Genomic DNA, 132,291 nt, shown 5'->3' on the forward strand with positions numbered 1-132,291 from the left:
CTTTTCAATTTGACCGCCAAATCATCGGCCCCCACACTTTTAAACCAACCGCACGCGTGTCAACCGATGTCTGCAAGTCACGTGCGACGCTCCACCTGCTTCCTTCTCATTGATTTCCCTTCGTCTTCCCTCTGTTTCCCGATCCAAACGCTGACGGAAGTCCAACTCGAATTTTTTTCGCAACCAGAAATTCCACACCCATTAAATTCCCCAAAAATCTTCCTACAAAGTCCATCTGATCGCTTCCTCGGAAGTCCTCAATTCCGCCAGATGCTCCCAGCCCTAGCTCCTCCCACTCCATCGTGATCGCGCGAAATCTCCAGACCGCTGAGATTTTGAGGTGAGAACTTTTTCTTTGATTTGTAGCTCAAGTTTCATATTTTTGGGATTTAATTTTGTATCGTATATGGTAGTTGTGGTTAGATTAGCTTTTGTAGAAAATTCACACTGATTATTAGTGTTTGGATGGTAAGAAAATGAGAGAAAGGAAAATTACGGAAATTCTCTATCACTGAAGTTACTGAACTGATTTTGTATCTCTGATTGAGTAAGAAACACTAATTGCACCTGGGTTTTTTTTCGAATTTGCTAAGTACACCAAACCCGCCATCCGATTGCAGGAGGTTTTCCACCCGATGGGGGACACATCGCGTAGAATCCCTTCAGAAGCCAATTTGGTTATGAGTGGAAAGAGGAAGTCGCAGAATGCTATAGTTGCTTCTCGTTCCAAGGGCACTCTGAAGGATGTAGCGTCGCTTCGAATTGGGAATGGCGTGGTGAGCCAGGCCGCGTTGTTTCTGCTCAAAATGGCTGCATTGGAGACAGTAAGGCGGTTCTCAAGGGCCAAATGCCCGTGGGCATGGCGTGGCTTCCAGGCTTTACAATTTCTGTGTTACCCACCATTCAAATGGCTTCAAAGATTTGCGCCCTTCAAGGCTTTGGTCAATGGCATGCAGGTTTGGTCACACAAATTCTTCAAGATTTTTTAAGTTGTAACCATATTTTAAACAGTCATATGGATGTATATACATTACTTATACACAACCCAACTGTCACCTCCCTTCCAAAGGGCAAAGAAAAGGCAAACAAAAATAAGAACCCAGCAAAGGTCTTATAGGATTTACATTACGTCTTCGCATTCTTGCTTTTTTGGGTATTTAGATTTAAATTTGATCGCCAAACTTTCAGACATGTATCATTATGAGGGAAATTTGTTGATCAAAAGTTTTTTGCCTCCAGGTAGTTTCGAAACCATTACTAGTGCTTTCCATTGCAACGACATTCTCTGATGAAGCAGAGCTCTTTGATAGAACCTCTGATGGCATCAACAATTCTGATGCAAACATAGAAGTGCAGTCAGAAGTGTTGTCTGAGTGTATTAACGATTCTACTTTGGATACAAGGTAATAAGACAAATGAGGCTTTTGTTGTTGGCATCTGATGCATTATGTGACACAACTCATCAATTCATTATTTGAGAGTGCTATAAGATGAACGTTTTCGATAAACAATTATACAAGTTAAAGTTTTCCTCGAAGTATGTAGTTCCATAACATCTTCTAGATTTGGTCAGTTGGATTTGTGGATTTAAGAATTGTGTTTTCTAAATAATTTTTCATCTAAAATGTCCAAAAGCAATGGTAGTTGTTCACGTTATTACTGATTTGTTTTATCATGAGTTGGCTATAGGACCTACTTTTACAGCTTTATGTAATGTGCAGGGCTACTGATCAATTTCCTCAAAATGTAGAACCTGAAATGTGGTTGGTAGAACTCCATAAAGAGCTTGAAAGACAAGGGATTAGCTTGCCAGAAAGGTGATTTCGTTTGCCAAAAATTCCAACTGTACATATAACGTTTAGTAATATTCAGATTTAAATATGATCATAATGTATTTTATTTTATTTTATTATCTTTCTTTCTCTTGGTAGTTTGTTGATATCAAACCGTGCATATGACATTTTTATGCCTCTAGAATATCTTTTTGTATGTCTTTTTACATATTTGGCTTTATGCTCAAATGAAATGGTGGGGTAGGGTTGAGGTTTATCGAAGTTACAAATTTCATCAGGAAAAAAAGAAAAAAACTACATACGGGTAACATTTCTATATTTGTATGGATTTATCTTACTCTTTTTATTTTGTAGTCTTGTGATGAAGTGTATCCACCAGCATCAGTATCTTTTATCCATTGCAATTCGTATCAGAAAAAAGAAAAAAAAAACCTGTTATAATTACTTCCCAGTTGGATTGTCGTCCACTTTGCAAATTTTTGTGTTTACAACAAGAGCACTGAAAGTACAAATCCTATAATTGCTTTTTCTGCATCCTATCATCTAGACAATAATATTAGATAATTAAAATTTTTGTGATATTATAATATTAGATAATTAAATTTTTGTGATATTATTTCATTCCTTTTCTTTGGCGGCAAAACTTTCTCCTGCATCCCTTTGTGAATATTGTTTTCTACATTTCTCTTAAGAAAGAGTCAAAGACCTAACCTTTTTGTACCGTTCTACAAGGTCTCACCTAATGTTTTCTTGTACATGCCTATATGTGTGAACTTCTTTGCTTTTTGTTGCAGTGAACCATGACATGCTAATGTTTATGCAGAATTGATAAGGAGGAACTTCGTAGGTTTTACGCTGCTGCAAACGGAGACTTCTCTTGCTTACTATCATCAGTAAAGAAGACAGTCCGTTGGAGGGAGACTTATGGAATACTTTCAGTACAGGAGCTTGAGACATGGTCAAATGTGGTTTTCTGGCATGGATTTGATGTTAAACACCGACCTTGCCTCATAGTACGACTTGGGCTAGGTTGCACTAACTTGCCATCTCATGATAGACCTCGGTTTGCTCAAGCAATTAGTATGTTCATTTGTTCCCTATGTTACTTTTTTGTTTCTACCCATACAACCTCTAAAGCCACTCCTATTGTTGTAAGATGGATGTGACCTGACCTACTACTACTCACTCTTGTTCAGCTCTCTGTTTATTGGAGTCTATTATTGTTCAAGTTTTCTTCTTTCTTTAAGGTCAATTGAAGCATCCTACCGAGATAAAAAACTGAATGCATAGATATATATCTGGTTCCATTCAGCCAATACTAGTTGTTGCTCAAAATCGGGTCGATCTTGGACCAACTTTGGTCCAATTGTAAATCACACAAACACAGGAACACACAAGATATGTTGTGGTTCACCCCAAGTTGGGGCTACGTCCACGTTGGTGTAGATCCGGTTTCTCTATGTAAAATGAGAGTTACATTGTAAATGGAGGCTTGTTGCCTTTGAGAGAGTAGAGAGGCTACAGTTTCTTCCCCTAAAATGAGGGTGAGGGATCCCTTTTCTAGGACATGGGTTTCCCTCACCTCTTACATACTTCATGGGATAATAGTGAGGCCCAAACTATGGTACAACACAAGTACATTCCTGCCTTGCCCATTCTTGTGAATCTGTAATTTGCATTAAGAAAGGGCCTGTCTATTTCATTCAGTGAACTGTAAGGCTTGATTTTTGCAAATAGATAGCATTATTACTTTAGCTAGCACTATTAGAATTTTCTATTGTTGTGGTCATGCTTGATTAGTTATTTCGGTTTCATCAAGTGTGCAATCCTCAAATTCCTTGGTGCTAACGAGGAAGCCAATTTCTCACTATGGATATGGTTTAAATGAAGTCTTAAGTAGTTTATTTTCTTTCCTGTCTTGAAGAATATAACATATGTCTTCGCTCATTTTTTTTTTTTTTGTACTCATGACATCACCCTTGCATGAAATGTTCTGACAGCAATCAATGATCGTACCTGCAGTTTCCCAAGTAGAGCATGGAGTCTATCATTTGCTTGATGCCACCAATGCTCAAATTACAGTTGTAGTAGATTGTGAAGGTCTATCGCCGTTGAAAATTCCCATGCAAGTTATGAGGACCTGTTCTTCTCTTTTGCAAGATCACTTCCCCAACCGTCTTGGCTGTCTGTTTGTTATTCGGCTTCCTCCAATGCTTCGTGTTATTGCCCAAACCTTTATTCAAGTAAGTCTATTACCCGCTGATTTAGGATCTGAATCTTTGATTTACAAGCTTTGTAGATTCTCTTTGCTTGTATAAATTTCTAGTTATGATTTTATTAGTTTCAAATTCAGCACTCACTTGCATCAGCAATGCATTTATGATGAAACATGCACATGTGGTGCCTTGTCAGGTTTTGAAACCTAATACTCGAGAGAAGTTGAGAATTGAAGGTGAGAGGTACCAGAAGATTCTCTCTGAGTACCTTGAGGCACTTCCATTTTATCTTGGTGGCAATTGCCTGTGCAAAATATGTACAGAGATGCAGCATCCTCGCCCAAATGAAGTTATCAAGACAGAGCTGAGCGCAAATTTGCACGAGGGTCGGAATCTGCTTCCAGCCCATCCAACTTATGAGATTGCAGTTGACCCGGAAGGTAACTGGGAGCAGTTGGTGAGGACTGCCATAGTTGGTCTCCTTATGGTATGGGTTTCCATAGCATTCCTTTCTTTAATCTTTGATCCTGAAAGCCGTCCCTTTCCCTTTTCATTTCAATGAGGTAAGACCAAAAGAGCAGACAAGCTTCCTTTTCTTCTCTATTTTCTTGGCACTTAGTTCTTCTCCAAAGTGTGTATGCAATGAGTTTTCCATGTCATATATTAGTTGATTAGTTCGGTTGGAGAAGCTGTATAATTAGTATATGACGAACTTTCTATATTTGCCACTACTGGATTATGCTTTAATGTGTAGCAGTTGAGCAACACTTCACCGTGTTAGTATGATAATTGTCGATGAAAAGTTACATTGCATCCAATAATTTTAAAGCAATATTTATCGTTTAAGGGCAAATTTGCACCTAATGTTTCTTGTAGTTTTACCTGGATTTTCACTTTCGTCCCTATATTTTTTTCTTGCTTGTAGTTTCGTTTTGTTTCTTTTAGTTTAGTTCCATCCGTTTCTTGCTTGTAGTTTCGTTTAGTTTCGTTTGGTCCCTATGTTTTCACTTGCATTTTCGTGCTTGTAGTTTCATTTAGTTTAGTTCAATCCGTCAACTAAGATGATTACCCATCTAGTTTTGTGCACATCTTTGCAATTTTTATATGTTTGTTTTTGCTTGAGACTTGAAGCACATTATTTAAGAATTGTAGATCTAATTTTAGTTTTGATTCACATGCTCATAGGGTGATATGGGTTCAAAATACTGGTTAACTTGATGAAAGAATTACATGTGGTTTTTATGAAAGGGAGCCCAACTGACAATCTTTATAAAATTCTACAGGACCACTAAATTTGTTTTCTTAAAGGCAGCCTAATGACTTTGCCCCCAAGATTGGAGCAATGAATAGCCCACTAATCTAGGCTCACTAATGCGTGAGTGAATTAAACGTGCAGATAAATGCTAAGAAAACTCTTTCAAAATGAGGCTCGTAAAATCGCTGAGTCAATACTATTTTACTTTCATTAAAATTAGCAGTGAGTGACGATATCTTTGTCTGTATTAGGTCATGTTTGTTTCACCTTCTTAGCTAGAATTGAATTATTGATGTTTTTAATACCATTTTAACATAAGTCATAAATCTTTTCAGTATTGCTCAATTTCATGTCTGTATGTATATAAGAATTGTTATTGGTATTCTGAAAATCTCGTTTTGCATTCTAAATTTTTTATAATTAAAAAGAAAAATACACTTATAAAAAATGTAGAATAAGATATTTGATGTACTAATAATAATTTTTATATACTCTTTTGACATCTTCTTTGTATTTCTGGTATGTGGAAAAAAGGCCCACATGCACTATTAGTTTATTTAACATAGGACATGCACTATTAGTTGGTACCACTAGAAATTAATATTATTCCAATCACTAGCAAAATTGTGTTTGTACGGACTAGTGATAAATTGTTGTTGCACCCAATGATCGGAATGATTATTGATGTTGTCGTATTTGCACAAACTATTTACAATTATTTGTGCACATCGTTGTCCACATTATCAACAGTGTTGTTAGTGTTACACTTACTATCTCTAAACTATTTCTGCATGACTTATCAAAAATTGTTTTGCATGTCGTTGTACGCATTTTCAAAAAATGGAATTGCAACTGTTACTAGAAATACTTGCAAGAAGTATTTTTGAACAGTTAGCCGATAGCTGTTCCACCCTCTGTGGAAAGAAAGAAAACTATAAAGTGTTACGTAATACTGCTTGATAATCAAGTGTTACAGTCCGCGAAAGTGAAATGTCATAATTATCAATGAGTATTGAGTTGATTCCTCGCTTTCGTCTTCAAAGAAGAAAAATGTGACTTCGTTAATCTTTCGCACTTGAAAAATAGATGTCACATAGCCGATGGAGAAATTCACTATGAAATAAAATAGTTGTTCATTCAATTAGCACCTCGAAATAATATCATGACATATTTAATGATGTCCAATGAAAGGCAACTGATTGGTAACTAATGGGCGCTTATGTGGGAGCACTTCTTTGAACAGTGCGAGCACGTCCTCTGTCATCCCTCCTAATTGCGCTTCCGAATCAATACTCCTTTTTATTCTTCAGGGAGCAGTACGTGAGACTATTTGGCTGTATCTGCTTTTGACTGATGGAATTCAACCCTCTTTTGTCCATCGTGAAACCCCAAAAACATAACAATTGAAAAAGCTGTTCTTTTTTAAATCTGGCATGGGCGTTCCTCAAACGCCCAAGCCTACCAAAATTTATTAGAAAATAAAAAAGTACGAGGGAAACATAAATAAAACAGAGATCACAAAAAGAATTGTTTGAGTGACTATTGCTTTTGCATCGACTATCGACAACTGTTATGAAATCGATAGTTTTTCTATTAACTGCAGATCAACTGCCTTTGAAATGGAAAAGAAGAAATGTTCACTCTAAGCAACACTTGCCATACTTGTTGTTAACGCTCAAACCTGGCGAGGTCACAACGCTCAAACATGGGGTTTGTGAATAATAAGAACCCTACAATAATGTTTAAGGTTCATTTCTCAAAAATGAGTTACATTCATTGAGTTTCTTATATATACTAAATAAAATGTTACAAATAGTGCCTGATTGAACACTGTCTCTTTTCTCTCTCAATTTGTCCGACCCCTTTAAGGAGTATTCGTCCTCCTTATATAGACCCTTAGTGAGCCCCCAGCTCCTTAGCCCAAGCCTTCACTGCATTTGCATCTCTGTTCCTAAGACCTTGTGCTCTTAAGCCGTCAGTACACCAACTTGTCTCTCAGCGGTCAGAAAGTACTTTAGGGAAGCGCTCGGCCTAGTTACTGATAGGCAGGCCCAACCTAGGCCTAGTGCGGGCAAGGCGACCGTCTGAGGACCAAAAAAATTGGGGGCACCAGAATTATTAGAGTGGTATATTTATATATGTTTTTGAAAGAGTATAAATTTATAAAATTTGGTTTAGTGACAAAGAAATTTAACTAGAACTAGTGGTTTTGTTGTTTAAAATGAATGAAGAGCTCTTAGGTTCAAAACACCATGTGTGCTTATTTACATTCCAATTTTTACAAATTTCTTTTCATAAAGTATAAATTTATAAAATTTGGCTAAATGACCAAGAAGTTTAATTAGAAGCAATGGTTTTTGTTATTTAAAATTAACGAGAGGTCCTAAGTTCGAAATGCTATGTGCATATTTATTTTTTTCAATTCTTACAAATTTTTGTTTTGTTGTTAATTTATTAACTAGCTAGTAGCTATGTGAGTTGCTATTTTTAAATATCCGTTCCAATTCAAGTCTAATCTTTAGTAAAGAGTAATGCGTAGACTAAATTTTTAGACTAAATTTGCAAATAATATCACGTGTCATCAAAAGGTTTAATTTAGTGTTCATTCATTACTTATACATATCCTTAAAGACTCAAAAATATTAATATTTTTTTAGTCTTATATTGACGAGGTTCGTAAATAAGAAAAAACAACTCACAATTTATAAAAAAACACTTTAAAAGTTCAGATGGAAAACAAAACTCATATTCTATCTACTTGAAAGTTCGAAGTTTTTTAGTTTCCTTCTCTTGATACAAAATAAATTAATTATTCCATGTTTCTAAATTATTGAGTTTGAAGTGTTTTTCTAATATAATTTTATCGATGTCTTACGTGTGAAAACAAATACTTTTTTATATGAAATGAGGGCACATTTTTTTATGTCGCCCTGTGTCACAGCCCGGGCCTGCTCCATCACCGTAGCACGATATTGTCCGTTTTGGGCCCCAACTACGCATGCCCTCACGGTTTTGTTTCTAGGAACTCACACGAGAACTTCCCAGTGGGTCACCTATCATGGGAGTGCTTTCGCGCGCTACTCGCTTAACTTCGAAGTTCTCATGGAACACGAAGCCAGTAAGCTCCCAAAAGGCCTCATGCTAGGTAGGGATGAAAATATACATATAAGGATCACTCTCCTAGGCGATATGGGATCTAACAATCCACCCCCTTTAGGGGCCCGATGTCCTCGTCGGCACACACGCGGTCAGGGTTAGGCTCTGATACCAAATTGTCACATCCCGACCCGGGCCCCCACCATATCCCAGGTTCGACTCCACCATAGCACGATATTGTCCACTTTGGGCCCCTACCACGCCATCACGGTTTTGTTTTTGGGAACTCACACAAGAACTTCCCAATGGGTCACCCATCCTAAGATTGCTCTCACGCGAACTCGCTTAACTTCGGAGTTCCAACAGAACCCGAAGCCAGTGAGCTCCCAAAAGGCCTCGTGCTAGGTAGAGATGAGAATATACATGTAAGGCTTACAGGATCCACTCCCTTAGGTGATGTGGGATGTTACACCCCGAGCCTCAAAAATCTCTGAACCAGCCCTGCTGATAGGCAATCTAGATTGTCGAGCGGTCTTCTATAGCATTCAGGGTTGTCCTCCCAATCTCGTCGGGCCATGTCCTTCCTTTGGTCTATGTTCCTTGAGCCGGTGTTACTTGGGCTTCTCAAAGTTGGAAATAACCTTGCATTAACACTTGTAGACCAAATCTGCAAATATTTCCATATTTTTAGTTCTTTTTCTTCTTTCAGCTCCACAAAATGTTTGATTCAATTACTTTTTTTCCTTTTTTATCGCATCTCCTAACCAAAATTAGATGGTTTGACTGATGGCTATATTGAGCGATGGAGGAATAACACAAGATGGGAAAAAGTGGCGAGATAAGAGGATGAGAGAGACAGAGAACAAAGAGGGGGAATTGCAGAGGGAATTGAGAGTGAGCGAAATATATATTGTGGTAGCTAGCTAGTTGTGGGCGTTTTATGGAGGAGTGATGCTGTTTTTTTTTTTTTTCTCCCTCGAAAATGAGCTTTTTCAGAGTAGTACACATGCTCAATGTAAATTAATACCCCATATAAATTATAAGTTGGTGCATGTATAAGGATGAAAAATAGTTAACGTTGCATTAATTTCAGTTCGTTTCCCTCTTTTTTTTTTTTTTTTTTTGGTCGAAAAGAGAGCATTCATTAATTAAGAAAAGAAATACAAATAACAAATAACAAATGATCAAAGCAAAAAGTGAGCAACAACCCAAAACATCAGGGATGCCCAACCAAGCTTATGCCCAACAAAAGAAAACCCTAATCTCCAATACCGGTGAGCAGCCCGCCGCACCCATGATGCTTGCACCAAATCTTAAATCACCATAAGATTACTCTTGAAACACCGAACCAAATCAAACCTTCGAGATCCAAACCGTCGACAGCAACACCTGCAAAGAGAACCAGAGAACCAAACAAAAAGAAAAAGAAAAAGGGGAGGGTCGAAGTGGGTGTGTAAAACACCCTTGTTACGACGCAAATCGTTCCACACTTCGCCCAAATTTTCCAGCAAGCCGGTAAGGCAAGGAGTTGTAAGGTGTGGATCTAGGGAACCAATCGGATCAAACACTTCAAGAGCAAGCTTATGGCTGAATGAGAAATGAAATTTGGGAAAGCATAGGGAAGAAAAATGGGTGGGAGAGAAACGGAAAAACACCAAAAACTGTCGAGGAAGCCAAGAAACGGGCATGAAACCTATATCTGAGACAAGTTTAGGGAAAATTGGGACCAAGCCCAAGGAAATCTAAGAAAAACTCAGTGGAAAGCTGGAAAGAGTGAAGAAGGGAAAAAAAGAGAGGAGAAATAGGGAAAAAAAAAAGCAAGAAGGAGAGGGGGGAAGAGAGTCGAGTGTGGAAGGCGTAGGACGAAAAGGGAAGAGGGTAGGAGGAGGAAAGGTGAGGATACCGCCAACCTAAGCCTTCTCAAGGGCCAGCGGCGAGGTGCTGCTGGGGTAAGTTTCTTTCACTAGCGTGTACTAACTGGATGGAGTTTTCTTGTTCCTCTGGAGAGTTATAGTTCGTTTCCTTATAGGTTAAGTTAGTGAGTGCGCTTTAAAAAAAAAAAAGTGATTTTATTCTCACCCCAGTATCTTATCTCCCCCCTCCCCCCAATCAATTTTTACAAGTTCACTCACTTGTAAAATGACCAATAAGGACATTAAAAGATATATAATAATAATAATAATAATAGGTTGGGTGCGAAAAAGTAACAGGAGCCCTAAACTTACATTGGGTTATGAAAGGAATGAGGATAGAAGGAATTCTGGAACATAGATGCCCTTCAATTAAAGGGTAAGAAACTAGCAGCTGATGATGATTGAATATTGATGGCAGTTGCCAGAGTGCATAATCACACAACATCAAAACATTTGGAGGGTCATTTATTTAGTGGTAGATTATTGTCGAAGAAGACTTCGTTGTTGGGGAAATAACATCTCAAATTTTTAGGAATAATAGTGTGCAGAAAAATAACATTTTAATTTTTTAAACTTTTTTATAGTGAGTGGGATAATAATGTAGGTGGAGAAATAAAACACTTGGATGGTTCTAGCAACTCTCTTAAAAGAATATTTGTCACGTACCACTATGTAATTGGTTATATATGTTTATAAACAATTAAATCTAATTTTGTCAAAAAAAAAAAAAAGAACACTTAAATCTAATGAGGATAGGAAAGAGTATAAACAAATGTATGAAAGAAATAATTATCCAAATAGAACAAAAAAAATAAAAAAGAAGAAATCTTCCGATGGAATAGAAGAGTAAATCCAATCCTATAAACCTAGGATAGGAAACTGATAACAAAATAGGAAATTTGCTCCGAGTTCTTATGTAAATCCTAAAGGGATTAACAAAGCTTATCAATCCTCAAAACTTTTGTAAGGCATGAAACATATTAGAGCAATTTAGCCTATTTTTAAGAATAAACAGTGCATTTTTTTTCTTGTTTTGCTTCTTCCCTATTGAAGTGTTATTTCACTTGTTGAGGAATGAATAGCATTGAATCCATATTAGCATTGCTGTTCTTGGCTGAAGTGGCTAAAAATAGTTAGTCGTTTAAAAGGGCTACTAAAAGAAGCCAAACGATTACGTATAATAACACTGAGATTGCATCCTGTTAAATGTTGTTGTTTGGAAATTCATCCCAAGGACAAAAGGATCAGACCATTTCCGTTTAAAGTTAGGTGACCGAATAACATACACTTGAAATTGAAGATCACTTTGTTTTTTCCTTTCCCATTTCCCATTGCCGTGCTTGGAAAGTTCTGTTCTTTCCACTTTTTGCAGCAACCCTAGGAAATGGACCCTTCAGATCCTGAACAGATGGGATGGCTAACGTAGGCACAAATGGAACTGATAAATACACAACCAAACATTTTTTGGCATATCTTGGTCGTGACCATATGCATGATCCCTTTTGTCTTGTGGATAAAGCCATATTCATCTATCAACTTTCGTAATTGGCTGACCTGACTTTTGGCACGGTTGAAGGTTGTAAAATTTGTATTTTAGATTATGATTTACTTCAATATCCTATCGTCTTCACTTAGTTTGAGAAGGTCTTAGATTCGAAATTAGACGAGTAAAAGACTTATTAGTGATTACTGGGTGTGTGAGAGACATATTGGTTGCTAATAAAAGCTATTTAGCACAGATAATTGGGATTCCAAATGCTAACAAGCCAAGCCCTTGCCTTTCACCCACCTCAATTTTGTGTAGCTAGAATGTCTGTGACTATTGCCATAAACTAGTACATTCTAATAAAGTATGACTCTTACAATTATTGAACTCACACTATTATAGCAGTAATGTTTTAAGTATCTATCAAACTCAAGTTACCTGATTCTTATATATAGGTATCACACTCACACAAAATACTGTAGAAGGCCTAAATTTTCCTATTGCTTGTACATAAATTTTTTATTATTAATGATATCATTCAAAACCGTTCAATTAATTAATAGGTTGAAACACATTGATAAAGGTGTTTAAGACTAAATCTTACGAAAATATAATTAACTTCTTACATGTAAGTAACTACTTTTCTTTATAAAAAAAAAATCACACTTCAGCATGTGTGCACAATTGTTTATTTTTTATTTTATTTTTTATCCTAATTGAGTTTTTTTAGCATATGTATTCTGCTATGATTTAAAGATAATTAGAATGATCTTGTACATTTTAAGAAGCCGAATAGTGCTCTTAAATTATTATGTTCAGAGACGAAGTGGAATTTACAAGATAATGACAGCAACACAACTCACATACATAGAGACAAGAAATTCTTCCACTGGTCCCTCTTTATAGGATAATGCTTGTGAAAGTAAGTTGAATTGCATGATAAGTTCCCTATAATTATGCTAATTATCTATAAAAACCAGGGAGCATTACTAATATACAAATGTACTAGTCCATGGCAGAGGAGCCAATATTAATATATTTTAGAACAGTGTCACCACCAGATAAAGATCGAGTGCTGTATCAGACAAACCAAGACACACCTTCTTACGTTGGATCCCACATGCTGCGGCCAAAGTAAGGCCGCTGCTACTTCGCACGAAAGGTTTCTACCTTACTTTTGATGTCACCCAAAACAAAGTGCGTTTGTGGGTGTATGTACTGTTAAAATTATGATCCCTCGTTCACGTGCGTTAGAGTCACTATGAGCATAAATAAATACATCAAGTGTGATTGACTTACATTCGTTAACATTAACGGCTCACAATTACTTATGTACTGTTTGTGGGCGACTGATGTCAACACATATGCATATGGTAAAGCATGCATAACGGCTCACAATTACTTTTTGCAGCTTCAATGTACTTCATCGCTTTCCTAAAACTAATTTGGTCAGGCGTGGTGTGCATACATAAGAGGCTGCAACTTTGATTTTCAACTAACAAACTGTAATATTATATTTCATCAGAAGACAATGTATATTTGATTAGCTTCCCCGCTTCTCAAACTTGACCCTTGCCGTCTGGGAAGGACGAAAATTAGGAATGCTAGCTACTGAGTGGAAACTAGGGAAACCCCACTTCGATTCTATTTTAGTCTTCATATTTGGCCACTGTTTGTTTGCTTTATTGCCTTAGATTTAGTGCTTTGGTTCTTCGAATTGCAAGACAAATTGAACAGTTTTCACTGGATTTGTGGCTGTGGATTTTAGCTCAAGCTAAAGCATACACTCAGTATTGAACTTTTGTCCTTAATTAGGAAATTGCAATGCCAAAGGGATGAAAAAAAATCAGTTGAAAGCGGTAAAAGATTATAATTACTTTATTCTTAAGCCTGGAAACTTCTATCAACAAGAGTTATTTGATTTGCTCACGCATTATTTAGAATGCTAATTCTTTTATGTAAATGGCATCTCCAGAATGTAATGGGACATGAAGATTGCACGTTTACATTTGACGGTTGGAGGGATAAGTTAATTATCACATCATATTATAATCTTGTGTGATAAAATTTTTTTTTTAGTATTCTACTCTATATTCACAAGCAATTCCGAAGTTGATGTACACAAGAGGGAAAAGAAGACAAACTCTAATCACATGAGTTGCCTCTAGAATGTAATGGAACATAAAAATTGCACGTTCACACTTGATGGTTGAAGGGATAAGATTATCATATCATGTTATCATCTAGTGTGATTAAAAAAAATTCTTTGGTATTCTACTCTATATTCACACGTAACTCAAAAGTTGGTGTACACAAGAGAGAAGACAAACTCTAATCACACGAGTCCGCCTCACAAATTGTTAATCAAGACTGTTAGAACCTGGTAATCTCTAAATTAACACTTTCTCCCACAACCATCCCACCAACCAAACTTCAGTAGCACCATCTTCATTACTAGCGAATACCTAATATTAGCATCACACCAACCCATTCACTAGATTTGTACGTCCCCTTTGGAGACTTTCATGTATGGTTCCTAATACCAATTTTGCCCTTTCCCCTCACATATAACTCCACTTTCTCCACCAAACCCTCAACCCCCATACTATAAATCCCTCATCAAAAGCCTTACAGATATCTAAGTAGTAGCTCTCTAGCTAGTGCAAAACGAAACAATATGCCAACCCTTCTCGACCACACCGACCGAGCCCGAGCCATGTGGCTAACATGCCTAGCCTCTGCATTCCGTACATGTCTTGCTTGCACCATAGTAGCCCTAACCACCCTCTATGGCCCACAATCTCTCCAACGCCAAGTAGCCTTCCCGGCATTCTCTTATGTCACAGTCCTTCTCATTGCTCCTGATGCAACTCTAGGGCACACACTTTGTGGTTTTTGGCTCGGGCTCTACGCCACAGCACAAACTATTGGGCTGGCCGTGTTGAGTCTATGGCTGATTGGGCCGGCCCGGCTTTCGACCAGCACGACCGCTTGGGCGGTGGGGCTTGCTGCATTTGTGGTGGCACTGCCGGAGTTTACTCACTTGGTAACCAAACGCATAGCACTCGGACAAATCGTTATTATGTATGTTATAGCTTATATAAATGGGGGGCATACAGATGCTATCATGCACCCCGTCCACGTCGCAGCAAGTACTGCAATTGGGGTGTTGGCTTGTGTTTTGGCTTTGTTGATTCCCTTCCCGCGCCTTGCTTCTCGAGAGGTACTTGTAATTTACATACATCTGTGACCATTCGCATTTTGTTGTATAAAGTAAATATTCTATGTGTTTGAATATATTTTGCAGGTTAAACAAAACTCAGAGCTACTTGCCAAGAATGCTTCAGAAAGGCTCAAGATCCTTGTAAGGGCGTTTTGCGCAGAAGATAGCACATCAGCACTTGCATCAATTTCTCAAGCAAATTCCATGGCTTCCACGGCAACCAAGCTTTTCCAAACTATCAAAAGCCACCAAGTAAGTAAAACCTTATACATTAATTGCAAAACAACAATATATGCATGATGAATTAATGATGTGTATATAATTTATAACATGATTCAACAAAGCTGTTTGGACTACATTCTCGTACCATATATATTGTGTATGATTAATCAACATAGATTCGACTTTCTTATACAAGTGGATCTAACCTCTTTTAGTAACGTGTCATGTAACTTTACGTGGTAAAAGTATGTAGTTCACGTAGGTACTTCTCAATAAAATTACCTTTACAAATCGGTCTCTCATTTCAAGTTCGCTGATCAAATCGGAATATGTTTTTCTTCCGTCCAGGAAAGCATGAAGTGGGAGAGAGTTCCGCTAAAGTTATTTTCAAGACACGGCTATGTAAATCCAGGAGATAGATTGCAAGGCTTAGAGATACCCTTTAGAGGGATGGAAATGGCATTGACCTGCATTCCTTCATTTCCAGTTATGGTGGTGAATGGAGAACTCAACAAAGATGCTCTACTAAGACTAGTAGAGCAGCACATGAGCCTAAACTTGAGCCCACCTTGTGATTCAATAACTGTTCCTGAATCAAAAGCAGAAAATGTTAGTTTCCTCCAAACACTTCAAACCATCCCAAATATCCACCAAGATCTACCCCCAATTTTCTTTTTGTGTTGTGTCAATCTCCTCCAAGGAAAATTATCATCCAGAAGTAGTATTGTACCTGAAAAATTATTGGTTCACCAAAATGAAGGAGCAATTAACTCTTCCAAACAAAATGGATTGTATTTCACGATATGGAGTAACTTGTCCACCAAGGTAAGCGGCAAGAGGCTTATAGCAGCTTTCAAATGTGCACTCTCCTTGGGTCTTGCTGTGTTTTTCGGTCTGAAATACAGCAAAGATGATGGTTACTGGGCAGGACTCCCAGTAGCAATCAGTCTTGCATCAACCAGAGAAGCAACATTTAAAGTTTCAAATGTTAAAGTACAAGGGACTGTTTTAGGAACTGTATATGGAGTTTTGGGTTGGTTTCTCTTCCAAAGGTTTATGTCAATGAGACTTTTATCTCTGATTCCTTGGTTCATTTTCACCAGTTTTCTTCAGCGTAGCCGAATGTACGGCCAGGCGGGAGGCATTTCAGCAGTAATTGGAGCTGTACTAGTTTTGGGGAGAACAAACTTTGGTCCTCCAAGTGAATTTGCCATAGCCAGAATCACAGAAACCTTCATTGGATTATCTTGTTCAATTATCGTTGACCTATTATTGCAACCCACAAGAGCTTCTGTTCTTTCAAAAGTTCAACTCTCTAGGACTCTTGGGACATTGCAGGAGTGCATCAACTCGGTGAGTCTTCAACCAGGAAGAACCAATTTGAAAGAGAATCAAAAGAGACTGAAAATGCATATTGAAGAACTTGGGAAGTTGATTGGAGAAGCAGAGGCGGAGCCCAATTTCTGGTTTTTGCCTTTTCATAGTGCTTGCTATGGAAAACTCTTGGGGTCTTTCTCCAAAATGATGGACCTCCTAGTTTTAAGTGCTCATGCTGTGGGATTTCTTGAACAAAACTTCCAAAGATTTGAGGCTTCATGGAAGGACATTGGACATGCACTGGATTGTGATCTTGAAAGTTTCAAGAAAATGGTTGACTCTTTGATAACATTCTTCAAGGAGGTCACGTCGATAAAATTACTCTCAGTTCTTGATCAAAAGAATGATATAGCTCATGATCTTGAGTTGGGAAAATCTCGAGCCCCGAATATGTTTGGGGTTTGCAGTTCAGAGGATGAAGAGACAGATAAGATTATAAGTTCTTATCTCCAACACTCAAGGGAAGTTGTAGAGAAAATTGATGCTAAAAGTGAGGAGCTCAAGAGCCAAATGGTTTTGTGTTTAAGTGGTTTAGGGTTCTGCATGAGTAGTTTAATAAGAGAAACCAGGGAGATTGAAGAGGGAATCAAGGAACTTGTTCAATGGGAGAATCCCTCAAGCCACATTAGTTTGTATGAAATCTCTTGTAAGTTGTATGATTTAAAGAAATAATGTGCCTATGGCCACATGCATGCACTATCATTAGTAACAGAAATGACAAGTTATTCGTTTGAAGTGTTTTTGTTGAATTAAGTCATCAATCAGTCTATTTAAACATATAAAACTATACACACTCTCTACTAAAGGTGGATTTTACTGTCAATCTTATATCATGCATGAAATTGCAGTCATTACATGAACGTACCCTATTTTTATCGCGAGTCAAATTAGAATGGTTAGATCAAATTATGAGTTTCCCATTAAAGATTGCGGGCGTGCCATTACTCGGCTTGGAATAGCTGTTGAAGACAATTTAATATGCCAAAAATAAAAGACTTCTAATCAAAACGACTGTGCTGCAAGAAAAGAAACATCAACACATCTAAGTTTTTAACCTCAAATTAAATCAACCAAGAAAGATATAAATACATAATTTAACAAGGTGAATGGATCTCACCATCGATATGATGTAATCATGGAAAATTAAGCTTGATGGAAGACAACCGCGCTCGCCATAGAAATCAAGCAGAATGATCTAGTTGGGGAAAACTGTGGCTGGAACTCCTTCATGGGGACTTTTGAATCTGATATATGACCAAAGACCAATCAAGAACCTTCAGCACAATCTCAACATCAAGCTGTCTAAAAAATTAACAATGTTGGTGAATCTCACCGTCAATATAATTTTCAAATCTCACTGTCGATATGATTTTCAGTGCAGCCACAGAAAATTAAACTTGATGGAAGAATATTGTGGCCGTCTCCAGGATGACCCCATGGGGAGCACTATGACTGGAACTCCTTCGAGGGGAAGTTTAGATAGATGATCAATCAAGAACCTTCCAAGCTGCACCCGTCCGAGATCAATTGGTTATGCCTTTGTCAATTCTGTTGCAATTGTCACTGGTTGCCAACTTCAATTTTGTCGAAATCATATCACCGACGAAGTTAGCGATTAGTAGTTAGAGATTAAGTTACAAATTAGGGCTGGGTTCTGAGAACGCTTGGAGCGTGAAATATCAATTTGATAAGTTGGGGTTAGGCAAATGCCACTTTATTGCAACGGCGGAAAACAATTATGTCTATGTAGTTTAGTGCGGGTTATCGATCCCCACTCCCTAACAACTATATAATTTGCTCTTTCAAATTTCAATCATCAAGAAAACATCAAGACAACCTCAATGCCAAAGAAAATAATCGTGATTAAGTTCACAACTAGTATATGCCCATACACAAAGTGTGTGTGTGACATCCCGTCCCGAAAATACCAAAACGTACATGTGAAATGACACTTTTACCCCTAGTTCGTTTTCGTTACATTATTGGTTGTTTTGTGTGGTGTGGCATGTGTTGGGCCACACACACACACACACTGTCACTCTCCCAGATTCCCTGTCCCTTTCCCTGTCTCTCTCCCGTGCTCCCATTCCTTCCTCTTCCTTCGAACGTACGGACAAACCCAAAACCCCTCAAACCTCTACAGATCGAGGAAACCAAGGTCACAGTCGAGATCGTGAAGCTCGTGGGAGTCCAGTCGTACCATTTTCAGGTGAGAACTTTTTCACGTTGATTCGACGATGTCAGTTTTGAGTACTATTCATGCAAAAATAATTTAGCATGTTTTTGGGATTTTGAAGCTCGTAGGTAGCTTGGTGAGGTCCCAAGGAGTCTCGGAGTACTTCGTTTGAAGAATTTGGACGTCGGGATCGCCCTGTTCGAAGTTGGCCGGATTTGGAGTTTGGTGACAGGTGAGATTTCATAGGTTTTAACTCTTAAAAGTTGTTTGGTCGTGTTCTCCTAGTTCTAGGCGTCATTTTGGTACAAAAATCGTGAAAATTGATTGAAAAACGAGAGAGAAAACGAAGTTTGCAGGTTTCGCGATTTTCCGGCGCCGGAGAAGGAGACGGAATATTCCTGACGCCGTTAACGGAATCTGTCAAAACTGACGGAATATTCCTTACGGTGTCAGTTGACGCCGTCAGCGTGCCAAGCACGTGCCTGCGCGTGGCCGGCGCGTGTGGCCGTGCCTTGGCCGGCGCGTGTGGCCGTGCCTTGGCCGGCGCCTGTGGCCGTGCCTTGGCCGGCGCCTGTGGCCGTGCCTTGGCCGGCGCGTGGGGGCGCGTGCGGCAGTGGAAAATTTTTCTAAAAATTTGGGTGTGATCCTGAGGTTGTGTAGAGCACATTGGTATATTCATTTGTCCAATTTGAGCAATGTATGAGAAGTTATTACGAGAAGTTGGTTATGTGCTTTAAAATTGATGTTTTTATAGTTGTTTCGCATATAGGTGATACGTATCCCAAGGACGAGCATGGTCACTCGAGGCAGGGGGCTACGACCCTTCCACATACCAATGAGTGGGCTTTTGGTTTTCCGTATATACCTATATACTATATTTTTCCCAGAAATTGATTAAATGGTTATCAGTTATGCCATGCATTACATTATCGTTGGTCATGAATCGTTGGTTGCATTAGCAGTTACATATATATATATATATATACATATGCATATTGGGTGCTGTGGACGCACAGGTAAGTGCCAGGTAAGTGTTATTTATGTTTATATTTCAGTAGTGGTTTGAGATGCTTAGAGAGCTCATAACCTGCACCCCCGGTGTTAGTGCTCCCGCCCAGAGTAGGGCACAGTCCTTCACGTGATGTTCACCTCCCGCACCACACGCTCAGCTTGGATCCAAGTTAGGTGCACAGTCCTGTCGTACAGACCACTTTAGGTGGTTCCGACTCGTAGGTGACCCGCGATTATTCGCACAGCCTTCACGTGATGGTAGCACTAGAGCGTATATATGTATTACACCCAGGCCTGTCGTACAGACCACTTTAGGTGGTTCCGACTCGTGGGCAGGTTCAGTTATCGAGTTTGAGATTTGAGCTCTATATGCAGCCGTACAGGTCACGTTAAGTGACTCCGGCTGCTAGATTATATGTTATTGATATGATTTATACCTGAGCACTTGCATTTCATTATGAGATTTTGTCATGGCATATTCTTAGGCATGATTGGCATATCTATATACATACATATATATGTTTATTTTCTGGGAAGTATACAGGTTTTACGGCGAGGGGTTAGAATGTATTTTACTAAATGGTTTTAGAAAAGCTTTGTTTTTGCCCACTCACGCTTTTGTTTTGCGCCCCTCCAGGTTCTAGTTGCTTAGCTGTTTCGGTGGTTTCCCAGAAGGCTTTTCCGACATTTCTGACAGACGCTCACCAGCGTAGGGTCACCCTCGGGTGTACTATTGTCGTATCATTTTTCCTTGGACTGCTGTAGACTTATTGCTCTGAACTTAGCGTCTCACTTACGCTAGCACATGTTTTTAGCACTTTGTATGCTAGTTTTAAATTATTCGTACTTTTTATATTACTATTTTATTAGCTTCCGCACATGCACATGGTTACGTCACCTCCGTGTGACGGCCAGCACGCCCTGATCTCGGTCTGGGTGTGTCAGTGTGTGTGTGTGTGTGTATGTTTGCTAGCTTATCAACAAGATATATGGTGATGCAGCGTGAAGCTAAGGAAAAATTTTAAAGAACTCTGGACATTAATTCGACATTAATCGGACGACAACTCAAAGGTACGATTTTTATTATGGAAATTAAAACTACGTTCTAAAGGCTGAAACGACATTGGATGGCCAAAATATATCACAGGTCACAGCATATCAGTGAGTTTAAATTATAGTGTCGTTCCTTTTTCGAAAAAGTATCATGGACCCAAATCGGAGCTCAAACGTCAAATCTACAAATTCCTACTACATCATTTTGCCTTCCGACGGTCCATTTCCTCTTCAATCCATTCGACCATTTGTTCTACATCATATGGTGTGACAAGTAGCAACCTACAAATTTTTTATTCGAACTTTTCTTTCTTTGTCTTGATTGCATATCATAAGGTCTCTTAGAAATGGTTTGTTTAAGACATTTAGGTGACCGAATAGTTCCACTTATGCACTTGAAATTGAAGATTACAAAATTTGGTACACTAAAAGATAAGAATAGGGATTGGAAATGCGGTTTAGGGTTTAGGCTAATACACAAGTATCACTAGTGATGAGTTTATATTATACTATATATTTTTATCCTAATTTTAGTATCAATTTATTGATTATTTTGGTGAGATTTTGATACTTTGAATTATATTTTTAATGTAGGACATTTGACTTCCTCTTGAGTGTAAAGTAACCAAACGGACAAATTTTGGAGTGATTCTAATTGAAGGATGTTCATGAATCTTTTAAGTTGATTGTATCAAAGTTTCAGATTTTTTTTACCAAGCCGTTTCACCGTGGCAAAGAAATAAAAGCCTAGCGCGCAGTTTTCCCACATTGACGTTTTTGGATGTTTTGAGTATTTTAGAGGTCAAGATGGTATATTTTGAGGAAGATTCCTTCTAGGGATTTGTTAGGGACGTCTTAAGCTTAAAAAGAGACATTTTAGGATCGAATCGGAGTTGATTTGGTCGGTTATAAATATAATTTTTTGAGAAGTCCAAATTTCAGTTCAAATAAGAAACCTTTTATATGCTAGTTTATTATTTTATTATGTTTCCTAGTTTTATTTTAAGACCTTTTCCAAGTAGGGTTTTATTTTGTGGTAGTATAAATAAAGCTTTTTAGCCATTAGAAAAAGATGCATCAAATTGGAGAACTTGGCTAGGGTTTGACGATTTGTATTTTCCTTTCAAGGTGTTTTATATCATTTTTTTTTCTATTTTTAATAAAATTCCTTTTGTTTGTTGGTTGTTCATAACTATTTTGTGTTTGCTAGGGCGAGGTCACTAGTCTTAGCATGAATATGTAGTCTTTATTCAATTGCTTATGATATTATGCATGCTTGCTTTGAATTATTAATCACGGTGTTTAAACTGTCTCTATGTCTTAATGCTTAGGTACCATTAGAATGTTTAGATAAGTTATTGGATGCAATTTAGTTGGAATATCACCGGAGGATTGAGTATTGCTTCTTGTGGTGAATAATTGTAATTTCACCTAAGGCGAATATCACGTTTTTAGGGGTTGCATGGTTTTTCAAAGGGTTTTCACAAAACGTAATGAGTCTTGCATGTTCATATTTGATTTGAATATCACAGACAGATTGCATGTTAGATATACATTCTTGTGTTGAATATCACAAGGAGAATATGCATTAGGAAAACCTAACCTTCAAAGTTGCATGTGTAATTCATAAGTAATTGATAAAGTTATATAGGATTGTTAAAGTGGTGGTGGAACTCTAGGTTTTTACAATTTGGTTTTTAAAACGCTTTCTTTAGTTTTTCTTACCTTGATGATTTCTTTAATTAGTTTATTTAAAAAAAAAAATTATTATTTTAAATTCCAAAATCAATCTTTTCCAAACCTTGTTTCAAATAATTAACTATTAATTAGTTTAAATACAAATTATTCATTCAATCATTGAGGAAAACGGCATTGCTTGAGCTGCTATACTACGATAACCTTATACTCTTGCAAGTATTTTTTTGTGTTTTTATCCCTACTTTTGTATAGGTAGTAAAAATCCTATCAACTAGCTTTTTTACGTGTTTCATCACAAGTATCACTATCTTGGTGCTTATAATGAAGCAAACCTTCAAGAAATTATACGTTGTTTCAAGTTTCTTCTGTAATAGGTATTTCGTTGCACTGCAGTAAATACGGGCTTAAGCTAAAACACATAGAGCATGTTTACTTGCAACGAATAGGAACTTGAATAATTTTGAGTCTTGAATTTCCTGTTTTTACATAGGGCATATGTTGTTAGCATTCTAAAAATCTTGTTTTCCACTCCAAATTTTCATAATTAAAAAGAAAAATATATTTAGAGTACTAATAACAGTTTACTTATTAATAAATAGATAATATATGATTGATAGTATCCTATTTGTTATCAGTGCCCTGTCAAGCTGCTGTTATCTAGTACCTAATATGCACTTACATGCAGCATCACCTATTCAGTACATAGGTGGATCCCATTGAAGCCTCCCCCATAAGACCTAAATCCATTCGATCGATCCTTACATAGATCCCACTTCTAATCTCCAAACCCCTTTTTCTAGGTCAGTCAGTAAGTGATCATCTCAAAACCTTCAAACCCTACAAAACCCCAACCCATATATTGCAGCTTTTGGTTATCAAGTAGTATATAAGAACAGTTTCCTACTTCTTAGATGCATCTGTATTCCAAGTACAATGCCAACTTTCCTAAACCACACCAACCGAGCTCAAACCCTGTGGCTCACATGCCTAGCCTCTGCATTCCGTACATGTCTTGCTTGCACAATAGTTGTCCTAAACACCCTCTATGGTCCACAATCTCGCCAACGTCAAGTAGCCTTCCCGGCATTCTCTTATGCGACCGTCATTTTAATTGCCTCCAATACAACCCTAGGCAACACACTTTGTGGTTTCTGGCTAGAGCTCCTCGCCACCGCCCAAAGTATTGGGTCAGACGTGTTGAGCTTGTGGCTTATTGGGCCAACCCAACTTTCGACTGGCTCAACCGCCTTCGCGGTGGGGATTGGTGCATTTGTGGTGGCTCTGCCAGAGTCTAATCACTTGGTGTCCAAACGTATAGCCTTGGGACAAATTGTGATTGTGTACATAAAAGCTTAAATAGACAGGGGACATACAGAAGCTATCATGCATCCTGTCTACGTGGCAGCAAGTACGGGAATTGGTGTGTTGGCTTGTGTTTTGGCTTCGTTGATTCCCTTTCCAAGACTTGCTTCTCTAGAGGTATTGGTTTGTCATGAATAATGATATGTCTATACAATCAATGTTCTAAAAAACGGCCTAGGCGGCCACCTAGGCATTGGGCAGGTTGGAACCGAGGCGATTTCGTGCAAAACGGCTGAAAAAATCGGGGTGGCTCTAGGCGGGCTAGGCGGTGCTAGGCGGCTAGGTGGTTTTTTTTTTCTTTTTTTAATAAATAAAAAATAAAAAACTTAAGTTCTAAGTATCTTACATTACTATATTTCCTTATTTTCCTCCTATTTTGCATTTTATGTTGTTTTAAATTGTGAACTTGTTGTACATGTGTCATCCTATATTACAACACTCCTCACTATGGTTATATGGCATATATATGCTTAATATGTTTTTAAATTTCGGACTTGTTGGATACTCTTTTTGCATTTTATCATTCTTTTATTTTCTTATCCATGGATTTCATACAAGTATAATTTTTTGTAAGTGTCAATATGCATTTATTTACAAGATATACAAGAAATTTACCTAAATCCGCCTAGGCTGCCTAGAAGCTAGCCCACCGCTCGACTAGCACCTAGCATTTTTTAGAACGTTGCATAGAATATACAAAAAAACTCGTTAGTGTGCACTCTAAATTTATAATTTTGTCATTTTAAATATATACAGAACAAGTGTAGAATAACAAATTGCGAGTGAAAAATGCCGCTATTTTGTTTAATTACGGTGTTTAAAATTTAAATATATTTTGCAGGTTAAACAAAGCTTAGAGCTACTTGCTGAGAATGCTTCAAAAAGGCTCAAGCTCTTTGTAAAGGCCTTTTGGGCAGAAGACAACACATCCGCACTTGCTTCAGTTTCTCAAGCAAAATCCTTGGCTTCCACTGCAACTAAACTTTTCCAAACCATCGAATGCCACCAAGTAAGGAACTCTATGCATTAATCACATAACAACTATATACATATCCATACATACATACATACATACATACATATATATATATATAGACATAGATATAGACACACACGCACACACATATAAGTATTAAGATCACTACATATTAATTAAAAGCGAATGGACATACCTAGTTGTACAAGGGAATCCCACCTCTATTAGAAGCTGGTACAAAACATGCATCACACAATATAAGAACATAGTTCATGTGGCATTATTTGTGAACCAATGTCTCATTTCAAGCATGATAATCATATCGAATTATATTTTTCTACTGTGCAGAAGAGCATGAAGTGGGAGAAATTTCTACTAAAATTAATGTCGAAGTACGGTTGTGTATATCCAAGAGATAGATTGGAAGACACAGAAATATCCTTAAGAGGGTTACAAATGGCATTGACCTGTATTCCTTCATTCCCAGTTAGGTTGGTAAAGGGAGAGCTCAATAAAGATAGTCTACTTAGACTAGAGCATCAAATGAATCTAAACTTAAGCACAACTTGTGATTCAATCAGTGTTCCTGATGAATCAAAAGCAAAAAAAGCTAGTTCAACACCATAAAACAATTCCATCAACCCTCCACGATTTAACCCCAATTTTCTTTTTCTTTTGCATTAATCTCCCCCAAGGAAAATTATTATCCACAAGTTATATTGTACAGGAAAAGTTATTTGTTCACCAAAATGAAGGAGTGATTAATTCCCGCAAACAAAACGGACTCGGTTTCATTGAGATATGGAGTGACTTGTCCATCAAGGTAAGTACTAAGAGGCTTATGGAAGCTTTGAAATGCTCACTTTCCTTGAGTCTTGCCGTGTTTTTCAGTTTGATATACAGCAAAGAAAATGGTTATTTGGCAGGACTTTCAGTAGCAACCAGTCTTGCCTCAGCCAGAGAAGCAACATTCAATGCTGCAAATGCTAAAGCACAGGGGACTGTTTTAGGAACTGTATATGGAGTTTTGGGTTGCTTTCTCTTCCAAAGGTTCTTGTCAATAAGACTCTTATCTCTTATGCCCTGGTTTATTTTCACCAGTTTTCTCCAGCGTAGCCGCATGTACGGCCAGGCTGGAGGGATTTCACCAGTTTTCTCCGAGTGAATTTGCCATAGCCAGAATAACAGAAACCTTCATTGGATTATCATGTTTGGTTATTGTTAACCTAATCTTGCAACCCACAAGAGCTTCTGCTCTTACAAAAACTCAGCTCGCTAGGACTCTTGGGACACTGCAGGAGTGCATCAACACGGTGAGTCTTCAATCAGGAAGAGCCAATTTGGAGAAGAATCAAAAGAAACTGAAAATGCATGTTGCGGAATTGGGGAAGTTGATTGGAGAAGCTGAGGCGGAACCCAATTTCTGGTTTTTGCCTTTTCATAGTGCTTGCTATGGAAAGCTGTTGAGGTCCTTGTCCAAAATGATGGACTTGCTAGTTTTAAGTGCTCATGCAGTTGGAGTTGTTGAAGATAATTCACGAACACTTGATGCTTCGTGGAAGGAAATTGTAAAGGCATTAGAATGTGATCTTGAACATTTCAAGGAAATGGTTGGAAGATTGATAACATGCTTCAGGAGATCACCTTGATCAAATCAATCCCAGTTCTTGATCAAAAGAGTAACACATCTCATGATCTTGAGTTGGGAAAATCTCGAACCCCAAATATTTTTAGGGTTTGTAGTTCAGAGGATGAAAAGATGGATGGGATTATGAGTTCTTATCTCCAACATTCGAAGGAAGTTGTTGATAAAATTGATGCTAAAAGTGAGGAGCTCAGAGCCAAATGGTTTTGTGTTTAAGTGGTTTAGGGTTCTACGTAAGTAGTTTAATAAGAGAAACAAGAGAGATTGAAGAGAGAATCAAGGATCTTGTTCAATGGGAGAATCCCTCATGCCACATTAATTTGTACGAAATCTCTTGTAAGTTGCATGATCTGCAGAAGTAATGTACACGTCTACAAGAGATTTGACAAAAATAATGTACCATCTCATTTCTTCTCATTGATTCATTCTCATATTCATTCATTTTCATACTCAACCATTTGATGAAGTGCACTCATATTCCAGCAACTAAATATAAATTGTCCATGTACAACCATACAAATCCAACCGATGCATCACATTGCGCATACGCTTGCACGTTCTAGTTTGAGTATCGACGATTGTATAACTTGGTTTGAAGAACCACCTGATGTAATCGTTGATCTCCTTATTGAGGATAGTACTAGTTAGATGTGGGACACTCTATTTCCCTTCGACCAGGTTGAAATCTCCGATAAAATTTTTATCAAAGCCCATGTTATATACTATATCCTCAATACTGTATGTTTTCTAAATTTTATTAATGAATATCGTATTTTTCTAAAAAAAAAAAAAAAAAAAAAAAAATTCTAATGCAAATAAAATCCATCCAGGAATCTTCTTATCAGGACACCACCTGCCGAGTTGTATTAAAACATGTGCAACACCCCAGATGGCGTAAAGCGCATAAAAGACTTAAATCGTACAAAAGAGCATCTGATTCCAGCCTTCAAAACAAAGCAAGGAACTAGCTCTTACTAGTCCCAGACAGTAGTCAAGTCCCCCAAGAATTTAGGAAAAACCCTAATTCCCCCCAATTATAGGCTATATCTCACTAATTACTGTTATTAGGGTCACTAATCCTATAAATCCTACCCTTTTTACCAAATCCCATAAATTAAATAACCCTATAAACCCCTCAAAATCCAAGATTCTCTAGCTTCTTCACAAGGTAAACAAATCATTACAATCTCTGATTTTGGTACATAATTAATTACTAATTACAATTGGATTATCAAATTTGATTTTTGTTTTCTGTGGATTCAAAAGAAAATGATTTCTAAAGGGGGGAATATTAATAATACAGTTTGGTGTGTGACTTCAAATTTAATTTATTGTTATCGAGGAGCTATCAGTAAAGGCCAGGACTTTCCTTGAATTTGAAGGCTTTACGGTTTGCTGTATTATTTAAACGATTCATGGTTCTACCCGTTTAAAATTCATCGTTTGGTAGAAGCTTCGATTTTCGGATTTCTTTTGAGATTTGAGGGACTATAAATATTGGGTTTCTGCTAACTTAAAGCATCGCGGATCCAAAGGGTACTTGGGGTGTTGGGTTTTCTTCCTCTGCAGCTTTATCTTTCAGGTCAACTTAACTTCAAGTTCTAATCTTTCTTTATAATTAGAGTGATTTTCTAGCATACTCCGAGGTTTTTAACGGTTAAATCATTCGTTAAATATATAATGATTAAGATCTAACGGTTAAAAATCTCAGAGTATAAGATATTCCAGAGCATCGAAGAATTTTCGATGATGAGAAACTAAAGTTCAAAACTTTGTGTTAATTTCTGCAATAATTTGATCTTTTAGTGTGTGTGATTTGAAGGTTTTGTGTAAACTGTTGCAGGTGTTTGGATTGTAGAGAGGATCTGAGGAAAAAATGGCAAACAATTCTACCAATGGGGAGCACCAGACCACAACAAAGCCTCCTCCTTTGCCGTCCCCTTTGCGGTTTTCCAAGTTTTTTCAGGTCCTTGTGCTAATTTCATTTTTTTTACTCGTATATATTTTTTGCTTCTTTGGGTTGCTGTAAACTGCTTTTTACAGTGTTGAAATGCCTTTTTTTGGTGTTGGTTTTGTGTATTTATTGTGTTTCTGATATTTATGCCACTGGGGTTGTTGCATTTCTCCATCAGCATTTACTGATTGCAAGCCCCTTGATAAAAAAATAATTGTAATTCACTGATAATTGTATGAAAGGGGTTCCTTTCCATGCATCTTTTGCTAATATAGATAGCATTTCCCACATGATTGGTTTGTAGTTGTACTATTAGATCCTGAAATTATCTATCGTCGGTGGTCGAGGTTTTGTGCTTGTATCGCACTTATTCTTCAACTTTCTTGGTTCTCTGTTTTATCCCCAATTAGCAGAAAGTCAAACCACATTTCTGAATCTGTGAGTCCAGATGAAAATGTTGCCGTGTCATGTAACTTTGTCACGTTTCCATCTTTTCGCTCGTTTGTTTCTATGAGCAAAGATCGGTTCATTACAGTTATTGATATAAATCATGCTGCTTTGCAATTCAAGGAGTATGATTTGTTTGGTATTAGATGGCTAGCAAATATCATTGTTCTGACAAAACTTTCGTGTTAATCGTATTGTTATTGTAATGCTTTAATTGTGTATTTTAACCATGGCAGTCCAATATGAGAATTTTGGTTACCGGAGGAGCTGGATTCATAGGTTCTCACCTGGTTGACAGGTTAATGGAAAATGAAAAGAATGAGGTAAGCATTTGATTTACTTTGAATAAATCTCCAGGGTCAGTTTTTTTGTTCAGTAATGAGTTCAAGATCCAATTTTTTTTATTTTTCATGCTGGGAAACTTTTGTTAATATTAAGCGCTTGTAATGAACAAAATTGCAATAAGTTACCCGTAATGTAACTTCGTATGTCAATTGATTTGTTTCACCATGGTTTATATTGTTTCCATTCTCTACTCAGGTTATTGTCGTCGATAACTACTTCACTGGCTCCAAGGACAATCTGAAAAAGTGGATTGGTCATCCCAGATTTGAGCTTATTCGTCATGGTACATACATTTCGGTTTACTTAGCAAGTTAATTTCATCTATTTTTGTTTTTCTGTCAAGTGTCTTTAATCTTTGCAAATGCGTGGCTTTGATTGAATGCCTTTATGCTTGTTCGTTACAGATGTCACAGAGACATTGTTGGTCGAGGTTGATCGGATTTACCATCTTGCGTGCCCAGCTTCTCCAATTTTTTACAAATACAATCCTGTAAAGGTAAATATATGCGATTTAAGCGTTAGATATCGAGATGGCATATGGTAGTGCATATGTCGCGTGTGATTCAGATTGCTGATTCAGGGAAAATGACTTGTAAAGGTGGGCAACTTGTCATTTCTCCTTGATCAGCAACGGCAGCTGATATATTACTTTCTTTTTCCTGTTCATTCATATAAGATCTCCTTTCCCTTCAACAGAAAGTCTTTCAAATTTATCTTAAATCTGCAATCTAACATTTGAGCATATGATTCTGTATCAGACGATAAAAACAAACGTGATTGGCACACTGAACATGCTCGGACTTGCAAAGCGAGTTGGAGCAAGGTGGTCTATTATTCTTGCATTTATGAAAAATTTATAATTGTATTCCTTCAAGTTGTCTTATTTAAGTAAATATATTTGAGCAGGATTCTGCTGACATCCACTTCAGAGGTATATGGAGATCCTCTTGTGCATCCACAACCTGAAAGCTACTGGGGTAATGTTAACCCAATTGGTAAGTGCTCATCTCGTTCTAAGACGGAATTTTGCTGCATTCAGACAGATCTAAGAAGACTATTTCTGCGTATAAATGCAAACCGTATAGACAATTAATGGGGGGAAATAGAAGGCAGAATGTTATTTTGTTCAAGGATTTATTTAAGTTTTGGATACGGTGGCGTCAACAAGTGCATATTGTAATAACAGGAGTAAGGAGCTGCTATGATGAGGGCAAGCGTGTTGCTGAGACCTTGATGTTCGACTATCATAGGCAGCATGGCATAGGTATTGTGTTTTTCTCTTCCTTTCCCCACCATAGAACAAAGCACTGTTTTTTCATTCCGTGCTGAAGTGATTAAACCTTTGCTATTTAGTAGTTGATTGTTTGATTTCATTTATTTTCTTTGACAGAAATACGTATTGCCAGAATATTCAATACATACGGCCCTCGCATGAATATTGATGATGGGCGTGTCGTCAGCAATTTTATAGCTCAAGCACTTCGGTGAGTCCGTAGAATGGCTTTAATGATGGTTATGTATCAGCAGTTTTCCTAGTGCCTACATGAAGAAAACCATGTTTCATCGCTTAGTAATCCAGCTTGTTATTTGTCTAGCTTTACTTGTTACTCATATTTGCCTACATTGGTGGATAAGCTTCGGCCTTTTCCTTTTCCCCTTGAATGTCAATACCTCAGGATTAATTTTAACGTGCTTCAATGTTGCAGTGATGAACCTTTGACAGTGCAAAATCCTGGGACTCAAACTCGCAGTTTCTGTTATGTCTCTGACCTGGTATACAGAACATGTTTTTCTTTTGATTATGTTGCCCTGTACTGCAATGTGTTCGGTTTTATATAGTTACCTGTTTTAAAAATGTTTTAGGTTGATGGCCTCATTCGTCTGATGGAAGGAGAGCACACTGGACCCATAAACCTCGGAAACCCTGGTAATCTATTAGAAACATCGTAGTGTGATGAGTGTGTCTGAAGAACCTGTCATAAGAATGTGCTCTAATCGTATGGACATAAGTAATGACCTCGGTACTTTCTTGGGTACTTTCAGGTGAATTTACAATGCTTGAACTTGCAGAGACAGTGAAGGAGGTCAGTTTCTCTTTTTCCATCGTCTTTCCCTTTGCGGGCTGTTATAGTATATTGTTTTCCAGAAGCTTTTTAGTTAATTTCTTAAAGCATAACTTTGAATTTCTACAAAAAGAAAATATGTGCAATTGTTCATTGCTAATTGCTAAAACAAAGAATTCGAGGTGGGGAAGTACATACGTGTTGATCAGTGTATTTGACTCGTAGCTCATCAACCCTGAGGTGGAGATCAAGAGGGTGGAGAACACTCCGGACGATCCTAGACAGAGAAAACCCGACATCACAAAGGCAAAAGAATTGCTGGGATGGGAACCGAAGATCAAGTTGCGCGAAGGCCTACCTCTCATGGAGGAAGATTTCCGATTGAGGCTCGGAGCAAACAAAAAGAAATGAGTGTCTGTTTGCATTGCTGGAAATATAGACGTTGAGCTTTTGGTTATGGAATTTTGTTTGACACTGCGGCACATGCTCGTCTTCGATGATTCCTGTAACTTCATTGTGTGCTTACTTCCTTCTTGTTCTTTCAATTTCATCGTGTTATAATACAAAATAAGAAATGGTGTCTCTCGAAAGATTTTCTTCATTTTTCATCCTCTTGCAAAGCGAGTGCTAAGATGCCAAGGAGAATCCTTCGAAATGTGGCGTCTAGCGCTCTTTTACAGTTAAAATTATCGTCAGTTCAATAATAAGATTATAATTTCTATTCCATTGAATCCCGTTGTAATGTTTTTAAATACAAGCGATATTATTTCTTCAATTTCCACTAGGGGAGGAAGAGGAGTTTGAATCCATGACGCAGTAAGATGAAGAAGACCCTAATCACCGGGCGTTCCACCGCTCGCAAAGTATGCTTTTATTCTTGGTTGGTTGCACTTTGTTTCATATTCATTTTAGAGCTTCGTGAGTCGTTTTACTTGTGATTTTGAAGTGAATAAGATGAACATTACTTTGATGTTCCTCTTTACAAATTATGATTTGCAAAAGTCAAAGTTCGATACATATATAAAAATAATTCATAAAAAGAATTATGGACATGTTAAGACTGATTTTTTTGGTAAGATTTGTTGGTAAGACTAATTGTGCCCGTCAGACTCTAATCGCGGGTAAAAAAGAATGACTCCTTGAGAAAATCGAGTATTAACGCGCGAAGTTGAATACCAAGTAGCTCGGTAAAGTGACAAATTAAGAATGCTTACAGCAACTCAACCCAGAAATAACTCAAAGATTTCCTCTAGCCCCTTATCCGAAGCTTGCAAGGATTTTAGTAGGCGAAATCCTCACCATACAAAGGAAATTGAGCGCAGACTAGGCATTTTCACTCTCATTTGGAAGTGTTTTGAAATGGCTGAAAACGCTTTTGGTGAGAATATTTTGGTAACCAATCCTTGGTAAAAATATAAGCGAATCCTGAAATGCACTTGAAGTGCTTCTTACAAGAAGCACATAACTAAGCATTTCTTATAAGAAGCACATAACTAAGCACTTCAAGTGCTTTAGGAACACAAACATTTTCTCTAAAAGCGATTTCAGTCATTTTAAAAGTACCTCCAAACGAGTCCTTGAACTTTCAAGATGTCATATAGAACTCTTTCGGATGAGAAAAGAAAGAAGACACAAAACTAGAAACAGGAAAGAAATCACAAAACAAGAAGCAAGGGAAAATGATATTTCGCCTGTAACAGTAACGTGAAACTCTTAACACAACTTTGTTTCATGGTTTGAAGAATGTCTGGCCAAACGCACAAAATTCAAAACCAATGAATATAAGTATTTCTTCTCATGTTATTCAAGTCATCCAACACATATCAGAAAATTCAAAAAAGAGTATCTAGAACATCTCTCTTTCGTTATTATGGTCCTTGAGAATAGCATGAGGGCCGTCTTCTCCACAATGCTAGCACAAGGGTGGCTAGTACACCAAACATAAATCACCTACAACGAAAAAAAGAACTAAATCACGATTTTCACCAACAGAGTCATAAAACTATATAAAACAATGCTACGGTTTACTATTGGTGATGTACAAACCTTGGTACGAGCCAAGAAACACAAGACTCACCAAAATAGAGAGATCAGATTATAAACACAAAAGGTAAAAGAACAAGCACACCACAAAGTACAGCAATCCGAGAGTTGGATAAATCTGTGCTAATGCATCCCTGACAACCCCTGCTCAATGTAAAGTTAAGCATTGCAATGCCAATGTCTTGGAAAGGTATTATTTTGACATATACCCTTTGACTGAAAGTAGGCCATCACTTTAACAATTTCAAGCTCTTGTTAACTGCATGTAGGGAACCTAAACAATGTTTTTAAATAAGCCATCGCTTTAGCATTTTCAAAACCTCCTTACCGAATACACATGCAACCCATCATACTAGAAAATGTCAAAAGGTGTATCCGGGATAAAGAAAGCCTTTAGTCCGGATGACAACGGGTATGAAATTGTGTGACGAGAAAATCCCGTGCCCAGATAGATAGCGTAAAACTCCATAGTACTTGATTTGGTATTCACAATGTACGTCAAAAATGGAGGTTTAGTGGCAAAAACTTGTTTTAAGATAGATAATTATGTTTCTACCTCTGTTCCTACTGCGTGATAGGATCAATAAAATCCAGGCATGATTGGATGATCTCAACATGACCATCTAGCGGCAGAAAACCAAGTCTAAACGTCTGATTCTAAACCCCTTTGGGATGTTCTAGACCAACCCCAACACCTTCAACACCTTTTTCCTCTCGTAAAAATATCATAAGTTCTGAGAAAAACATTTCATTTCCAATTTTGCACCAAATGCACAATGTGTGATGAAATCCTCGTAAGTAAATTACTCCTGGACTTGCCACAAAAGTAATGCCTACCAAAAACCAATGTTTGCTTATAAAAGAGGAACGATAAAGCAATCAAATAAAGCAACAGAAGCAGGATCTAGATGCCATTCATTATACCCTATTTCGCAATCACTACAATCTCCAACGAAAGTCGAAAAAGTGCTTCGTTTTTCAGACATACTGTATTTTGGCTACAACTACCAGATAATCAATTTACAGCATTTTAACGATGCAAATCAAATAGGCCTAAGGAATCAGAAGATTAAAAGAAAAGCTACCTCTTGTGCCTCTGAACGAAAGGCGAGTTCTTGGCATCTTCCTCTGCGAATAGATTCACACAAAACAAACAGGTCAACGGAAATTAGGGTTTCGAATTGGAAATGAACGGATCGGAGGGGGGGGGGGCAAAAAAGCTTACCAGTGAGGCCGAGAGAGAACTTGGTGATCAGGGTTCCGGTGATGGCGAACCCGACGAGGAACGGCCAGTTCCGGTTCCATTCTCGCTTGAAGAAAATCGGCCATGGATCGAACTTCCTCATTTATCTTCTTTCCTTCAACAATGCTCTCTCTCTCTCTCTCTCTCTTCAGTCTCTCTCTGGAGTTGTGGCTGTTTTGTAGCTTACTTGTAACCGTTGGATTTCAATTCTCGTCGAATCTGATTTTATGGTTGATAATAATTGGGCGGCCCATGATTTGAGTTTCACAAAGTGGGCTTCTTGTTTTTTTATTCAGTTCGGAGCAGATAAACTCGGCCCATTGTTTGGCAAATGTAAGGTGTAAGGTACAAATTGAAACTGATCGAACTGAGATGAAATTGGGAAAAGTGGGATTCGGGAGATCCATAATTTATATTCGTCCATCGTATATCGTACGATCAGTTTTTGTTAGATTTATTTATATTTAATTTTAAATTTTAAATTATTTCTGACCACATGATATACGATGAACATACATAATTTCTAAATCCCTAAGAAAATGATCTGACGATCATCATTTTTCATGATATTGGAACAACCTGGCCGGTCATGTCATTAGATGTTTACTTTTATTTTATTATTGGTGGGGGAATGAAGGGGATGGACTGCACCTTATATAATGTGTGCACTTATCAACGAAATCCTCATTCGTACGTTTTTAAGGAGGTATCTTGTGTCGACGAGTTCTTTTTTTGTTGATTTTCTTAATATAACGTATATAAATAGTTTGATCACACTAGTATGAGAGAATGTAAGAGTTTTACTCCCAATGTGAGTAAGATCGAACCATATTTGGTGTATACATGTTTTGATATATAAGTGATTGGACAAATATTAGTATTGGACAAAATATATTCAATTACAATTAAATACTATGGTCCATGGAGACATGAAATTCTTTGGCCTCTCTTCTCAAGTTAACGCGTTTAATGTACAATCGTCTCATTGAGAGTAAGAACTGTAAGGTACTCAAAGAAGATTGAAGCACGAACTCGTTCATGATGAATTCTTCTACAATACGAACTGATATTAATCTATGTTATTTCGAACACCGGCGGAGCCACATTAAGGGTTACCCTGGGCTATAGCTTAAGTAGCTTTTGGTAGAAAATAAAAAATTTCATGTAATTTTTATTGATTTTCGAATGTAGCCCACCATATATTTAGTCACTGATTCGAATTCTCTTGATTTAATTATATAATACAGTTTACAAACCATCTCTTTTTCTCATCGCTTCTTGTACATGTACAAGTTTGAATTTGTTTGAATAACAAAAGTTATTGCCTCACCTTGTAAAAATTTTCTCAAGCTAACTGATATTGTAAAAAATATAGTATTAAGTTTCTTTATTTATAAAAATTTAAATCTTTAAACTAACTCATCCGATGAAAATTTTTAGCTCCACCTTTGATTTATAATTAGACATCCTGACTAGTAGAGCGTTATTTAATAGCTTTATTAGTTTCAATAGTGTTCAATGATGTTTGTATTATGCGTTCTATCGAATCTCTTCTCTCAAAATTTCTAATGATTTCACTCAATATTCACAGGAATTAACTTGATTGGTAAACAATTCAGCAGCCACTTCTGCTAATACCCAATTCCGAACGTGTTCATCCGTAAGCAGAAGTGGCTGTTGAAACAGCCAAGTCTTGTTCATATTCACGTCCATTAAATTCCACTTAGTTCATGGAGAGATGGCTGAAGAGTGTCGAGGTTTTGGCACGTGCTGCGCCCTTGTTTTTCCCAAAATTTTCAACAACAAAAGAAAAACTCAAATTTCAAACCCAAAAATTGCACAAGTCCGTCCTGGGCTCTTCGGCCCGCCTTTCAAAAACCGCCAAATCACTCTCACTCAAAAGCACAATCCGTGCCAGCCCAAAAACGTGGAGTTTCTGACCGTAGATCATACAACACCAACGACGCAGATTCAATTTTACAATACGACGCGGATCGACTCTCGCAGCCTTCGATAAGCATCTGCATCCAACGGCCCAGATGGCCCCCCGCCAACCCCACAAAATACCAAAACCCAAACCCCCAACGCTTTAAATACCCAAAACCCCTCGGTCGCTCAACCTACCAAATCAAACTCCAATTTCTCACCCAAAAATTTTCCTGAGAAAATGACTGGACGAGGAAAGGGCGGCAAGGGATTGGGCAAGGGAGGAGCGAAACGACATCGTAAGGTTCTGAGGGACAACATCCAGGGCATCACCAAGCCTGCTATTCGCCGTCTTGCCCGTAGAGGTGGTGTGAAGCGAATCAGCGGTCTGATATACGAGGAAACCAGGGGAGTTCTGAAGATTTTTCTGGAGAATGTTATTCGTGATGCTGTGACGTACACCGAGCATGCCAGGAGGAAGACTGTGACCGCCATGGATGTGGTGTATGCTTTGAAGAGGCAGGGAAGGACCCTATACGGTTTCGGGGGTTAAATTGGAAATTTTATGTTATTATTTTGGGAATTAGGGTTAGGTTTGCTTAGGGTCTGAGCTTTACATCTTTGTGTTTAATTTGTATTTTGTTGGTAACAGTTAGTGTTTATGTAATTTGGAACTTATTTTGAGGTAATGTAAGTTCGACCTGTTAGTAAGTCTTTGCTGTATTTTATTGCTGTCGATTTCTTTTGTTTTTGTGGTAAATTTCTTCTGTGAAATCTGTTTGGTTGCCGAGAAAATCACGAGTAGAGGGAAAGTATATTGGTGTTGGTAACGATTCCGTTCTTAGGTGTTATTTTAAGAAAATTATTGGAGCAGTGAAAGTTTATTGGAGATAAAGTTGTTAGATTACTACTTCCAATAATTTAGATTTAACATGTGGGTGTGTAATTTGTAAAGTTTTAAAAGATATTAGGCGTTAATTGGGTAGTGAGTAAGAATTTAGCTTTTAGGTGGTTAGATGTGGTTGAAGTAAATTTAAATAAATATATTATATTTCGTGTAAATAAGTATTTGATTATATTTAAAATATATATAATTTTATTACAAATTACAAAATATAATAATATATATTATGAAGTATTGGAACATAAAGAACAAATATATAATGTGTGTTCATTTAACTATTTAGCAAGTTTTTTATAATTTATTGAAAAAAATAAAATACAAAATAAAACTTATCTATTTTTTGTCGAAGTGAGTCGTAACTTAAAAGGGTGCCTAGGTGGGTGTAGACTAAGTGAGTTATAACTTAAGCGGGTGTCTAGGCGTGTTTGGACGGTCTAGGCGGGTGCTTCATCAGGTTTAGACGCTATTTTTGAATTTTCAAATATCTAGGCATTAATAGAGGCAGTAATTTGGAACGGATCGAGATCCTAGTCGGATCTCTCTCACCAAGTCCTAAGGATTTGGAGATTCGGATCCTTAAAATTTGATTTAACGGTTACAATTATTATCACTTGTAAAATGATTTCGTGTTTGTAATTTTTTGGATTAAATTTTAAGGGTCCGGATTTCTAAATCCTTAAGATTTGATGGGATAAGATCCTGCTGTGATCTCTGTCCATTTGGAACAAAATTAGGGTTTCTTATTTCAAATGGGTGTTAATTTCAGACAAGGATTGTTTGGCCTCCTACTTTCGATATCTTTTCGTGCCCTTCTGTTTGTATGGTTAAGATTAAGCCATGTCAACATTTTATATTACTATTTATTTTTATCTAATTATCTTTATAAAAAATAATATAAAATATTAACGTGACTTAACAATGTGAACAGAAAAGTACAGGAAGACACTGAAAATGAGAGGCTAGACAATCCTTGACTGTTAATTTCATCACTGTTAATTTCAGCTGGGATGGATGGTAGTGGCAGACCAGACATTATCTTTTCTTGTACTATAGATTGGATTGGAAGCCAACCACTTTTCCCCTTCTTCTCTTTTTTTTTTTTTTTTTTTTTTTTTTTGGACAAAGGGAAGCCAATCATATCTAAAATTGTGGTTCTTGGTCGAAAATTTTAGATACAACGTAGGCATAAAAAAAATATTAAAGGGGAGTTGATGAAATTATTTATTTTGAAATTAAAATTTTAAGGGTAATGTATTTTATTGCAGAAGTTTAAATTTTAATTGTTTTAATACTTGAACTATCTTCTGACTATTCTATTATTACAGACATTAACAATTCAATTAGAATGAAAATAATTTCGTGGTGCAAATTTATCTTTGAAAGAAAAAATACAATAGATGGCAAGTGATTAAATCAAATATCATAGATTCATAATAATGTCCTAGACTAGCAAAATCGATTGCAATTGCCTCTTAAAGTAATCTAGAATTTGTCAAAAGATAATACCAAATTTCTTGTAAAAAGATTTGAAAAAATAACTTTACGAACACTCACTTTAGTAAATTAAATACAAAATAATTTTACTATTTTGTTCAAAGCCTTAAACTCAGGTGCCCTCATTTTTTTTTTCCCACGTTTTTTTTCCAAATAGAATAATCAAGACGAAATTGTTAACCGTGGCCAAATATATAAATAGCTTCTTCAGCGATAAACATCATCTGATACACAACACGAAAATATTTTAGCTATTACTTTATATTTTCTCTATTTATAATTTAATCTTAAAATTTTAATAAGCACATAATTTCAAGAGTCACTTTCCAGTTTCTACCATCCACCCTCTCACAAGTCACATGGTAGTGGACGAGGTCTCTCCGTGCCCGTGGGATGAGGATCTTCTCCCGATCTCTTTTGCAATGGTCTTAGGGATTCTCATATATTATGACTGTTTGTTGTATATTATGTTGTTAATTTTTGTTAAGTATTAATTATGTTTAATTTTAAATAAAAAAATTCAAAATAATTTATAATCGTATAATACATGATAAACGGTTATGATATAAAGATTTCTCGAATCCTCACAATTTAAATCTGGATGGAATCCAAATCCGTTACCTGCCACTCATGTGACAATTTTTAAAATCACTTTTAAAAGACTCAGAGGCCGCCACGTGTAAAGACGACGTGATTTTCCGGTGGCACCAAACGTCGACTCCAGAAAGGTCACAATTAAAGCACAAAGTTCACGCCCGCCTATTTCCGGAAACTTTGGGCCTCTACTATTTTAGTGGCACCTGAACCACCGGTCCACCGGTGGAGGACCTCCACATATCACCCCAGCCCGAAGCTCTTGGCACCGTCAAATTTACAGCGCCAATTTGGTCGGTCTTTCTCGGGTTTCCGGTATGGGTGTGCCGAGCGACGACGTCGTTGTGATCCAGAAAGGAAAGCGGCCTGGCGAGCCCTGCATCATCACCGTCAATTGCCCGGACAAGACCGGCCTCGGGTGCGATATTTGCAGAATCATCCTCGATTTTGGCCTTCTAATAGAAAAAGCAGGTACTTTGTGTAAACTTTTAATCTCATTTTTTTAACATAACAATCGAGCAAGTATATATGATAGTGGATTTTTTTGGGTTATTTTTCATTAATTTTGGTTAATTTTTTGTGGGTTTTTGTTTTCGATTAATGTGGTCGCTTAGTGATAATTTATGCTGTTTAGAAATTCATTTTTGGTTTTTTTAGTTCCGTCTTCCATGTGGATTTTTGTCCTTGATTGATCTTGTGGATTAGTGATAATTAATTGTGTTTAGGGATTAATGTGATTCAATTAATTTGAATGCTCATGTGTTTTTGTGGGGTGAAATTTGTTGGTGTAGATTTTTCGACTGATGGGATATGGTGCTACGTAGTGTTATGGGTGTTTCCTGATTCCAGCTCCCCAGCAGTGAAATTGTCAAATTTGAAGAACCAGCTACAATCTGTATGCCCATCATGTTCAGTGCCGTTTTACTTGTACCAGCAGCCCACACGATCGTCGTCCTCACCAGTTTATCTGTTGACGTTTCTTTGCCTCGACCGCAAGGGATTGTTGCATGGTAACGGAAATTTGCCACACCTCCATTGCTTAATTGTTTTGAGGTAGTTCTGATTCGTAATTCAATGTTGCCTTAACTTTGTTTCTTTTAGATGTTACACAAACTCTCTCAGAGCTTGAGCTTTCGATTCAGCGAGTGAAAGTTACGACAACCCCCGATGATAGGGTCTTGGACCTTTTCTTTATAACAGATAACATGTGAGTTTTCCTTGGGACTTATAATTTTGGTTTTGTCTTTGTTTTTAATTTGAGAATTTGAGGAATTTTCTTGATTGTTGTTAAATTTGTTCGTAAAACGTAAAAAATATACAATTTCTGACTGCATTGACATAATGTCTTAAAAGTTCAACGATTTTCCGTCACTAAGTCGCTCACTTCGGACAAAAAGTTTTACAGTTTCTATATTCGTCTTTTGTATTAACTCTTTACTGAATTGTGCTGCCTTGGAGTTTTTTACATGGTTAATAAATGACAAATTATTCAAGTCCTAGATAGCATAGCTTATCTAGAGCTAATAATATGGAAACCATGGTTTTTCTTTTTTATCATTTATACAAGCGTGCCGTCCCATTATCTCTCTCTCTCGCTGAGCTTCCATGTTTTGATCGCTTCTCAAACATGTCATTGTTGTAAATGTTTTGGTCGTTTCTTTCATGGTCATTGGATGGTTTTATTAAATTTAACAAGTCAGTTAAGGTGGAATCCTGATACTATGTATAATCGAGATGACCTACATTCTCATTTCAGGGACCTTTTACACACAAAGGAACGCCAAGATGAGACGATAAAACAATTGTGTGATGTTTTGGGTGAGTCATGTATCAGCTGCGAACTTCAGCTGGTAGGTCCCGAGTATGAATCCCACCATGGAATCCCTTCCCTTTCTCCTGCGGTAGCTGAAGAGCTATTTAGGTGTGAGTTATTGGATAAAGAAACCCGGTCTCAAGCTCTTAGTCCAGATATGACAAAGTTGAAGAAAACCAATGTGACTATGGACAATTCGTTGAGCCCTGCTCATACATTACTTCAAATCCACTGTGCTGACCACAAGGGTCTCTTGTATGACATTCTGAGAACTTTGAAAGACTCCAATATCAAGGTAGAAATTCTTCTCTTTCCCCTCACTATTTTGCCAGATAACATCAATGTTTTTTGTAGTTTAGGATACTTTGTGGTACTAGTTTGGTTAGCCTATGTCAAAGCCTACTGGTTATGGAACGGGAGATGACAGCAATTTTACTTGTTGCCACTCCTAGTTGATAGGTTTCCCTACATGGGATTGAAAATGGATCTCGAGTCTTGACCTCAACCCCGACAAGGGGTGATGAGAAAAGAATGGTCTTAGTTTTCTGAAAGGTTCTTATTCTCAGCAAAGAAAAAAATAATGGTACCCGTATGCAGAACTGCAGATGATTGCTTTTTGGTCCATTACATCTCGGTGATACATCTAAATATGACTTGCCTGCACTTATAATGTTGGGTCCAATTCTTTCTTTTCCTCCATAAACTACAAATAAGGATTTATGCTATCCTTGCCAACTTATGATGATTGGCGGTTTGTTTGTAGTTTTCTAATCCAAAATCTTTTCTTGTTCAGATAGCTTATGGTAGAATTTCTCCAAATATTAAAGGCTATCGCGATTTAGACCTATTCATTCAGCAAAATGATGGGAAAAAGCTTGTGGATCCCGATAAGCAGAGCGCACTGTATTTGCGGTTGAAGGTGGAGATGCTTCACCCGTTACGTGTTATCATTGCAAACCGAGGGCCAGATACTGAACTGTTAGTTGCTAATCCAGTTGAGCTATCTGGAAAGGGAAGACCACGAGTTTTCTATGATGTTACAATTGCTCTAAAAACACTCGGGATATGCATTTTCTCGGTAAGAAGACTCAGCAACAAGTTAAAAGTTATTCAGAATTACCAAATCTTTTGTGAATTACTAACTCAAGTCAATACTTGCACTTCTTGGCGTATTTTTGAATTACCAAATCCTTTTCGCAACACTTTTAACAGTTTGTTGTCTCGTCTTTCAGGCTGAAATCGGGAGGGTAGCGGCATCAGATCGTGAATGGGAGGTGTATACCTTTTTGCTGGAAGAGAACCACAACTTTCAGTTATCAAACTTGGTAGCTAAGAATCAGATTGTAGATAGAGTTAGAAGAACTTTGATGGGCTGGTGAGTAGATAGATTTTACCATCTTTCTACCAAAGAATCTGAGTCTTGATGTATTTAGGAGCTCTCTACCCCTCAGTGCATTTTGGGCTTATAAGATTTAAAGATGTATGACCCGTATGATGTTTTTGCAAACGTGTTGATTCCCATTGTGAATGCCTTTTCAGATGTAGATAATAGTTTTCTGGTCATAGATGAACTTGGTGGGCGTAGACGGAGAGCAATTTATATGAAACAAGTTTACTACCATTGTGGGTCTAATATTGGATTGGCATGTGGAGAAAAATTTACACATGGTAATGCATTATTGGATTAGGACGCCACATCGCAGTGTACCCGTTTTGTGTTAAGTTTTTCTAGAGTGGGAGGGCAAATATAACTTCATTTCATAGCGTACCCATCAGGGGACTGATTTCTACACTCCCCTCATCCTTTTTAGACATTGGATGAAAGAATTAAAATCATGAAATGAATTAACAAGGGAGTCTTAGAGTTAAAGTGTGAAAATTACTCTTACCCAAAAACCCAAAAGGGAAAGATTTTTTGTAATCGGTGCAAAAAAGTTGACCTAATAAGAGCATTTTCTTAAAGAAAAATTGCTTAATGTCTCCACAAGAAGGTACTTTGTGAGGACCTTATTCAATGTTGTTAAAAACATCATGAATACAATCACATGAATTATATTTGACATTAGATGGTGATTGTAGCATGTGCATGCAAGTATTGTAGTCAGTCCCACAAAGTATAAGGTATTTGTACTACGTACATGGTACATATAGAGTGCCCCTGGGGACATCTTGGGTTATAAATGATCTTTCAAGTATTGGAAAATCATAGTATAGGACCCTTATGTTATAATCTCATCAATGTCGTCCTCCACCTCATTCATTGACATGCTCATCTATGTTGTCATTGTAGTCTCATTCTGTCAAAATTTCCAATAATTTTCGAACACGGAACATATAGCCCTAACGTCATACCATCACACTTCTCACTCATTTCAAATGGACGACATGGCAAGCCATTCTTGTTCAAAATCCTGCCAAACAAAGATGGGACTCTAATGACCCATCCAAAATTGTTCATCTCCGCTCCTTAATACAACACAAAATAATTTGCTGCTTCGTTAGAGGCCCCTTAGAGGCCCTTCCAATCTTTCAAGAGAAAAGAATTTCACAAAAGCAACCAGATTTTAATCCTCGAAATATGGGTCCTATCTAAATAATTACCAAAATTTCATAATTTTCCTTACAATGCTTGTGGATGCAAATTTCCACCTCTTTCTTCTTAGACAAAATTACACCTACAAAACAATTAACACCTTAGGGTCAAGGCCAAGAGCCTCACACGTCCACGATGAATGGAGGGGGCTTTGGCCGAAGAACCTCCGATGCCAAAGTTAGAATTTAGAGAGAAAAGTGTTTAGAGAGTTTTTTCGGAGTTTTGCAAGAGTATGAACCTAGGTTTTTAGAGAAAAGTGGGTAATATTTATAGGGCATGGCCGGTCCTCTTTGGAGAAAGAGTGGCCGACCCTTTATGTATATTTTGGGTGTTATTTGGTGATTAATTTGGATGGATTAATTCCTAATTAATCCATTAATTAGCCTAATTAATTTAATTTATATGGAAGATTTTGAAGGTTATGGAATGATTTCCTTGTACAGGATATGGAGTAAAGATGGATGAGATAAATTTGAACTTGTTACATATTTTAGGCACTCTTGACTCGATTGATGGATGATTCTCCACTACTTGCGTGTAGGAAACCTGATGTGTCTCGAGGGTAATTTTGTCCTCTTAACCTAAAAATTCACGTGTTGCCTCTTGATTATTTTTGGCTCCACAAATGCCTCCACACCTGTTGGGCTGCTCGCAAGAAAGGGTAGCAGGTGTAGAGATCTTCTTACTTTAGGAAACTTAAGACTGCTTCCTATTTTGATGTAGATTCCCTCTTTAATAGGAAATTAGATCCTTCTAGGAAAGGGAAATAAATTTCTCTCAAAGCCTATTTAAGTCCACCTTAAGTAGGTTATTAAATCAACTTTGAAGAGCAATTTATTCTACCCTATAAGAGAGAGAGAGCTTAGAGGATATTGTTTTCCCTCATCTGGCAATCTTCTACATTTTACCCGTGCAAAGGACCGTTTTTCGTTGCTTTCTTTGTCTTCTCCGTGCCGCACCAATGTAAGAAAAAATTAATTTTTCTTCTCTTCTTCTTAGATAGTGCTGTCGAGGGGCAGCCGTCGGGGTGGTGCGGCATGTCGGCTGGTTGAGGCCAAGAGTTGGCTCGGCATAGGCCGAGGAGGTGTTGTGGCAGGAACCACTACTTTAGGCTACTCAGCTTGGCTAGAGCCAAGGGCAGCTTGTGCGGCTGGGGTCACGGATTGTGGCGGTGGGGCGCATTGCTAGGCGAGTCGCATGACTCATGTCCTTTGGGCTCTTGGACACGACACGGACCAGGCCGGCAATTTAAAGAGATGAGGAGGTCGAGGGCCTCATGGGCTGCTGGAATGTTGGGCATGCAGGCCTCCTGCCTACTGGTCTGAAAGAAAAAAATGAGGAAAAAGCTAGTATGGGTTGAGTTCCCCTGCTGAGTACCGTGAATAGCGTTGGCTGCTTAGTTCTCTTCGCTGGGAGAAATGTGGGTTGCTCTCTTTCGAGAAGGTAAAGAAGATCAAGGCAGATACTTTGGCTCGTCTGATCGTTATCGTGAAACCTACTGTGAATGAAGGTGGAAAGAAGAGATCTTCCTCATCTGCTTAAGAGATGTTGGTTAAGAAAAAACTGAAGACTTCCTCCGTTGCTCGTAAGGGTCCGCCTGCTGTCGAGAGGCCTGTGATTAACATGACTTCTTCTAATGGGAAGAAAAATGCGGCTGCTAGATTTGAGCCTATGGCGTTTGCCATGTCGAGAATGGCTAATTTGATTGTTGATAGTATTGCTCAGTGTAGAGGTTTTGTCATGCCCCCAGTGCTGAAATCTTTGCCAAAACGTCTGTTGGAAGCTAAGTTTGGTTCTCATTCAAAAAAGGCTTGTTATTATGAAGAGCGATAAGGTGAACTTTGCCGCTAAAGTGCCGCTAAAGCCCACTCCCTCTACTACTGAGACTAATTCTCCTGCTGCGAAGGAGGAGACTGCGCGCATGGGCAGCTGTGAGAAATCCACTAAGCATGCTTCTGAGTGTGTCTTTCTAGTGTTCGTCTGCTCTTGGCGTGTCTTTTAGGCCGAGTTGTTGCGTTCGTCAGAAAACTTTGCATCCGCCAGGGTTTACGCCTTTATCGTCGCGCGTTTTGATTAGGCGGAATAATGCGTCATGAGGATGACTGCGTGCGTTTGAAGGTAAAACTTAAGCTTTCAGGTAGCAACAACTATCGCCAAAGTTTTCTTTTGAATTTCTGATAGCATCGAGGAAAGATTTTGAACTGTGGAATACAGGTAGTCGGCCCCTAACTCTTCTCGTATGATGGTAGAGCTTATTGCTGCTTCAGATACCATCAAACATGTGAATCAGTCCTCCTCTACTTCCGATTTGGATAGTAGGGAGGTGATGTCGGGTACTTCTTCAAGTCCTTGAATGTGTATTGTCGTGTCTCATCCCAAAGTGCATGCTTCTCTGCCAGAGTGAAAAAGTCTACTAGAGTTAGATCTTCTTTCATGATCAATTTTCCGAATAGCGGGTGGTCTACTAGAAGTCCTTTTTAAAAGGCTGCTTTAGCTATTGAGTCGTCGCATCTGGCTATCCTTGCCTTCTCTGCTTTGAACATCTTCATATAGTCACGAAGCGACTCTTTTGGGTTCTTCTTGACGTTGAACAAATGGTCAGACTTCTTTTTGATCGAGCAATAGGTTGAATATTCTTTGGTAAAAACCAAAGAAAGTTCGTCGAAACTTCGGATAGATTGTGGCGATAGGGTGTAGAACCAATCTTGCACCTTGCCTTATAGAGTGGTGGTGAATATCTTGCACATAAAATCGTTGTTGTTTCGATAGAGGATCATTGTGCTTCGGTAGTGCTTTAAGTGTTTCTCCGGGTCTTCATCCTCTTTGAAAGATGTGAAATGTGGCATGCTGAACTCGCATGGAGGCTCTGCTTGCTCAATCTCGTCTGTGAAGGGTGACCTACTTATGTTAGTCATGTCTCGTTGTAGAGCCTCATCGGCCACTTCGTTGCGTTGGAAATCACGCAATCACTTGTTTAGGAGCCTCTCTACTTCTTCCTGAATTTGCCTTTGTTGGCGTAGTGGAGCTTTCGGTTGCCCCCAGTCTTGACCTGCTGGTCTAGGCTGCTTTTCTTCGTGCTTGGCTCGTCTATGCCGCGGCAACAGTACATGTGGTGGATTCCTAGCAGGCGAGGGGTTTTGCAGGTTGCTGGTTGAACTTGAGCCGGATTGAGTGACTGCTTTTCTCCGTCCGTCTTGCTGCCTACTCCGATGTGATGTGGAGGATGCTCCTTGCAAGCCTAGTCGCGAATGAACATTTCGCTTGGAAGACTGCTTATGTTGATTATCGGAGTGTAACCCCAACCATGAGTGTATGCTCGTTCGTGGGCCTAGTCGAGAGTGCACGCTCCTCCACGCGTTTAGACGAGAGTATACGCTATCTCGGGGGCCCAATTGGGAGTGTATTCTGCCCAAACGCTCGGTTCGTGGCTGGTCGAATGGCTGCTTATCGGGACGCTGCTGGAAAGGTTCTTCATCTGCCCTTGTCTTACTTTGGGACACTTTGTTTGGGGCACGTTGCATCTCGGTGCGCTGCAAGAGCTGGTTCACCAAGGTCGTGTGTTGTGCGAGGGCGCTCGTCAACTCTATGATTTGTCGAGACAAGTGTTGTTCTCCATTTGGGTTGGAAGAGCTTGGAAGGAATGTTTCTCCTTGAGCAGTGGAAGTGTGGTAGACTCCGGGCACGAGATTTAAGCTGGGAAATGTTAAATCCATAGAAACATATGGTGAAAATGCTTTCGGTTTGATCATCGGTTCGGAATTTTGGAGCCAGGACGATTGAACTGGTCTTGGATCAATTTGGGCTGCTTGGAAGGCCACGGGAGCAGGCTGGGCCACGAAAGCAGGCTGCTCAGTGGGGGCAGGCTGGGCCACGGGAGTGAGCTGCTCGATGTGTGGCACACGTGGGTGCGAGGCTAGGGCTCGGCTTGGCAACGCGTGGGGCTCGCGTTGGGCTTGGAGTGACATGGCTTGGGTCATGGCCTTGGTGCCATGAGCCTTGGATGGCACGGCTTGGGCTGTGCTTTGGTGTCACGGCTCGGGCCGTGGTAGTGGTGCCATGGACCTTGCTGCGGGTGGCCACCGCGGTGGTTCCCATGGTGGAACCTTGTGGTGGTGGTGGCGCTCCCTCTAGGATCACATTTAGTCTCGTGGATCGCCACGGTCCCATTTCATGAATATTGGAATTTTCACTCATGGAGTTTTCTAAATTTCTAGCCATCATATTTCTCTTTCTCGTTTTATCAAAGAATCTTTGCAAATAAAAAATTCTAATAATAAGAACGTACAAAAAATACAAGTGGACTAGAAAATAGAGAAAAAACCTTTTTATGCGAGAGTCTTCTACGAGTGTGAATTTCAACTCTCAATGAAAGCACAAATTTGTGAATGCAAATTTCCACCTCCTTCTTCTTAGACAAAATTGCACCTACAAAGGCCAAGAGCCTCACGCACTCACGATGAATAAGGGGGCTTTGGCCGAAAAATCTCCGATGCCAAAGTTAGAATTTAGAGATAAAAGTGTTCAGAGAGTTTTTTTTAGAGTTTTGCAAGAGTGTGAACCTAGGTTTTTAAAGAAAAGTGAGTAATATTTATAGGGCATGGCCTGTCCTCATTGGAGAAAGAGTGGCCGGCCCTTTATGTATATTTTGGGTGTTATTTGGTGATTAATTTGGTGAATGATTAATGGATTAATTAGAAATTAATCCATTAATTACCCTATTTAATTTAATTTATATGGAAGGTTTTGAAGGTTATGGAATGATTTCCTTGTAGAGGATATGGAGTAAAGATGGATGAGATAAATTTGAACTTGTTACCTATTTTGGGCACCCTTGACTCGGTTGATGGATGATTCTCCACTACTTGCGTGTAAGGAACCCGATGTGTCTCGAGAGTAATTTTGTCATCTTCACCTAAAAATCCACGCGCCACCTCTTAATTATTTTTGACTCCACAATGCTAACAAAACCAAATTGACAAAAATGAACCACAATGACAAGAATTGAAAATTGAGTGAAATTGAGATAGAACACACTTACCAAAATTCCATTTAAACTACATAATATGCAGACGATACATGAATTGAAATTGCGTCTACAGTTGTCGAACATAGGGTGTGATTTCTAAATAGTTATAAATACTACACTGATAAGGTAGATTTTTACTGAACGTTTATCTGGAGCATGAATTCTTTTTATAAATTGATAGAGAGCCGTATTTTTACTCATTTCCGATGTGGGACTAACTATTCTCATATAGTTGTTACATCACGATCATCTTCTTCAATGTGAGACCAACTAGTCTTAAGGCCTGTTTGGGATTGAGGTGATTAAAAAAAAAGCTACTATGAAAATTTTTGGTGTTTGGTAAACTTTGAAAAACAGCTTTGTTTCAAAGTTGAAGGTGAAAAAAAGCCCAAAACCAAGAGATGACAAGAAGCTGCAATTTGCAGCTTCCAAAAGCAGCTTATTTTCACCCACACACGGGTGAACAGTGTACACGTTTAATGAAATATGAATAACCCAAAACTGCCCTCCCTTTCCCTTCACCTACGCTCTAACCTTTCCAGAGCTCTCTCGCACGCTCTTCACCTCAGAGCTCTCTCGCATAACCCGAACCAGAGCGATCTCTCTCGTTCTCTCGTTCCAAAAACTAGCGAACTCGTTCTCTCGTTCTCCAGGTTTCTCCAGGTAAGCTTCTCATTTATTTGTTTGGATTTTTCAAATTAGGGATGGGGAGATTAGGGAAAGAGGGGTGGGAAGAGCAAAGGGATGAGGGTATGGGTGTCGGGAAAAACAATTGGGGATGGAGGGTGGGGAAAAATTAATTGGGGAAGGTGATATGGTTTGTGGAAAAAATTAATTGGGAAAAAATTAATTGGGGAAAAAATTAGGGTTTGTGGAGGAAACAAAAAAAAATTGAGAGAGAAGTTTGATTACTTGTGATATTTGTGATATTTGATTATTTGTGATATTTGATTCTTTGGCGGAGATTGTAAGACATGTGTTAATTATTTGTGATATTTGATTTGTTTCTGTCCATTGTTCCATGATTGCTTGGTTTCTGGTTTTTCTCAGTGTGTTCTCATGCTGTCTTCATTATCTTTTTTGTGGTACGGTCTAAATTCTGAGTAGAGTTTCCTACTTTCAGTAGTTTGTGCACTCCTGAAGGCCATCTTTTGGTGCAATCAGATTTTAATAAACAAAGTGAACAACATAATGCTAATTGAAAAAAAAAACATGAAAACAAGAAAGAAAGGAACGGATTTAATCTAACCTGGTATCGTTTCAGGTAATGCTATTACTGTTAAAAGTATGGTCATACTGTTAAAAGTATGATCACAAGGCTTCACACATTCTGACTTGTTAGCTAATGCATTGTTAGCTCATTAATTAACAGTTTAATCTATTGGGGTTCATTGGTTATCTATTATTGACCAAAATGGATGCCATTGGAGGAAATTTAGTAGTAAGAGGATGCAGAGCAATAAGTGTTTTTTGTTTTGAGAGACAAACTAGCTGATACGATGATGGGTATCACGTGTTGGCATTACTTGTACAAAGATTGAACTTAATTTTAGGTACATTTAGAGCTGCAATATTATACCCCCCATGATGTTTGGGTTTATTATCCCTGTTTCAAGATGTTTTTAGTTCTACATATTGGGAGTCGATGATGAAATTTTGGTTTAAACATGGTATTGGATGACAAAAGTGCACCGAGAGATAGGAAGCAATCTGGGTAAGGAGAAGGTAGATTCTGATGATTTATCTTTGTCAATTTAGTCTCTGAACACATATAATCAGACCTTAGTGATGGGTCCAGCCAATTATTAATCATGGCACCTTATACTCATGGACTCTTTTTTTTTTTTTTTTTTTTTTTTTTGGGAGTTGTAGTTTTGTCTCTTCAAATAATGTGTGTTTTCTAATCTAAATTATGTTATTACAGTCTTCTGAAGATATGGAATCTGAACGATGTTACTGGAGTTGTGGGGGTCTTCAATTGCCAGGGAGCTGGGTGGTGTAAGGTTGGAAAGACGAACCTCATCCATGACCTGGAACCAGGCACAATTACCGGGGTTATTCGGGCTAAAGATGTTGATTATCTGCCCAAGGTTGCAGATGAGAAATGGTCTGGGAATGTTGTCGTATTTTCTCATCTTGGTAGTAAGTATAGCATTTGATTTGTTCGTGTAGTCTTGACGCTTTACTAGTAGACCATACTATTTAGAGTTTTTAACAAATTCATTGATTAAATTTGCAGGAGAGGTGTCTTATCTTCCCAAGGATGCATCCATGACAATAACATTAAAAACCCGGGAATATGAAGTCTTCACAGTGGTTCCTGTCAAGGAACTGTCCAACGGCGTAAAATTTTCTCCCATAGGCCTAATCAAGATGTTGAACTCTGGGGGAGCCATAAAAGAATATGATGAACCTAACACAAGCACAACAGTTGTCGTGAAAGCTCGTGGATGTGGCACATTTGGAGCCTACTCATCAGCTCGACCCAAGAGGGTAACAGTTGATTCGGAGGAAACTGAGTTTGGATATGAAGACATGTCTGGTTTACTCACCACTGATTTGAGGGTGCCGGTGCCGGAGAAAGAACTGCACCTTTGGGACATCATCATCGAGTTTTAAGGTATAAATTACAAGTGTTGTATTAGAATGTTGTGTAGGCCTGTAGAAGGAAGCGGTGTACCTTGTCGTTGTAGTAACTAAAATTGGGAGGAAAATGCAGACTGCTGTTATTGTCTGCATCGTGGCTTGTAGTTTGTGTTTGTGAAATTGGGAGAGAAATGAAAGCTTCTATTTCACTAGTCAAATGTGTGACCGTTAGTATTATTTTGATAGTTTGAATCTTGACATAGAATGTTTGCTTGCTTGGATGCTTGCCCAATGTTTGTGATGTGGAAAGTCTGCTAGGCGGAGCTGAGTAGCATTTTACATACTTGCTTTGTATAATTATTACAATACAAAACAAATTTTCAATTGTCAGGAAAATATTACTTGGTAGATGCGGGGTACCCACAAATGAGAGGTTATTTGGGACCATACAAAGGTGAAAGATATCACCTCCCGGACTTTCGTAGGGGTGCCGAACCAACGGGTCACAAAGAGGTATTCAACCACAGGCATTCTTCTCTTAGGAGCATCATTGAACGAACTTTTGGGGTATGGAAGAAAAGATAGGCAATTTTAAGGGATATGCCTAATTACCCGTTCAATAAGCAAGTGAAGATTGTCATTGCTACAATGGATCTTCATAACTACATACGGAAGTATTCTGAACGTGATCGTCATTTTGATGACCCCAGGGACTTTTGTGAAGAAAGAGATAGTAGTGATGATGATGATGATGAATATCAAAATTATCAAGTTGAAGGATCACATGAGATAGAGGCATTAAGAAATAGAATAGCAACAAGTTTGATGAATGCATCTAATTAGACTACTTTCAAGTACATTAACAATATTGTACTAATGAATCCTAACTATTCACTCTAAAATATTTCTATTAAAGTAGTTTGTCATACTAATTAATATTTAAGATAAAGTTTATAAATATTTTTCTTCTAAAAATAAAATATATTTAGTAATTCACTTTTATTTGTTAAGAAAATTAAATTAATAGCACATCTAGTAATATACCCTTTTTGGTCATTTCACACAGTCACAGCTGTTTTACAAAAAAGTTTACCAAACACTATGATACTGCTTTTTTTTTTTCCAAAAGCACTTTTACAAAAAAGTTTACCAAACACTTTGCTGGCTTTATTTCACAGCCGCTTATTCTCACAGCACAACCGCTTATTCTCACAGCAGCTTTTTTTCAAAGCACAGCAATACCAAACCAAACCTTAGAGCATCTCCACCAACCTCCAATTGTCCTTGCAATTGGGTTGAACTGTCTTGTTACCAAAAGAAAATGGCTCCACCAGTGAAGAAAAGGAGAAGTAATTGGATGAAAGGTAGGAGCCCTTGCGGCTGCCCTGCCAACGATTGGTAATTTTAAGTGCAGCATACAACAAGGGGGCTCCCCTACGTGCAGCCCACCAAAGCCAAATGGCTCAGATTTGATACATTTACAGCGGTTAGATTTCCAACGATTTGTTGATGAGGACAGTTAAAAAAATTGAAAATTTTGCTGCTGCGCCATATGGCGTTTTGTGGAGCCTCTGATTTTAAAGATTGAAAAATTCAACGGTCAGAATTAATCCAACTCTAAAAAAACTAATAAAAATTACCAATTTTTTTTTTGTTTAAATTCGAAAAACTTACAAAGTTCACACTTAAAAATCTTACAAAGTTCAATACACTTGCAAATTAAACAAAAATTTACGCCATAATGACATGTGGAGGATAAGACAAAGAAAACAATAGAAAAAAATAATATATATTTGTGAATAGTAATCGTTCTTGCTCTTCCTCCTTCCAAACGGATGAACTTGTACAAAGAGAATTACTTATAACCTACCCACCCATTGTGGGTAGGGTGTGCCCTTTGAGTCTAGTACCTATTCATTTTTAACAATTATTTGAGTGAAAAAAAAAAAAAAAAAAAAAAAAAAAAAAAACACTCTACTTGTATAAATAACATAAAATCTCTCGTCTAGTACAAGATCCGTTAGCACCAATTCATAATCTTCCACGTAAACAAATTAATGAAATTCTTAAATCTTTTAGGGCCATATTTATTTCTTTACTTCATCCGATTGATCTGATGATATTTCTCATCTTAAAATTTGGAGAGATTTCAACTTTAAATCCCACCACGTCATAATATATAAAAGAAAAATAAATAGAGTTTCAGGTCCTAACAGCACATGCCTATTTACAAGTGACTCAATCATACTCCAATGTGAATTGGTACGTAGAGAAAAAATTACACATAATAATGTATTATTGGATCAAGACGTCACACTACAGCATACCCAGTTTATGAAAGTTTTTTCTAGTGTAGGTGAGCAAATATAAGTTCATATCATAGCATACCCATGAGAGGACTGAGTACTTTACGATTGTGAGGACCTTAAACAACGTCATGAATACAATTACCATCTCGACAGTTAGATAATGATTGCATTAAATACATATATTAATATAATTATCTTTGACCGTTAGATGATGATTATTGTAAATACATGAGAGCATAGTCAATTCCACGAAGTAGAAGATAAATACAAGTATTGTATACATGGTATAGATAGAGTGCCCTTGGGGGACATCTTGGGTTATAAATGACTGAGACGTATTGGAAAATCATAATATAGGACCTTTATGTTATAAACTCATCAATATCGTCCTCCACCACATTCATTGACATGCTTATCTATGTTGTCCTTGTAGTCTCATTCCGTAACAATTTCCAATAATTTGCTAACACAAAATATAAGAACAATAATTAATTTTTTTAATACCCTTTTCATACAAGCAAATTACTCGAAACTAGTCTAAGGAGAGGTGAGACGGTTTTTAATGCCCGAGGAGTGAGTTAACCACCATAGCAATTAATCACTAACAAAAAATTATTTCAGAACAAACATCTTTATCAAATAAGCGAAAAAAAGAATTACATTTTAAACTGGAATTCATCACCAGGGCAAAAACGCCAAAAGAACAAAAAGCCAAACTGAAGACGAACAAGCAAACAGACATATCATAAAGAAGGAAAGAGAAATAAGAAAGATGTTGCTACACATAGCCCTCACACTTCTCTCTCACTTGCATCAATTGACGGACATGGCAATCTATTCTTGTTCAAAAACCTTACATACTAAGATGGGAGTCTATCGACCTATACAAAATCACTCTCTCCGATCCTTGATGCAACACAACATAATATGCCACTTCATTAGATGCCCGATGAACCGAGGACCAGCTGCATCCGTGAAGGACTCCCGCATGTGGACAATTAAATTGGCAAAAATAAAACCACAATGACAATAATTGAAATCTAGATAGAACATACTTACCGAAATTCCATTTAAGCTAATTAATATGCAGACGACATTTTAGCATTTTGGCATCCTTTTTTCCTTCTCTTTCTTGGTCCAAAGAAAAGAACGAAAAAGAGATGCCAAATGACTAAAATGGTATCTACAATTGTCGGACGTGAATTCTAAATAATTATAAATACTATACTTATAAAATAATTTTTGACTTAACATTTAACCGGAGTACAAATACTTTTTATAAGTTAGTAGAGAGCCGTATTTTTACTCATTTCCGATGTGGGACGAACTATTCTTATATAGTTGTTACTTCATGAACATCTTTGATGTGAGACTAACAATTCTTATACAGTTGATTGCTAGTGTATACTAGGTTGGGGTTATGGGGTTCTTTCAATAGGTTAGGGGTTGCAATAGGTTAGGGTGTGCCATATGAACCTAATACTTAAGGATTTTTAACGGTTATATGGTGAGTCCTTCTGGTACAAGATTCATTAGTCACTAATTCACAATTTTTCACGAGTGTACGTAAGTAAACTAATGAAATCCATTAACATTTTAGAGACATATTAATTTCTTTTTTCAACCAAGTGATTCAATCATATTTCTTGTCTTAAATTTTGAACAGGTTCTAACTTTGAATCTCAAAATGTAATATAAAAGAAAAGCAAATAGAATATGTGCGCAAATACAAGTGGTCCAATTACATCCTCTCTCAAGCATGGTTTAAAATATCCATATAAGTGGAATGTCGATATGCAAATTCATTGAAATATTGATGAATATATCAATTATTGCCCGTGTCTGATATCCCAGTACGTTTTGGGTTTAGAACTCCCTCATCTTTTAAATTATTGTAATGTTTTCAGACCCTTCCCCTCCTTTAATAATAATAAATTAAAAAATGTTGCCTTGATAGAAATTATGAAAATTTGCAATGAATATGTATATCAACTCATTCAAATTTAATTGAAATTAGAAAAAAAAAATCAAAACAAATTCAAAAGTTTGAAATATGCAATGGGTTCCGGTAAATTTTTTATAATGAATCGGTAAGTATGATCGATATTCATTGATTTTCGTATATTTAGCTGACATAGGATGAAGTTTGCATTTCACCCATCGATTTTCAATTTTTCAAATATTAACCAAAATATCAATAATTTTGTGGATATATTAAACAGTGGGCCCAAGCGACTCAATCACACCCCATCCAACTATCCAACTTTTCATACCCAAAAAGGAAAAGGAAAAAGAAAATACTATATATGTAACAACGTGTGGTAAATCCGTACAGTCCAGCACTCGACCTCGACCTCCATTGTCACCCACCCATCCACCACGTTGCCTCCCGCCCACGCCACGCCACATCACCACCGCCCCCACTTTCCAATTTCCCCTTTTTTATTATTAATTTAGATAAATAAATACTACTTTCCTTTTTAAATTTAATTTTCATTGGCAAAGAGCAAAAAGCAGCTCCGCTGTATCTCTGTCGTTCAATAATTACCGAGACGACGACCGTATCGGTTTCGGTTAAGGCCGCGTTTGGATCTGAAGGATTTAGGGTTTCGGACTTGATGCTATTGCTATTCGGTCTGTACCAGAATGTCTCAAGCTTCTTCCTTGCTTCGAAGCTCTGCATATCTCGACGCGCTGACGCAAGAGATCGAGAAGAAGCTCCAGCGGGTATATTAAACTCTTTGTTTCCCGTTTGGTTACTGTGCAAATCTAGGAAAGTAATTGAATTAATGAATAATTTAATCAAATTCCTGCCACAGTTGACTCTGATACAGTTATTTGAATTTAGTTGAGATACTGGTAATTAATTGTTCTATGTCAGAATTCGTAAATTAATTAAATTGTTGGATATCAGAATTTGTAAATTACTGTGAAAGTTTCTGAATTTTTTCAGAGTTTTTTTGTTTGGAAGCAAACGGAAAATCTTTCATACGGATTTAGCTCTGGTAATTATTATGGAAATGTTTGATTTGGGATTGTGAATAGAATGTTTGGATTTGGAGAGCGTTTGATTTTGGATTTGGGAGTTTATTAATGTGATTGCCGGCATAAGAAAAGGATTAGGGAAATTCGGGCCTAACTTTTTAGAGATTTCTGTGTGTTTAATGTGTTGTAGGCGCTGGCTTCTCCGTCGCAGCGGCGGAATTTGTTGCAGGAGTTGTTTGCTGACATAGCTTTGGAGATCGATGAGCGAGCCAAAGGTGAGTGAAAATTCTCCATGGAGTTGTCTGTTTTTGGAATTGACATTCAAATGTTTTCGGTGATACTGCTGTAAGCCTGTAATTGGTTAGCATTTTAAAGTATAGTTTTTACTTTATAGATATGATATAACTACTAGCAGTAATACTTAGGATAGTATGTTCAATCGAAAGAATTATGAGAATACTATAAGAGCACCGGTGCATTGCGTTGCGTTACTACCTTGGTAATATATGTCAAATGAGTATTTACTACCGCATACACATGGAACTAAAAGTGCTTCACAGGAACATTGATTAATTGCAGTCTAAGTTGTATGTTGTGGAAAGTCGTTTACTAGTGTAAGGCGTTACGTGCAATATTTATGACTGGTGTTCTCATTTTTGGAATTCACATTGCATGTCAGAAATGATTCTCAGCAGGGAAGAGGATGCAATTTCTCCTGCTGAGGATGGCATTGAAGGTCAGCTGTGCTTTTATGATGTGCTCACTGATCATTATGTTCGGGTGCCTGAGAATGGAAAACGCATCCTTGATTTGATTGTCCAACTTTGGAGCCAGTCATTTGCATCTCATATTTTTGCCTTGTTGTTCCACAAATGGGTATGTCAACGCACACCCAGTGTATTGATCTTTTTCATTCTATTTTAAAGTCGCCATTCTGGATACAAAATTCTCCTGGTTGGTGATTTGTTTTGAGAAAATCATATTGTTTCTGTTTACTTTTGGAGCTTTCACATATAAATCACGTGGATGAAGCATAAGGCCGCAAAATTGTATTTGTTAAACTGGAAAAGTATGTAGAATGGCCTTGAAAATTTGTCAAACTCATTGAAATTGATTTGGAAGTTATCAACATTCTTTATTACCGAGTTCTATTTTAAATGATTGACACAGTTGGTTTTCAGACATTCTATGAATGAAGTTTTTGTTCACGTACTTGAAGCTGATTCTTACTTCTTAATTATGTTGCCTTAGTTAATCCACTGTGATGCCGACAGGATTTAATATAGTTTTTTTGCTAGCTGTTTGAGGTTCAACTTGACAACTCTGAAGTACTTCTTCGTTACTCATCTGCTCTTGTTGAAGGTGCAACAAATGTTTTCTGGTACGAATATAAGTGCATGCTTGTTGTTTTTTAATGGTTGATTGGAGTCGTTGGAGTTACAAGTGGATGTAGATGGCCTTGCAGTATTGTGAAATGTCTATTGATTTTGTAGTGCCTTTTATTCACTTTTCAACGGGACTCCCATAGTTGAAATACTATGTAAAAACAGAATCTCTTGTCTCTTGCGTCCTTATATATTTATGTGTGTTTCCGTTCCTCCATAGTGTGATGTTAGGTAGGTGTTGCTCGTTCTGTGAAAATAAATTATGTGTCTTCGATTTCAAAAGCAGCAAAGATAGAAATGGACTTTTTTTTAAGGAACCTGGTATGACATGAAGAGTTTAATAGTATCCTACCAAAGCAACTCTTGTGGACATGTGGAATGGTCTGTCTGCTTTGTTCCCATTGCCCAACTTTTTTCTTTCTTTTGGCTGCTGCTGCTACTATCCATATGTGCTGACAAAATGGCAACTTAGGGTTATGAATTATGTTCCTTTTTTAATTTGAAATGGGAATTCCCCCATCCAAGGTTTCATTTGTTTCTTTTTGTTCTGTCTAGGAAACTTATTAATGGTAATGTGTGCAAATTTGCAGGATTGATACTCAATCAAATGCAAGGCGATTCCAATCCCTTTTTTGTGTAAGAGCCCTTTCAAAGTTGAAATTTATATGCTTCTGTTGGAGAACTTTATGAAATATTTATTTCATTTTGTGTTTAACCCACCCTTTATTTCAGTATCTGCTTGAGGATGTTGCTTTGGAGCCCAAACGGTTAAATAAAATTCCCGTACAGGTCAGAGATTCCCTTTCCAATTTTCCAGGGAACTTTTTTACTCGGTGTGGATTACTTCTAGCCATGATAGTGATTAAACAACCAATATCTATGTAGACGCTTTTAAATTAACTTTAGAATTCTTCAATAATTCTCAGGTCCAGCGAGATCTATTTCTTTTACTCTCAAGGTTTATAATTTTTTATAACTCAGGTGGGTTTTCTGGTAATGCATCTTCAGCCTTTGAATTAAGAAATTGTAATTTGTCCAGTAATGTGTTGATTCATGCAGTTGACAAGCTCGACCGCTTCTTAAGGGAATTTCCTCTTTTTCCGAACGCTTTTTTGGTTGGTAGTTCAGCAGACTTCTTTGTTATTGAACTAGCCGATCAGGTCAAATTCGCAACACTCTCCACAGCAGAACTTTTGCTTAGTTTTGTTCACACTGCAGTGATATTCATATATTAACAAATCTAATATGTTCATATTTTCTTTACTGGTCAGCTTCAAAAACTGAAGGTGGAACCAGTATTGCTGCATTACCTTTCACACATAAAAGTTCTCCAGGGTAATATTCGAACCCTTTTTTTCAGGTTTAAGATTTAAGGAATTATGTGAACCTGGAATTATAGTCGCTTTGTGTTCTGCTTAATGTATTTCTAATTTAACAGGAATGGAGCTGAGAATGGCCACAAGCACAAGGTTAAAGGCTTGTCTGTATAGCTTCACTTCTCCTGGAGGTCCAATGTACCCTACAAGAGCTGTTCGTCATGCAGCATGGGATGCATTAGATTTGCTTTTTCCCGTGAGTATATTATTCCCTATCACAGTTTTCTGGTTAAACTGGATAATTTAGTGCAATCGTATATGTTATCGTCTTCGTTATCCTAAATATTGTGCGTTATACAGATTATTTTGTTGCCAATAGTCCCATCTCTGGTTGGATGTGAGCAAAGCGGAGATTTGTATTGATAATTTGATGGCTAACTCTGAGATAGAATAAACTTATAGAGCCTTGCATGATGCATTTAGAAGTCATGCATATGCAAGGACTTACCGGTGTCTTCCCATTATTAGATTCCGAACATTACGCCATGTTTGCGTGTGTGGGAGCATAACTCTGATTCTACGGTGCAGGTTGGCAGATACCCTCGGCATCTCATAAGCCTGTTCTTCCGATTGCTATATCCATGGTACTGGCCCGCTTCTTGTTGGAATTTCGTAATGGATTGCGTAAAGGCAGTATTGTATTCTCTGTTAGGATTAATCTACTCAAGTTTGGGGAAGCTGAGAAAGCCGAAGTTTTAAAATGCTGCCAATTTCGAAAGATGTAGCCTCCTGTAAAGTTAAAAAACTAAACCCCTAGGAACCGAAGCGCAAAGTTGTTTGTAGTGAATTGTATTTGTGATTTTGTTCCCCTTTTGCCCTCTTTCGACGGAACCGAAATTGTTTCTTCTTAATTTAGATTGCAAACAATACTTTGGTTTATTGTTTGTTCCCCTTTTAGCCGTCAATTACAAGTTCTCAGTAACTTGGTTTATTTGCTTTTCCTTGATGGATCGTTTTAATTGTTTGCAGATTGCATCTCTTATTACGCAAATGCAAATCTAAGCTAAAATTAAAGAATATTTAGGGGGCTAAAACGTATCCAAGAAATTTCCTTGCCGGAAACTTTGTAGGCCTACACGTTCCGAAAGAGCTCCTGCATGAATTTCAACAAGTTTATGGAATGGCGAATGGCTCCGTGGGCAATATGCCTGCCGGAGGTTGCATTTGGTCGAACTTTTGGCGTCGACCTGAGGTTGTGTTTGCCTGAACTTTTGGCGTCTACCAGAGGGTTGTTGACCGGAGGTTGTATTTGGCCGAACTTTTGGTGTCGATTCGGGGTCGTGAATGGCACGAGACTGATCTACGGCTGTCTGAAACTGGAGATTGAAAACGACGCACATGTTCGTCATGCACATCCATTTCGCAGCCGAGACCACTCGTCCTTTCAAGTTCATTTAGTTTGGTACTGAATTTAGGGCATTGTCTCATTGCCGATACAAAACCAAACAGTTTGGTTTGGATGCCATTTACTAGTCCAATCCTGCCTGAATCAGTAAGGCAGCCGTAGTTCAGTCAGTTGGAACCAGCCAAACCGGCTCGTGCCACCCTTAGCTGAATTAGCAGTGTTTCCCAACCGATACACACAAGAAACGTACATGGATAGCTAGATTAACAAGACTGGATTGCGAACGTAGATATTAGCAAAATTTTTATCTGCCTAGGGTATTGTTTTTCCTCCAATACGAGATAACCTCATCTCTTGCTCCATACTACTCCGTGAATCACATAATTAATTACGTGGTGAGAGAGATAGAGATAAGTGCACAAAATATACCCGGAAAGCCATTGCCAAATCAAAGAAAATACCGCGAGTGACCTGTTAGATTTGAAAACCGGGATATTTTTTAGCATGACCCGTCTCTCGCCGCTTCTCTTCCGCTCTCTAGCATCGTATTTCTACTCAACAATCGAGACAAACGAATCAAACAGCGAAAACACAAGTCATTTCAGTTGAAACGTACCTATATGAATTCCAACATCAAAACATAAAGATCATATGTACATAAGTTCACATGGCATGTTGTGAGCTACTTTCAGAATTCAAGGAACCGAACACAAAAATGAATCATAGCAGAAGGTAAAAATTCTAATCTCAGAAACTCAACAAGTTTAATCCGGTCACTTGGACGGAAAACCAGCCGTATTCAATAGTGCATATGGAACTCCAACCATGGAAAGATAGAACCATGCTCCAATGCAATCTACTGATCTAGGCAACAAAAGGGTAATGTTCACAATCAAAGCAGCAACTATTAACTCTGACCCAGAATACAATCAGAATTAACGCTGTCTTTACCGAGACACCGAATAAAGACCGTCAAAAGGCAGGCATATCTGGAACTCCTTCCAGGACTAGCAAGCCTGAAGGCACCGCACATCTCTGAACATCATGGCTATGACTTCAGTAACCAGTTCTACATGTAGAACCGGCTAGTTGTTTAGTCCATACAATTTCTCTAAACGCATAATGTCAGGATCAATGCCAATTAAATTATCATTTCTGGGTCGGGGTATAAGGGAACGCTACCATAAATTAGCAGGAAATATAACCAGCTCAACTGCACCAAACACAAAGGACAAAACTTAAATAAATAACAAGATTTCAAAGCCAAGGAAAACAGAGATATCTACCTCATGCGAAGTACGCCATTTTACATGCAGTAGAACCAACCAAACTCATTGCAGCAGTGTGTGAACTCTAAGGCTCAATCCTTTCACACGTTCTGCAGCCAGTTTTGTCTTTGTGTGCGGAGAAACAGAGAGATAAGCTTCCCAATTCCATAACGCCAACTTGTTGAATGTATAAAAAGGGATTGAAGAAGCTAATGAAGTGAGAGTTCAGTTCAAAGTACTGAAACTGTCCATTAACCCACATATCTCATACCCATGTCTAAACAAACATAATAAGTGCCCAAACTACATAAGCAAGATTCTAAAAGTTCTTCCTACGCATGATTTATCTCTCAAGGAAATTGGGTTTTGATAGAAATACAGAAAATCACCGAGCACCAGTGAGCCATAAAAGATGTAATAAAGCCGACACTTCATACAGCTGATTTCACTTTACTCTTGCATTGATTCTGCTGCTGCATGGTACTTCTCTAGCTCGGCATCAAGATCTTCAGCAGAAACCTTTTGGTCCTTTTCACCACGGCCCCTTCCACTTCCACGTCCACCACCGCCCCTTCTAGGACCACGGCCACCACGCCCACCACCGCCGCCGCCGCCGCCGCGTATACGTCCAAATGCACCACCCCTACTTTGTCCCCTGCTCAACAGCCCCAACAAATACATAATCAGCTTCAGATAAATTAAAATGTGGCACAGATAATACGTACGCACATCCAACAATAATAGAAGCTCAGTCTTCCCAATTGCTACATCTCATGACTCAAACACATGTATGAGACAAAACATCAGCTATATTCGAAGGGGTAACTTAGGCATGATGGAACATCAGTTTAAATATCATACAAATGCATTTTAATCTAAATAAATAAGTATCAAAGTCATTAATTCAAGATTATTTATTTGTTTAGAATTTTCAGTTACAACATGTTTAAAGATTTTAAAGACTACAGCCCATAATAAAACCAAGCCAATAATGCAAAGTCGTAAATAGGCACAACAACATCCAGCAGATGCAAAATCAAAACTTGCACCTTGATGCATTCTTATTCCAGACAAATGTTGGCTAGAAAGATTAACTAATGCCTAGAACAAAAGCCAAGAGCTTCTTATAGCAATCAAAAATCAAAATAACCTCTTATTCCTTAAAGTCATTTACTAAAAAGCGAAAAAAATGTATAAGCACAAACATCATTGAGAGCTAATTCTAAAGTAAAATGTATGGTACACAACATACCCCATGGGTGGTCCATTCCGATTTCCAAAATTTCCATTTGCAGCAGGGGGGAAAGCAGGTGGGGCTCCAGGTGTCCCAATGTTCGTTCCTACAATCTCAATCTTCATCGGCTTCCCATCAAGCTGAACATTGTTGTATCTTTTAACAGCCGCCGCAGCATCCGTTCGTCGTGAGAAAACTACATCTGCAGTTCCCTGTGAAAAAGAGCTTTGTTTTAAACTACAGCAGGACACAAAGAATTCTCCAGAAGGACCAACAATGCAAAACTTGACAAGGTACCTTTGATCTCCCACTTCTGTCATAATGTACTCCATAACGTTTCAGGTCACCAACCTCAGAAAACAATTCCTGGCATAATAATTTGACTTTAGAAAACACAAATTGTAAAATGTAACAGAACTCAAACTCCAATCATCAATCAAATTTGTAACCAGAAACCCACTAATAAATAAACAAATCAGGATTGTAGCAACAAATGTGGATTCAAATTCTTAGTTATTTGCAAAGACTGTTAAATAAAGGCATTAAAGGGATTTTCGATGTTCCGCAGACTTATCAACCTTATCTTAATTACATGTGGATTAGCCGATTAGCTTAACATTTATTCGGCTAACATAAAAACTCCAATCTAATAAAATAATTTATAATAAGAATCCAAATTCAAAACATTTAGTTGCAAAATCCAATATCCAAATACAACTCAAATGATCATTAAAAACCCCTAATTTTGATTGATCATAAATCACAAACGAAACCACCCTCTTAAGAAACAGATCCAGCTTTTATATAGAATTTTGAAAGAACAGGGAAATCCACCTTAATGTCCTCATTGGAAACGCCATAATCGAGATTGGAGATGTAGAGCTTGGTTCCGGTTTCGATAGCCGATGCTCTTCCGGCTGGAGCCGCGTACGCCGCCGCACCAAGATCCCCATACATGTCGTGTTGCCACGCAGCCTCCGGCGCCTAAATTCCCAAAATTTATCATTAACTCAATTCAATTTCAACTGGAGAAAAGATCAGATCAGAGCCAAAGCCAGAGATTTGCTTCTACCTTGGCCGCAGCCGGGTACGGCGTCGTACGATTGGCACCGCGATTCGGCAAGCGGCGGGCGGGTCCGGGTCCGGAGGTCCCCCGGCCGCCGCGGCCTCGGGCGTTACCGGATCCCGATTTCTTGCTGGTCTTGATGAGGTCGTCCAGGGACATGCTTAGAGGGTCCTGCATATTGTTTGACAGCGGGAAGAAACGAAACCCTAGGAGCGAGAAAGTGGAGAGACAGAGGGTTAGGGTTTCTAGTGGCGGTAGGAGTTCTAAGTTACGAACCGAAGATGATGAGAGAGAGTCGGAGGAAGAAGTCTGAAAGAATGATTCGTTTATATACAGTCATTTGCTTCATGGTTTTATATTTTAAAAAGCAAAGCCTCAGCGTCATGGTTTCGTGGTGTAGTTGGTTATCACGTCAGTCTAACACACTGAAGGTCTCCGGTTCGAACCCGGGCGAAGCCACTGTTGGTTTTGGTTCCTTGTTTTGTTATGGTTTATTTTTTGCAATACCGCTATAATTCGATTCTAATCTCACTCTGCTGTTGTAAAACTCAAACTTAGCCAGTTAATCACATGGAGCTTACGTTTTTTAGGGTATTTTTTTTCGCAGTTTTTGCAATGGCTCAATTTTAATATTACTTTCCCTATAACTCAAATTCTCATTTAACTAATAGAACTCAATTTTTGTCAAATAAGTGGTGAAATGAGATTAGAAACAGGTTATCATGGGCACTGTGAAAATTATATATTTTTTATTGCATTGCAATTGTACTAGTTAATTTGGCATATGTAACATCCCATATCGTCTAAGGAAGTGGATCATGTAAGCCTTATATGTATATTTCTATCTCTACCTAGCACGAGGTCTTTTGGGAGCTCACTAACTTCGGAGTTCATCGGAACTCCGAAGTTAAGCGAGTTCGCGTGAAAGCAATCCCATGATGGGTGACCCAGTGGGAAGTTCTCGTGTGAGTTCCTAGAAACAAAACCGTAATGGCGTGGTCGAGGCCCAAAGCAAACAATATCGTGCTACGGTAGAATCGAGGTCGAGATGTGGTGAGGGCCCGGACCGGGATGTGACAACATACTCGAATAGATCATGGAAGATCGAGTTTTGATTGTATCCCTCATATGAGATCACTTTTTATATAAGTGAGGGGCTGATAATTAAACTCTAAACTTCGAAAATAAGAATAAATGCTCTTAAATAACTCATATGCATCTTCCTATTAAATTTTCTTAGACTAGATGTCCAACTTTGATTTTTTGTTTAAAATGGTTGGATGGTTGCCATTTTTGCTTTTTCCCTTTTTTCCCCAAAGCTATTCTCTCTTATTTTTAAACTTTGTACTATTTTCTCTTATCACTAAATAGAAGTTTTCTTTTATCGAGGTGTCTTGCCTTATTAGAGAATCAAGATCCTCTCTAAATTTTACAATTCGAAGCCCATGAGTTGAGAAATATGGACCATTCATTTTGAACTCTACTATCCCCATTAGCTCATTCTAGTCATCCATCTTACATAAATCACCGGTCCAGATCTTTTTATCCTGCTCTTAAACAGTTCGAATTTCTCAATCTATCAATTTCAGATTACGAGATCCAAAAATGATCTAAAATCCTTCCTATGAGACGAATAAATAGTTTTTGTTTTTTTTTTATCGAAATACATTTTTTTCTTTGAATATTAGACATGATGGAATATTTCATTGGATCTTTATATACGTTTTACAAAAATGAAAGGGGAGAAAATATTCATTTTCAATATTGGAAGAATCTCTACTAATTAATCAAATCCTCTTTGTCAATCAAAAGAGGGTGAAAAGACAAATTAGTCTTCTATCACACAAAAAAAATGATGGGTAATAATGTAATTTCCTAGTCCAAATTTTACTGTTTTTTATTGAAGCATCACCTACATGTGATGTTAAAATACCTCCAATATTTATAATTAAAAAAATAAAAATAAAAACAAAAACCTCCCCCACTCCCCCCTCTCTCTCTCATTTTTCTAAAAAGTGTATTTATACACAGAAAGTATGTAAGTAAATGCTAGTAAATATGATAATTAGTTAGACCATATTTTCATGTGATAAGCATTGGTTTAGGGAGTTCGATTTACACCGATAAAAAAAGGGCATACGAGGGCCCAACCGGGTTCGAACCGGTGACCTCTTGATCTGCAGTCAAATGCTCTACCACTGAGCTATGGACCCAATTTATTAATTGTTCCAGTATTAGAATTAATAAAAGACAGCTAATCACATTAATCTGTTTATTTCAGATGGGCCTTTATAGTTGATTAAGGTTGGCCCGGAGAACAACTTGTCGGGACCCAGAAAAGTGTTTGGCAAAAACCCACCATGTAACTCAGAAATTTGTGACTGCACTTTTGTTTTATTTAGACAAAAATACTTTGTCCTAATGCCAGTTAGTCATGGTCAAATTTTACTTTTATAACTGAAATTTCCGATCATACCCAACACAACTGTGAATTAAAATTTAATTCATTTATTGGGTGCTAATTAAACTCTTATGCGCGTTTAGGAGTTGATAGTGCTAACACAGAATCAAGCACTCAAGAAGGCAAGATTGCGTATAACCGGTGGAAGCAATCTAAACTCCTTAAGTTTGATGCTCACAAATCCTATATGAGCAAGAGCATACAGGGTTCAATCTCAAAATGTGATAAGGTGACATATTTCATGAAAGCAATTGAGGAACATTTTGTGAAATCTAATAAGACAGTTGCTAGCACACTTTCGGGCATGAAGCACGACAATTCCAAAAGTGTGTGTGAGCACATTATGGAAATGGGGGACACTGCAACTCAACTTAAGTCGTTGAAAATAGAGATTTCTAAGTCATTCTTGTTCAGTTTCATTCTCAATTCTCTCCCTTTTGAGTATGGACCATTCAAGATTTCCTATAACACACATAAGGAAAAGTGTTCCTCCAATGAACTTTTTGACCATGCTTGAGAAACTGGAAACTGCTCATTTGCTAACTACCGAGCAGCAATGTTCCAAGAAGAGCAAACGTTGTCTTAGGGTGACGGGAAAGAAACCAATGAAGAGTTTTGCCGACAAGGATGCATGCTTCTTCTGCAACAAGAAGAAAGAATGTGCCAAGTCCAAGAAATGGTTGGAAAAGAAAGGTACTGGTTGCTTATGTGTGTCATGAATCTCGATCCTAGTAATACATGGTGAATTAACTTAGATGCTTCAATTCACATTACCAATTGCATGCAGGGGTACTTAAATCACAAAAAGCCGAGAGGCAATGAGCAATTTATCTACTTAGGAAATCGGATATGTTCCAGTATTAAAGCAGTGGGGACTTTTAAAATAACATTAGGATTTGGTTTTGTCTTTCTCTAGAAATTTAATTTCAGTTTCAAAGTTAGTGAAGCAAGGAAGAAAAAAGGACACAAAAATAGAAGCAGGTAACTCGAAATCAAATTATGAAAGAAATATTTTGTTGCAACCAATAGAAAAACTATTGCCAATTACCCGAAATGAGAAGCAAAAATATTTTGACAAAGACGTTCCTCAATAATATCATCATGATTCTCAACGTCATGTGCGGTAGCAATACCAAACCAAAAATGGGGCTACTCTAAACATTCCATTAGTTACATTATACATCAACGTTCCAACAAAAATACTTGTATGCACCAAAAACCCAGGTCCAGTAAGGTAAATGTATTTCAAAAATTAAAACTTAGGGAAGTGCTGTAGAAACATATGTATAAAAAGAACATATTTCATTTAACTAGTTATTTTGTAATTTTATGGTTTGCTTTGACAATTCAATAATTTGTTTAAGAATGGTTTGAATAATGGTGATGGTATTTTATCTAATGATTTATTTAAAAGAAAAACTAATTAAAAATCTAAGAAAACTTTATTTTTAATAAAAAATTATTTTCAAAGGTATAATGAATACTATAAAAAATATATATAAATTTAGTTTTTCGTTAAAAAAATGTTTTGTTAAATTTAGACTCCACCTGTGAGTGCAATCTTTCAATAATATGAGATGTTACTTCCCCAGTTTTGTTGCAAATTTAGTAAGTACTAGAAAGTGTGACCCGCGCGTTGCTGCGGGACTATGATATATTATGGTGAAAACATATGAAAGATCATGTATCCAATGATTGTGGACCTAATAATCATGCACTCAACACCAAACACCAAAATGTCATCAAACCAAAGTATAACTTTCATTTAACTAAGTTCTTAGCACTTCAATTCAATCTTAAGCTAAAAAGAGTAGTTCAATTGACTAAAATTACACAAAAGGGAGAAAGACATAACAAACAATTGTGGAAAGTTGTACAGTGACATTGATCCTGCAAGTTAAATATGAAAAATGTTCAAAAGAATGTAAAAGCTCAATTCAAATCATCCCTAGCATCAGTAGATTAACAATGAAAAAAAAAAATTCGTATAAGTTTATATGCTTGTTGCTTGACAATTCAGCATGGGAAAAAAATGCAAGGAAAAAAATATTGTTAAATATCCGGTGAATAAGTGAATGACAATGAACATTACATTTAGTATAACATGAATATGTATGTGGATAGTAAATACTAAGCAAGAATATGCATAGGTAAATAGTAACTATCAATTAACCATTTTAATTAACACTTTAAAAAAATTGTTTACGTATAAAAAATTCTAATACAGAGAATAATATGCTCTGAATATTATAAAAAGAAATCCATATACTATACAAACACAGTCAGTATGAAAATATATATCATTTGACAATACAAAATCAAGCAATGTCTAAAGATGATAAGCAGATCCTATATAGTGTTTATTACAGAAAGTAGAAACATTATATCATATGCATTAAAACAATTAACAAACTTTCAATGGGCAAAACTAAAGGTTTATTAATTAAAATCATTACATAATGATTGCTCACCTTTCGTCAATCAGTATACAGTGCAGACTTGTATTTTTATCAGTTGTTCCTAAAGTTCTCGGTCTCCACATTCTACACACGTGGACTTTAATCTTTATTGCCTTTTTATGCGGTTGTACCTAATTGATAGGTGTTGGAATTGCGTCTTCCATTCAAGCTACTCAAATTAAACACAAATTTTGTAAATTTGCAAACAGTCATTGCAGTAAGTTTAAAATAAACGCTGGAACAACCTTTCAATCCCAAACAGTCATTGCATAGAAATCCCCATTATTGAAACTTTATACACAAACCCTTCAATAAATTTAAGTGCAAAATAATATGAAAATATCCTCTAATGTAGAGGGAATTGCACGTATGGAGATTCAAAAAAGAATATTCTCTCTAAACCCGTATGTGGCCTCTCCCAACCTTTCAATCCCAAACACCCTATACTTGTCCAAGCAATCCTTTATAAAGTCAGTCGAAAACAAAACATCGATTCCACGAAAAATTTAAAAATTCCTACTTTTAAACAGAAGAATCCTCACCGACAGCTTCAAAGGTGTTTTGTAAACCTCTCAGCATATCTTTCCCAATTGTATTTCTCACCTCCATCCTCTCCTACCTAACCTGAGCAATCCATGTTACCATACAAACAAAACCGAATTTGGTAGCTGGGTGAAAGCAAAAGCAAGCACTATTACATTCAAGTAAAATAAGGAATTTCAAAACATTATAGCAGAAAATCAATTACATACAATTTTTCTTTAAACACTCTTTAAATGTAGAAAAGAAAACTAACCTCTTGTAGAAGTGATGAGAAGGAATGAAAAATCAGAACACCACCTGTTCAAAAATACAAAAATCAAAAATCAAAATGAAAAAAGAAAAGAAATCAACTTTCAAAACTCTGTGCAAAATAATGAATTTCTGTTATGATCATAGTATCCTCACCATTATCTTTATCACTACCCACCTACAATTCCTTGCTCTCTGTTTTCAAATCACTCTAATTCTCATCCCAGTTAACGGTTTCAAATCGCCACTAACTTGTACAATTCCCAAATCATAAAATTCCAGTAAGGGTATGCCGAAACACAAAATTCAATTTCATTGTGTACAGACCAACATAGAGATTGAGACAGGTTTAACTTCTACAATTCTACACATTTTCGAGCCCTAAATTTTCTCGGAAACAAAAGAAAATGAAAGCAGTCGTACCTGTACGAAAGAGCGGATGCAAGTTTGGTGGAGCAGCGATGGCAAAGATCTCTAGTGAGAAAGCTAATAAGATGGAGCAAACCATTGAACAAAAAAACCCAGATTTTTAAAATTAAAATCACAAAAATTTCAACATACTCACCAGGAAACCCAAGCTTTCGAATTGGCGATTTCCTGAAAATCAAGCTTTTCTAGGTTAAAATTTCTTCCCGAAGGCAACAGATCCAACATTCATGCAAAGAAAAGTCGAATTGAAAAAAAAAAATAATAATAATAAAGTTAGAGAGACATACCTTCTCGCGGAGGTCAACGATTCGGAGCTTGAGAGAGAGCTCGAGAAATCTGCGGAAGCAAATGGAAGAGCCAGCTTTTCCATGTTTCTTCCCCTCCACGATGAGCAACACGTGTATAACACTATAGGGGTAAGAAAATCCAACGAAAAGGTGCACGATGAGGACGTGGGGAGCAGCAAGGGAAATCGATATAAAACGGAGGGGCAAAACAGTCCGCCCACTGGTCATCCACAGTGCCCAACCCCTACGAGTTTTAGTATATATGACTAGCTAGTAATGCCCGCGCGTTGCTGCGGGATTACAAATTCCAAGAATAACAAATTTGTAAGTGGAAGTACCTCATTGAAAGCCTTCAGGAAGCAGTACAACACCTTTTGGAACCTTTGCCTCATTTTGGCCCGGAGTGCATAATGCGCAAGCAATTTAAGCATTTCCCAGCACCACAGAGCATCATATTTCCTAGTAATGAAATTAACAAACAACCAAATTCCAAACGAATAATTAATTGTTAGATGTACAACGACAATAAAAAAACTAAATTTTTAGATGTAGAACCCGAAATTAACACTAATAAAAAAATAGCACTTGAATAAAATGGATAAACAAAAGCTGTGCTAACATGAGAAAACATGCAAAACAAAACAATGTTAAATATCCTAGGTGTTCCATTTGTAATTATTCTCCATTTTTATATATTTAAACTACCAATTATCTGCATAAATATTTCATTCTCTTACAACTATCACAACTATAAAACATACTTAATAGAGCATGTAATTGCTTTAATTACATCATTCTTTAAAAAACCCTTGGGTGACAGCTGGAAGGCTGTCATATTTGAGCAGTGCATATAAGCCAATAATTTTATCCACTGTTATTATGTTTATGATTTGCATTTATTTAGAATTCATAAATGTAGGAAAAGATTTATAGGAACTTAAAATTTTTAGAACAATGAAAAACTATGCATGTATTGTGAACTCTATGTACAGAGCTTTGCAGAACTGGAGACAAATATGTACCTGATTGGTTTGCACTGCCCTATCCGGTGGATTCTATCTTATGGTTGTCTCTCAACAGCTGGGTTCCACCATGGTTTTTGCTATTATGAACCCTAGCTTTCTTTGTCTCGAAAACGACGGTTTGTTTCACTCTTCAACCTTGCTGTCTCGCTCACAAATTAACACTGAAAATAAATTAAAAAGAGAAAAAAATAATTTGAAATTTTCGTACCTCAAGTTTTTGGGTTTTTATTGTGAATCGAATTAAGAAGTAAAGGCACAAATTGTGGGAGGAGAACACGAAGAGAAAGCAAGGGTTTGTTTTCCCCATAAGAAAACTTATTAATTCATGTCCTCCTCCTTCCCACGCCTAATTCACTTAACCCTCACTTTTCTCTACCCAGCTCAAACTCCCCCATCTCCCAACACTGTCACTTTCTTTCATCCCTCACTACTCTCTGCTTGTTCCATCTGTCTCTGCAACTTTCCTTCTCCCTCTCGGCAAAAATAAAAAAAATGAAGTGTAATCAGGCAAGAAACAAAAGATCAATAGAAGATGTTATTATAAACCTGTTATTGAACAATATTTGAATGAAATGAACAAACGTGGAGATGTTAAAGTAAATGAGCAGCATACCTTGTAATTTTTTGGAAGGAAGTGACGTAGAATATGAACGATGATGTAAAATTGTTGTAAGACATTTGAAAAGTGGTAGGAGTAGGTGTAAGCATATGGTATCTTAATTAAATTACATGAACTGATAGAGTGCAAAGAATGGAAAAAAAAAGCTGTATACAGTAAGTTGTGAGAAAAGCTTATTAGGTGAGAATGCAAAATAATGAAAAATACGAATGACCTATGGAAAAATAGGTAAAGATGTTGGTTAAGCTGGGAAATGAGGTAAAAATGCGAAAGCGAAAGAACATTAGAAATAACCAATGGAAAAGTAGGGTAAATTATGTCCTTTTCCTATTGTGAAAATAGGAACAGAGGATGTTGAAGATGGATCAGTTATGCTTTATTTTGTATGTTTGTGGCATAGAAAGATATAATTTGGTGAATCGTTTTGACTTTGTTTTTTTTTTTTCCAGCATAATCATCATGTCCATCTTTTCTCTTCAGAGGAACTAATTGTTACCAATATATAAACAAACAGTATCTACTTTTCATGTGTTACAAATACATGATAAATTGCTTGCTTATTCATTGAGAAATTTAAGATGGACATCCTGAAGCATGAATCTAGATGTTTTAAAGACATATATTTTATGGTTATCCGTTGATTAAATAAAGGGACACAGTATGTATTGGAGAATTGTTTAATCTATCTAACCAATAATAAGAATGGTGTGTAGGTAGATTAAACAATTTTTTTTATTGGTGAGGTGTTTTTTTGTTTAACCACGGGTTATGGAGCGAACACATTTTTGGTTACATGTTTGATAATAGTTTTGGATGTTCAACTATATCCATTAATGGGTAGGCAAGTAATTAATTATGTACTAAAGCTAGATGAAAAGTGGAGACTGTGGATATACATTGGTAACAATTAGTTCCCCTGAAGAGAAATGTTAGTAAAATTTAAATTTGAGTAAAGTGCATTTATGGAAAAGGGAATAAATTATAGTTTTTTTTAACATACATTTGATTGCTGTAGAAATGTTTTTGTATGAGGAACAAACCGAGGAACAAACCGTGTAGTTGACTGGGTGATGAACATCTCGAATAGACTGATAACTTAATTTACCAAAAAAAAAAAAGGAAAAAAAAAAGAGAGATCATTGTTAATATGTGTTTGAACAAAAATAGCACGTGTATATGCATGTTTAATAGATTATAATATAGATGGTAAAAATTACTGGAGACATTTTTATCAAAATGAAAGGAAAGTACCTAGGCTGTTGTTTATAATTAGTATGGGTGAAGCGTCAGTACTTTTAAGAATATTAACCTTGATTTCTAATGGATTCAAATAAGCTGTTGAAATTTGGAAAGAAAAAAGAAGTTATATAATGTGGGATATCAACTTGGGAAATGGATGAGGATATCTTAGAAGTTTAATTATGGAAATGCTTAATTTTCATAGGTGTTAAATTGTGGTGTAAGTTGACAGGGGAATGCATTGTTGGTTTACTTATAGATCAGATAACAATATAGAAACCAAATACATATTGAACACTTTATACCACAGATGTACAAAGCAAATATGGAAGCGAAAATATACTCAAAACTGATACAAAAATATATGCTGCAATATTTTGATATAAAACAAAACTGCCATAATCAAATAAATTAGGGTTTTTTCTTCGTAGTTTCATGTACTTCAAAAGATATATGATGTAAATTATACTTGAATATTAGCATTGTATAAAAAAAATGTTAAATGGATGTATCACATTTAAGTTTAAGTAACAAAATACTTTAAATGGTTCTTCAAAGTAGCATTGTTTATATCCAGAAATTAATGATATATCGTATGTTTATATAATATATGTATCTTTGACTATGAAAACAATATAACTTTTTACTATTAATCTTAACATTAACAGAACAGATAAGAGCTAATGAGATAAAGCTAAGCTACTTCACCTCTTCCATAAGTCCACGTCTCTATCTAAGCCTAGACATCCCCACATTGACCAGATAGGTATCCTGTCGTGACCTGCAAGATTTACACAGAATTGAAAATTTGAAAGAGGTTCAAAGCATGAACAGATTGTAAAATGCAAATTTTATGGCACCAAATTGGGTTGGAACCAAGGACGAACCATCATGAATAAAATGTGGATACACAAAATTGGCAGGAGATAAACTTGTTTCATGAAACGCAGCTCAGAGTGATGCTGATCTTTGGTTCCGGCATGGAAATGTCACATGATCTCAAATTACCTTCAATTGGTAATTATGTAAAGAAACAGTTACGTGAAAAATCACATGTATATATTTTTGAATCCAATCTATCATGAAATATTTTAACATGTTATAAAATTGTGATAAAACAAAAGAATTTATGATAAGGGTGAAGTAGAAAAACTATTCATACTAAAACAAAGCTAGGCTTAATGTTGATGCACATATAATAATTCATCTGTTTACATCATTTGTCATGTACATGTAAAAGATAGATAAATATAATAGTTAATAATGATTTGAAGATTGAATGTAAACATTGTTTTTTAATTGCTGTAGTTGCATTGTATGTATATATATATATATGATTAAATCAACTATTTGATTGTAAATTTTGGAGAACATCTTTAAATACTATATTTGCAGTATAATTGGTAACATTATTTTCTCCATCACCTATCAAAATTTTGAGGCCTTCTCTTGATGTCACTCTAGATAATGCAACATATAGTTGACCATGGGTAAACACCGGTTCAGGAAGATATAAACCAACTTGTTTCAAAGATTGTCCTTGACTTTTGTTAATGGTCATTGCAAAACATGGTCTAATTGGAAATTGACGTCTTTTAAAAACAAAAGGCCACTTGCTCTCTGTTGCTGTAAGAGTAATCCTTGGTATGAAAACTTTGTAACCAGTATTGTTTCCAGTAAGTATTTTGGCTTGGATAATTCTATCAAGCAACTGGGTAATAACTAATCGTGTTCCATTACATAAACCCAAAGATTGGTTCAAATTTCGTAATAACATGATTGGCATTCCTATTTTTAAAGTCAAGTTATGCGTGGGTAAACCATTGAATTCTAATTTATTCAAAAACTCAACAGGATATGATGCTTCTAAATTTTCAATGTTTCCATTGGAAGAACACAATGAATCATAGCTTAGGTACACATGTTGTTCTCCAGGTAACAATTCAATTATATAATTGTTTATATCTGTAACAGTTGTATTTCGAGGTGTTATAATAGCACGCTCTCTTAAGTAATCAAAATTGTTAAAAGAAGTTTCAAAATTGGGATATGTTGTGAAAAAAATGGAAGAAATAGGATTTTCAGAAGAATGAATTATTAAATCTTCAGCTATTTTAACCAAAGATGTGTCTTTGTCATTCAGATTATTTTCATCATTTATGTCATTAATTTTTCCATCACCTATTTGTAAAATCCAATCTGCAAAATCACTGATTTTTTGTTTTTCTTCAATGCTAATTCCACTTTTGGATAATCTCATATTTTCTTTTAATCGAAAAATTTTAAAATGGGACCATAAATAAGAACTATTTAAAGAAGCATTTATTATGTCTTCTTTAGTTCCTCCAGGTATAACCGGTAAGATTTGTCGAAAATCACCACCTAATAAAAGAGGTTTACCACCAAATGGAAGAGTATGTTCTGAACTATGTAAATGTGACAAAAGATCAGAAAGTGATTTATCCAACGCTTCAAAACAGTGTTTGTGATTCATAGGTGCTTCATCCCATATGATTAAATCAGTTTTCTCAATTAATGTAGCAAGATGTGTTTTCTTTTTAATTGCACAAATGGAAGATTCAGTAATAACTAAAGGTATTTTAAATCTAGAATGAGCAGTTCTACCATTTGGTAATAATAATGATGCTATTCCTGATGATGCAACTGCTAAAACAATTTTTCTTTCAGATCTGAGCTTACTTATGATAGTATCCCATAAAAAAGTTTTTCCAGTGCCTCCATGACCATAGACAAAGAATAGACCTTGTTTTTTTGCATTCACAGTTTCTATGACACAATCATAAATGTATTTTTGATCTTGATTGAGTTGTGATTTTAAAAATGTGTGTTTTTTGGACAATTCTTCACAATCATAATTTAACTCTTCTCTTAAAAGTCTATTTTTGATTTCTACCATTCTATTTGCATCAGGCATTGGTAGATAATGTTTTTCTAAAGAAGTTGATGCATTATTAAAGAGCAATTCTAGTTCAAATAGTACACAATTTTTTAATTCGTTTTCTGGCACAATCATATCAGGAATTGCAAAAGCTTTTCTTAAGTTGTACAAAATGTCATCATACATATTATGCCAATAATTATCAAAAAGAATTTGAGGATTTGCAACATCACAAAATAAAATAATTGTAACAAATAATTGTCTTAATTGAGTAGATGACGCTATATTTACAGCATTTGATAAAGCCTCAATCCATTCTTTATCATCACCTAGTAATCCTAATGATTGACATGCATCTTGATATGAAGTATGGACAACGCCATTAACAGTTTTTATGTCATCAAAACTTAATGCACCTTTTTTCAGATTCAAAAGCATTCTTAAATAATATAACTCACCTGATGCAGGATGTACATATGTTATTCTGCCTATTGAACCTCCACGTTTTCTTGGCTTCCAAATTTTTCTGCGTGTATCATATAAGAATTTTGAGGGAATTTGAGCATAAGTTAAAGAACGTGCATCACTATAAATTTTGTTAATTTCAAACCAACTTGTCAACATTGTATGCTCAGAAGCATTTTGATTAACAATTGATTGCAATGATTGATCAGCACTAAAAACAATATTTTGTTCCAACGGTAAATGGACTGGTAATCGTTCAACAGAAGGTTCTCTATGATGTATAGAATATTGAAACAATCTCCAAACAGCTTCATAAGGGGATATATATCTACAATTTAAATATGTTAATATCTCATCATTTGAATCTTGTTGAAGAATCAAGCGTGCTCTATCTGGACCTTTGTTTATATATTTAAACAAATATTTTATAAGTGTTGATTGACAACAAAGTTCAACATTTATATGAGCATTATATCTCAAAAGTAATTCAAAATTATAAGGAACAACAAAACTATTATCAACTTTTATTCCATTTTTTATAACAAATTTGGTCTCATCATCACGACGCCTATAAATAGGAAAACCACTTGGTTCAAAAACTGTTTCATTTTTATACGGCTTGGGAAAACTTTTGGAACATTTATTTTCTCGCATGCAAGAAGAATTTTTATTACTATAACCACATGGACCATGAATCATAAATTGATTGACAATTTCATAAAGCCGAGGATTAGCAGATTTGTCGGGTAACTCAGCTGAAATTATTGAATCTATATCTGTTGCGGAGTAGCACTTAAATTTTGATTTCAACCATATTAGCATATGAGAATGAGGTAAACCCCTTTTTTGAAATTCAATTGTACAAACATCTGTTTGGAAAAACAATCAATAGAAAAATGAAACAAAACAACCACAAAAAACAGGAGGTTAGTTGCATGAAGAAAAAAAAAACAAAGAACAAAAAATGTAAAATAAGAAATAAAGAGAGTTTTTTTAGAACTTACTTGCATCAACTTCTCCAAAAGGCTTTCCAGATTTGATAAAATCAAGCATATCATCGAGTTTCATTTTAAAAACTCTAGAAATTATATCAGGTCTGTCCTCAGGCTTGTAACCTGGTTTTGTTTCAAATTCTCTTATAATTTCTGGCCACTTTACATTGCAGGTAAATGTTATGAATAAATCTGGATGACCATATTCTCTACAAATAGCCATAGCATCTTGATAATTATTGAACATGTATCTAGGACTTCCTGTATACGAAGCAGGCAGCACAACTTTTTGTCCCAAATTCTTTGCGTCATTGTCACCTCTTGACATTGCATCATAAATGCCTTTGTAAATTTCACTTCTCAAATTCTTTTGATTTTGCCTAATGTAATCTAGTCTATCTTCCTCAAGTGTAGCATAAGAATCAACCAAATATTGTTGGAAAAGTCGACCTCCTTTTAACAACGTAGTTAAGGATGGTTCTCTTTCTTGAATGTGATAAGCTATATAAGCTCTCATGGGTATCCTTTGTCTTTTCATTTTTGGACCTTTATAATTTTCATTCCATTTTAAATCTGGTTTATACCCATCTTCACCATAAGGAAAAAGAATAGGATACTGAAGAGCCATAAATTTTGGATTCAATTTTGTAACACGTTTTAATCCTTCACTTTTACAATCTATAATGATGTCTCTATTAGAGTCAGACAAACCTATATCACCAACTATTAAACCCCCTATTTCATCACTTGTTGGTTGATCATATTGTTTACCATCATTTTGTTGTCTGCCTAATAAACTCATCTTTAAATTGATAAGTCCATCAATTTCAAATTTATCTCTTGCTATTCGGAAAAGTTTGACTAACTCATTTGACTGATCAAACATTTTAATCAATTCTTGAACAATTTTTGTATCAAGCCTTCCATTATTTTCATGATAACCAAGAGCTTTGAGACGGTTTTGGACTTCATTATATGTATCATAAACATATAATTGGGCAAATTTTGGAGATTCATTGTCCATAGGTAAAAGTGATCCCATCAAATGACAAACTTGACCACTAATTTTAAAAATGTAAGGACTTGATCCATCATTAATTGAGTGATCAACTTTTGCCCCCATAGAAGTAAATGAAAACATAGAATTGTAAGCTCTAATATTTTCTCTGAAAGACAAACTTTTTGGACCTCCATTTGGATCAAGCAAAGAATCTAAAAAAATTGGTGCTGGTTTTGGAGGTTCAAATTTAATTTTTCCTTATTGACAACAAAGAGTGAAAATAGGTTCAGTTTTTTTCCAACTTTGTTTAAGAGATTCTTTTAACCAAAAATAGGCACCACAGTGAACACATTTATAAATCTTATCACCCAAGTCTATATAATCTCTGATAACCCCTACAAAAAAAATATGGCAAAAAAACAAAAACAAAACCAAAAAGTTAGCAACAATACACAATGAAAGAAACAGTAAAAATAGACTAAACATAATTGTCGTATATAATTTGAAACGCACCGTTTCTATTTTTTTGAAAAAAAGCTTGCCCCTTGTTGATGAGATTACGATCTTCAATATATAACGTTTCATACACTTTGTTTCCAGTATTGTTTGATAAATTAACAATGCTTTTCCCTTTTTGTTCACGTGTATATTTTTGTTTTTTAACCAAGCTAGAATTTAACATTTGATCCTCGTTAACAGACCCGACAACAAAGCTATCAAAAGAAGTTTTTCTAGTTGAACCGTTGTTTTCATCTAACAAATTAAGGGACAGAGATGCATTAACTGCATTCGGAACAATATTTTCAAAATTCTGCACACAATTTATTCTACACATTTTTTTCAAACGATTGTCATAGTCCGGAAGCACATTAGAATCAGCATCATCAATATTTTGCTTTCGTTTTATAGCATCACTTCCCCGATCATTTACTAATTTTTTAGACATAATGAAAAACAAATATTCACAATTACTTGAAAACCAATGAACTGCAAAACAGATTTGAAAAAAAATAGTAAGAAAAATAAATGAATAAACAGCACACAGGCAAATATAACAAAGCCTAGACCAAAAACGAAAAAGCTTTGAAAGAAAAATCATCCTTCAATTTAACAAAACGAAAACAATAAATAAAAGTTGCTAAAATTATAGAAATCAAAATGAAAAACAAATAATGAAACCATTAATAAATAAATGTAGAAGTTTAAGTTGGTTACCTTAAGGATAAAATGCGTAGATCCTATGCAATCAACTAAATTGCTCGTGTCTTCTCAAAGATCTGTATATCCATTAGAAACTAACCTTTAATTTTGCTGAAAACAATATATTAACCACAAATTTTTATACTATTAACAAATAATAATCATTGTGTTATTATGACTATCCAAATCAAATAACATGTGTAAGTATGTTTGGATATGACTCTTTGGAAAGAAAATATAACATTTATAAACATAAAATAGATGACAAAGGATGACTTTAAAAATCACAAACTTAAAAATTGGATCGGTAAAACAAAATAATGTTATTTTAATACAAAACTTTTTAGGAAAGAAAGCTTATTAAATTTTATTTTTGATGAAATACAGTTAATATAGCATCACACAACAAAAATAAAAGCATAAATACTCTAATGAAATAGCAACTTATTCTCGATATGTATTTTTATGGGCTACCTCAATTTTGTTCAAAAGCAAAGTTTTTTGTTGGGTTGAATGTTTATCAATCACTTTGACCATTAATTAATTCTACAAAGTATGAATATCTTAGCATTAATTGGAATTAAAAAAAAAATAGTTGACAAAATTTAGTTCCCACAACAGCTGTGATTTCTTAAAATTCTTGAATACATATATTTTCAAACATATTCAGGCAAACACAAAATTGAAAACTAAATTTGTAGTAAAAAAAACATTTAAAGGCAAATCACATTGATAATATCAACCCAAATCAGTAAATAAGAGTAATATTGGGAAATATTGACCAGTACCTTAGACAAAAGGCCGTTTTCAATAATCGTGTGGTTGTTTGTAAACCCTTTGATGGCCACACAGATATCACAGAGTATCAAGAGTGATGTGATGACAAAGCCAAAATTTCCTACAAAGATAAAAAGAAATGAACAAAAATTAGTCAACTTTGATTTGAGCAAAGGAAAAAAAAAAAAAAAAAAAAACTCAAAATTCAAGGAAATGGAAGGACAAAATCACAAATTACATAAGCAAAATTAATAAAACAATAAATAAAATAAGACACCAATATCCACAAACATAAAAATAATGGGTAAAAGCAAGGAAATCCATCTGTTAAGGAGTTTTTTTTTGCTTTGAACCTTGACAACTGGATCTCCTGAACAGTAAGGTGATGAGCACAACGATACCGATAAAAATTGAGGCCATGCTTCATAAAATTGATCCAAAGTGTTATGAATGTTTTGAAGGGTGCAAGCACAACCGGAATTAGCAACACCAAGACAAAATTAAGAGGATGTCGTCACAACAAAGACTGAATCGATGATGGCTTCTATGGTTTGACAGGTATGCAAACAGTCGGAATCCATGAGGTACGAAAGAGGAATAGCGAGACAGAGCAAGTTCAACAACAATAGAAAAGAAATCTGTTAAACCAGCGGAAACAAATGGAAAACTGTAGAACATACAACTAAAATAGAGGGTGGGTCGATGGTGAACATGTAGATGGAAAGGGTAGAACAGTCAGTGGACTGTACAAAGAAGGAAACAGCGGGGAAAACAGAGGAAAATCCGAGGAACAAAAATGCCCACACAGTGGATGTCCACAGTAATATCATTCCACATAATGTAAATCCTATAAGAAAAAAAATAAATAAATTGAAAAGCCATCTTTGAGTATGATCGACAAAACCACAACAAACAATAGGTAGTTATGGAAATATCACACCACATGATTTGTATTAATTTATCATAACCATGGTCTGTAATGTAGTGGAAATATCCTACATGATTAGTGATAAACTAATTTGAAACAGGTTTTGCTTCCCAATAGCCATTTTTAGAAGCTATCCCAATTTTCTTAAGAAGCAAAGTTTTTTGCCCGCTTGAGTGCTCATAAATCACTAATGCCATTAATTAATTATTGAAAGCATGAACATCCCAATATGAATCTGAATGAACAAACCGTTGACAAAATTTACACATAAAAAAGAGTAGGCAAACAAAGAATAATGACACCTACACTTACCAATTTACACATAAATTCCAATTCTGAATCATTTAGGCTTCCAAAAAATTGCACAAAAATGCTAAAGAAAATGAACAAACTGAAATAAAGCAACATGTACACACGAAGACTCACCCCAAATTGCTATGAAGGTCTGCTGCACACGCGAGAACACGTTCACAAAGCCTTTCAAAGGCTGATATCCAACTTTCAAATATGAAGATTTTAACCCACAATTGTTCTTTCTTAGCTTTAGCCACTTCAGCTACATAACCCCAAAAAAAAAAATAATAATAATAATTAATTACAGTTAATTAATCTGGGTTAAAATTAATAAAAAAGCTGGGAAATTTCAGATCTAAAATCACACCTCAGGCTGCAAGCAGAATCAAAACCATGGAATTTCAAAACCACTCACCTTAAACACAAAGGTCTTCGCAGGCTTCAAATGTAATTTCTGCAGAACCAAAAAACCCAAAAAAAAAAAAAAAAAACTTGGAAATCTAATAAAAATGAAGAACAAATATTACAAATCAGATAACCAAAATCACTAAAAACAAAAAAAATCAACATGCATCAAACAGAAAACTAATCTGTAAAAGCGAGGAAATCCATTTGCAATTATGCTTTTTGATTTCGAACCTGGAAAGTTTGGTATTTTGACCAGCACACCGAGGAATCGAAATAGAGACCCGATGAATGATGATTTCTATGGTTTAACCGCTGCGGAGCTAGCCGGAATCCACCAAGCACCAAAAATTGAGAGCGAGAAAGGGCGAGTTCAAGAGGAGAATAAGAGAAATCTGTGAGAAAGCAGCAAAATACGAAGAGAAAAATCGAGAAGACGGACGAAAGAGAGCGGATAGATGGCTGACACGCGGACTGAAGGGACAAAACAGTCACTGGACTGCACAAAAGGGCAAGCAGCAAGGGAAACCAAGAAAAAAGCCAGGGCAAAACCGTCCCCCCACTGGTCATCCACAGTGACCAACCCCTACGGGTTTTAGTATATATGATATGGTAGAAAATTCACTGCAAAACCTCTAATTTATTGCCACACTAGTTCATATCGAAACAAGAATCACATACAAAATATCAAATTGAAGAAATTAATCAACTGGGTAATCACTAACAGAAGAAATGGATCAGTTGGATAAATCAAACTTTCATTCAGAATTTAAACCGCGAACAACAGCATCAGCACTTATACTTACATAAAGGGTTAAAACCCAGAAACCCGTAACCCTAACCCTAAATGCTTCACAACCCATCTCAAATCCAAACCCAGAAACCCTAACTCTTCAAGAGCTGGTAAACTTAGTCACCGCCTTAGTACCCTCAGACACCGCATGCTTGGCGAGCTCACCGGGCAGCACCAATCTCACCGCCGTCTGGATCTCCCTCGAAGTGATAGTCGGTTTTTTGTTGTACCTGGCGAGCCTGGACGACTCCTGGGCGAGCTTCTCGAAGATGTCGTTGATGAAGCTGTTCATGATTCCCATGGCCTTGCTGGAGATTCCGATGTCTGGGTGGACCTGCTTCAGGACCTTGAATATGTAGATCTTGTAGGTCTCCACGCTCTTCTTCGATCTCTTCTTCTTCTTGTCTCCAGCGGCGGCTCCGGCCTCCTTCGGGAGCTTCTTCCCGGCCTTGGGCTTCTTCTCGGCGGGGGCTTTCTCTGCCACGGCGGACTTCTCCGCGGGCTTCTTCTCAGCTTTGGGCGCCATCGGAAATTTTCTTGTTCCTTTTCTCGGGAAACAAACGGAAACTTTGAGAAGACGAATTTGGCAGGGACTTTGGAAACTTGTGGGGATGCGAAGGGATGGGTTCAGTGTGGTATTTAAATACGTCGTTGATAAGGAGAAGACGCGGATCGATGACGAGGCGAGGACTGTCCGTTGGATGTGGTGGAGTCAAATGGGAGATCGACGGCTTGAATTGAAGCGTAAAGGAGCGGTTTGCTTGTTAGTCAAGCTGTGTACGTGGTGCGTTATTATTGGGTACGATTTAAGGGTACGGATCGATGAGCCGGGGCTAAACGGGCGATCGCGATGTTTTTTTTTATTTTTTTTTTATTTTTGTGATAAACAGGAAATACAAAACCCGAGCTAAGAAGCCAAACAAACAAGGAGAGCCTACCACGAGGCAAGCAAACACGGAAGCAAAAAAACAAAGAAGGACAACAGAGGGAGTTACAAGGAGGACAACACAGCCACACTATGTTGTCGCCCCCGTTACTATCCCGAACCCATCACGAAGGACAAGGTAGACCATCACTTTGAAGCACAAAAACTAACGAAGATAAGTGTCTATTGACCCATGGATGATCGCACATCTCCGCACATGCCATATTGGCTGATCTTGGGATCCAAGACCAACGACAGTCATGAAAAGACTCCCCTAACCGTTTAGTATTAACTAAGGAAGGGTAAGCCTCCCACCTACCATTCTCAATCGAACCTAAAAAAGAGCTAATGGAGTCATAGAAGTCAGATTCAACAACAACCTTTGTAAGCCCCTTTATCAGACCAAACTCACAACCTTTCAAGATTGCCAGAGCTTCAGCAGCATCCACAGACAAAGCTTGAATGACATGCCTAATCGCAGCGATGAATGAACCTTCAACATCCCAAATAACAATCTCCACATAACCAGATCTCGATAGAGCTGACCAACTGGCATCTACATTAATTTTGAAGTATGGCGCGGAAGAAGAGTGCTAGCGGGATGACTGATGAGCTATGGTCATAGGTACTGGGGGATTCGAATTCCTGCGAACAGCTTCAAAGAAAGCTCTGATCGAATTAGTGATAACACATAAGACCTTGGAGGGAGTGAGTGGTCGGTGATCATACAAAAAATAACACCTTGCTTTCCAAATGTGCCAACACGTAAAAGCAACATATGAGAGTAGATACATTTGATCTCTATGCAAACCAACAGGTAAATTTGATAATGAAAATAACCACTCCACCCAATTTGAGACTTCATACCTGTTAATGCGAAGATTAAGAATCTCACCAAACCAAATTGCTTCCACCTATGGGCATTGAAAGAATAAATGCTCGATAGACTCCACCTGGTTATGACATATTGGACAAATTGGATTTAGGGTAGAATGTCGTTGATACAAAGCCGTCATTATGGGCAAAGCGCCATGAAGGGTCCTCCACAAAAAATGTCGAATCTTTGCCAAGGTTTGTAACTTCCAGATTAATTTCCACAAACGGCTCGGTATAACTCGGGAAGCAGCAAAATTTCGCTGAGGTGGGAGGGGCAATCAGGATTGCAGCCAGTGGTACCCAATTTTCATAGAATATTTTCCATTATTGGTAGCCGGCTAAATGAACCGATCCCTTCACTGCTATCACTAATAGGTGTATCACGAATAGCATTAAGATCCTCAATCGAGACAAATGGTTGAAGGTAAGTAAGATCCCAAAATCTAGATAAATCATAAATAAGAGAGTCGACCCAGGTATTCATGGTGACCGGCACATCACCACCTGGATTAGGATGGACGGCATCAAGTGATGGGAGACATCGATTAACCCACAGCCGCACAGTTCGTCCATCCATGATTTACCAATGCGCCCCCTTCAACAAAATATTGAAACCCATACCTCCATCACATTTCGAGAGTCCTAAGACATGCTTAGAAACCCAATGGATTTTCCTTCCATCTGATCTCTGTCCCCACCAGAATTTAGTGATTATGGAGTCCAGCTTATTACAAAAAGCATCCGAAAACTTAAAAAGACTCATTGGATACTGTGGAATAGCTTGAGCGACAGCCTTGATCAACACCTTTCTACCAGCTTGAGAGATAGTGCATTGCTTCCACCCTTAAAGTTTGCTCAGCAATCGACCTTTCACATACTCAAGACCACGACATTTTGAACGACTCCAGATAGCAAGAACTCCCAAGTAAGTCCCAGTATCAAAGATCACAGGGATACCAAGCGCATTCCCCAACTCCTCATGCACGGCCTGTGGGGTATTGTCACTAAAAAAGACACATGATTTCTTAAGATTCACCACCTGTACCGAGGCCAAGCAATAAGACTAAATTAAATGCCCCATGTTTATGCAATTATCCTTACCAGCCTTTAAAAAAATTAAGGTGTCATCAGCAAAGAAAAAATGGGAAATGGATGGGCCATAAACACTCATTTTTACCCATGCAATTGTTTAGATTCAGTAACCTAACTAATCTTCTTTGATAATACATCACTAACCAACAGAAACAAATACGGAGAAAGCAGGTCACCCTGCCATAAGCCACACGAATGAGCAAACTTCTTTCTAGACTGACCACTCAAGATCACAACAAAGCTAACCAAACTGACATACCCAAGAATAAGTTTACGCCAGCATGGGTGGAAGCCCATCTTTTCCATAATGGCAGAAAATCCCATTCCACCTAGTCATAGGCTTTTTGCATATCAAGCTTAATAGCAAATTCAAACTTACAATACCAATATTATCTTGTATTTGACGCCCCCCAACAAACACATTCTGCATAGGAGAAATAAGACTTAGAAGGATAGGCTTCAATCTATTAGTTAAAACTTTAGAGAGAACTTTATAAGAAAGATTGCACAAACTAATAGGCCTAAATTGAGAAATTGACTTCGGGTTCGGAACTTTTGGGATCAACACAATATGAGTGCCATTAATTTGCCACGGACACACATCACATGTCATCAAGAATTTGATAAGCTCATTGACCTCTGTAACCAGACAATCCCATAAAGAATGGTAAAAAACGCCAGAAAAACCATCTGGATTCGGTGCCTTTAAACCACCCAATTGCCTAGCAGCCTCTTTGATTTTGTCTTCTGTGATCGCCATCATCAATGCATGGTTCATATCATCAGTGACCACCGAAGTAGCACAATCCTAAACTGGCCCCCAATCCCTTTGCCCAAACGATGTGAATAACTTGAGAAAATACTCATTGAACAACTGATTTCTCAAAGTCCCAAAGAAATTCATTAAAATCACCTCCGCATAACCACGGATTAGCTGAAGGTTGAAAATAAGAATTCACCCAGTTCCAAAATGCATCATTTTCCTCCCTATAAGATGTGCCGTAAACGCCGGTCACCCTGACGCACCTAGTCTCTCATACTTTCCAAACTCGTGCATTGATGATATGAGGCAATGAGAAAATAATGTCTAGCTCCAGGAAATCATTCCACCAAAGACTAAGACCATTGGCCCTACCAACAAGAGGCAAATTAAATCCACCAGTGACCCATTCGTTTACGAAGCTCATCAATGCTATGATCCTTCATCATGGTCTTGGACAGAAAGATCATAGAGGATCGATATTTCCTGATGAGCCCATAAAGGGCCCAAACTACCGTGTTCGACCCTAGACCACGGCAGTTCCAAAATAAGGAAGTTATGGCGATCAGGCGGCAGTTTCAGGCCAGCCGCCACCACCTTGAGTATTCTGCTCCCTTTTTCGTGCCATAAGTTTCATTTTCTCAACCATCGCTTCCTCTTCTAGAGCCTCCCACATCAGCTAATAATCTTCCGGTCTCGTTGTCAGATTCTTTTCAGCATACAAAGCTTTCTCAATCATCAAACACCTCTCCCTTATACTCATTCCCTTTAACCGAGCGGCCATACATCTTTTCCTTTCTTCTCTGCTCTCCAAATTTCTACTTCTTTTTTTGAGAAGATTGATGGTATTCCATTTGATATAATTATGCACCCCGCTTCGAAAAAGTACCTTCATTCCCCCCACTAATTTTTAGAGTTGCATCTTTGTCCTTTGGCCTTTCCTTATGAATCTCTTCAATTACTATAGAAGACGAACCACCTAGATGATGTGGCACGACAAAAGAGTATACCAGTGAGGGACGCTCATGACTGCTTCCAACATAGCATATCAAGGTAAGTAGTGATGGCCCTCCTGCTTTAACTGTGTATCCTCAACATTTACTGCATGTGTAGTACTTCTCTGGCGTGTCATCCAACCTCTTCTATTATGTGGTGAAGATTCCGGGTTCCCTATCTCTACACGACTACTACCTTCGCCACTTCTATTGCCCAGACATTCCACCACAGATTGAGTTAAGTTTTTATTCCTCTGGGAACTTTAACCGTACCAACATATCAACATTCCCCTCTGCCAATGATTAGTGGTTTGGGATTGTCTCGTTCCTCACGAATGGGAGCCGTTTTAATGCACTCGCCAAAACCCGTTGTGCCACTTATAGTCTACTCAAAGGAGCATTCAGTGATAGTATGACCAATTCTTCCACATCTGTAACAAAAGTCTTGTAGCCGTTCATATCTGAATTCCACCCAAGTTCCCTTCCCACTCGTTGATGGCACCCAACAACAGTGAGTAATGGGTTAAGGGTATTAACAAGTATATGTACTCGTAAGAATCCACGAGCTTTAGCCGAGTCTTCAAATTCTACAAATCGACCAACCTTCCGCAAGAGTCGTCAAACATTGGCTTTGGACATTAAACATGGTGGTACTCCCTGTATCTGAATCCAGAAAAGAACCATTGCCAAATCAATTTCCTTTAGAGCCAATTCCTTAGGCCATATTTGAATCGAAAAATTTTGTTTCATTACTGCCCAAGGTACTTGTTTGAGAATTTTTTCTACAGTAGTTTCATCCGCAACAGAAATTATGTACAGATTATCCTTTACCCACTTGATCTCAACAGTCCCAAATTCCTGCCATGATGCTCTGAGTATATTCTGCACTTCCCACCTGTTAAGGTTCTAATTCACCAAAACCTCCCCAACCAACTTAATTCCATGTTCCATGTGCGATAGATCCATCGATTAATCCTAAGGGCTACCAACTCATCAATTGCCTAATTTGCCATAGAAACTACATGCATTGACCTTTTAAATGACTGAGGATAACTAGATTAGGAATGACCGCACTGCTTCCAAAACCAAAATAATTGCTAGCTGACTCGGTCTAGGTAGATAGAAATTAATACCCCAATCGACCGATATTTACTGCCCAAACCTCTACCAATCTAGAGAAATCCATAGAATTCCAGTTGGGAATTGCTACATTAAACAACGCACTGTAGATCCAAGCTAAGTTGGCTCTCTCACGAAGGAGGGAAGAAAACACTTATAGAGAAGTGACTCTCACTGGGAGAGAATATGCTCTCACAGAGGAGAGAAAAGAAGTATTTGGTCTTTGCTCCTCTATTTTATCTTTGTTGATAACGTTTCATTTTGAAAGTTGGAAGTTGAAATTTTCTTTATTGTTTACTTGTTCATTGAAAATGTTTTGTCATTAGACAAATTAAGTAGGCAAAATTATTTTTCATTTGTCTATGTCATTAGAGTTTAGTTTTTGCTTACATGACTTGTTAAAACAAGTTTGCCTACTCAATTGCTTATACCATTAAAAATACCTTACAAAGATGCTAGATGATGTATACAACCATGTCAAAGATACCTTAGAAACATGAAACCACTAATTTACATGTTGACAGTGATATATAGAATGTTCGTAGCAAGATATTCTCTAGATATAATGTGAGTATCCCAACATTTTAAATCCTAACTAATGTGGAATATTTGATCAATTTACATTAACTTCCATGTTGTATATAATTAACCTCAATTGGTACTACAAACTTGAGGTTTTTGCTATTAATTAACGGATAAGTGATTTCGTAACTTGAGCTTTCCTTAACCAACGGACCTTACTTCGTAACCTTAGCCTCCCTTTTTTTATAGTTCGACTACGTGATTTAAAAGATTGGACAAAATCCAACTTATGTCAACACGTGAATATTAGTTTCGAGTGGTTCTTTCGTTCTCGGTGCTAAGAAATGGCTTGAGCAAAAGTATGAGAATAGACGTGGCACTGTTGGAGGCTGTCAACATACAATATGTGTGATAATTTGTAGGTTTGCACTCAGATCTAACTTCTAAATCAAACGACTGAGCAACGAATGAGACTCTTCTGTTTAGTTGACTGAAAGGAAAATAGAAATTGAGAACATACTGTAATCATTTTCTTAGGTGAAATAAAATTACATTCATTTTAAGAGATAATCAAGGGTTGATGAGCCACTTTACATAGTTTGAAATATTGAAATGTAAAGAAAACAGTAAAAACAAACAAGATTCAAGTCATAGATGACAAGATGATGCTAGAAGAGTCCACGATACTAGTGATATTGGAATAGACTAAGAGAGAAACAATGCCTCTAAAGGTGCTCATAGCTTTGTTGGAATAATTGTCAACTGAATCATATTACATGATAGCAAAGTTAAAAATATTTAGATCTCAGGGCTCATAAGTAGGGACGCGTTGAAGAAAGCTTTGGGCTATGCTGAAGAGCCTTTGGTTTTTTTGTTGAAAAGCATACGAGTGTCTGATGAAAAATCACTTGAAGTCTGTATTCGGAATTGAAACCGTCATGAACCAAACCATTGATATTTCTCGATTTCTATTCTGCTTTCAGATTGGAACCGAGCCGAATTGTATTGTGCCCACCCCTACAAGAGTGGTTCGAGATAGATGAGCCTGAGCTCATAAGGTGTCATTCCGAGCTTTGGGAAAGCAGTATGAGCTTTGGTGAGCTAGCATGAGTTGGGCTTTTGTTGCTAATGGGCTGGTATCACACGTTTTATGTACAAATTTAGTCGTTTCTGCTCACCGATGATCCAACAAGCTACTGTATTCAACGGAGTCCACCACTCACCTTCACTCTCGGCATCGACATGATCCCGATCAATTTTTCCAATCTTCCAACTTCCAACACAAATCAAACCCGTCCGATGATTTTACTTTTCATTTCTCTATCTTCTGATACGAACATCCCAATGAAATGATTCAAACGAAATCTCCTCATTACCCCAATCGATTGACCAAAAATGAAGCTCGCTCGTCCCCATCGTCCCCTCGCAAACCCTCTCATCCACTCCAAACCCAGAAACCTCTGTTCCTCCTCCTCCTCCAATCCCACCTCCCAAGATAATGACGAAAACGATGACGCCCGCTTTGTCTTCACCCTATCCGAGGTCGTTCGGGGGAAGCAGAGCTGGAAGCTCGCCTTCAACGACCCCTCCATTTCAGCTTCCCTGAAGCCCCGCCACGTTGAGAAGGTTCTGATCCAGAACGTACGGAATCCCAGGTTAGCTTTGCGCTTTTTCAATTTCTTGGGCTTGCACAGAAGCTTCGGTCACTCTACGGCGTCGTTTTGCATTCTGATTCACGCCCTGGTTCAGGGCAATCTCTTTTGGCCCGCCTCATCGCTTTTGCAGACCCTCTTGCTTCGTGGGTTGAGCCCAAGTGAGGTTTTTCAATCTCTGTTGAATTCTTATAGGAAACTTGAATGTTCGTCGAGTGTGGGATTTGATTTGTTGGTTCAAGGTTATGTGCAAAATAAGAGGGTTTTGGATGGTGTTTTGGTTGTGAGGCTGATGAGGGAGTGTGAAATGTTGCCGGAGGTGAGAACTTTGAATGCCCTTTTAAATGGGTTGGTGAAAATTAGGCATTTCAATTTGGTTCTGCAACTCTTTGATGAAATGATCAATGTGGGTCTTCGAGCCGATGTTTATATGTATACTGCCGCGGTTAGGAGCTTGTGTGAATTGAAGGATTTAGATAAGGCTAAGGAAGTGATTCGGTACGCTGAATCGAATACGTGTGAGTTGAGTGTTGTTATGTATAATGTGTTGATTCATGGGCTCTGCAAGTGCCAGAGGGTTTGGGAGGCTGTAGAGGTTAAAAATATGTTGGGTCAGAAAGGGTTGAAAGCGGACATGGTCACATATTGTACTTTGGTGCTTGGGTTGTGTAAAGTGCAGGAATTTGAGGTTGGTGTGGAGTTAATGAATGAAATGATTGAGCTGGGGTTTGTTCCGAGTGAAGCAGCTCTTTCGGGTCTCATGGAGGGGTTGAGGAGGAAGGGGAAGATTGAAGATGCTTTTGATTTAGTGAAGAGAATGGGAGAAGTTGGGGTGGTTCCTAATTTGTTTGCGTACAATTCATTGCTCAATTCTTTGTGTAAAGATGGGAAACTGGATGAGGCAGAATTGCTCTTCGATAACATGGGAAAGAAGGGTATGTTCCCCAATGATGTAACCTTTTCTATATTGATTGATTCCTTCTGCCGAAGGGGGATGTTGGATGTTGCATTTCGTTATTTTGATAAAATGATTAATGCTGGAGTTAGAGTAACTGTTTACCCCTACAATTCTTTGATAAACGGGCAATGCAAGTTTGGAACATTGAGTGCAGCGGAATCTATCTTCTGCGAGATGATGAATAAAGGAGTGGCTCCAACTGTTGTAACCTATACGTCATTGATAAGTGGGTACTGCAAAGAAGGAGAGATGCACAAGGCATTTAGGCTGTATCATGAAATGATGGAAAAAGGCATTACGCCAAACACTTACACCTTTAGTGTAATTATTTCAGGTCTTTGTCGTGCAAATATGATGGCTGAAGCAACAAAATTATTTGATGAAATGGTGGAAGGGGGCATTTTGCCAAATGAGGTGACTTATAATCTTATGATTGATGGGCACTGCCGACAAGGTAACACAGTTAGAGCCTTTGAGTTGCTTGATGAAATGGTTGAGAAGGGTCTTGTACCAGACACGTATACATATAGACCTCTAATAAGTGGTCTGTGTTCGACGGGCAGAGTGTCTGAAGCCAAAAAGTTTGTAGATTTCCTTCACAAAGAGAATTACAAGTTAAATGAGATGTGCTATAGTGCACTGCTACATGGTTATTGCAAGGAAGGAAGATTACATGATGCATTAGGTGCTTGTCGTGAGATGATTGAAAGAGGGGTAGACATGGATCTTGTGTGCTATGCTGTACTAATTTGTGGAGCTTTAAAGCAACAGGATACCGGAAGATTATTTGGTCTCTTTAATGAGATGCATAATCAAGGATTGAGGCCTGATAATGTAATATATACAAGTATGATCGATGAATATGGGAAAGCAGGGAGATTTGACAAGGCAATTGGAGTTTGGGATATAATGGTTGGTGAAGGATGCTTACCTAATGTTGTGACTTACACTGCCTTGGTATATGGATTATGCAAGGCAGGTTATATGGATAAAGCAGAGCGTCTTTTGAAGGATATGCTCGTCAGTGATGCCCTTCCCAATCACGTCACATATGGTTGTTTCTTAAATCACCTTAGCAAAGAAGGAACCATGGAGAAAGCTTTACAACTGCACAATGCCATGCTTGCGGGGTTGTCAGCAAACACCATCACATACAATATACTTATCAGGGGTTTCTGCAAAATGGGTAAGTTTCAGGAAGCTTCACAGCTCCTGATCGAAATGACAGTCAATGGTATTTACCCAGATTGTATCACGTATTCAACATTTATCTATGAGTACTGTAGGAGGGGCAATTTGCTAGAAGCTATTAAGCTGTGGGATGTTATGCTAGATAGGGGTCTGAAGCCTGATATTCTAGCATATAACTTTTTGATATATGGGTGTTGTGTCACTGGAGAAATAACCAAGGCTTTCGAGTTGCGTGATGACATGATGAGAAGAGGGTTGAAGCCAAATCGAGTTACATATAACACACTTATCCGTGGAACTTGCCTGACAAGTTAGATTCCGGCCATGTGTTGTATACAGAACCTTCAAATTGGGAGATTAGTTCATTAGCTTCTTTGATACTCGGCGGAGCCATGATCGTTCAACATTTACATTTTTTTAGCTTAGGTATGTAACTTGACAAGATGATCTCGAATTCTTTTATGTGCATTATTTCAACCCTGTATGATAAGGTAGAAGGCATAAGAGAGGGAGAATGTAATGTATCAGGAAAGAAGGGTGCTGTCCTCCTGTGGATTATACAAGACTGAGTACAATCAAATTACAAGCTTTACAGGGTATGCATTGTTCATTAACTCGAGCACCGCGCGAAACAACGAAAATCTTACACAACATGAAGCCTATGAGCTCATGCAATGCTAGGTTTTTGGCAAATTATCGAGATCGCAGGACTCGTTCTAATCGAAGAAAACACTGTAGAGTAAATTTCAAGTGAGGTTACAAAACGTTAAGAAGTGAGTAAAATTAGGCTCTTCGTAGATACTTTTAAACGTTAAGAAATAAGTAAAGTTAGGCTCTTCGTAGATACTTTTAAACGTTAAGAAATGAGTAAAGTTAGACTCTTCGTAGATACACAAGGACGAGATTTCACTTACACTTTTCTTAGGCGCACGACAAAGTTTAACTCCTACATAAATGAAAACTCTTTGAGAATGTCAAACACGAGACCAAATCTTCTGCACTTAAAATGGGTGTGATCTCTCTGTAGCCTCAATAAGTGTTTGACGCATATTTATTATCTTAACTTTTCTTAATTTTATTGTCGTGAATTTAATGTGCCAAATACTTATTAAGACCACACCTATTTTGGATGCAGGAGATTTAATCTCGTCAAACAAGTCGTTGCAACAAAGGTATATTAAAATATGAAGTAGGGATTAGAGGGTAAAATGGTCAATCAAGTCTCCATATTTCTCCACTTCTAACGTGCGCCAGTTGGTGTTGCTGGGTACTGATCTCTGGCAGCCATTGGATTATTCTCTGGATTCTGGATCCTGCAAAATGCGCACATGAAGCTACGGAGAACAGCGCAGAATATCTGGGGAACGATCTCGTGGATGCGAACCCACTCCCACCTCGCTCACGTGGTCACGTGTTCCAATATAATAAAGCCCTAAACCCTAATACAACTAGAGACAATTAGATCAAATAAGTTTCTCTCTAGAGACATAGACACGTCTTCAAGAAATTGAGTCAAAATTTGGAGGCTGTACGGTAATATTTTGGTAAATCTTCTTAATCGGTTGGTATAGAACCGAACCGATCCATTAACGGTTGGCTTCGGTTTGGAGTGTTGTACTGGCGGCATACTGTACCAACCAGTATATATACACACACACACACACACACACAGATGTAGATAATAATATAAATTAGACGTTTGAGTTCTGAACTATTATTTTTGGATAGGGAATGTTAGGAAGACAAAAATTTTAAACAAAATTTTGTAAACCAAATGACATGGTTGAAGATGATTGAATTATATTAAGTGTTAATTAATGTACTTATTTTTTTAATTTATAACATATCATTTAGTTTGAAAATTTGGCCTCCCGCATTATCCTTTTTGGATATGTTTGATTTGCCTTATGAAGTTATGAATTGTTTTGCATTAGATATGGCCTTCCCTCCATGCTTGTACAACTCAGCTTCTATATGTAACTATAAGGACACACTCATTGCATAAGTTCTTTCATCTCCCTCTATAAACCGAGATTGCAGGACTATAAATTTCAAGACAGGTTCACAACCCCACAAATTATTAGCATTCCACTTGAAGGTAAAAGAGAGCTTGAGAAAAATGGCCATAAGAAAGATCATGTTGTTAGCCTTATAAGGTTATACAATTAAAACACAAATGAAGGAGTGACAAACTTGATTTCCATTGTAATCATGGTACTTGAGCAAGGAAGGAGAAAAGGCATGACAACACCTATATCTTCTATAAACACTTAGCCGGATACAACTACTCTATGGGAAGCATTATGTTGTGTTGTCTAGGGCTTATAGGGACCGCTGTTTATATATAGGCTAGAAGCTAGGGTTTCCATCCATAAAGGAAACCTTAACTTAACTTTCTAAGCCTCTAAGTTAAGTATCATAATTATAGTCAATTAAGGATTCCATCAATCCTATTTCCAATATAAGACACATGATATAGGATTAATATCTTTAAGAGATCGAATCACAATCAACATTATTTCTCCAATATTACAATTCCTATTACATGTAGTAGACCATTAGTCATGCATCAAATTTTCATATTTAACTAGTCATGTATGATTAAATGACTACTGAGAGAGGAAAGCAAAATTATAGACAAAACTAATTGTTTAGTCAAGCAAATTCCTTATGGAGTTAATATCACTATAAACCTTACTTCAATTAATCCCCAATCATACTTAAGAGTACTAGTATACTGCATTATTAATCTACACATTTGTTTCTTTACATAAGATCATCTCAAGCTTAAGGCAATATAGGACAACACGATCCCTTTAATAAAACACGCCATATGTCAATTTTGCTACATGTTTGCACACTTAAAATTGAATCCATGTTGAATATTTCCGACAGCAACCAATGACATGGCTATTTAATTCAGTGTATATATATTTCCTACACATAATCATGTAATGCAACTAAAAAAAAATTGATTTTATGAGTTTATTTTACCCATTCAAAAGGAAAACAGAAAACCTGCAATGATTCGTGAGGCATTTGAAGGGTGGTTAGTGTCCCCTTGATGCCTGTCCACCCAGGATGCACCTCACACAGGTGTTCTCGCACATGGCAGTTAAAAAAACCTGCCCTAAACCTGCAGCTGGAGCTTTTGATTCCAGCAAGCTCGCTCTCATGTGGCACTAACAAAATTAGCCGCGAACAAACAAGATAGATTTGACATTTACATACTTCTTGGCATGTCTGCATGTGCCATTTGCCGACGCTTATGCAATTATTTCTTGTTAAATTGGAGTATCAACTCAAGCCATTTTGTAGAGAAAAAAAAATCAGTGAATGTGTAATACAAATTTATGGCAACCAAATTATATCATAACGGTATCTTGACTGGAGTAATAATTCAGATAAATTGCAAAACCTTAAATTTATCATTGCTCTTCCTGATCGAAATGAAGTATATCAACATATGCCAGATTAAAAATTGATAATCTCAATTCTTAGTCAAACACATAAATCATATGCCTATTTTTATACAGTTGCCAAACATAAAATAATTGGATCCATGTTCATGACATACTTAACTGAAACATGGTATTCAATATATGTACATGCTCTACAATAATTAGCACATCACTCATGCAAATATATCTTTATCTTATTACCAATTTAAGCTTTCAGGGATCAACCCAAATATATATCAACCAAAATACCATAAACCATCATGAAAATCAGAGTCAAAGAAACAAACCATTTTGCTTTGGTAGACGACTTCGTTCTGCTTGCTAATTGGAGGGGACTCTTCAGCAAGGTCAGAACAAATATAGCATGCTTACAAAAATTGAGATCATCAGTGGCACATGGTAAATCATTGCAACCAAAATATTAGCATGAAAATTGAAATAGAACAAAACTGTTATTCTCAGTGCCTTGTTCGTGGTTTTATACTTTTGACTTCATGTGTTCCTAACGCAAGCTATTTTCGATGGCTTAATATGGCTGGTCAAAAGGAATCACTTTGAACTATATTTAAAATAGAAAAATCTCACATGGTTTCCATTGTAAAATAGTTATGATAACATGATTTATATATAAAGATTGATACCACGATTTGCTGCTATCCTTGATCTTCTTTTTTTTTCTTTTTTTTTTTTTTTTTTTTTGGATTCGTGCCATAAAATTATTAAAAATTCTTGACTAAAACCGAATGGTTATATAATCTATTAACAATCATCAACTGTACTGATTGAAACAACGTGGTGGTGTTTCCAAGTGTATGCAATCATAACTTGGATTAAAAACGCTGCTCATAAAAATATTATATAGTCCAACCTAAAACCTAATAGGTTTTAATCATATAACCAGTGGCTATGATATCAGTTGTTAGCCTTATAAGGTTATACAATTAAAATACAAATGAATGAGTGACAAACTTGATTCCAGTTGTAATCATGGTACTCGAGCAAGGAAGGAGAAAAGGCATGACAACACCAATGTCTTCTATAAACACTTAGCCGGATACAACTACTCTATGGGAAGCATTATGTTGTTGTGTTGTCTAGGGCTTATAGGGACCAGTGTTTATATATAGGCTAAAAGCTAGGGTTTCCATCCATAAAGGAAACCTAAACTTTCTTTCTTAGCTTCTAAGTTAAGTATCATAATTATAGTCAATTAAGGATTCCATCAATCCTATTTCCAATATAAGACATATGATATAGGATTAATATCTTTAAGAGATCGAATCACAATCAACATTATTTCTCCAATATTACATTCCTATGTAGTTGACCACTTAGGGCGCGTTTACGTAACTGTAATCAAAATAGAGGAATTGGATTGAGGAGGAATTGAATTGAGGAGAAGTCAGAATCGGATTCCTGTTGAAGCTGTTTACTTAAATGTTCTGGAATCGAAGTAAAAATGAAACGAAATTCATATAAGTTGTTTACTAATTCACCTGAATCGGAATAAAAATTAATATAATTACTAAAATGCCCTTATTCTTTTTGTTTTATTTGTTTCCCATATTTTTTTTAATAATATTTTCATTAGTTATTTTTATTAATTTGATTGAAGTGAAGAGTTAAAATGGGAGAGAGTTTATATGCTGGAAATGGTGAGGCGGTCAGTCAAGCGAACACACTCATAATCACCACCCCTCGCTTTCATCTTCCCTAGCAGAAGATAAAAACTCCTCCCTCCCCTTTACCCCCTCGCTTTCATCTTTCCCACTCAACCTACCCCATAATCACCACCCCTCCTACCTGCCAAGTATCTCAATTTCAAGATTTTCTAGGTTTTGAGTGATTTCTTCATTGGATCTATGGGTTTATTATTGGGGTTTGGGTGATAAATTCTTGAATCCGATTTGGGGGTTGGATTTTGTGAGGCAGTGGCAGGGGAGTAAGGCATGGCTACATGGGGAGATGGAAGGTGTGGCGCAGGCGATGAAGGTGAAGCGCAGGAGCAATGGAAAGGAGTACTGAAGGCGAAGGGCATTTTGGGAAGAATAATTTGATTCCGGATGAAGCCTTCCCCCGGGAATCCAAATACTACCTTCGTCCAGGTAATCCAATTTCGGCGATATCAAGAATTGAATTCCTGATTGTACGTGGGGCCTGCAGAACTGTGCATTCCGCTTAAGTTGGTAAACGGAGGAATGGGAATGACTCCCAACACAGGCTTCTTAGTTTGCACGACGTTTGATAGCATCGAGAGGTATCTCAGCCCGATCAGTAGCCTGCAGCTCGACTTGTACGCCGTCCAATTCGCCCTTTAACATGTTCTTGTAGGTTGCATAAATCATCTTGCTTTTCACCCTTGCTGTGTCGGGATACCTATGAATAAGGTAAAGAACATGAGCAAAAATGACAAGGGAAAAAGAGAGAAGGCGTTTCTAGGTTATAATATTACCATGCAATGAAGAAAATCGTGTTTTTTCTGAGAATTGTCTGCAGTCACATGGTTTGCAATCATAATTTGTATGTAGTTGTCGGCACAGGACCGAATGCAAGTATCAAATCAATGGAATAATGCATAAGTATCAAATCAATGGAATAATGCATAAAATGTAAAATATAGGAGATTGTACGGAAAAAAAAATATTGAGATGTGGTGTGAGCAAGGAAGAAGCTGGTTGGATATTTATAGAAGGGGTGTGATATCCACACTTTTTTTTTTTACTTCTCCCACATCTTTTTGGTTTTCGGCCGTCTGATCGGATAAATTGAAGAAGATCAACGGACAAAAATTAACAAGAGGTGTATGAGAAGTAAAAAAGGGTGTGTAGATAGCACATCCCTTTATAGAATTGAAAAGAAAAAAAAGTAATTTTTTGGATTTTTATTGTTGGATTTAATCATGGTTGTTGATTTACATACTATTTGGAAATCAGACGTACCATGGTATGTCACATGGCACAACGCTAAAATTTACAAACTTTTTTTACTATTGAAAATTCAACGGTAAGATCATCAGACCATTAGAAATCCAACATTGATTCTAGGTGAAGCAGTGCAGAGAGCCGTTGGGCTTTGTCATCTTATGACTGGTTTGATATTGTTGTGCTTTGAAAAAAACTTGTTTCTGCTGTACTGTGAGAATAAGCTCATATTTGTTGCTTCACGTTTTCAGTTTTTTTTTTTCACCCGAAACTATAAAAATAAGTTGTTTTTAAGTGTTTACTAAATGTCAGTACTTAGTCTATCATGGTGCCCGCCATCCACCATCCACTAGTTGACGTCATGTTGAGGTCACGCAATGCCGGCGGGCGCAAGGCCTGAAAAACGTTGGGTTAGTGGTCCAACAGACTTGGTGGAGCCACCGAATCGCCCTCCATCGTTTGGGCCGGTGGAGAGGTTTTGGGCATTTTGGCAGCCCTTGCCTTTGCCTTTCTCTCCCCGCTGGAATTGCTCGAACGAGTCGTAGGAAACACAAATGCTATCATATTTTGTGTATTTGCGCACAAAGCCTCATTTGCTTGAAACACTCGAATTCACAGCCTACTCGTACTTATCCTCCAACGTTAAATCATAACAGGCACACAAAACAATGATTAGCTTCTAAATGTAACTATAAGGACACACTCATTGCATAAGTTCTTTCATCTCCGTCTACAAACCGAGATTGCAGGACTCGTTCTAGTCGAAGAAAACACAGTACTATAAATTTCAAACCGAGTATTACAATCCAGTCAGGTTCACAACCCCACAAACTATTAACATTCCACTTAAAAAGTAAAACAGAGCTTGAGAAAAATGGCCATAACAGAGACCAGGCTTCTTAGTTTGCACGACTTTTGATAACATCGAGGCCTATCTCAGTCGGATCAGTAGCCTGCAGCTCAACTTGTATGCCATCCAATTCTCTCTTGAACCTGTCCTTGGAGCTTGCATAAATCATCTTGTTTCTCACCCTTGCTGTGTCGGGAGACCTATGAAAACAGCAAAGAACATAAGCAGAAATGACACGAAAAAAAGAGAGACGCGTTTTTAGGTTATAATATTACCATCCGATGAAGAAAATCCTGCTTTTCTGACAATTCTCTGCAGTCACAAAGTCAAAATCATAGACAGCATATCTGCATTCATTATCAGGAAGGTTTGCAGTAAAGTCTTCGTAGCTTTCAGCTGGCTCACCGAGTTTCTCCACAATCACCTCATTTTTCTTCTCGTCAATCTTGAACACTATGAAGCGATATGTTCTCTTTGCCTTCAATTCCAGAAACTTCAGCTTGCAGTCATCATCCACAGCAAAACCGGACGCTGCGTTAGCCTGTTCATCGGATGAAACAGAAGATAGATGTTATTCTTACCCAATTTATGTCCACAAAACCAACACGCACTAGTTTTGAAACAATAAATATGTATTCACTGTCCTACTCGGCCAAACAATAAGCTCAAAAATTCTCAAGAAAACAATTAATAATATCTAAAATTAGATAGAGGAAAAGTAAGTGAGAGAGAGAGAAGGAATGAACAAGGGTGAACGAGGGATACAAATGTGAAAGGGATGTGTATGGAACGACACACAAAATGAAAACTGAAAACAATTTTGAAGTTGTTTTCACTTTCAAGTCTTTGTTTTCATATAATCTCCTTCATTTCTCCCGTCACCCCTCCCACCACCTCCCTTCATCCTTTCCATTCCTCATTTCTCCCATATACTCTCCCTCTACATTAGCACAAAAAAATGAAAACTAAAAATAAAAAAAACCGAAATGGTTATCAAATGGGCCATAAAGGTTGCAAGTTTGCTGGTCATAAAAGGAATGCAACTTGGATGCAATGATCGTTATAAAACCTTCGATGGAGATCTTAAGAGACTATTCCATAGATTCATTTCATTTCCATTCCTTGAGGGTTGGTCAGCCCTCCCATCCTTCCTCTTCTTTTTTCTCTCTCATTCTACAGGTTCTATCTCACCCAATTTCTTAAAGAGTAGTACGTAATGATACAGCATTCAACTTGAATCCCTTCGATTTAAGCCTGTACTATGCAGGTTGGCCTAGAGATTAGATATCTAAACTAAACAGGAATAGACCAGCAGTCTGAAACCAGGAATGCTCAGCATAACGAATGAATAAAAAAGGAACAAGGCTACTTGAGGTACGTTTCTTATTTAGTTAAGCTTCAGTTCTAGATTACAGACTCTCTGTGATGCGTCCAAGTTACACACTGCCCGATCCCGATTTCCATACAGTGTGCACTAGTGCTAAACTTGCAAGATTAAGATCTAATTCAGCATCGCAATATTCGTAAGGAATCAGATGGGATCACACAAATTAGTTCCGATCAGTGATCAGCTGGTTGATATTATTCCAGTACCGAAAACCAACTCTCGATCAATTAACAGAATACCAAATGCCGGTGAGTTGACATTGTGATAATCTAAAACAGCTTTCTAATCAGATTTAAATCTCCATGCATCTAAAAATACACCCACATCAACTGTTAGACTAACAGAAATGATGCAACGCAACTATGTTCAAATTTCACAATAAACATGACCGGACCGATAGCAAAACACCAAATATATATATGAAAAGAAAAAAAAAACACAAACCCACCACAAAGAACCAAAAATAAAAATACCCAGAACTCAAAAGATGAGGACTATATTTATATGTATGTGATCAAAGCTAGTATCTTCGTCTACTGACAACTAAATGACACAAAAATCAAAACAAAACCCAAATTCAGATCCGATGATCGATAACAATCGATTCAAACAAGTGCATCCAAAACCCATCACAGATGATAACGCAGCGATCAGAGATCATAACCCAAAACCCATTAAACAGCCGAAATAAGAGAAACAATAATAAATAAATAAAATTATACAAAAAGCAATGCGCAGGGAAAGAGAAGCAGCAGGGAGATACCGACCATTGCGGTTGCAGAAAAATCTATCCCCAAACGAAAACGAGCTGAGTTGCTGCGACTATGGCAGAAAATGGAGGACTGATTGCTCTCTGGCGTTTGGTGTGTGCTTTGAACGGCTTTTGCTGCCGAGACGGTGGTGGTTGTTGTGGCTTCTCCTTCACCTACTTCCCCACTCCCTCTCTAAATATCATCATGGTGGGCGTGTCATGCGTGACAACGGGCAAGGAGAAGGTTGGTCTGTCCTATCATGGCTTGACGCGTGTAGGTCAGGGTTGGGAAAAGACTGATAGGCCCTTTGTTTTATGTGGTGGGTCTTCCGACTTGCCACCCAGCTGGAAAATCGAGGCTCCTTTTTATTGGCGGACTCAAAGTGAATAAAATTTAACTTTTGGGGGTAGTTAACAGGAACTTCAATGAAAAGGGTTTGAATCAGTAAATATTTAACCACAAATCATCTTAAAATGTTATTTAACTAAAAGGATTTAAAGTTTAATAAAAAAATCATCCAAAATTATTGTCTACGGGTCAAACTTACAAGCCCAACCCACTACAAATCTACACTTTCGTAAATATCCCTAAATGATTTGACATTGTCTTCACTCTTCACCAACCTCAACCCAGCACGAAACCGCCATAATAACTTCATATCTTCCTATCAAATCGAATTCCACCATTTAAAAAACAACCAAATCAAAGTTGAAAAATGAAGCATTCATCGAAACAAAGCCATTGAAACAAGTTTAAAGAAGTTTAATGGCAGAAACTAGCGAAAAAGTGTTTGGGAAAAAAAAAAGAACCAAAACATAAAAATGTTTCTGGATAATCCAAAACATAACATTGTTTCTAGAAAAAAAAAATTAGAGACAGTGTTTGTTTTGTCTGTGCACAAACAAACACGATATCTGGACAGAAAAGAACTAAAATCCAGAAACAGTGACTTAAATTTCAGAAACAGTGACTTAAATTTCAGAAATAGTGACTTAAATTCCAGAAACAGTGATTTAGTTCCAGAAAACGGTCTATGTTTTAACCTTTAACTATTTCTTTTCTTTCATGCATCAGTTGATTATATTTAAAAAACATGGTGCTTATTTTGCTTTGAATCCAAATACAGTGAATTTCACTATTTCTTTTCTAGCTTACATTTAAGAAACAGTGTGTCTATTTCATTTGGATCCAGAAACAGTGACTTAGATTCCACTAGCTTACATTTAAGAAACAGTGTGTCTATTTCATTTGGATCCAGAAACAGTGACTTAGATTCCACTAGCTTACATTTAAGAAACAGTGTGTCTATTTCATTTGGATCCAGAAACAGTAACTTAGATCCAGAAACAGTGTTACTTAAAATATAGAAATAGTTTATTTTTACAATCCAGAAACAGTGACCCGTCGTTATTATTGAATAGCATGCAGATCTCAAATTTATTTTCTGGAGAAACAAACGATGAACTCCACTAACGATGAAAAATTGAAAAACAGTACCTCAAATACATTATGAATAATAACGACGATCACATTTCAATGAAATAATACAAAATATAAATAAAATAGCATGAGGATCTATATTTTTGTCTCAAAGAAAAAGAAGAATGTCTGCAAAACAACGATGAACTCCATTAACGACAAAAATCTGGAACTCAACCTAAAAAAGTTAGGAGTAAAATCGATAAATCATAATTTATTATAGTTGGGCCATTTTTAGTTGGAATACTTTAAGATGGGCCTTATACTAATTATTAAACAAAACTTATAACATGATTTTTTATTAAAACTAAAACTTTTCAAATCATTTTCATTAGTTTTCCTTAGTTAATAGTCACTTATGGGTGGGCATTTTTAATGGGTCAACTGGTCTGACCAATTCATGTGAAATGGGTTGAGTTAGTTCCGTTACAAAAGTAGGGATTTGGATCCTGGATCCAAATTGTGGGAACTCTAGGGATTCTCACATCTTAGCCATACATTGTGTATTATGTGGTAAAAAATCATTTGATTTTTTTTATTTAAAATTAAACACAAATAGTACCTAACGAAAATTGGTCACACAAAGTACGATGCACGGCTATAATATGAAGATTCTTAAGATCTCCACAAAATGTGTCCAGAGAGGACCCTCTTCCCAAAAGTAGAACAAAAATTGTTTTTGGGGTACAAACTCAACAACCTGCTGATATGCGGTTTATAATGTCATAAACTTGTGGAACATCTCACGTATATAAAAAATGTTCTTTGATAATTATTTCGTTTTTTTCTTTGCGATGGAGAGACTGTGTATAAATGAAGGGCTGAAAAACGGTGGAAGAAAGGAGGGAGACAGTAGGAAACAGAAAAGAAATATCCCACATGTTATATCAAGCTACCACATAACATGGACTCAAACTATGCATAACTCAACACTGCCCTAATTAAGGCATAAGAATGAACTTGACAAATGGGTGCCAAAGGTTTCGTTTGGCAGCTCGTATAAAAAATACGGCCCAGTTGTTTGGTATTTTATGTGTTAAATAGCCATGGATAATTAGTTTGCACCGGCTAATTTAATACACCCTACACTTGACTACTTATCCTCTTCAAAGAAATTTTTTATTTAAATCCATATAATCTTTTTCTACACCCAACTTACTCTCTACATCCATATTAATTTCAATTAAACTATCAATATCTCTTTAAACCCAAATATCTATCTAAACTACCCTCACGAACCCAATTCAATATATAAATTTATCTTTACACCAATTTAGAAAATAAACCCAAAATCAGTTGGAGACAACTCTGTTTTTGAAATTATTTTCATATCTAATTCTTAAGTGTGCAAACCTACTACTCCATATTTCTCGGAAGAAAGTGCCCATGTAGGATGGTGATCCTCTTCTCGTGCCCATGCAGGATGGTGATCCTCTTCTCTTTTTTTATCGCTAGAGTCGAAAATATAGTCACAATGATATACATTGTTCTCATCTGTATAGGATGGATGATAATCGTTATCATCAATGTCCCAATCTTCTTCTGTTTTAATGCCACGCAAGGACTTTATCAAAGTCGTATTTGTTGTATTTTAAGTTGTTAGAAGTAAGAACAATTTTGCTAATTATCACTATGTTCCGGATTTGGACTTCACTTTTGGAGATGAATCCTTTCGCATTGGTTGATGGATGACACTGTTGCTTTCAAGAACTTTGAAAAGTACATTTCTTCACTCCAGTTGTTTTTACCTTGTCTGTTTTTCTTATGCATATGCCAAGCTATTTACTAGCGTTTTAGCTTCATTATTTTTATGTTTCAGTTGGTGGCAGTATTGAATTCCCAATGCCTTTTGGAAGAGTTATGAGTCCTACAGAGAAATTTATTCACGGGTTAACAAAGACCTTCTTTGCAAGCAATATACTTTTAAACTCTAAAAAAAATTAAAATCAAATGAAAAAAAAACGTGCATAAAGCGATTTATATTTTAGTTGAAGGATTCGAAACTTCAAAATTATCATTCATTAGTCAAAATAGACATAAGATAAAGATTGAGTGACAGTAGAGTTTGATTATTGAGTATGAATTTATTGATAACTTTTAGTTTTATTATTAATTTCATCTTGTATTTAACAATAATTATGTAATAGAATTAAAAAAACTAATTAATATTTAAAATTTAAGTTGGATTTATAATGAAGTTATATAAATTCAAATAAAATTTCTCTATTCAAGTCGTTGTATTATTAGTCAGGTTCATGGTAACGTTCGCTCCAGCGCATCGCAGGAATTACTGCACTCTCTCTTTCTCCCTCCCCACCTCCAATCAACATCAAGCAGATTCAAACACAAAACCAGCGGTGCCGAATCGAAACCACGTCGCGCCATTCTTGTTCATACACCTGTGGTGGCAGATCGAACCAGAATGGGAGAAAGCTCATCTGGGTTTTTAGTTTCAATGGATTAGAAGCTGTGAGAGAGAGAGAAAGAGCAACACCGATTTCCCTGTAAAGCATGAAATCGCAGCTTGCTGGCTAAGCGAGTGATCATCGATTCTGTAATTTGGAGGCTTTAATTGGTTTCTGAATTCGAAAGAAATTGAAGGTGGCAACGAGATCGAAAGCTGGCTGGGTTTTTTTTCATGTTGGTGTAAAGGCTGGGTTTTTTTGTTGTTGGTGTCATAATGGCTGCCTGGGTTTCAAAAAACATATTCTTTTTTTTTGTTTTTTTGTTAAATATTCAAAAAACACATTCCTCCGTGGGGAAGATGGTGATGGTTAATTCTTTCGGAAATTTTATTTGAACATTTGTAATTTATTTATACGCCCAACTTATTCTTTACATTCATATTATTTTTAATTAAAAAATTAATATCTCTTTAAATTCAAATTTACTATTTAATATACCTTCACAAATTTAATTCAATATGTAAATTTATTTTTACATCAATTTAAAAAATAAAATTCCAAATTGAATAATTTTTAATAACAGAACTAGTATCTCTTTAATCCCAAATTGAATAAAATCCCAAATTGCATAAGCATGGCGTGCTTTCGTTTATGTAATACAACATTACATCATAGTTGATGTAGTACAACATTATGGCGTTAAATTTTAGTAATAATTGACATTTGAAGAGAATCGAATTTAAGACTTCTCACTTACAAGTAAAGAGTAATACCGTTAAACTGTAGTACTAATTGACTCATAAAATTTGTTTAACAACCTCTAAAAACAAATTTCACATTCTCCAAAATTTGAAATAGCTAACCAGAATTGCAGCGGGAAATTGAAAAAAGGAAACATGGATCCACCAATATTAATATGTGCCACTTTTTAATCACCAAAAATAAGAAAACAAAAAACCAAGAACAAAAGGAGGGTACTATCCACGCCTCAAATTTTATTTTTTGTGCACCTTTTGTTAATTTATGTCTTTTGATTTTTTTCAATTCATTAGATCTGATGATTAGAAATTGAGAGTAATGTCAAAGTGTTTGAAAAGTAAAAAGATGCGTGTGAATAACACACCACTCGAACAAAAACAAAACAAAAACCTTGCTCCGCATTGGTCATTTACTCACTGCGCGGATGGCTACACAAGCGTCCACTACCGTCGATAAGACCCCCATCTGACGGCCAAAATTCTCTAACCTGCTCCTGAAGCCTTCGATATTCCCTGAAACAATATGATCCACAATACATCCCACCCTATAAAGCGCATCCTCAAACAGATTCCCAAAACCACTGTCTGAAAATTTTCAATTCTTTCTCTCCATTTCCGATTTGGGTAATTGAGTCAAAGGGGTCTCTCAGATTCTCAGTGATTTAGGGGTTGAGATATGGAGACTGGTGGTAAGTTGAAGAAAGGTGCCGGTGGAAGGAAGGGCGGTGGTCCGAAGAAGAAGGCGGTGACCCGGTCCGTCAGAGCCGGCCTCCAGTTCCCAGTCGGAAGAATCGGTCGCTACTTGAAGAAGGGGAGGTATGCTCAGAGAGTCGGGTCTGGAGCTCCGGTTTACCTAGCCGCTGTGCTCGAGTACCTCGCAGCTGAAGTGGGTTTCTCTCTCCTCTCTCTAGATTGATTTGTGGATTTGATCTTGTTTTCTCGGCTAGGGGTTTGAGTTTTGAGTGCCTATGTTGTGCTTAATTTTGGGGTATAGGGTTTGTTTTAGCAGCTTTTCCCCTAAATTTATGTTTGGTTGCTGAGGAAATTTCTGATGTGGGTTTTCTTGTTTTGTCCAGGTGCTGGAATTGGCTGGAAATGCAGCTCGGGACAACAAGAAGAACAGGATTATCCCAAGGCATCTGCTACTGGCTGTGAGGAACGATGAGGAGCTTGGAAAATTGCTTGCTGGTGTGACCATTGCTCACGGCGGCGTGCTTCCAAACATTAACCCAGTCCTCCTGCCCAAGAAATCGGAAAAGGCCGCCGGAAAAGAGCCAAAATCGCCATCGAAGGCTACCAAGTCTCCCAAGAAGGCTTAGGTTTCTCCCATCAAATCAACCCACCAAATGTTTAGCTTTTTATGAATCAAACCTCCATGTTTTAGATTTAGTTCGTGACCCTCCCCATTTGTATGTAATCTGTATGCAGGTCTATGTCTTTGTTGGTTGTAGGGAAAAGAGATATCAAGACTTGAAATTCCAATAATCTTATGTGATGATGATGTTCAAGTTTTAGGCTCATTGATCTTCTTGGAATCCATTTATGAAACCCCTTGTTTCTGGCATTACTTCCGTTTGGTATGTGTGTATGATGAGATGTGAGGTTCTCTTATTCCCTTTGATTTGAGGTGCTATTTGTTGATGGGTTGCTTTATCGAATGCTTTTGAAGAAAGGAACCTCCTTTTAGCTTTTCTCAGGCATATGATTTCCTGTTTTATGCCATATTCCTTTTGCCTTATTTAGCACCTTTCTTTAATCTAATCACTTGAGGTGAGTTAAGTAGTGGATTGAACAAGTTATATTCAAGGTTTGTTAAGGAGTTGATTGAATAACTCAGACTGGTTGATTACTGAGTAACTTGTTATATTCAAAGTTTGTTGACAGAGGAAAGAGAATGATATTCATACTATATTTTTGTATCATATTTTTATATTACTTTAGATAACATTTGACTAGGATAGTCATGTTATTTGAATTAATTAGAATTTTAAATTTAATTTATTATTTAATAAACTAATAATTAAGAAAAATTAGTTAATTAAAGAATAATTGTGGTATACAAGAAGTTTTTCTTTTTTATTTCTTTGAGTTTTGTAAATTTTTCAAATGATGTGACTGTCTATATCAAATGCTATTTAAGATGATATAGAAATGTTGTATGAATAGTATTACTCTAGAGGAAATGAGAAATATTTTTATCTTCAGAGGTTGAAGATGTATTATTCATGAAGGAATTTTATCGTTTCTAGTGTTGTCAAAAGTTTTTTTTATTTATTCAAACAGTCTATGAAATTGGTTAATTCTTTATTTTGATTTTTGATGATGAAAATTGATAAAAGTAGTTATTGAATTTATTCATTATAAATTATTTTGATCATCTCGTGAAAAACTTGTCAATATTTCCATTAAGCAGACATGTTGGGCTGACAAAAATGTTGTAAAAAGTGATCATGTCACGTAGTTCACATGATAATTTAATGAATTTGTTGACAAATTTTGTGATAGAAGAATCAAAATAATTTACGTTGAACAAATTTATGGACTACTTCTTTTTATTTTTATTGTCAGAAATCAAAATAAAGAGTAACGTCAAACTTATGCCTCCTTAAAACGATAGGATAGGATTAGTGAGTTCTTTCTCACTTCTAATCGCTTCAAAATGAAAATTCGTCCAACTTTACTCTCGATGCACCTTGGACTTGATCAGCCCAACCCAATCCTTGATACTAAATGAGAATTGATGTTTTTGGGAAGAATTGCTTGCCCAAATTTGCGACCTTTCTCTCGCCCAGCAAACCCAGCAAACCCATCTCGCGGCCTAGCCATTTTACTTGAACCACAGCCGGATCAACGAGCTTTCAGTAAGCTCATGACGGCGGTGTTTGGCAGCCATCTTCTTCCCAATAGACCGGCGCAGGGTAAGGTGAATGAGAGGCGCAAATGGCGTAGTTGGAATTCTGCGCATGTCTGTCTTGCCAAGGATTTTATTGACTCGCCACTCTTGCTCCAAATTGTTCGTTGCAGGTCTGCCAAACTTATCCCTTTCCTCTGATTTATTTCTTTTTGAGTTTTATTTTTCATTTTCTCCTGGGTCCATTTTATTTGAGTTAAATTTTGTGGTCGAAACCTTCTTTTTTGGACAAACAATACGGATAATTTACGCTAAATTCATCTAAACTGTCGAAGAAAACTCAAACTTGGGTGCAGAGGGGGAGTGCACTGCTCTAGCCACCTCCGCCAATCCCAGGTTGAAAACTTATCACTAGCTAAATCAATCACTATAAAGGGTTTGCAGAACTGGCAACGGGCGGTGTGCCCGCACTCTTGCACCGGAATTTGAACCCCCTTCCCTTCACTGTAGATAAGAGCAGTTTAGAATATCGCATTTGTATTTGAATTGTTTATGAAAGATATAACAATGAATTTTTGGATTTTAACTTCAAAAGCTTTTGATATTGTAATTATTCCACAGCTTAAGTTGTCTGTAATATGCAGGACTTTCCTGGGATGCAAACGAACCTGTTCTCAAGGAAGCTTTTGGAAAACATGGTGAAATAATTGAAGGTAACATTAAACTCTTTGTGGTTGTTATATTTGTAGATCTTTATTTTCTTGTGGATGATGTAATGATACCATGTACTTACTTGAGCGATTGGGTCATCGTATTAAACAGTTAAAGTTATATGTGATCGTGTGAGTGGGAAATCGAGAGGTTATGGATTTGTGAAGTTTACTTCTGAAGGTGAAGCCACCACTGCTCTCAAGGAGATGGATGGTCAGGTAGTTTCATCTATCATGATTAATTTCTTTGTAATTGGCATGTGTGGAAAGCTTAAAATCACCCGGCTACCTTCTTAGGAATGAAAAGTGGTATTATTGTTTCATGTTTGTGTTCTTTTCAGGTTCCTGATGGCAGACAAATCCGGTTGCAATTTGCACACAAGGAGTAGTGACATTGATTTCAGGTAAAATTTACTTAGTAGATAAAAGTTTCATAGGATTTAAGTGCTCCTCTACGCTACTCTATGTTTTGGTTCTTTCCATGGAGTTCATTGATGAATTTGTATACCGTCTAATTTTCATTGGTTGGAATTACTTTTTTAGTTGGGTGTGTATTCTTTCGTTACCACTTGCTGCTTCGGCTGCTAGCTATGCCTTATATAACCAAGATCCAATTTTTCATGCAAAGGAAGTTACCAATTTTTCATGTCTCGAAAACCTGGAAATTTTAACATTTTGGGAAGGGTTTCGGGTTAGGAAAATGATTTACCACCAAAATGTCCTGCTTCTCATGGATAGTAAAGGAGGTTATAGGCGGAGTTTGGCTTTTCATATTTCTGTCTCAGCAGATTGCTTGACCATCAACTGACACTGTTATAATGATTACTGCCAGTAGGATTTAGCTTACAATTGTCCAATTGATAATATGTATCGTATAATTGGTTAGATTGGTTACAAAACATGGTGTTCTAAGGGAGTGTGGATGGTGGGAGGGAGCATAGCTTAAACTTTCTTCCATTTGCTCCCTGGACATATTTGTCTTGAACATGTAGGTGAGGACTACAGAGATTTGCATACTATCTCAAAGTCGCATCTCCAAGGCTCCATTTGTTTTAGTACAGGGTTTGGTTGTTCTTAGAAGTTTTTCTGATCCAGTGTACGGTACTGTTGAAACTTGTGCATGATATAAGATATTAGCCATGAACCTATACCTGCGAGATCGTACTTTAACTGTAATCCAGGAAGCTGTTTTTTTGTTTATTTTGGAGCATGTATAATTTACGTTAGGATGCGTCAACTTACAGAAGAATACATGCTCTTTTTTCAGAGTTTAGCGTCTTCCATTTGCCAGTATGTCAAATGTTTAAGTGGTAATGTCATGTCTTGTTGCTTTATTGAGCAGGTACAGTGGACTGGAGGGGGCATGATGTGGTAGGTGGTGGTAACCAGCAAGTCCAAGTTTGAGTCGCTCACAAATTTTTGTCTTCAATTGATAATTCTGTGAAGTTCGTATTATAATTTTTTTGGAGTTCGTCTTGTTATCATAATTCCTTAAATGAAATCAATATATTTGAAGAGACTTCATCAAACGTTATTAAGAAACATATATGTTTCCCGTGGCATTAAGAGACATTTCCCTCATGGTGGTCAGTTGAAATTATCTGAATCGAAAACTTGTGTACTTTTAGTCTTACGTATGGTTTGGATCTTTTGGTACGGCAAGGGTAGCATCTCCAAGGCTTAGCAGTTGGATATTCTTACACAAAAATAGGGAAAGGAACTAAGACCTTCACGCCCTTCTTGCCCCAGCCCTCCTGGCCATTTTGAGGTAGTTTTGCATGAGTACATATATCACATAAACTGTGTTGGTTCTTGGGTACAAACACCACGCAGGTATTGCTTCTGCCGTTAAAAAACAAAAATCAGAATACAAGTGGTGTTTATGAGATTTTGGAGGAAACTAAACTTATTGAGATTGATTTAGATTATGGGTGGGCACTGTTTGTTGGATTTGAAACTAAACTTATTGAGATTGATTTAGATTATGGGTGCACTGTTTGTTGGATTTGATTGACGAGTTCAAACCGGGACTCAATGTGTGACAATTTTTTTCCTATTTTCCAAATTGTTGAGGAAACAGGCCACCGGTTTGGAAGAGACTCCTCTCTTCTCTCCCAAACCTCGTTCTCAAGCCCCAATTCCGTTTGCCGCTCATCGTCCAGCCCTCTCCTCTTTCTTAGACTCTTTCGCTACTCCAACCACTACCATAAATTACTCCAAAGTCTCAACTTCTGAGTCTGACCACCACCATAATCTCCTCCCTACTAGACTGGTAGCTCCCTCCCTCCTACCACCAGACGGTCTTGACCACCATCACTATTCAATTTTAGGAATTTAGGATTTAGAGTTTTCTAGATTTAAGCATTTGCTTAATCTCTCTGTTTAATTGGTATTTACTTGCTACATTTTGCTAATTGCATCTCGTTCTCCTCAGCTTCTGTTGCAATGCTCTTTCCTTACTTAATAATTTCAAATGCGCGTTATTGATTTTTGGTGTTGGTGTTTAGATTTATGTGTTTTGTTAGTTAATTACTTCAATTTTTTTCATGATATGGAATAGTTTGATTTATTTTTCTTTAATTTGGTTGAATTTTTAATTGTAATTTTTGGTTCCTCTCGTTTGGTTGGCTGGAAAATGGTTAACTTCCTTAGGTTTCTGGGTTTTTTAAGTTAATTTTTTCTCGTGGGAGGTCCGTAAAGCAAAATTCGAAGAAACTTCGTTTTCGAGCTTTCTGTTTATTTTCAAATCCCTCAAATATTGAGAAGAGATTTGTTTAAATGGAAAAAAAACACTGGGAAATGGCTTTCCCCTCCCATATTTTGTACTTTGTAGTGTGTGCTCTGTTTCTGCAAACCCAATTAATTGGTACTTGTTTTTACTTGATGCGCAATTCAAATTGAAGTGAAAATTGAGTTGATTGGACTCCAGTATTGTTGGAAAAATTAAGGTCTAATTGCTATAATAAATCACATAGAAAATCAAGAAATAATTCATGCAATTATATATCACAATAATGCGTGCACATGAGTAACCAATGCTAAATGAACATGATATAATGGATTAAAAAAACCTAGAAAATACGGTCGAGGCAAGTGTTGGACATTTTGTCCTTAAGACAAGTTTACGCCCCACTATGATGCTCATAGTTGATCGACGCATGTCTCCCAAGATACAACGACCATATCCTTGTAACAGTAGCACTCCAAATCATAAGGCTTCATGAACCACGATTGTGTTGAAAACTCTCATATGGACTCAATGAGATTCTCTAATATTTAATGCACTATGGACCTGTCCACAGGGCAAAAGAGCCCGGTGGAAGGGCTCTTAGGTGGATATGGAGGCAATCATATTCTATTTGGCGTTCTCCAACATATAGATTTTGTAAGGCAAACATACTTTGTAGCATATTCGGGCAGGCATATTCATGCAATTAGAAGTTGGGAGTATAGGAATGAAACATATGAATGCTCCCCTACCATTAAACGAACAAGATTCTCATACAACAAGTACAACAACAAACGAACGTAAGGTCAAATTTAAAACCACGTATACAACTTTAGAAACTCTAACAACAATCACTAAAATGGCCACCAATCCAAGCACTTGAGTAGTTGTTGTGATAGATAGTTGCAACATACTCTATATACAGGCCTAACAACGTCAACCTTTCTCACGCCACCCTTATAGGCTAGAATAACAACAAATACTTTCTTATCAGCAAAACTTTTTTTTTTTTTTCTCTCTTTTGTGGGACAAAGTGGAATGGACTCGATGTGGGTAGAAATAAGGTGTCGCAGCATGCCTGGTGGGTGTGTTAATGCAAAATCAAATTCATGGGTTCATTAGATCACGACACAAGCGGTTAGATCGCGACACATGTGAGTTTGGTAAGGCAAAAAATGGCTGAAGTGGTTCGATGTGATCTCGTTTCGTGGTCTGGCAACAAGCAATAGTGGTAATTGGGTTCGTCGGGAATAGAAGATGAATTTGCATCAGCATTATCTAGGCAGCGTGACATGGACAACGACGAATATTGTGCGGGTCGATACGAATGCAGTAGTGCAACCCAAAGAGTTCGTCGATCAACGAATTGGACAAATTCATTAGCAACAGCACCCAAGAAAACCTAATACTTAAAAATATCTAAAGGAAAAATTAGGATGTAGTCCCTAGTTACTAATGTTCATTAGCTAAAACCTTATTGGTTTTCAGATTTTGATCGAAGTTCCTAACATTAATGTATTAATGAATTTACATGTAAGTGACATAGTTTTTTAATATAAAATTAGTAATGGATTTAGGATTTTAATACTCACACCCTTATTAACTCCTAATTAATTTTCAATTCAAAACATTTTTCAAAAAAAAAAAAAAAAATAAGAATAAGTTTTACCCATTAATTTTTTTTATAAAAAAAGAACTTAATTCTTTAATCTTAAATCTACCCATTAGTATAATTTTTTTAATCATGAATGTACCCATTCTTAAATATATCAATTTGTTACATGTGAAATGTATTATTTTTTTTAATATTGGAGCCATTTTTTAATGTAAAATCCATTCATTTTTTTTCCTAATCCATTTTCTAAACTTATATGGGTACACTATATTTCATTTGATTTGATAATATATCCGTGTCAAGTTTAATTGAAGAAATTTAATAATGTTACTAAGCCTAGTATCTTTTTTTTATTTTTTTATTTTTTATTTTTTATTTTTTATTTTTTATTTTTTATTTTTTAAGTGTTGAAAATATGTACCCTTGTTTATATATACATATAATGCAGTGGAGAGTATAATCTATCCTTTAATATTTCAAATCCCACTAATTATGGATTTTATTTAAAATCTAATTAATATAAACAACTACTAACACACCGCGACCCGAAATGTCCACTTGGACTCCGAATCGAGCTATGTTGGCCAACACTTGGAGGGTGAAGACTCCATAAAGTGTAGTGATGTGGAAAATATAATTAAATTTAAACCTAAAAGTGCCTAAATGTAAGAGTGCGCTAGTGAGCGGGAATGAACCCATTTCACGTGATGTCAGAGCATAAGTAAAGTACAATAAAGTAGGATGAAAATTATACCGTTGGGTGTAACAATGTTTGAATGTTTGAATTTAGAGAAACGGACGGCGGATTCGGAATTAGCTCATTGAAATATGTTAAGAAGGGTCCCGGGTAATTTTTGTAAAAAGTCAATGAAAGGTCAACGATCAACTCTAAAAAAAGTCAACCGAGACACCCCGATGGTCAACCACGTTAGAACTTTGGAGTTTCACTAAATGGGTGTCAAAAAGGGACTCAGGCGTCGAAATTAGGGTTTTCGAGAATTTTCCAGAAAGTCAATACAAATAATATTCCCTGAAATATTCCTTAGAATATTCTTTATTTTTGGAATTGGGCTAGGCCGGAACAGTGACCCAAAGGTTTGGGCTTAAGACTTGGGCCGGGTTTTGGGCTACGTTTGGGCTTCGGCCTTCTTCTTTCTTTTTTTTTTATTTATTTATTTTTTCTTCTCCAACCGGTTGCCACTGCAACCGTCGGATTATGGAAATCCCGCCTAAGAACAAAACGAGATCCAAATAGCTTGATTTCTCAAGTATTTTTCACACTCTTGCTATCAAAATGAAGATAAACGAGTTTAGTTTAGGATTATACCTTCCCCTCAAGTCACATGTGGCCGAAGTTGGCCTGAAAAGGTCTGCAACTCACGACATACATCATCGGAAAATCGGGGAAGAGTATCTCTGCGTTCAAATGTCACCCAAAATCCTTAAGAGCACTAGAAACGTAAGGTAAAACATGATCCACGAAGATTTGGGTGGTTTTTTGAACCTAATCACATGGAAAATTTTCGAGGTTCTCACCGGGAAACATAGAGGTCATAGTCTGGGTTTGTGTGGGCAACTCGAGATCTGGGTATGCAACTTCACGACTAAGAGATGATGTGGCTTTGGGTTTATGGTCGTTATGCTCGTTGGAGATGATGGTGGATGATGGACCTCGCCGGAGCAACGCCGTGTGTGGGGGTCTTGGGTTTCTCTGCATTTGCAGAGAGAGAGAAAGAGATAGAAAAAGAGACAGAGAACGGGAAAGGATGAGAGAAGGAGAGAGTTTGAGGGAAGAGAGGGACAAAATGAGGTGGCAGCGTGGGATAGGTCCGAGAAGACTGACAAGGAACACGAGTGTAAGGGAAGGAGTGGGGTGTGGGCCCTAAATGGCTCACAAAACAATACAAAATATCTTCTAAAATGAAATTACCAACTTGACCTTGGTATTCAATGTTTCGTAAAATTTTAACCGTAACTCCAATCCCGATTCCGCTTGCGCCTACACGTTCGTACTGTCGAGGACTTTGAGGGTACGCTAAAGTAGTAGCTTGTACACGTCCGAAAAAGACGGTCAACGAAATTAACAATCTCTATTGTAGGGGCATTTTCGTGAATTCACACTTTTAAAATTAATAAAATCGTATAATTAGGGACGGGTTGTCACAACTACAAATTTCAATTTTTCCTTCTTTACACTTTTAATCCAATTGGGACCGTATGTGCATGCATGCATGGAAGGGACCAGAAATGCTAAAGTATTTCAATGAATGTTATAATTTGATAAAAACCTTCAACAATATTTTGCCATTGATTATCTTCTTGCCAAATGTTTTCTACAATATGTTAAAACCAAGCAGCACCCAGTTATTGAACTCCCAATGAAGTACATATATGCGCATGAATGCTTTCATATCACCTTACGAATAACTAATATTTTTAACTTTTCATGTTCAGTTTAGAAGTTGTAGAATTGAATTACCAATAAGGTTTTCCAAATTTTAAATGGCAACCTGAATATTAAATTTTTTTTCCATTCCCATGGATTGCTTCAATCCGTGAAACTAGCACAATCTGGACAACGGGTATAGCAATTGGTAGAAACTGAGATTTTTAATCACGTTCAGATTACTAATGAGCACAGTGCTCGTGGTTGATTGCAATTTACCATAGACATCAACCGTGGTAGATGAGCTTTTTCTTCTAGTATTCTAAGTTTAGATCGGTGTATGTTTTTACATATTTATCGTATAAATTTTGTGCTCTATTGATTGAAAATAATTTTCTCTTGATTGTTTTACTATTTTATTCAGAACACTTATTTATGAGACGGATTTGCATAAAAATGGAGGTGTCTCAAAGCAGTCATGCAATTGAATGTACAAAAGATACAAGGCATGGTGGCCTGTTGGGGCGTCCGTTTCATATACGCTTCTCTTCTTATTTGGCGGGGTAATGCTATACATGAACCATTTCTAATTATGGCACTGCTAGCATACAAGTTGAGTCATACTAGCGTAACAAAGTATGAAATTACGAATATTGTATAATTAACCAAAAAAAAAAAAAATGTCGAGACAACTACAAACTAAGGAATAAATTTTCATCGACTCGTTTCTGATATATATATTGAGTTAAAAGTAGTGTTTATCATAAGTGACTCTATAAGACCTAATACTTAAAAATCTAAAACACCCAAATAATAAAATAAATCTAAAATACTAATATTTTTCAACACTCCCATCAAACTCAGGGTGATAACGACATAAGTTTGACAACAAGCAAATGCGAATGCCTACTTTGTTAGGCGGATATGGAGGTAGGCATATTCTATTTGGCGCTCTTCAACATATTTTGTTAGGTGAACATATACTTTGCAGCATCTTCAAGCAGGCATATTCATGCAGATAGATGTTGAGAGTAGAGAAATGAAACATATGAATGTTTTCTGCCACTAAACAAACAAGATCTCATATCACAAGTACATCAATAAACGAGCATAAATCAAATGTATCATGACATATACAACGTTGGAAACTCTAACAACAATTACTAAAGCGTCATCAATCCAAGCAGTTAAGTAATTGTGATAAACAGTTGCAATAGACTCTATACCCAACAACATCAATCCTTCTCACGTCACCCTTATAGACCCCAATAACAACAAATACTTTTTTTTATCATCAAAACATTTACTGTTTTTTTTTCTTTTTTTTTCCTTTTTTCTTCCTAATTTACTGTTTTTTTTTCTTCCTTTTTCCTACTGTTTTTTTTTCTTTTTCTTTTTGGGAACCAGTGGAATGGACTTTATGGGGGTACAACTAGAATATAATATTGGGTACAAATGAGGTGCGTCAGCATGCCTGGTGGCTGTGACAATGCAAAATCGAAATCATGCCAGGAGGATCCTTGCTAGATCCTTTTTGTGAGGATCTTGGGATCCTCCAATCACATCCATTCATCATACATCGTGCGGTCAGAAATCATTGTAAATTTTTTTTATTTAAAATGAATATAAATAGTACCTGACAAAAACTGGCTGCACGATGTACAATGAACGGATATGATTGGAGGATCCGTCAAGGATCCTCTCTCAAATTCATGGGTTCATCATATCACGACACATATGTGAGTTTGATCAGAAAAAATGACTACAGTGGTTCAATGTGATCTCGTTTCGTGGCCTAGAAACAAGCAGTAATGGTACTTGGGTTCGTCAGAAACTGGTTGCTATTTGGGTTTCTGGTTGCAGCGATAACATGCAGATGGATTTGCATTAGCAATATCTAGGTAGCGCGACATGGACTACGACAAATATAGTGGGCATTGAGCAGTGCAACCCTAAGTCAGTGGGAACGGTGGGTGAAACATGTTGGAATCCCACATCGGCGTGGGTGAAAAGAAAATGGGAGTTTAAATATGATTGCCCCACTCTAATTAATATCGAGACTTTTTGTGATAAAACCCCACACATGATGGATTGGGCAAGTGGGAAAGTTGGGACAGTATCGGTGTTGATAGAGTGAGGTGGCCACTGATCCAAAAATCCAACATGGTATCAGAGCCAAGGTTCGGGCCCCGTGCAAGCCAATGAGCTTGTCCCCAAGAAGGAAACAAGCCATGATTCTTAACATAGAATGAAGGAAACAAAACCAGGATTCCTAACATAGAGCTGGCCTCTGAGTTCTATTGAAAACAAGTTTGAACTCTTAACATAGAGCCGACCTCTGAGTTTCAATTGCTTATGTGTGGATCTCCACGTGTGAACAACTAAATGAGGTTACACGTGAGGGAGAGTGATGGAATCCCCCATCGGTGGGTGAAAAGAATAATGGGGATTTAAATATGATTGCCCCACTTTAACTAATATCGAGGCTTTTTGTTATAAAACCTCACACCTGACAAATTGGGATGGTGGTAAAATTGGGGATAATATCGGTGTTGTTAGAATAGAGCCTCATGGGCTTGTCGATCCAAAAATCCAACAATACCCTAGAAAACCTAATACTTGAATTATGTAAAATACCCAAGCAATAAAATATACCTAAAATTAGTGCTAATATTTTCCAACAATGTTTTCTCTAACCACTCAGGACTCGAACAACTTTAATATTATGACTAACTACATTTTACACCCTACAAGTTTAAGGTGATTTGCAAACTTAACCATGATGTTTCAATCTTCTCATATTGCACCATGATGTTTTCAAATCGTATTAAATTTACACCTTTTGTTTCTTTGAACATCTAATCCTTTATTTAATTGATGAGTTTTTTTTTTTTTTTTGCCCCTCACAAGTCACAATCCTAACCCATTAGAGACAATAACAATCTTGATGTGACTCCATTTTTCATGTCAGTAACTCATCAACTTTACTAAAAAAATAAAAGAAGGGAAAGAGAGGGAATCAGATTCTTTGCATGCACTTCACACATGGAGTAATAGTACTGACATTCACGTTGAAGAAAAAACTGTGGTGGCTAGTGATTTAGGGGTTGTAAATATGTGGTGATCCATATCGGTAGTGCGAGGTTTAAAGTTTGCTGGAAGAGGGAAGACTTTAGTTGGCAACGGATTTTTCAATCTAAGGGCATCTAAGTCTTTGGGCACACTAGATTTGGCTAGATTTATAATTATCTGAAAATGCTAGGAAAAATGCCAATATAGATGGCTTCAAAGAGGTTAGTTTTTAAAACCAATTAAAGTATTGGAGTGTATGAGAAATGACACAACATGAGGAGGAGATAGAAGTTCCTTCCCAAAAAAAAAAGAAAAAAAAGCTTAGAGAGAGGGTTGCTGGCGCTCTTTCTAGTATTATCACTGCACAATACATGGGTACTAACTGGTCAGTACCCATTTTAACTGACCATTTATGTGGCCTATTTTAAGGCATCTGTCACTTTCACGACCTTTGCTAACTTTACAACCAAATGCAAACCAATGCTTTATACCAAATACAAAACAGAACTCTTCTTCTTCGATATCTGCAAGTCTTCAATGTTATGGCTATGGTTTCTTCTTCATCGCGTCTTCTCTCCTCCATCTTCCATCCTCCACTGACCCCATCCCCGCCCAGTCCCTCTTCCAACAGTGGATTCCACCGTTGCAGTGACAACCAAATGCAAACCAATGCTTTATACCAAATACGAAACAGAACTCTTCTTCTTCGATATCTGCAAGTCTTCAATGTTATGGCTATGGTTTCTTCTTCATCGCGTCTTCTCTCCTCCATCTTCCCTCCTCCACTGACCCCATCCCCGCCCAGTCCCTCTTCCAACAGTGGATTCCACCGTTGCAGTGAGATAGACGGCGACGAAATCTGTAGCTATGTGGGTTTGAGGTACGTAGATGCCGCCGACTTGCAGCGGCAAGGATTACGAATCGTCGATGGTAAAGGACTCGACGTCATCTTGGCAAGTGAGATCGAACTTGGCATGGCTGTCGAGGACAAGGTTGGTGAAATGAAGTTTATGACTTGTATCTTGAAGATGATTGCGGAGCCGACGAGGTCATGGTGGGTGGCTATGAGGATCTTCGCAGACTTGTTGGAAATGAAGAAGACTAGTGTTTGATCACGCGTTTAAAGCATGGATATGTGTTTAGTTACAGAAATGACAAAAGCACTCGGATTGACAAATGTTAAAAAATTTTTAGGCCACACGAATGATCAGTGAAATATGTACTGACGTATTTTCCTTATTCACTTGCTAAAAAGAGAACAATAATGTTATTAATTAGGCACACAAACTGACCATACATTTTGCAATCGTTAGACCTACATGTATTAGAGAATATATATTTTTTAATAACAAAAAAAAGATATTATTTACAAGAAGGGATGGGAAATCGTTCAACCTTGAATAAATGATGTAGGTAAACTTCCTTCTCGTTTGACTTCGACTATCTCTTGTCCGCGGTGCTACAGTCTTATTTTTCGAGTTAAAGAACGAGTAAATAAAAGCATGATTAAATTGATAGAATCTCACTTAGTACTACGATCTAGTGATATTCCTCTTCATTTGTAAGTGAAAGGTCTTAGGTTCATTTCTCGCCAAAGGTGAATTTAAACTACATTATTCCTAACACATTGTGATACTAAACTCACCTCTTCTTTCTTAATGTAAATGATATTGTTTGTTAAAAAAAAAAAAAAAAATTAATAGAATCCGGTTTTGTTCAGCTGACACCGTACTCTTCTTTCTTTTTCTCGCTGGTCCAACCAATGTTCACCCAAAGAAGTAGATCTTCTTCTGATGCAAAATCTTACATAGGCTCCGATAGTAACCCCATTTTCTTATCTGCACAGCCCTCAAAGTTCACCACAACCCATAAAAACGGAGACCAATTTGATCAATTTCACATATCTCTACCAATCCCAGCCACACAGTGACACAGACAAATCGACGAACACAATTCTACATCCATTTCGATCCCACCTATGATCGTGCGAGGCTGGGAGTCTCATTGCCAAAGAGTCCCCACTGTTTTCTCTTTTCTTTTCATTCAAATATAAATTTGTAATAAAAGAAATGTACTTATGAAAATCCATCAAAATCATAAACCAAGTCCACAAAAATCCTTAAAAATCCATACAGAAATCTCTAAAAATCCATATGGAATTTGTAGAAGCTCTCAAATCCTATCATTTTTTTTAAGCAAATGACATTATTTATAGGGGGAGGGGAGCAAATTTTCACAATGTGATTCAAATTAGTCTTTGACGAGAAATGAATCTACGAACTTTCACTTATAAATGAAGAGGATACCACTATATCGTACTAATAAATCTATTACTTTAAAGTGTTTTATTTATTTTATTTATTTTTTATTTTTTTTAAATCATCTAAAATCCTAAATTGACTACACCCCCCCTAAATTGGTTAAGGTGAATTTAATTACTATTTTTATGTAATAATAGTTTTCAGATAAAAGTAAATTAACGAATTAGTCATAATTAATTAGCTTTATGACTCAAACTTGACCATTGATAAGGGCTAATTTCATGGTAAAAAATTTGTGTCCAAATTATGAGAATTGTAGAATTCAGATTCCCATTGTATTAACAATCGCCTACAAGAATGGAGTTTTTCTCTCAACATTATGCAAATGAAAATACACACTAAGAGAAGCCTTTGAAATTTTCGTTTTTCCCTAGATATGCAGTTCTGACAAAAATGCAGGTTTGCCTGTTTTTAATACAAAAATTGGAAGGATTGATCGTGTAGAAAATTGTGAAAGTTTGACATTATAATTTTCAGTGTCTTAGCTTTCATGTCCAACTAGACTTGTGTCCAAATTCGTATGCAAAGTCGATTATCTATTAAAAATCATCCAAGAAAGAATGGTGTGATGTGTGTTATATCGTGAACCATTCTTGACGAATAGGCTATGGTGGGGTATTAAGGAGATAAGTTCTCCATGGACGTATCTACACGTAGAGCTCCGCGAATATGATAGAATATGCGTGTGGCAAAGCATTATCTTTAGTTGTCATTGATTAGAGTATTTATAGATGTCTTGAGAGCTCTTGTAGGGAAAGTAATCATAATTAAATTGGGAGACTATCTATGAGGAAATCTACTATAAGATATCCAATCTTCCTAGGATGACATTGCCTATTTCCTAATATATCCTAATTTGACTTGAATTAGGGTTATCAAACTTGGTTGGCAAGTAATATCTTCAGTGGGCTTAAGCCTAGTATGTCGGACTAAGAATGTAGGACTATGCTTCATGGGCTATGAGCATTTTGATCATTTTTGCTACCCAGGTGCCATGTGTCACGGTTTCAGAAAATTATGGTCCCCCACATTTCAAATGTTTTTCGATGACTCACTTGCATTTTTACAAAAAATTGATTCAAAAAAAAATTCCACTAGAAACGCTTTCAGCCATTTTAAACAGTTCAAAATGAACCCTTAGTATATTTTGGTTAAGGAATCACTAGCTAGTATAATGTGGCCTAAGGCCATTGATTATCTATGCCAACTTTTTGGTCAAAGCCCACTAAGGGTAAGTGTACAGTTTAATTGAACACTCAACATTCAAAAACATTTATTTTCATAAATAGTACATTACATTCATATGGAATTCAACTGCGGAAGAGGCACTAGCCATAATGGCAACACAAATATAGAGAGACACACACTAATAACATATACAACAAACTCATAACGAGTTGTTGCAACTTATTCCAAATCAGAAGGAGTGAAGCTGAAAAAACTAAAAGCAAGCCCCACAACATTCATCATTTGAAGTTACACTTGATAAAGAAAATCAGTGTCTCCAACATTATTGGCCAAAATATTTGAACTTCCTTTGCGCTTCTTGAGGAAATTTTTGAACCAATGGGTCGAAAGTTTTGGGTACCTTTGGAGCCCGTCAAAATCCACATAGTTAATACCAAATCGAACTGTGTAGCCTTCACTCCATTGAAAGTTGTCTAAAATTGCCCATGCAAAGTATCCTTTCACATTACTACCCTTCCTGCACCACAAAATAAATAAATAATGACTTGATATCACTGTAAAAATGCAATATAGTCCTAATTAGTATTTCAACAAGCACTTACTTGATTGCTGCTTGAAGGTAACAGAGGTGGCGATTGTAGTAGTCAGTCCTATTGGGATCATGGAGGGCTTCCTCTAGTGATAAGGTGGAATCATTGAACTCATCAACGCCTGCAATATAATTCATTACATATGTATTTAGTACTTTCTCTCAAAAAGAGAGATGTAGTTGGTTTTAAATTTAGATTTGGAATTACTCATCTGTATTTTACATCAATATATACATATATATGTCAAAAATTAAAAAGTGAAATTAAGTGAGGCTTAAAAGCGTCAATTACCATTCTCAGTAATGTAAATGATTGGATCACCATACTTATTCTTCGTGTAGAGTACAAAATCGTGAATTCCTTTTGGATAAACATATAACCAGTCTGAAGCAGCCTGTAATACCATTTGAAGATATTTGAGATGGTTAGGAATTGTATAAAATTAATCCTCCAAATACAAATAACTTAACCTGAAATTTGATGTGTACCTGAGGACCAATAGGAATGCCATCACGTTCAGCTGCCATAACATAAATGAATGCGATCAATATTAGAATGTAATAATTCTAAGATATTAAATAATTAGTCGATAAAAGGTTTTCATTTGTACTCACTCATTGTGATAACATGTGGATCGTATAAGTAACTTGCAGGTTTAGAATAATTCTTAGGTACATCAGTTGCATATAGAGCAGTATAATAGTTCAATCCAACAAAATCAAAGGACCCAGTTAACATCTTGGATTCTTCTTCCGTGAATTTTGGCAATCGTTCTCTAACAAGGTATTGCATGGTGTACGGGTAGTCACCTCTTGTAATTGGATCCATAAACCTACAAAGATGTGAAAATTCCAATAATCAACTTTATAAGTCATAAAAAAGAAACATAACCCACTTGATTTATAAATTAATAATACACTTGCCATCCAAACATAAAATCCATAGCTCGATTTGCAGCATCTATATCTTCCTTTGCATCTGAAGCAGGCTCAAACCAATGTGACAGTAGTGTTATTCCTATCACCCCATTTTGATATGCCTACAAAGAAAATTCAGAAAATGATTTGATGTAGTGCCATACAAACTCCAAACTGTTTACCTCGCTATACAAAAGGTTTCCTCTTGTGGTGGAACCTAATACTAGTCACTCGTGGAGATTTCAGACCAAAAAAAAAAAAGGGAACTAACTAGTTAATTCATTATACCTGAAATTTATCTTTGTACACTTTTACAGTAGCTGCATGAGCAAGGAGTTGGTAGTGTGTTACCAAATAGGGTTCAGTAGCCGAATCTCCACCAAGGCAGGTTGGGTCTTGCCAAGCAGAGCATCGTCCCGGTGCGTACATCCCGATTGTATATGCATGGTTACTGAAGGTGTATGGCTCATTCAACGTGATCCAGTGCTTCACCCGATCACCAAAAAGTGAAAAACAAAGTTCTGCGAAGTCTTTAAAGTCATCGCTGCGTGTCCAAATTTCAAAACATTTTTGTTAGATGTGGTACGTTTTATTTAATTAAGCAAATGACCAATATTACACTTAAGATAAAATTCGTTTACTTACACAATACGAGGGCTTAAGAAACCACCATAAGCATCTTCTAACGCTTGGGGAACATCCCAATGAAAGATTGTCACAAATGGCTGTATGCCTATATATAACATTATCAGAATGAAAAAAAAAAATTCAATACTTTGATTCAATATTGTTTTATGAGTGCACGGTATTAAAATTATATATTAATGGACGGGATGATATATGAGATTAGATGGGATGGATGATATGTGAGATTAAGTAGCTTTATCACCATTGCGAAGGAGTTCATTGATGAGATTGTCGTAGTATTCAATTCCTTTCCTGTTGACACCCCCACTTAGCGTGCCATCTAATAATTAGAACAAAATAGTCAAGTGAGTTAATATACCTATCTATATATCGAAATCGAATTAAGTAAAACAGGTTAATCGATGAAGTAATTGGTCCCAAATCAAGGATATGGAGGCGGATGTCAACATTACTTGGCAACAATCTGGACCATGAGATAGAGAACCTATAAGCATCCAACTTCATATCCTTCATAATTGCTACATCTTTCTGTAATGACAAGAAAGGCATACATAATTATAAGAAAGAAGCTAAAAATTAATTATGGATCTCATGTTCAATGTGCTCTTCAACTTCATAGTGGGAATTTAGGGTTTGGAGAATAATATTATTCCTTGATTGACAACCTTATAGAGGTGGTATTGATCAATGGCGACATCTCCATTGCTGTGATCATCGATTTTTTCTGTCATTAACCGTAGAAGATTTTATTATTTGGAGCATAAAGATGGTAGGACTCATAGAATGCGAACTATTATATATGTCCATGTAGTGCATGTATAGTCCATATGCATCGAAAATATACAGCATATACTGCATGCCCAAGGGTATTTGCTGATAATATGTAGAAGACTATAACCTGGATGGTCGTGGGTGAAGGTGTCCCATATGCTTGGTCCTCTACCATCAACGTTCCATGCACCTTCTACCTGAAATATGCATATGCGCATTTAAACTGAAGATGTCAATATTCATGCTTGGAATCAAACTGAAATGTGCATGTGCATATATATATATGCTATAGTTTTTTCTGACATTGAAATCAAATTAGACCTATGTGATTATATGAAACTCAAATTAATTAAAGGGTAATTAAATAGCTAAGCCCTAGCAGGGACTGGCCTGGTAAGCTGCTGTAGATCCACCAAAGACGAACCCTGGTTTTAGAGCATCAAACTTGGTCCTGTCAAGTGAGTTACAGACAATGGGTTTATCTGGCTTAGCAGCTTTGGTGTTTGTCAATGCAAAGCCATTGAGTAGCAAGACACACAAGAGCAAAGAGCCTAACTCATGCATTGCCATAGTTAACTGGAGGGGTTTTGGTGATCGAGATAGCTAGGTTGGTTCTTCCCTGCATATTGCATGGGGTTTATATAGAGGGCTACGTACCACGTCTAGACGTGAGAATAATTGATAAGCATTTATTTACTAAAATTTGATAAACACGTGCAGGCTTTAAAAAAGTGAAGACCACTGAAAAGTGCAAAGCAAAATATACTTTTGTAACAATAATAATTAAATATGAATACGGTTGGGATAATACATATTTATACAAAAAACTAAATATACTTTTGTAACAATAATAATTAAATATGAATACGTTTGCAATATTATATTTTTTTTTGTAAGTAAACAATTTCTCAAGCATGTATATAACGTAAAACTTTGGTGGATTGGTTATGGGAAATATATCAAGGAATGGAATTAGGTAAAGAGAAATATTTAAAAAAAAAAATTAAAAATTGAAAAGTGGAGAAACGCAGTTCAAGATACTGTAGGATATGACATTTTTTCATCCTTCGACTTTTTATCCAGTTGGGACCTCACTAGCAAGCAGTGGCGGTACGCACATGCATGGAATGGACCAGAAAAGTTAGAATCCGACCTCGCCGGATCTTCTTTATGAAAATAAAAGAGATTATATTTTCTTTTATGTAAAAGAGATTATATTTTTTTTTATATGTCAAAATTGACAGCACACAATCTATATGCTAAATCATGTAGAATTGACAAATCGATTAAAACTTACATCTGCTTTCAAATTTTCTTACATAACATTCTCCTTAGCATAGACATCTCCTTTGAAAATGCTCAAATTTAATAAATTATCATACAATTTATTTGACCAATACATAAATTAATACAATTTCAATATTTCAACGTGGTGTATGTGAGAATTGAAATTTCTTGATCTATTTTGAAAAATCAGCCCATATATGAGGTGTGGAAATGTAGTTTACTCAACATGATTAAAGATATGGATTGAGGATACTCTCCGGATCCTCTTTGTGAGGATTCCGGAAATTCTTAAATGGTGTCCGTTCATTATATATTGTACAGTCATAAATCATTTTAAATATTTTTATTTAAAATTAAACAGAAACAGTACCTTAAGAAAACTGACCGCACAATATACGATAGTACTCACACTAAGGGGTGAGAGAATGAGTTAAGCCTTACAATGAGCTTGCCATAATAATGTAGTTCAACTTCGTTTTTGGCGACAATCGAACCAAGGACCTCTCACTTACTGGTAAAGATGAATAGTATTAGATCGTAGTACTATGTGGCAGAGTAGAACTAACTTTAACTTTAAAAAAGAAAAATACATAGTTTCTCTTTCCTTTTTTGAAACTCTTCTGACTTCATCTTCCACAAGCCACCAGAATAAAGAAAACCCCAGCAAAACTCTCCTCCCTTGCTTTTAAATTCCTAAGGATATCATTATCCCTCGTAAACTTGGGTTTGTTAATTGGTAGCTATTGGAAGGCTATTAATTTATTCTCGGATCGCCGTTGCATATGTAAAGTGGCCTGAAATGCTTTACTCGTACTTTCCAATAATAAGATTATTGTCTTTGAACAAGGGAAATAGGATTGAAGTTTTGAGTCTTGACAATTTATTAAGAAAAAAATTATTTATTGATACAAAACCCTCCATCCAAAATCTTCTTGGTCAGTACGAAAATAATTTATTTCTATAATTTCGGTTGGTTGGGGTTGGGGAAGATGGGAAGGGGTTAAAATAAAATCTGGTTCTTTCACTCGGTGTGAAAAATTAAAAATTAAGAACTGCAATGGTGAACTGAGGAAATTCGAGGGAAACAACGATGGGGAGTTTTTCTGTTGATAATTTATTTTATTTTTTTTGAACAAAAACTCGATAAACACGGGCAGGCTTTAAAAAAGTGAAGACCACTTAAAAGTCCAAAGCAAAATATGCTTTTGTCACAATAATAATTAAATATGAATACTGTTGGGATAATACATATTTATACGAAAAACAAAAATACACACGCACACACACAGATATATATATATATATATATATATATATATATGTGATACATTTTCATCTTTAGACTTTTAACCGAGTTGGGACCGTACTCCACTAGCAAGCAGTGGCGGTACGTGCATGCATGGAATGGGGAGATTTTTCAATGTGATCCGAATACGGAATGATACATCATGTGTCATTATACAAATGGTAGGATATGTATGTTAAAAATTTAATAACTCAAAAAATAAAATTTCTCACTACTTATATAAAAACACGTGGTGTACTATCCGTGTGCCAGTCACAATGAAATTTTTTTCCATGGAATAGACTAGAAAAGTTAAAAGTATTTCAATGAATTTATATTGATGAAACCCTTCAACAATATTTTTGGAACGTGGCCATTGATTCTTCTTGCGAAATGTTTTATACAATCTGTTAACACCAATCAACACCCGGTTATCCAACTCGCAATGAACTATATGTAAGCACATGAATGCTTTCTTTAATCAAATCACCTTCGAATAACTAATTAATAGTTTTACCTATTCAGGTTCAGTCTAGAAGTTTTAGAATTGAATTACCGATAAGGTTTTACAAATTTTAAACTGCAGGCTGAATATTAAATTATTTTTCTAGTTCAATTGATTGCTTCATTCCGTCAACGGGCACAATTCGTGGTTACCTTACATTTGATAACGGACATAGCCCGTAATAGAATTTGAGACTTTTTATCATGTTCAGATTATTAACGGACATAATGCCCGTGATTGATTGTAATTTATCATGTTCATCGACCGTGGTAGATGAGTTTTTTTCTTCTAGTGTTCTAAGCTTAGATCTGTGTATGTTTTTATATATTTAACGTGCAAGTTGTGTGTTGTAATTGGAATGAACTTCTCTTAATTGTTTTACTATTTTATTCGTAAAGCTTATTTAGGAGAAGGATTTGCATAGAAACGGGGAGGTGTCTCAAAGCAATCATGCAATTGCATGTATAAAAGTTACAACGCATGACGGCCTGCTGGGTTTAGAAAACGGCAGTCGCATTGGGGCCTCTGTTTCACATACGTTCCTCTTCTTATTTTTGGCGGGGCTATGCTATATATAGACTATTTCTGATTATGGTGCTGGTAGCATGTAAGTTGCGAATCGCAGTGGCATAACAGAGTATGAAACTAAGGGTATTGTTTAATCAACCCAAATTTAGCAGAAGAAAAAGAGATTGTTGAGAGGACGACATACTAAGGAAAGCATCTTCGTTGACTCAGTTCTCGTATATATATATTGAGTTACAAGTTGTGTTTATAATAAGTGGCCCTATAAGACTTAATATGCAAAAATATAAAACACCCAAATAATAAAAGAAAGGGGATACTTGATATGAATCTAATTTTGTGAGTCATTTTTGAGATAAGTCCAATTCTATTCCATGACAGTTTTTTTTTTCATTTTCATACGAATTTACTCCTAAAATTACTTATAAGTAATCAACATTATCCCTTGATTTTAGGATTAGTATTTGTGATAAGTTTTACCTATTTGAGGTTTAAAGAATAAAATTCCCTTAATGACAGGATAATTGTTGGAATAAAATTACTTCCTATATATCTCCAAGTGAGGATACGCCTCTTCATTTCTTCTTCATTTATCTATTATTTCTTTTTAGTTTGTTATCTAAAACCTTTTTCTTAGTTAGGATTTATCATTTGCCTTGCAAATCTTCTCCTTCTTAATCATTGTTCAGTTTTCCTCTTCTCTTCTCAGGCTTCCACTATATATGAAATTTGATTCTGTTTGATCAAAGAATGGAGGTCGGTTGGCTTCTTTCATCAAATTGCTTGTTGTGTTAAATTAGTTAATTTCATGGTCAAAATTGGATCTTCATTTGAGTTGTATTTTTACTCAAATTAATTGATTTCATGGCCGATATTAATCTACCTATATCACAAGATTTTGTTATATAACCTACCTCTATTATAGGTAGATTATATTTTTCTGTTTATTATCTATCTCTATCATAGGTTGCTTCTATATGTTTTCCTATATTACGTAGTAATTTATCTTGCTTATGGGTAGGTAAATTGTGTATTTGTCTTGCTTCTATATGTCATCTAAACGACATGAGTTTGACAACAAACAAATGCGAATGCATGCTCTGTTAGAGCACTTCTAGTGTGCAAAGGCACCCATTGGCAATAGGTAATTCAATCCCCTCCAGTGAATAGTAACTGCCTTTAATGAATAGTAATTGTCTTTTGCATCTCTACCCTTAAACTGAA

General features: G+C 36.8%; 15 protein-coding genes, 2 long non-coding RNA genes, 2 other non-coding genes and 3 pseudogenes across 74 annotated transcripts; 12 read left to right on the top strand and 10 right to left on the bottom strand.

The window, feature by feature from the left end:
- Nucleotides 1-68: 68 nt before the first annotated feature.
- LOC137742543 (uncharacterized) lies at nucleotides 69-4,873 on the top strand. 2 transcript variants are annotated; one of them, XM_068482444.2, is made up of 7 exons: nucleotides 69-340; nucleotides 621-956; nucleotides 1,240-1,403; nucleotides 1,722-1,817; nucleotides 2,617-2,873; nucleotides 3,816-4,036; nucleotides 4,206-4,873. In XM_068482444.2, the coding sequence occupies exons 2-7, from the start codon at nucleotides 636-638 to the stop codon at nucleotides 4,569-4,571; spliced, it is 1,425 nt and encodes a 474-aa protein (XP_068338545.1). In that variant the 5' UTR covers nucleotides 69-340; nucleotides 621-635; the 3' UTR covers nucleotides 4,572-4,873. The 2 variants fall into 2 exon arrangements, with proteins under 2 accessions (XP_068338545.1, XP_068338546.1); XM_068482445.2 differs by having other exon boundaries at nucleotides 153-340; nucleotides 594-956.
- Nucleotides 4,874-14,361: 9,488 nt separating this feature from the next.
- Nucleotides 14,362-17,313, top strand: LOC137741573 (uncharacterized). Its single transcript, XM_068481266.2, has 3 exons — nucleotides 14,362-14,982; nucleotides 15,067-15,234; nucleotides 15,553-17,313. The coding sequence occupies exons 1-3, from the start codon at nucleotides 14,437-14,439 to the stop codon at nucleotides 17,251-17,253; spliced, it is 2,415 nt and encodes an 804-aa protein (XP_068337367.1). The 5' UTR covers nucleotides 14,362-14,436; the 3' UTR covers nucleotides 17,254-17,313.
- LOC148692822 (uncharacterized) lies at nucleotides 15,019-18,122 on the bottom strand. The gene is made up of 4 exons (XR_015952895.1): nucleotides 17,915-18,122; nucleotides 15,935-17,825; nucleotides 15,487-15,793; nucleotides 15,019-15,217 (listed from the first exon to the last, which is right to left on the bottom strand). It is a non-coding gene; the product is annotated as an uncharacterized LOC148692822 (long non-coding RNA).
- Nucleotides 18,123-23,452: 5,330 nt separating this feature from the next.
- LOC148692823 (uncharacterized) lies at nucleotides 23,453-26,864 on the top strand (annotated as a pseudogene).
- Nucleotides 26,865-27,400: 536 nt separating this feature from the next.
- Nucleotides 27,401-32,042, top strand: LOC137741664 (UDP-glucuronic acid decarboxylase 5). Of its 3 annotated transcripts, XM_068481362.2 has the most exons (14): nucleotides 27,401-27,670; nucleotides 27,845-28,084; nucleotides 28,346-28,468; nucleotides 29,140-29,226; nucleotides 29,444-29,531; nucleotides 29,653-29,744; nucleotides 30,007-30,071; nucleotides 30,155-30,243; nucleotides 30,435-30,512; nucleotides 30,639-30,732; nucleotides 30,955-31,021; nucleotides 31,112-31,175; nucleotides 31,292-31,332; nucleotides 31,537-32,042. In XM_068481362.2, exons 3-14 carry the CDS (start codon nucleotides 28,379-28,381, stop codon nucleotides 31,720-31,722), a joined length of 1,041 nt encoding a protein of 346 aa, XP_068337463.1. In that variant the 5' UTR covers nucleotides 27,401-27,670; nucleotides 27,845-28,084; nucleotides 28,346-28,378; the 3' UTR covers nucleotides 31,723-32,042. The 3 variants fall into 3 exon arrangements, with proteins under 3 accessions (XP_068337463.1, XP_068337464.1, XP_088535715.1); XM_068481363.2 differs by lacking the exon at nucleotides 27,845-28,084 and having other exon boundaries at nucleotides 27,438-27,670; XM_088679589.1 differs by lacking the exons at nucleotides 27,401-27,670; nucleotides 27,845-28,084; nucleotides 28,346-28,468 and adding an exon at nucleotides 28,690-28,894.
- A 2,393-nt stretch (nucleotides 32,043-34,435) lies between these two features.
- Nucleotides 34,436-34,802, bottom strand: LOC137743323 (ATP synthase small subunit 6, mitochondrial). The gene is made up of 2 exons (XM_068483191.2): nucleotides 34,580-34,802; nucleotides 34,436-34,482 (listed from the first exon to the last, which is right to left on the bottom strand). Exons 1-2 carry the CDS (start codon nucleotides 34,698-34,700, stop codon nucleotides 34,436-34,438), a joined length of 168 nt encoding a protein of 55 aa, XP_068339292.1. The 5' UTR covers nucleotides 34,701-34,802.
- Nucleotides 34,803-36,706: 1,904 nt separating this feature from the next.
- Nucleotides 36,707-37,234, top strand: LOC137742442 (histone H4). Its single transcript, XM_068482306.2, has one exon. It carries the CDS (start codon nucleotides 36,765-36,767, stop codon nucleotides 37,074-37,076), a length of 312 nt encoding a protein of 103 aa, XP_068338407.1. The 5' UTR covers nucleotides 36,707-36,764; the 3' UTR covers nucleotides 37,077-37,234.
- Nucleotides 37,235-39,514: 2,280 nt separating this feature from the next.
- LOC137742697 (ACT domain-containing protein ACR9) lies at nucleotides 39,515-42,856 on the top strand. The gene is made up of 6 exons (XM_068482632.2): nucleotides 39,515-39,986; nucleotides 40,307-40,525; nucleotides 40,617-40,722; nucleotides 41,272-41,623; nucleotides 42,122-42,406; nucleotides 42,561-42,856. The coding sequence occupies exons 1-6, from the start codon at nucleotides 39,833-39,835 to the stop codon at nucleotides 42,705-42,707; spliced, it is 1,263 nt and encodes a 420-aa protein (XP_068338733.1). The 5' UTR covers nucleotides 39,515-39,832; the 3' UTR covers nucleotides 42,708-42,856.
- A 3,362-nt stretch (nucleotides 42,857-46,218) lies between these two features.
- LOC137732737 (uncharacterized) lies at nucleotides 46,219-47,898 on the bottom strand (annotated as a pseudogene).
- A 2,962-nt stretch (nucleotides 47,899-50,860) lies between these two features.
- LOC137727113 (putative galactinol--sucrose galactosyltransferase 1 pseudogene) lies at nucleotides 50,861-51,745 on the top strand (annotated as a pseudogene). The gene is made up of 2 exons (XR_011067725.2): nucleotides 50,861-51,089; nucleotides 51,187-51,745. The product of XR_011067725.2 is annotated as a putative galactinol--sucrose galactosyltransferase 1 pseudogene (transcript).
- Nucleotides 51,746-56,119: 4,374 nt separating this feature from the next.
- On the top strand, nucleotides 56,120-60,467 carry LOC137741662 (uncharacterized). Of its 3 annotated transcripts, none has more exons than XM_088679415.1 (11): nucleotides 56,120-56,569; nucleotides 57,018-57,102; nucleotides 57,507-57,703; nucleotides 58,126-58,208; nucleotides 58,803-58,848; nucleotides 58,945-59,001; nucleotides 59,139-59,193; nucleotides 59,272-59,372; nucleotides 59,484-59,547; nucleotides 59,651-59,784; nucleotides 59,889-60,467. In XM_088679415.1, the coding sequence occupies exons 1-11, from the start codon at nucleotides 56,489-56,491 to the stop codon at nucleotides 59,949-59,951; spliced, it is 966 nt and encodes a 321-aa protein (XP_088535541.1). In that variant the 5' UTR covers nucleotides 56,120-56,488; the 3' UTR covers nucleotides 59,952-60,467. The 3 variants fall into 3 exon arrangements, with proteins under 3 accessions (XP_088535541.1, XP_068337461.1, XP_088535542.1); XM_068481360.2 differs by having other exon boundaries at nucleotides 60,117-60,467; XM_088679416.1 differs by lacking the exons at nucleotides 59,139-59,193; nucleotides 59,272-59,372 and having other exon boundaries at nucleotides 60,117-60,467.
- Nucleotides 60,468-61,818: 1,351 nt separating this feature from the next.
- On the bottom strand, nucleotides 61,819-62,358 carry LOC148692824 (uncharacterized). The gene is made up of 2 exons (XR_015953187.1): nucleotides 62,220-62,358; nucleotides 61,819-62,002 (listed from the first exon to the last, which is right to left on the bottom strand). It is a non-coding gene; the product is annotated as an uncharacterized LOC148692824 (long non-coding RNA).
- A 6-nt stretch (nucleotides 62,359-62,364) lies between these two features.
- Nucleotides 62,365-64,870, bottom strand: LOC137741663 (THO complex subunit 4A). Its single transcript, XM_068481361.2, has 5 exons — nucleotides 64,508-64,870; nucleotides 64,270-64,419; nucleotides 63,733-63,801; nucleotides 63,454-63,647; nucleotides 62,365-62,856 (listed from the first exon to the last, which is right to left on the bottom strand). Exons 1-5 carry the CDS (start codon nucleotides 64,676-64,678, stop codon nucleotides 62,652-62,654), a joined length of 789 nt encoding a protein of 262 aa, XP_068337462.1. The 5' UTR covers nucleotides 64,679-64,870; the 3' UTR covers nucleotides 62,365-62,651.
- A 16-nt stretch (nucleotides 64,871-64,886) lies between these two features.
- On the top strand, nucleotides 64,887-64,960 carry TRNAV-AAC (transfer RNA valine (anticodon AAC)). Its single transcript has one exon. It is a non-coding gene; the product is annotated as a tRNA-Val (tRNA).
- Nucleotides 64,961-66,642: 1,682 nt separating this feature from the next.
- TRNAC-GCA (transfer RNA cysteine (anticodon GCA)) lies at nucleotides 66,643-66,714 on the bottom strand. The gene has a single exon. It is a non-coding gene; the product is annotated as a tRNA-Cys (tRNA).
- Nucleotides 66,715-68,699: 1,985 nt separating this feature from the next.
- LOC137743491 (uncharacterized) lies at nucleotides 68,700-83,357 on the bottom strand. 50 transcript variants are annotated; one of them, XR_015953214.1, is made up of 18 exons: nucleotides 83,007-83,195; nucleotides 82,783-82,821; nucleotides 82,500-82,629; nucleotides 81,157-81,266; nucleotides 80,384-80,445; nucleotides 77,170-77,237; nucleotides 74,700-74,820; nucleotides 74,521-74,593; nucleotides 72,321-73,668; nucleotides 71,952-72,115; nucleotides 71,268-71,388; nucleotides 70,930-71,050; nucleotides 70,779-70,810; nucleotides 70,637-70,699; nucleotides 70,218-70,261; nucleotides 69,964-70,045; nucleotides 69,434-69,590; nucleotides 68,700-68,852 (listed from the first exon to the last, which is right to left on the bottom strand). XR_015953214.1 is itself a non-coding variant. In XM_088679474.1 (16 exons), exons 11-15 carry the CDS (start codon nucleotides 71,010-71,012, stop codon nucleotides 69,972-69,974), a joined length of 291 nt encoding a protein of 96 aa, XP_088535600.1. In that variant the 5' UTR covers nucleotides 71,013-71,050; nucleotides 71,268-71,388; nucleotides 71,952-73,668; nucleotides 74,521-74,593; nucleotides 74,700-74,820; nucleotides 77,170-77,237; nucleotides 80,384-80,445; nucleotides 81,157-81,266; nucleotides 82,500-82,629; nucleotides 82,783-82,821; nucleotides 83,007-83,226; the 3' UTR covers nucleotides 68,700-69,862; nucleotides 69,964-69,971. The 50 variants fall into 50 exon arrangements, 18 of the variants coding, with proteins under 18 accessions (XP_088535600.1, XP_088535601.1, XP_088535599.1 ...); XR_015953228.1 differs by adding an exon at nucleotides 70,370-70,464 and having other exon boundaries at nucleotides 68,700-69,590; nucleotides 69,964-70,040; nucleotides 71,952-73,668; nucleotides 83,007-83,237; XR_015953225.1 differs by adding an exon at nucleotides 70,370-70,464 and having other exon boundaries at nucleotides 68,700-69,590; nucleotides 71,952-73,668; nucleotides 83,007-83,237.
- A 156-nt stretch (nucleotides 83,358-83,513) lies between these two features.
- On the bottom strand, nucleotides 83,514-84,191 carry LOC148692825 (histone H2B-like). The gene has a single exon (XM_088679485.1). The coding sequence runs from the start codon at nucleotides 84,089-84,091 to the stop codon at nucleotides 83,666-83,668; it is 426 nt and encodes a 141-aa protein (XP_088535611.1). The 5' UTR covers nucleotides 84,092-84,191; the 3' UTR covers nucleotides 83,514-83,665.
- A 6,563-nt stretch (nucleotides 84,192-90,754) lies between these two features.
- On the top strand, nucleotides 90,755-94,254 carry LOC137742730 (Pentatricopeptide repeat (PPR) superfamily protein). The gene has a single exon (XM_068482671.2). The coding sequence runs from the start codon at nucleotides 91,250-91,252 to the stop codon at nucleotides 93,968-93,970; it is 2,721 nt and encodes a 906-aa protein (XP_068338772.1). The 5' UTR covers nucleotides 90,755-91,249; the 3' UTR covers nucleotides 93,971-94,254.
- A 6,438-nt stretch (nucleotides 94,255-100,692) lies between these two features.
- LOC137742408 (actin-depolymerizing factor 1) lies at nucleotides 100,693-103,235 on the bottom strand. The gene is made up of 3 exons (XM_068482266.2): nucleotides 103,042-103,235; nucleotides 101,163-101,428; nucleotides 100,693-101,087 (listed from the first exon to the last, which is right to left on the bottom strand). The coding sequence occupies exons 1-3, from the start codon at nucleotides 103,042-103,044 to the stop codon at nucleotides 100,937-100,939; spliced, it is 420 nt and encodes a 139-aa protein (XP_068338367.1). The 5' UTR covers nucleotides 103,045-103,235; the 3' UTR covers nucleotides 100,693-100,936.
- Nucleotides 103,236-108,205: 4,970 nt separating this feature from the next.
- LOC137741555 (histone H2A) lies at nucleotides 108,206-109,235 on the top strand. Its single transcript, XM_068481252.2, has 2 exons — nucleotides 108,206-108,554; nucleotides 108,745-109,235. The coding sequence occupies exons 1-2, from the start codon at nucleotides 108,345-108,347 to the stop codon at nucleotides 108,985-108,987; spliced, it is 453 nt and encodes a 150-aa protein (XP_068337353.1). The 5' UTR covers nucleotides 108,206-108,344; the 3' UTR covers nucleotides 108,988-109,235.
- A 1,074-nt stretch (nucleotides 109,236-110,309) lies between these two features.
- Nucleotides 110,310-112,758, top strand: LOC137743759 (glycine-rich RNA-binding protein 4, mitochondrial). Its single transcript, XM_068483702.2, has 5 exons — nucleotides 110,310-110,692; nucleotides 111,164-111,232; nucleotides 111,342-111,448; nucleotides 111,571-111,633; nucleotides 112,572-112,758. Exons 1-4 carry the CDS (start codon nucleotides 110,596-110,598, stop codon nucleotides 111,616-111,618), a joined length of 321 nt encoding a protein of 106 aa, XP_068339803.1. The 5' UTR covers nucleotides 110,310-110,595; the 3' UTR covers nucleotides 111,619-111,633; nucleotides 112,572-112,758.
- An 11,855-nt stretch (nucleotides 112,759-124,613) lies between these two features.
- LOC137742314 (beta-glucosidase 13) lies at nucleotides 124,614-128,123 on the bottom strand. The gene is made up of 13 exons (XM_068482155.2): nucleotides 127,856-128,123; nucleotides 127,593-127,662; nucleotides 127,360-127,418; nucleotides 127,147-127,222; nucleotides 126,936-127,013; nucleotides 126,692-126,779; nucleotides 126,335-126,590; nucleotides 126,053-126,168; nucleotides 125,744-125,961; nucleotides 125,618-125,649; nucleotides 125,421-125,523; nucleotides 125,142-125,250; nucleotides 124,614-125,056 (listed from the first exon to the last, which is right to left on the bottom strand). Exons 1-13 carry the CDS (start codon nucleotides 128,033-128,035, stop codon nucleotides 124,828-124,830), a joined length of 1,614 nt encoding a protein of 537 aa, XP_068338256.1. The 5' UTR covers nucleotides 128,036-128,123; the 3' UTR covers nucleotides 124,614-124,827.
- Nucleotides 128,124-132,291: the final 4,168 nt, after the last annotated feature.

Source organism: Pyrus communis, chromosome 11, assembly GCF_041283825.1.
Source record: "Pyrus communis isolate YQ-2024b chromosome 11, ASM4128382v1, whole genome shotgun sequence".
Taxonomy (NCBI): Eukaryota; Viridiplantae; Streptophyta; class Magnoliopsida; order Rosales; family Rosaceae; genus Pyrus; species Pyrus communis.

What these genes read in the sequence shown, in the direction of transcription:
- LOC137742543 (XM_068482444.2), top strand. Translation starts at nt 636, where the DNA reads ATGGGGGACACATCGCGTAGAATCCCTTCAGAAGCCAATTTGGTTATG. An exon ending in CTTTGGTCAATGGCATGCAG is followed by an intron (nt 957 to 1,239) that starts GTTTGGTCACAC and finishes TTTTGCCTCCAG; the next exon opens with GTAGTTTCGAAACCATTACT. An exon ending in GATTCTACTTTGGATACAAG is followed by an intron (nt 1,404 to 1,721) that starts GTAATAAGACAA and finishes TGTAATGTGCAG; the next exon opens with GGCTACTGATCAATTTCCTC.
- LOC137741573 (XM_068481266.2), top strand. Translation starts at nt 14,437, where the DNA reads ATGCCAACCCTTCTCGACCACACCGACCGAGCCCGAGCCATGTGGCTA. An exon ending in CGCGCCTTGCTTCTCGAGAG is followed by an intron (nt 14,983 to 15,066) that starts GTACTTGTAATT and finishes TATATTTTGCAG; the next exon opens with GTTAAACAAAACTCAGAGCT. An exon ending in AAACTATCAAAAGCCACCAA is followed by an intron (nt 15,235 to 15,552) that starts GTAAGTAAAACC and finishes TCTTCCGTCCAG; the next exon opens with GAAAGCATGAAGTGGGAGAG.
- LOC137741664 (XM_068481362.2), top strand. Translation starts at nt 28,379, where the DNA reads ATGGCAAACAATTCTACCAATGGGGAGCACCAGACCACAACAAAGCCT. An exon ending in TCATAGGCAGCATGGCATAG is followed by an intron (nt 30,513 to 30,638) that starts GTATTGTGTTTT and finishes TTTCTTTGACAG; the next exon opens with AAATACGTATTGCCAGAATA. An exon ending in CATAAACCTCGGAAACCCTG is followed by an intron (nt 31,176 to 31,291) that starts GTAATCTATTAG and finishes GGGTACTTTCAG; the next exon opens with GTGAATTTACAATGCTTGAA.
- LOC137743323 (XM_068483191.2), bottom strand. Translation starts at nt 34,700, where the DNA reads ATGAGGAAGTTCGATCCATGGCCGATTTTCTTCAAGCGAGAATGGAAC. An exon ending in GTTCTCTCTCGGCCTCACTG is followed by an intron (nt 34,483 to 34,579) that starts GTAAGCTTTTTT and finishes ATCTATTCGCAG; the next exon opens with AGGAAGATGCCAAGAACTCG.
- LOC137742442 (XM_068482306.2), top strand. Translation starts at nt 36,765, where the DNA reads ATGACTGGACGAGGAAAGGGCGGCAAGGGATTGGGCAAGGGAGGAGCG.
- LOC137742697 (XM_068482632.2), top strand. Translation starts at nt 39,833, where the DNA reads ATGGGTGTGCCGAGCGACGACGTCGTTGTGATCCAGAAAGGAAAGCGG. An exon ending in CCTTCTAATAGAAAAAGCAG is followed by an intron (nt 39,987 to 40,306) that starts GTACTTTGTGTA and finishes TTGTTGGTGTAG; the next exon opens with ATTTTTCGACTGATGGGATA. An exon ending in TGAAAGACTCCAATATCAAG is followed by an intron (nt 41,624 to 42,121) that starts GTAGAAATTCTT and finishes TTTCTTGTTCAG; the next exon opens with ATAGCTTATGGTAGAATTTC.
- LOC137741662 (XM_068481360.2), top strand. Translation starts at nt 56,489, where the DNA reads ATGTCTCAAGCTTCTTCCTTGCTTCGAAGCTCTGCATATCTCGACGCG. An exon ending in GGTGCAACAAATGTTTTCTG is followed by an intron (nt 58,209 to 58,802) that starts GTACGAATATAA and finishes GCAAATTTGCAG; the next exon opens with GATTGATACTCAATCAAATG. An exon ending in TAAATAAAATTCCCGTACAG is followed by an intron (nt 59,002 to 59,138) that starts GTCAGAGATTCC and finishes AATAATTCTCAG; the next exon opens with GTCCAGCGAGATCTATTTCT.
- LOC137741663 (XM_068481361.2), bottom strand. Translation starts at nt 64,678, where the DNA reads ATGCAGGACCCTCTAAGCATGTCCCTGGACGACCTCATCAAGACCAGC. An exon ending in ACAGAAGTGGGAGATCAAAG is followed by an intron (nt 63,648 to 63,732) that starts GTACCTTGTCAA and finishes TCTTTTTCACAG; the next exon opens with GGAACTGCAGATGTAGTTTT. An exon ending in CGGAATGGACCACCCATGGG is followed by an intron (nt 62,857 to 63,453) that starts GTATGTTGTGTA and finishes GCTGTTGAGCAG; the next exon opens with GGGACAAAGTAGGGGTGGTG.
- LOC137743491 (XM_088679467.1), bottom strand. An exon ending in GCATCCGCTCTTTCGTACAG is followed by an intron (nt 70,262 to 70,636) that starts GTACGACTGCTT and finishes ATTTTTGAACAG; the next exon opens with GTGGTGTTCTGATTTTTCAT. An exon ending in TCTCATCACTTCTACAAGAG is followed by an intron (nt 70,090 to 70,217) that starts GTTAGTTTTCTT and finishes GCTTTCACCCAG; the next exon opens with CTACCAAATTCGGTTTTGTT.
- LOC148692825 (XM_088679485.1), bottom strand. Translation starts at nt 84,091, where the DNA reads ATGGCGCCCAAAGCTGAGAAGAAGCCCGCGGAGAAGTCCGCCGTGGCA.
- LOC137742730 (XM_068482671.2), top strand. Translation starts at nt 91,250, where the DNA reads ATGAAGCTCGCTCGTCCCCATCGTCCCCTCGCAAACCCTCTCATCCAC.
- LOC137742408 (XM_068482266.2), bottom strand. An exon ending in AGGATTTTCTTCATCGGATG is followed by an intron (nt 101,088 to 101,162) that starts GTAATATTATAA and finishes CTGTTTTCATAG; the next exon opens with GTCTCCCGACACAGCAAGGG.
- LOC137741555 (XM_068481252.2), top strand. Translation starts at nt 108,345, where the DNA reads ATGGAGACTGGTGGTAAGTTGAAGAAAGGTGCCGGTGGAAGGAAGGGC. An exon ending in TCGAGTACCTCGCAGCTGAA is followed by an intron (nt 108,555 to 108,744) that starts GTGGGTTTCTCT and finishes TGTTTTGTCCAG; the next exon opens with GTGCTGGAATTGGCTGGAAA.
- LOC137743759 (XM_068483702.2), top strand. Translation starts at nt 110,596, where the DNA reads ATGAGAGGCGCAAATGGCGTAGTTGGAATTCTGCGCATGTCTGTCTTG. An exon ending in ACATGGTGAAATAATTGAAG is followed by an intron (nt 111,233 to 111,341) that starts GTAACATTAAAC and finishes CGTATTAAACAG; the next exon opens with TTAAAGTTATATGTGATCGT. An exon ending in TCAAGGAGATGGATGGTCAG is followed by an intron (nt 111,449 to 111,570) that starts GTAGTTTCATCT and finishes TGTTCTTTTCAG; the next exon opens with GTTCCTGATGGCAGACAAAT.
- LOC137742314 (XM_068482155.2), bottom strand. Translation starts at nt 128,035, where the DNA reads ATGGCAATGCATGAGTTAGGCTCTTTGCTCTTGTGTGTCTTGCTACTC. An exon ending in CAATGAACTCCTTCGCAATG is followed by an intron (nt 126,780 to 126,935) that starts GTGATAAAGCTA and finishes TGTTATATATAG; the next exon opens with GCATACAGCCATTTGTGACA. An exon ending in TTCTTAAGCCCTCGTATTGT is followed by an intron (nt 126,591 to 126,691) that starts GTAAGTAAACGA and finishes TTGGACACGCAG; the next exon opens with CGATGACTTTAAAGACTTCG.